The sequence below is a fragment of the Acartia tonsa genome, chromosome 8, assembly GCF_053477335.1.
Source record: "Acartia tonsa isolate MP-2025a chromosome 8, ASM5347733v1, whole genome shotgun sequence".
NCBI lineage: Eukaryota > Metazoa > Arthropoda > Copepoda > Calanoida > Acartiidae > Acartia > Acartia tonsa.
Window position 1 is genome coordinate 29432046 of NC_137267.1, and position 131485 is coordinate 29563530.

Below are 131485 nucleotides of genomic sequence, written 5' to 3' on the forward strand. Positions count from 1 at the left end.
TAAAATTATTAAATAATATTTTGAACTTAAAAAAAGTTTTAATAATATTACTTGTTAATTATTTAAGTAACAAAGATTGCCGATTTTTCATGAAGATTTTGCCGACCAATGAGAATCTATTATACAATAACCGATTAAAGATTATTCAATCTCAATATAGGAAAAATAATCAACTTAGCCTCTTTAATTGTCTTATCACTTGGGCTTCAATTTTGGCAAATTGTTTGTATTAGAACTTCGCCATTTAAGAGGGAGGGAAGTTTTGACACATTTATCTTTGGATTGAGATGATAGGTTATTAGGGATAAAATCATACTTATATGATGAATTTTCCCAAGTTTTAAGATTTTTTGGATAGGTCTCCAGCACACCCCTCCTCAACCGAACTTTATATTTAAAAAATGTCCCAAACATTCGGACAATTGGGCGTTCAAATAGGACCTAGTGGTAGTTAGAATCCCAGGTACAAGTCCAACAAGGAGCTGAACCTGCTGATCACCAATAACAGCCAGGATTAGCAGAGGGTATCCAGAGGGGCATCCATTGCCCAAGCCTTATAGACAAATTAATGTCGTCATGTTGTAATATACAGCTATTCCACATTGGATAGTTTTGGGAATGGGTTCAAATCCCCACTTGTGATAATACATTAGGGCACTTCCTGTTAGGAACTCCAGGCAGTCAGTTTGGTCAGAGGAGCAAAGCTTCTCTATTTTGGGGCTGTCCCTGTCGCACTACAATTACACTAAAATATTAAAAGAAGAGTGAAGTTTGTATCAGGTTATTTAGTGTTATTTGACTAAAACCTTAAAATGGCCATATCTGGCAAGAAGGAACAGCTAGGATTTTGTTCTCAACAGATTCTAACTACCACTAGGCCCTATTTGAACGCCCAATTGTGCGAATGTTTGGGACATTTTTTTAATATAAAGTTTGGTTGAGGAGGGGTGTGCCAGGTTTAGGAGCTGCAGGCCTCTAATTGGTCTCTGGACAGGTAAGATTTAGAGGTCAACTTATAAAACATAATATGCATCTTTTTATTGTTATTTACATATTTGAAGAAAAAATATGCATGTTCTTTTTTATAAGTTGACCTCTACCTCTTAAAAAAATATTTTAATTCATATTTTTACCTGTCTAGAGACCACCTGGAGGCCTGCAGCTCCTGAACCTGGAGGCCTATCCAAAAAATCTTAAAACTTGGGAAAATTCATCATATAAGAATGATTTTATCTTTAATAGCCTATCCTCTCAGTCCAAAGATAAAGCCTATATTCACCGTTTACGCAAATGTGTCAAAACTTCCCCCCCTCTTGATGTAGTCTTCCTTGATATTTGGATAAGAGCTTTTCGGTCTTTTTTTTACATGGTTTAATTTAAGTCATTTAGACTTTGGAATAGCATTTGATGTAAATACGTCAGATTAGAAAGCAGATTTTCAGTATTTCAGATACAATCCCAAGTGAAACCGTCTATATTTTGTATATGGTCATGGTCAACCAATAGAGATAATCTAAAGACACACTCTAATTTAGCCAATTGGAATACAGCGAAGGAACAACTCGGTCATACTATTAAAAGTGTAAAAGTTTTAGTAAGAAATGGCGGAAATTTTATTATTTAAGGGGGGGGGGGGGAAGTTCTGACACATTTCCGTAAACCTGGTGTATAGGCTTTATTTTTGGACTGAGAGGATAGGTTATTAGGGATAAAATCATTCTTATATGATGAATTTCCCCCAGATTTAAGATTTTTTGGATAGGCCTCCAGGTTCCGGAGCTCCAGGCCTCCAGGTGGTCTCACTACAGGTAAAAATGAAAAAAAAATTTTTTTAAGAGTTAGATGTCAGCTTATGAGACAAAATATGTATGTTTTTTCTTCAAATATGTGAATAACAATCAAAAAGAAGCATATTTTGTTTTATAAGTTAACCTCTAACTCTTCAAAAAAAAAAATCTTATTTTTAATTTTTACCTGTACAGAGACCACCTGGAGGCCTGGAGCTCCGGAACCTGGAGGCCTATCCAAAAAAGCTTAAATCTGGGGGAAATTTATCATATAAGAATGATTTTATCCCTAATAACCTATCCTCTCAGTCCAAAGATAAAGCCTATACACCAGGTTTACGCAAATGTGTCAGAACTTCCCCCCCCCCCCCCTTGTTAATGTTATCTTTTTACAATGGAAATTCCATATTTGCCAGAACAAATTTAAAGAAAATAAAGTCTTAATCTACATAAACCAAAGCAACAAATCTTATCTACTAAGCTGAATGTCTTTTATAGAAAAAGAAGCATATCTAGAACTGATATATTGAGACGCACAATACTTATTTTTCATTTTAAAACTCTGTATTTGATGTCGATGATTTTATAAACATTCAGCATATCTATTTTTAACTAGGATTTTATACATTTCATATTTTGGCATAAGCATTGATGCAAGTGAAGAAAGCATTTTTCTATTGAGATAGCCTCTGTGTATGTATGATTGTATCCACCTAATAGATTACGATGTTTGACTACTAGAATTTCCTTTTTAAGTTTGACGAATTTTGGGTTCAGATGGATAATCTAGACATAATATGTCTATTATAATTTTGGACCAAAAATCAAAGTTCCTAGGCAAAACCTATTTTAGTCCCGTCTTTGTATCTCTGGTGTTAATTGGAATGCCTACGCTTTCTTAATTGTACCCCAATTGTTCAGGAATAATCGTACCCTGTTAGAAATCGACAGGTCAAATGAAACAATGACTGCTGTGCTATTGTGGACATACTTATCATGTTATCTGATACGCAAAGTTATTGAGAAGCTTAGCTACTAGTAAACAATAAGAATTCAATAATGAAAAGATTTATTTTGGCACTTAACAATTAATATACAAATTAACATTATCATTTTATGTAAAGTTATACTTAACAATTTATTCTTTTTAAAAAAGTATTGTCATTTCTAAGCATTTTTTTCACGAGTATCAAAATATTTCAACCTCTTAACGGCAAGTAGATATATTATTAAGATATAAAAGTGGAATTTTTGCAATTTCAATATTGGAATTTTTATCAGGATGTAATTTCTTTTTAAGTTCGGAACCCCGTGGGGTTAGCACGACTCATGATCAGAAAGTTTATAATAGAAATAAATAAAAGAAATAATAAAATTAATTTCCTTAAAGTAAATTTTTATAATTTTTGGCAAATATTTTTTGAAGACCATTTGATATTATTTTGATATAAATAAAAATTATGATACATTTTTTCTTTCATTGTATAGTTCATACTAAAAAAATAATATTCATTATTAAATTCCAGATACTAGACCGAATAATATTTCTTAATTATTGCATTAATTTGGCTTTTAATAAATTCAAAGTAAAGGTTTCCTTTTAAATATTTTATATAAGCGCAATTTTTAGAATGTGCACTAAGATATATAAGTTGGAAAGAATTTTAATGTTAGAGGGAGATTTGAAATCTGCATCAAATTATAAGGATTTTTTTTATGAAATTCGTTTTTTGTATAATTCTTTATCTAAAAGCGGAAATACAATTTAAGTTAATTAATTTTGACATCTGTGATTGGTGGATTGAAAATTATCTGCGCTCTGACTGTCGCACATCATTCAACCAATTAGAGCGCAGGTAGTTTCCAATCCACCTTATCCTATTGGTCAAAATTTATGAACTTAAATAAATTGTATATCCGCTTTTAGATAAAAAATTATACAAAAAAAAGAATTTTCTAAAAAATCCTTGAAATTTTATGCAGATTTCAAATCTCCCTCTGACATTAAAATTCCTTTCAACTTATATATCCTAATGTGTAATACTAGTAGGAATTGGAATATATATCAAGTGAATAAAAACGTAATAAAAAAGGAAGAATTTTAGTCTGATTTTAAAAAAAATATTATCCCTATCAAACGGAGTAAATATAATTTTCTATACAACAGAAAACAAGACAGAACTAAAGTAAACGAGAAAAATTGTTCAAATGAGCTTATTTGTAATAGAGATCCTTCTAACAGTTGTCCAGGAGCACATGCCACACTCCATCATGATAATACTGCCCGGGATATCGATCTCAATACTCTCTGGCGTATAGCAGCCGGCTTCGAAACAGTGGCCGCAGCTGGCCTCCATCAAGCCCTGCTTGAAGACTTTAACAAGAGATGCGGCGCACTTATGAACCGCGGGATCATTGGTAGAAATATCATTGTTGTCATTATTAATATCTGTATGAATATCATTGTCAGTTGAAATAATATCCTCTTCTCCTTCACTTTCTGATGAGGTTAGGGAATGTTTTCGCTTGGAGGCAGGGCCGCGATTTATTGCAATCTTTGAGGGAGACTCCTCATTTTTGAGTTTTTTAGTCGGCGGCGGTTTGGGGCAGTTTTGTTCATCATTTGAGGCGGGACGCTTGTTGCTGGCCAAGTTTTTATTGGTTTGTGCATCATTATTAGTAATATCTTTAGGATTGGCAGTGGTTTCTTCTTGTGCTTCTTCAGGTTTAGTTTCATTTACATTTTCATCTCCTTGTGTTTGTTTGCATACAGTATTAGATTCTGCTGATTTTTCACCGGAATTTTTATGGCCATTGTCTTTTTTAGTTTTATTGACAGAATGTTCAATTAAATCAAAATTTAGTTTTTCTACAGCAGGGCGTATAAGCTTCTTATTCTTGTATTTCAGTAACTTCTTCTTTGGACTCTTGGTGAGTTTTCCACTACGAAGCTTCTTTTTAGATAGAATATCATTGGAGCGAAGCTTTTTCTTGATTGGGGAGTGGGGACTTGGTTCAGTCTTTGAAACATCATCAACTAATTTTTCATTTTTCTGTTTGATGTCGTCAACAGGTTTAGTTTCAGTTGTTGAGTCGTCTAATCTTTCATTATTTTTTGTTATCTTTTCGTTATTGTCAAAGTTATTTACAATTATATTCTCCCTATCATCAACCTCATTATTTTTAGAATCAGCATTTTCGTCATCTTCTTTGTGCACAGTTTCTTCTGAATGTACAGGCATTGGTAAATCCTTTTTGGATGAAGCACTACGACGTGACCTTAACATTCTAATGTTTTCCTCATTAGGAATCTTGAAGCAGTTATCCTCAGTCATTTTCTGTTCAGACATATCTTTAGAAGCTTCCTCTATAGCCTTAGTGATGTCTTTTTCTTCAGCAATTTCTTCAGGAGAATGTTCCTCAGTGCCATTTGTAAGAACTGGCTTTTTCTTTGATTTCTTTTTGTTTATCAATTTGTAGAAATTGGGCTCAAATTTATTTGTCATATCTTGATCTTCTTGACATAAATCCTGTTTAAATGGCATGTCTTCATAATTAATAGGGAACTTTTTCTTTGATGGTTGGGGTGGAATAGCTCCTTTAATAAATTTAGTTATTTGCAATATTGATCTTAGCATAGTTCTGCAAGGTGTATAGTAATAATGGTCTTTTAGTCTTTGTCCCCCTGATCTTTTAGTGACTCTTATAAACCAGTTGTCAGGAAATTCAGGATCTCTATAGTAAAACGTATTTTCATCAACATGACCGGGTTTAAGGTCTGCTTTGGTTTTCTTTTTCTTTGGTGGACTCTTTTTAGCTGTCTTTTCAGATGAAACAGATACATCTTCAACTGCAGTCTTGTCAGATTCTGTTTCAGTTGATTTCACAGATTTTTCAATTGGCTCTGATGTTTTTTCAACCATTTTGAAGGATTTTTCAGCTAATTTTTTAGTTGGTTTCACAGATTCTTCAACTTGCTTAGTTAATTTCAATGCTGGGTTAAAAGCACTATTGCTTTCAGTTTTGGTGATATTTTCTGACACAATCTGTATTTCACCATCTTCAGAAGACATCTCGGTTTCTGCCTTCTTCTTTTTCATCTCCTTGATTCGCTTGACCATTGCTTTCCTTGCAAGTACAGCTTTGTCCTTGTTGACAAGTAACTCATCCACAATTTCTATTTCTTCCTCATTGCTACCTTTGGATGTTTCAATGACTTCTTTAATCACCTTGGTTTTAGAATCATTTAGAGGTTCATTGTTGTTTTTAGTTGCTTGTTTCATTTCTGTTATCATAGGCTTGGCAATAGGCTTCTCCGAACCTTCTGTTAACTTTATAATTGATTCTTTGACAGATTCTTCAACTTTCTCTGTAACAGTAACACAACTTTCTACTTTGGTATCGACCTTGTCAATCTTAACAGGGGTTTTCTTCATTGTTTCTTTCAACTCATTTTTCTTTTGCAATGCTTCCAATTTTTTCTTTTTAATCTTTAATTCAGTGAATGATGTTGTCCTCTTTTTGATGACAGGTTTTGTTTTGTCAATATTATTTGGCTTCTTTTTTGGCACCACTTTGACAAGTTCAATTGTGCTTAGCTTAGTTGGTTCTGTAGTTTCAGATGGAATCGCATCATTAGCAGATTTTTCTAAAGATTTTGAATCAACTAAATTATCAATACTATCTACAGAATCTCCATTTACTAAAACATCAGGCTTGGTATCATTACCACCTTCAACTGATTCAGGTTTTTCATCATCTATTGTTGACTTTTCTGAAATAACATTTTCAGTTTCAGATTTTGTATCCTCAGAAGAAGCATTTTTATCGACAGATTTATCCATTTCTTTCTTGGTGTTGGTTGGCTCCTTAATCTCTGGTTCAACAGAAGGTTTAGGTAATTCAATTTTCTTCTTTTTAATTAATATTTCAGATGGTAAAATATCTTGATCCTCGTCAAACTCATACACATCTTTTTTAGAAGGTTCTTCAGCAGGTGGAATTGAAATTTTCGCATCTATTTCAGTAGACTCTATAGCAGAAAGAGTTGAAATAGTCTCATCTTTTTCTATAGATTCATTAGAAGATGAAATAAGCTCATCATCCTTTGTGGCAGTCAAAGTTGTTTCTGTTTCAGATTCTTTAGCGTCTTCACTAGATTTTTCCTTGCTCTCATCAATTTTAATGATGCCAGCTTCAACATCTGACGATTTTTCAGCATGACTTTCAATTTTAGAAACTTCTGGAATATTATTTAGAGGTGTTTTGTCTTCTATAATTTCACACGGTGATTCTTGATTGCTATTAACAACTGTTTTTTCTTCAGGCATTCCTTCAGTAGTCTTTTCCAATTCAGTATCAGGTTCACTGACATTTTCAGTGGAATCAGGCTGTTCCTTTTGTTCATCTATTTTTTCAACCTCTTTAATTTCAGTAGTCTTTTCAGCTGTTGTTTTATTCTGAATAGGATCAACAGTTACTTCAAGCTCATTATTTGACTCAGAATTTTCTTCAGTTGGTGCAGATGAAACTTCTTTTAATGGTTCGCTGACTGTTTCAGATTTCTTTTCTTCAATATTTTTGTTTCTGGTGATATTTTCTTCAGATTTTGCTGGTTCTTCAGTTGTATCAGAAACATCAGTAAGATCTTTGTTCTGTGTATTTTCTACATCCTTAATTGGCTCTTTTTCATCCTCTTTAATTGGTTCATTTTCTTTCTCTTTAGCTGACTCTTTTTCATTCTCCTTAACTTGCTCCGGGGTTTCAATTTTTTCTTGAACAGACACATTTTCCGCCTGAGGATTAGCAAGTGCCATCATTGTTTCCCTAACAATATCATCCAAACTTCTTTCTTGTTTTGGTTTTTCAGGCTTTAAATTTGTCTCTAGAGGAATATTTTGTGTTGATGACTCATTGGATACTTCTGACTTAGAGGTTGGCGATGTGCTAGAAGCTGGGGGTTGTAATGATGGAGGGGGAGGAACAGGTGGTCTACTTTGTTGCCAAGCAAGCCTTTCAGCATCACTAACTTTATTGGGAGTGTTAATATTAGATTCTTTACAGATAGAAAGCAGCTCCTGAGTGACATCATCGCTTCCACTACTCTCTACAGAACTAGTTCTTTCACCATCTTTAAGTTTCTTTTTCTTTTTTACCACATTTTTGGGCGATTTTGCTCTTGCCGCTTCTTTCTTGGGTGACCATTTTTTCAAAGCTCCAATGATCAGGCTTTGGCGCATTTTTTCTTCAGCTGTTACTTCAGAAACTAAGGAGTTGACTGTTTCCTTAACAGCTCTTTTCATTTCCTCATAAGACTCTCTGCTTTTGCTTCGTGAAAGTTTTGGGGCCTTAGTTTTAGGCTTCTTTTCTGTCTGATTAACTGGTTTTGTTTCTGAAAGAGCTTTAATTCCTGTCGTCGATGATACAGGGATTGATAATGGTGGCACCAAAGAGGATGGCGGAAGTAACGGTGGCGCCATAGAAGATGGCGGGAGTAATGGTGGCGCCAAAGAAGATGGCGGGAGTAAAGGTGGAGCAAGAGATGATGGCGGGAGTAAAGGTGGCGCCAAAGATGATGGCACGAGTAATGGTGGCGCCAATGAAGATGGCGGGAGTAAAAGTGGAGCCATTGGAGGATTTAAAACCGGAACCAGTGGTTTTTGAAGGCCTAAACTTGCTGTATGTTGAATGACTGACTGTGAAATAGGTAGAGAAGGCTGTGGCTGAGTTTTTATTTCAGAATTGGGCACAGGAACTTTAATTGGCAATGTTACCGGAGCCGGTGGCAACATTTGAGGCATCTTTTCAGGTACTTGAGGCTTCACATGCTCTATTTTCTTTTCTGGTCGTTTTGAAGATTTCCTGGACAACGCTGCTTCCCAAGAGTTTTGTAAATCAGGCTTGTCCGTGTCAACATAATCATAACCAAGCAAAATATTTGGCTTCTTCTTGTTGATTAAAGAATTATTGGCTGCCATATTTTTGAAAGCTTCTAAGTCAATTTTACTGTCGTAGGTTGGTTTCTTGATAAAGCTGTTGGGTATAATCTTGACATGATCACAGTTAATATCCTTGATAGGTCCAGTGTCTAATGTAACCTGGATAAGGTAAGCATTGATAACCTTTCTAACAGTTCCAGGCAGCAAGTAACCACAATTTTGCACTGGGAACACAGCAACTCTGGATCCGGTTTTTAGTTTGTCTGTTGATAGGGAAGGTATGTCCAGGACTGCTTTGTCAATAAGGTCATCTTTGTCCAGTGTTTTGACAACTTTGTCCTGGGTGTCCGCAGCTCGGAATGTGATACAGTAATCGTCCTCTTCTATGCTGCTGATTATGGCTGGGTGCAACTTCTTGTCCTAAAAATAATACATTTTGTTAAAATAACGACAACTACGTACCTATGTAAATAGCCTTTTAATAATACGAAATCATTTTGTAGTATATAAAGAAAAAATATGATATTAAATAACAAATTTTGATTTCAAAAGTATCTAGGCAAGTATCTCAAAAAGAGCCAATATACAATAAAGCTGTATAAAAAAGTAATGATTGACACACGATAATTGAAAAGTATCTGCGCTTCTTTAAGAAATGTTTTCAATTAGAGTCATAAATACAGTATTATTAACTAGCGGTTGTGCCTCCAGCTTCTAAATTTTAATTTTTGAAACAATCGGCTTAAAAACATGTAAAAACCCTTACTACTTTAAACTAAATGAAATTATTATTTGAATTAAAACAGGAAGGACAACATCCAAAATAAGCGAGGAAATAATGGGTGGACAAAGTAAATTAACAAGAAAATATTCAGTGGTCATAAAAAAGGAAAGGAAGAAAAGAAAGATAACTAACAAATGGCATAGAAATATAAGACAACAAGAATCATATGATATAAATCACTAACCCTTATAAAGTCACTTGTCCTTTTCTTTTAACACCTAAAATAGGTATGTAAATTCTGTTTTAAAAAAGTGGCTTTAAAGAAGTCGGACTGCTATGGATGTCATTTTACTCAAATATGCACAACTATGACGAGAATGTTGAAAAATTAGAGGTATGACTTAAATTGAATATATAATAGAAAATATTACCACATAGCGTTACAAACGCACTTTCGGACACACAACGTATATTATAGAGTAGCTTTGCTACTAACAAAAATTAATGCATACCTTGTAGAATAGAATTTTAGTTCCCACCAACATCCTGTTAACATTCAGAAATCCTTCCTCAAAGTCTTCCATCATGACAACAGGGGCTGCAACTTGCTTTGCCATGGCGTGGTGGTGGTGGGCGAATCCCCCCTTTCCATCAAACGCGGACTTCCATTTGTCGAGAGTAGGGTGACCCGTATGATTGGTCAGGGAAGCTTCATTTGGTTTGTTTAGGTTGTCTTGAGATTTTGTGGTCATTGGGGATGATAAAGTGGTCGCTGGTTTGCTGATTTTTCCAGACACCTAAAAGATTTTATAAGTTATTTTTCTGTTTATGATAACTGTAAAATTAGCATTATATCTTACTAATTTTGTGCGTAGGTATGTCTTAGACGAAATGAAAATAAGATTTATTTAAAGTAAATTAAGCCAATAAATATCAATCTTATTAAGTAGAATTAATGAATTTGTAATTATCTCATCTTTATAGGTAGGTATATATCTTTTTCCATTTTTTTATTAAATTTTTTAGTACTTATGAAAATACAGCTGGTAAAATAAAAGAAAAATTATTATCACTGTTAAAAATCCTGATATAGAATAAAAATCTTACCGCGGCAATAAGATTTGACAATCTACTGGCCACCTTCCTATTTGTCTCCGGCTCTGGAAGCACCAGATCTCCATCATTCTCTCCATCCGTACTGCTGCTCTGTGAGGGACAGGGCGAGGCCAAGGCACGACTCTGCGCCTCTTGATTCGCCACTGAGTACGGTATTTGAGGCACCAATGTTGAGTTAGGGCGAATTGTCGGCTGGGGCGGCATGTACGGCGGGTAGACCATTGGTGGGGGCGGGGTAACTGCTGCAGTTGAATGAGGCGAAGGAGAGGCGCCCGGGTGGGGTGGAGAAAATTGCTGATGGGCGGGAGATGGGGGTGGGATATTACCACCTAAATTATAAGAATTTGGCGATTGACTTGGGTGAAAGGGGGATGGGGAAGGTTGAGCATAGTGTTGGGGGAAATGTTGTGGTGAAGGGGGAGGCGGGGCAAACATAACCCCGCCCCCACCACTGCTTGGATGCATGGGTGTCCCAGGGGGCGTGGGATAGCGGCCGAAACTAGGATGGGGAAATTGTGGAGTGCCGGCGAATTGAGGCCTGTGTATGGGCGAGTGTTGTGGGTGGGTAGGGGACATGTGGGAGGTGGACCAATCTGGACGGGTACCAACCACCTTCTTTTCCACAAGTCTGTCTATCCCCTTAGAAATGAGTCCCACCAAATCCACTGGACCTAAACAGGTTTAAAATGATTCTTTCATCAAATAAAATTTCAGGTCAGACCAAAATTATAATAAGTAACTTCAAAACTTTTATAGAACAATTATGTTCATAACAAAATAACTTTTTATGTAAAACTTTTTAACGATCTTTAGAAGGATTATATTTATTCATAAAAGTTTTGGTTTTGTATCATACATGTGAAGAAATAGGTCGGATATTTTCTTACTCGAATAGACAGACGAACGGGAAAGAAAAGTTATAAAGAAGCAACTCTACTAGTAAAATGTTATTTTCCTTACCTGAACTAGAAGCTGCAGGTTCAATAGGCTTCTTATATCCAGCCATAGACACAGGCGTCGGTGGAACTCTAGATACCTCTTGTTGTCCGCCAGTCATGACCTTCCCAGTTCTGGCGGCGGCTCCAGGTACATTATTTACCTCCCTTGGATCAGGTATATTGCCAATTTTGCCCGCGAACAAATCATTGCTTAATGCTGGTTTCTGCGAGGGTTTGCTTTGAACAGATTCTTTTTGTGTTGGCTTCTCAACTTCGCTTGGTTTACTATTATCATTCTTGTCTTTGGATAAAGTTTGTTTTGGTTTGTTGGCCGATAGAGGAGAATCTTCTTTAGTTCTGTTAGTATGGGGGGAGTGAGATTTTCTTTTAATTTTGCCTGGGGAGTGTAACATGCTACTTTCACCGTCTTCAACCCTAAAATTATTAAATCCATTAGGAATTTTTTCTAATACCTATCCTGTAAAAAACGACTTTTGTCTGAAGCTTAAGAGCACGGACATTATTGATCTCTTAATAAATATCTTGGGGTTGTTTTAGACTATTTTCCTGACCTCTCTCGCCTTCCCCGACCACTCAAGGCAAAGCAATTAGTATCAAAGTATAAAAAATAAAGAACTCTTAAAGAAAGACAGTAGGAATATCATATGTGAAACAAAGCACTAAGAGAAAGCGAAAATAAATAAAAAATAGTTTCAGCCTTATATTTAAATTGCGGTCAAAGCATTACCAACAGACCAATAATTTAAAGACTGGCAGCTCAGAGACATCATAAAAAATATCAGTCATCTAAGTTTAATAGAGAATCCAAGTTTTTGGCCCAAAAATAAGAAATCTTATTTTTAAAACTTTGGTTACCAGTGTACCTTGTTGAAAAAAATAAACTAGCTTACTTTGGATAGTTGATAGGTAGATATCTGAGTGAATCTATAGAAATTTCCCTGGAATCCCCATCATCCAATTCAACGTTCTGGAACCTGATAAATAAAATAATAGTTTATGGGAATAGGATATACGTAGATATAATGACAGGGAAAAATTTGAACCTCATTTATTGGTCCAGTAGGATGGGAGGGTTATGTTAAAGGGAGTGGAACTAAATTTTTTAAATCGATATAGCAATATTAAACATAACCCTGGTATATTCACCAAAAAAACATTTAGAATCACTACTGGAAGGTGCTTAGAATCACTTGCTCTTGTTTGTGGATAGTCCACTTTTAGCCATTTTTAACCAAAAATCAATTTACTCTGACTACATAAACTCTTTAAAAAAAACTTTTACCGCCGAGAAAAAGATTACATATAATAAAATAAGGATAAAAAAGGTTAGATAAAAATCAATGCAAACAATGTAAAACATACCTTGGCAATTTTTCAGAATCTTCTTCCATTTGAACAACAGTCCCTGGATGTAGATACACATACTTGCTACTCCAGTACGCACACACACGGGTTCCTAATAATAATAATTATAGAGTAATTGCACAAATATTTTTTTTGACTGTAAATTACAATGGTACCTAAAGTTTTACAATAAAGTTATCTTATTTATTGGCTTAAAAAAATTTAGTGTTATTATTGGTTTCTCGTTGATTGGTTCCAAACTAAAAGTGTCCAAACTTCAGGGGTGTATATTCTGCACAAGATTTATTTTTTTTCCCCTGCTACAAAATTTTTTATTTTTCTTCCCCCCCTAGTTTTTTCTCACCAAGTAGGGGGAAAATGGAAAAATATTTAAAGAACTCCATATTTTATTTATTTTATCCCTCCTACCACACATTTTTAAAAGTTTTTTTCACCAAGGAGGGGGGAAAATAGAAAAAATGTTTTCAGTTTTCTTAATTTTTACATTTTTTTTCCCTCCGACAACTTATTTTTTATTTTTTTCCCCCCCCCCCTGAGCAGGGGATCCCATGTAGAATATACACCCCTGCCAAACTTTTCAACAAACAATTTAATCGATAGAAGATATATCTTCCATTGTGATACCCTTTAAGATTATTTTAATATACAACCCTTTCTTTGTTGTTCCTGCTTATAATAAAGATAAACCAAAATAGCAAAATAGTAGTTTTGAATAACATGCAAGATTTATAGAGAAGCTTCGCTAAAAATAGGAGCATATTAAATTGCTTACCTAAAGGAACAGTATCTCCCGACACCCTTACATCTCTAATAACATTCTGCAACAATTCTTCTCTCGCATAAATATGCGGCTTAAATCCACGTTCATTGTCTAACAGCACACCGTAAATATCGGGCGGATTGATGGCGTTCAGCCGTCCAGGATAAAAATGACCCTCAATTCGAACCAAAACCCGGAGACCATCAACTAAATTGTCCTCATTTAAAGTAACATCTTCTGTTAGAGTTGATAGTTTATTAGCAGCTGGTGCTTGCTTCTTTTTTCTTGTGTTGGCTCCCCTTCCTTGGCGAGTATGAGATCTTGTTGTGCTAGGCCCCTGCGCGTCTTGTCCGTTATTATTTCCAGCTTGATTATGATTATTACCCTCATCACCGTTTCCACTTTGTCCTTTGGTTTCAATGGTTTCTCTATCCTCTATTTTTGCGGATTTCTCATTTTCTTTCCCAGATTTTTCATGAATTTCTTTTTCTTGGGATTTTGATGATTTTGTTTTGATATCTTCTCTGCTGTTGGATCTTACTAAATCTTTTATTTTAGCCAGTGGATCACTTGGGGATTGGACTCGAACCCTTTTCTTTACAAATAAAGTTCCACTGTAGGAATCTAATAAACTATCATTGGATTTTCTGGCATTGCTTTCAAGATCATTATTTTCTGTCTTAATTTCGCTACGATTATATATTGATTTTTCTTCAGATATAGTTTCTAAACTATTTTGATCATTTGTTGCAGGTATAATAGTTTTCATTAGTAGTTGTTGACTGAATAAAAGCTGTTCTTTAACCTTTTCTAACCCTTGTCCGCTTGATATCAACTCTTCTTTGACATCAGTGCTTTTGCTGCGATTTACAGATCTTCTACCAGTAACAGTTACATCCTTGTTGGAACTCTTAAGGCTGGAAAAGTCTACACTAGTGCGACGTTTCATGTTCTTGTTTTCCAGTTTGAGGTAGTTTACCCGTTCACGTGTGATTGGGCTGATGTGATCTTCAGAAAGGCGCTGGGCTAGTTCACTATAAAACAAATAAAATCCATTAGGATTGTTTAGGTGTTTGTGTGTTACAATCAGAGGGAACAATTAAAGGGAGAAATCATCTGAAAGAGACCATTGACTTAAATAGTTTTAAGACCAACAAAAAAAAATTACAATGTTGTGGTTACCAACTAAAGAAGACTAGACTAGCAACAGAAAAGTATAACCCAATGGATATTATTATACAAATTATTAGAAAGCACAAATTTTTTTTGTATAATTGGTGGAAGTGAAAACTAATAGCCTATTTTAAGATTATATAAACTATGAAACTTACTTTTATCACAATTTTTCACAATAAGGAAACCTTGGCGTATCCATGTATGTATATTGTATAATCTTGTTTTAAAGTAAAATAGAATACCTTATGTTTAAAGCTTCTTTTTCTTCAGACACCTCCTTGACTTTTCTTTTCTTGTCCAATCCAACGATCCCTGAATCGATGCTTTTCCGTGGCCGCCCTTTTCCCTTTTTGGCGGCCACACCGCTCAGCTCTCCATTTATAGGTATAGGATCAACTTTAGGCCTGTCTTTCGACTTAACGGGAACCGGCGAGTCTTGGTCTGTTGAGCTATCGTCCGAAATCACAAACGGGGGTGAAAACTCGTAGTGAATAAATTTGCGGCATCCGCGCATTTTTCGGCCTGTCGCGGTTTCTGGAGTTTTCGGCGGGCTTTTTACTGTGAAGTTGAAGTCAGTGTTTTCTTGTCCTGAAGTATCACTGGATGATATGTCCTTGGGAAGTGGTGGAGAATTTTGTTTCATGTTGGCATTAATCATTTCCCTAAAATAGTAAATTACAATAAAACTTTGAATATATATAAAAGTTATTTTTAGACATAATAAAATAGAACATACTATGTTTCAAGAAAGATTTTTAGATGTAATCAAAATAAGTCAAAAATGTAACATACCTTTCTAAATGTTCATTTTGACTAACATTCTCTTTCTCCAAACTAGATGGATTATTCCCAGATCTTGGCTTTGCCGAGACGCTCTTCCTTTGTCCTCTTGGCGTTGGAATCATTACAGACAGCGGCTGCGACAAATCTGGATCTGGCCGCATTAGTTTCCCCTCTCCGCTTTCTCGTCGCGATTCGCCCACCGGTTTCACAGCAGTCATTATTGATGGTGGAGATTCAGATACAACATGATTTTGTGTTATGATTGGGGCAGTTTCTGATTTCAAATTTTGTGGATTTGTTGGCAATTTTATTGCGGGCGAAAGAGTTGGCAATGACGGGGTGGACATTGCGCTGTGCGGATCCTCCGCCTTGGAAAAAGGCGGATTGGAGATGTTGACTTGCGGCGAAAGAATAGGAAGGGAAGGCGTGGTTGGCGTGTGCATGTTTTCGGGAGTTATCGCAGGGGTCACCATGCCTAAACATAAAAAAAATTTATCAAACCAATAATTTTCTAACCCTTTTTTGTCAAATGTTTTCGTTAAAATTAAATCATAAATTCATGGAAATAAGTCGTAAGCAAGTCGCACAAATAAGACAAACAAGATTGAAATTGTTTAGAGTATTGCAGAAAAAATGGCCTAAACCATGCCAAGGTATAAATTTATAATTTGGTTTTAGATTCAAGTCTTGATAGTTTTAGCCTATTTTCAGTCCTTTCCTACCCCTTCGAGTACAGAGCCTCTACGCTAGTTATTATCAGGGACAAGGGAAAGTGTTTCTGACAGACAATTCTACGTGAAAATTTCCCCACAACCCTCTTCCATTATTTCTCATCTTACCCACTTCCCTTCAGTCACATAATAAACAAGTTTTACGCCAACAAAATATCTGATTGTCGGCAATTGCAAATGGATTAATTGGCTGAATCACATTCCCTGGTTATTATATAAGTTATACCTGTCGAACACTTTATGCTACTAGACGTGAACTGTTGAGTATTTGGTGTAGTCACCGGACTTGCCGACACAGGGCTGCCCTCTGCAGACTGACCGCTGCTAGCCTCTGAACTCCCAGAGGTCGGCGGCGGAGTTGGATTGTGCGAGTTCAGTTGAGGTGAGTTTAACTTTGGTGTTGAGGTTGTCTAAATTAAAATATTGTTTACATAAAGATTTAAAAAGAACAATGCAAGATATTTTTAGTGTAGGTATGTTAATAGCAAAGCTACTCTAAAGCCAGAAATGTAAGTCCGTTTGACTGTAAAAAAAACTAGTTTGTGGAGAAACGTAAAATTGTAGACTGCTATTTATGATATACGGCTGTAAATTTATCGAGAAGATTCCCTATACCAATAATAAAACAATACCTATTTTTTTTGTTATTAAAGAATCATAAGAACTGAAAGATACCTGAATGTTAATGATAGCATCCATTGCTTTGATCGCATCTTCTGATGAGATTACCCTGCTTCTTGTTCTAGACCCAGCCCTGGGCTTCACAGTGCTATTGGTACTAAGGCTAATACTTGAACTTTTGCTCATTTCCTCAAACTTTTTGGCCATCTCAAGCACTTTACGCTCATTATGACTTGTCTCCAACCGAATCTCATCCTTGCAGACAGGACTATGAAGGCCGAAAACAAGCCGACGACTTGGCGACGGACTCGATGTGTTTTCTTTAGGCCGGTGAGTGGCGTCATTAGAGGTAGTTGGGGGAGTACCGTCCCTAACTGGCAATTTTGAGGGGCTCGCCAGGATTCTAACCTTGCTGGGACTTTGCAGGGGACCCTGTTCTGCAGAAAATTCATCTTCTATTAAATCTAAATCTTCAGTGATATCATTTTTGGCAGTGGGTGTTGTAGTGTTTGACACGTCTGCGCTGCTTGTTTGACTAGCTAGAGATGAATCTAATGCTGAATCATCTAAGGATGAATCATTTGAAGTCGTTGTGGATTCATTCATTGAGGATGAATTAAGAGATTCGTTTAAGGGATGAGAATCTAGGGATTGACTGAGCTTGACAGGTGCTGATGGCGCACAATCCATGGATCTTGAGCGCAGAGAACTAATATCCTTAATCTCAGAGCGCGCATCTGTGCTGCTGACGCGCGTCACACGTCTACCGCCAATCATTGTAAGGCCGGTGGTCTTTTCTTTGGCCTCAATAGTGTTAATTTCTGCAGTAATATCAGATTTGCGCAATTCTTTCAGGGTTGAGTTGATTGCGGTTAGGTCGGAGGGCTCATTTTCAAAATCTATGGAATCATAGGAGGTTGACAGATTCATCGATTTTGACCGGGAACGAACTTGCACTGTAGGAGGTGATATACTTGTAGACTCTAATTTCTTGGCCTAAATATTAATAGTTTTCATTTATGATCAATTTTTTACTAAGAACTTTAATCACAAGAAATAATAAATAATACGACAATTGCAGGCTTACACACCTTTTTTTATGACTGTTCGAGGATAGAAGCCCCTCCCCCTTCAAAAATAAATTGAAAATAAGAAGTGCGGGATTAGAATTTTGTCTGCAATTTTTACTATAAGTTGGCTTAAGCGTTATATTTGTAACAGGGTAGCTTAACAGGGTGAGCGTTAAGTTAGTGTTCTATGCTCGCTAGGGACCTTAGGGGAAAGCATTAGTTAATATCACATATAATATTTATTATTCAAAAAGAAACCTAGGTACCTCTTTTTTAGCTTCATTCTCCGAATTTTTTGACTTAAAAAAGCTGTACTTTTTCGGTGGAGAGGATTCAACTATTGACTTGTCTTTTGTGGGGGAAATAAATTTCTTTGCCTTCAAACCTTCCTTTTTCTGAGTGTATTTTAACATTTTTCTGGATTTCGGCGTGAGTATTTTAACCTTAATTCCACCGCCTTCTTTTTTAGACTTTTTCTCGGAGGACCGCTTTTTTGACTTGCTATTTTTGAGTTTGCTCTTTTTTGCAAGTTTCTCCGGGGTAATTTTGATCTTTTGAATAGGCGGCACCGAAACTGGATCCGGACTCCCCAACCGGATTTTCAGCTTTTCAATGCTTCTCGACGGCGAATGAGATGCTTTTAGGTCAGTCTTGTTTTTCTCTGAGTGTGAGTGTAGCTCGCTAGATTCATTTTTTAGCTCGGAGGAGGATTTGGCGGAGGCTTTGAGGAACTTTTGTGGAAGTTGTTGGCGCAGCCAGGCTGGCGTGTGAGTATAGCTCAGGCTGTTCAGACACAGCTGGACCAAACTTTGACAGGTCAGGTAGGATTCAGTACTGAAGGATCTGAAGAGAAAAAAATATAATATAATACCACATTCAACATTAACAAGCACAATCACCTTCAATACTAAAAAAGTAAATTGCTTTTAACTTTTTGAACAAGGTTGTAAAATTTACAACTTTTTTGTGCTTCTTTTCCGGGGTAGTTTCATTTACATGGCATATATTTGAAAGAATTTCAATTTTCTACCACGTAGTTTTGAAAATATCAAGACTTGAAAATCGTCTTTTTGTGATATATGCAATTTAAAAAGAAGATTTTCAAATCTTGATATTTAAAAACTACGTGGTAGAAAATTGAAATTCTTTCAAATATATGCCATATTATATAAATGTAGTTTAACCAATTTATTAACTAGGAAAAAATATGCGGTTCACTAAATTAAGTTCAAATGCATTTCGTGAAACTACCCCTTTAGCAAATACGGGATAGTTCCAAATTTTGATTTCAATATTAAACAATTTTTAGTATCAAGTTAAAATTCCTAATAAAACCTTTGATTGCACGACATTTATAAGGAAACCTTAATGAGATTAATGGCCCATATCTTATTTTTTTTTATGTAAAATATCATATAGTTTATAGGTATGGTATATAGTATATAGGATTTTTTAACAACTATCTCTCAGGAAGTAAGGAGACATTGGACTGTAAATTACACCGGTAAACAAAGTTTGGACACTCAACTTTAAAAATCAAATAATCAAAATTCAAATAAAGTACTCATGGTTGTTAAACGTAAACCACTGAATAAAAATGTTATTGGAAAACTTTGGGGACTTATACAATATTAATTAACAGCGCAATGTCCCCTCCCTCCCTGCATAATTAGGGTTGGTCCGTCCGCCCATACATTCGTACGTCTTTAACGGATAGCTTCCGTAAATCCTACCTATCATTCTCTGCCTCTTCCGCCAGGATGTCCTGTTCTTCCTTCTCCAAATTGGCCAGATATTCGCTGATACTATTAAATTGGGGCCGGGAGGCAGCTTCTTGTCGTTGCTGTGCCAATTTTGCCTAAAATATAACATTTGAGTAAAAAAACAAGGATGATAACTTCCATCCATAAATAGACAAGCACAAAATCTATTATGAAATAAAAAAAAACAGACAAAGTGAGTTACAGAGCAGATTATCTGTTATCCTAACAAAGAAAAGCAGCTAAAAACCTTCTTAAAAGCAGTCAGGCTACCATAGATTTTTGATACCAAACATTTTAGCCTTCTTATATAATATCAGCTGAAAAAATCGCATTAACCCCATGCGGACAGATTAAAGGACGGACAATAGTAGCTTCAATATTAAACACTAGGTAATAAGAAAATAAAAATAAAGTTTTTTATTAAGACAAAATCAGTCGTTTGTACTCTTTATTTCGACCCTACTACGCTTTATTTAATAAGTGATGGTTTCTAGAGAATTGATACTGAAAACCTTAAAATCTTCAAATAACATGATGAAAAAAATTGACTTACCCTTCTTTTTTCAAGCTCCATTTTCTTTGAAAGTCTAAGATCTCTAATTTTCTCCACTGGGGTTCCGATTGTCAGGACAGCTTTCTTACGGGGATACCTAGAAGGAATAATTCCATTGACTAGAAATTATTTGTAAACAATCTTTATAATAGCAAAGATTTTCTATAAGGCGATCGTTCTCTCTTCGTTAATTAAATTTACGCATGTTGGAGTTCTGAGTTGTCCTATCGATTTCAAACTTGGTATGATGATTTCTGTAACAGATATGTACGATTTAGAAAGCGTAGCAACTCTATAATCGTTATCAGAAAGTCTGTAGTTCCATTTAAGACATGTTGATTTTTCACCTTTTGACAACAATTTTTATAAAGTACAATTATTCTATCATCTGATAGTTGGATAATGATTCCTAGGACAACAAAGTACAATGTTGTAAGCAGAGCATAAAATTATAATTGATCCTTGATTTAAAGTTGATTTCATTGAGATTGCACAGAATGTACCTTGGCTCCTGGGTTAACTAGCCCCCCCCCCCCCCTCCATAAGAGGGGAAAATAATTTCATACCTGGCATCGTCAGCTGTACAGGAAGTTATTTCTTTGAATCTTAATTCTGCCAAGTCCAGCTTACGAATCTTCAAAAACTGGTCAAGCTCGCGTCTTCAAATATATTTTCATATTAAAATCACAAAATCTTTCAAATTATTTATAGATGAAAATTTAAATATTTTATTAACAAACCTACCTAATATATTATATTTGAGTTTTGGTTTCTCATTTACTTGACAGTAACAAAAAAATTATTCAATGGAAAGACCAAGTTTTGAAGAAATCCGGGGAAAGACGAGTAAAAAGACCACAACTCCTTTTCTTCAATTAATTTATGAAGGGGAGAGGTTTCTGTGCTCGCTATACACCTTGGGGAAAGCACCGATGCTTCTTTAATATCGTGCCTAAATATATTGGGGATCTTCTTGATTTTCTATATTTATAAGGGAAGATGAATTATCTGACATGGCAGTGACTATTTTCTCGTCTGGTAATTTTAATTCAAATAAGGGGTGTTTATTTTCAACAATAAGGGTTGTTTATTTTCCACAATAAGTTGGAAAATACACACCCCTGATACAAAGAAAAGCAGATACCTATTTAATCTGTAGCCATTTGGAGCAATGAAATTAAATCCCCAGCCACCATCAGAATCTGAGTTTCTGGCAAGAATTCTACGCCAGCCTGTCAACGGACAATCTCGCATATCCTTAAATAAAAAAACTGTTAACTTAAAAGTGATTATCCTAGAATGATAAGATCGTCATTATTTATACATAAACGTGTCCTTAAGTCGTTAAAAAAAAGCTTTTAAAAGCTAAGCTTTTCTACAATTAGGGTCTGTCAGCACTAACATCCCAACTCAACTATTGCAAACAATTAATCCTTTGGAGTGTTGCAATACTTGATAAGTAGACTTTTCCAAGAAAATCTTACACAAAATTATTCGTCTATGTTTTTATATGAACAAATATGTATAATTTGTATATGGTTTTAAATGTCGCGTATTGAGCTTAGTACAAATGTACAGCGCCAAATTTTATACAACTCATCAATTAAGTTAAAAACTTTGAAGTGATCACAACAAATATTTTATTTTATATTTAAGTGAATTTGATTTATTTTTACTATCATTAATTTAATTTAATAATCCTGGTTTATTTTATTTTTCTGTTGCTTTAATTATCATTTATTTAGATACAAAGATGCAATATTAAAGCACAATGTTATCGTATACTCTATAAACCCTAGTTTTAAGTGCTATTCTATTTATTCAATAAATATTTGAAAAGAAGCCTAGCTAGTGATATTTTATCGATAGAACTGTCGCTTTAGATTCACAATAGTATCATAAAGAAGTGTTTAAATTAAACTAAAGTACAGTTTAAGTACTTTACAAGGAGTTAGAACTGTGCATGTTAAAAAGCGCCTGATTTTTTCACCAATACATTCATGTTACTTTTACCACCTGTAAATGTTATTGTACAACTTTTAAAGTCTTATATCGCAGTTGTGGCCGAGACTTGAACCCATTACCCCCTTAACGACGAACGGATACAGTCGTGGTTTTACACATTCCTAATTATGTTACCTTTGTATTAAAATGAGCGGCGCTACTCTTGTTCTGTTTGTTCTTGCTATTATTGTGTTTATCCCTCCGCGTAGCCTGATGATCATTCTTTGTGCTCAGAGTACCTTGTCCATCTTGGCTACTACGGGATAGAAGATGCACCTCATCTAAACAAAGAACAATGATTCATAAGTTGCAATAGACTAAAATATCATGAGAGAAAAAAGTAAATTGAAGAGTACATGTTCAGTGGTCATAAATAAGTGAAAAAATAAAGAAGATAAAAAACATTATAAGATTGTAAATGAAAATTAAGAAACCTTTCCATCAATTTATTATATCTTTTGTTGCTGGAACGACAGACTGACATTGTATACTGGATGTATTTTGTTAAAGCGTATCTTCAAACAAAAAATCAGTCGTCTTTTTTATACAGAATAGTCACAATATCATTATCCACATTGTCATAAAAAAAGTAAATATTTTTAGATTTGATGACTTTCTTGACATTCATTCTTTTGTCCTTTTTTCGTTTACTTCCTCTATTTATTATGATCACTTAACATGTGATTGATTTTTCATTATATCTGTTTGTTAATCAAAGAATTTTTGTGCTTCCCTACTTTAGTAAGTTATCATCTTTGTTTTCACATTTGTTTATGGGAAAAATAGCAGTGAATTTTTAAAGAATTACTGTATGTATATGTATTGCTGATAGATTCTTAATAATAATCAGTAATTAAAGACACATGATAGAGTAACTACTAAAAACTAATAAAATGTTTACCTACTAAAGAGTTGATAATATCTATGACCAACTGTCTATAAAGAAATGTTTACCTAATAAAGAGTTGATAATATCTGTGACTAACTGTCTATAAAGAAATGTTTACCTAATAAAGAGTTGATAATATCTATGACTAACTGTCGGGCAGGAACTGGAATTTCTTCAGTCATATCTAAACAATAATCAAATTAGATCCTGTATTATAGTTTACAATCCAGAGGGAAAGCTTTATATTGCAATCCATATAATGTAAAGTAGTTAGATGTAGTAATGGAACGTAAGATCTCTAAAATTACATCAAAAAGTATGTGGTGTTCAGGGAAGCTTAGTAAGGAGTTGACCAAAGATATATAATGAAAGAAATTAAAAACGAAGGTTGCACAACAGAGAAATATTACAAAAAAAAGTATAAAACAGTGGTTACTTATTCCATTATTCCCTCATCCTTTCCGGGAGGAGGGTAGGAATTCAAAATAAGGAACTATAATTTAGTAATTTAAAGTTTACATTGAAAAAAATAATAGAGGAGTGATACTGATGGGGAAGAGAAATTCTATGAGGTTGGAAAACATCAATGATCTAAAGGGTTAAGACAATGGCCGATAAATTCATGTAAAACACCAATGATGATACACAAATTACAATTAGTGAATGACACGTTTAGTTATAAAGCCAACGAATAAGAAAACGTTATTATAAAACTTTGGCAACTAGTGTAATAAACAGCCAAATGTCACCTTCCTCCCTTAGAAAATGTAAACCACTATAATAAAATAAGTAAAGTTACCTATTGCAGAATCTGGAGAGCTGATGACAGAGTCTAATTTGTTCCTGTCCAACAGAGGAATAAAACTGTCAGGATCCTAAAAATAAAATTCAGAGTCATGTGACATCAAGTTCCAAAAATAGATGTTTTTTTGCAAGGGCTTTCCACTATAGTGTCTATCGAGCAAGAAATCCATTCCTTAATTTTTAAAAAGTAGAACATAAGGGGAGGTTTTTTTTCCTATCTCTATCTCTGCAAGGTCTGTAACTGAGGTGCTCTAACCCATTGCCCAATTTTACCTTATCTAGATAGTAGATAACCTGACCAAAAGTAAAAAAGAAAAAACCCGCAACTGCTTTCATCATTTTCAAAATATGGCAGGACAGTGTGTTCTGTGATCAACTATGCAATTGGAAGGAATCACCTTTTAAGTTTTGGAAATATTATTTGTCTGTCACTTTCTTTGAAGGTAAACAAACCAATAAAACGGCCGGATCAACTATATTTTGAAAATCAAAAAATCTAGGAATGAAACTTTATAATATTTTAAATCATTTAAATTTACCTCCATCGCAAATGTGTTCTTAATTTTGTTTGTGTTGTAAGTTTGACATTATGCTACATTTTATTCTGAAAGTAGAAAAAATATTAACATACCAATATCATTCCAGATTTTCTATTTTCAACCAATAAAAGTATTTATAAGGATGTCTTAACAATAGTAAAGATATCCTTATTTTATTTGTCATAGTCATTTGGGAGAATTTTCATCATGTTTTGGTAAAAAACAATATTCTAACTGTAAAAAAAAGAGATCATTTGCATACCATAAAAAATTAAAAATTGCTTTTAAATTAAATCACTAACTAAAAATTAAAGAAGGAACGGACATTGATGATTAAATTAATCTACATCAATATGCCCCAAACCCCTGACATAAAAAAACCTAAAATTATTTTTTGGAAGTTTAATTTATAATCCATTCCTCTTGAAAATAAAATTACATTTTTCCACCAGTAAACAATTGTGGCGAGAAGATTGGGCTGTAGATTATTTTATCTCAATCTACCATTGTCCTATCCCTATTACCACCCAAATAAAGATTATCGTCCCTTACAATGTAATATTTTATCAATAAAAAATATTCATATTTTAAATTCTTAATTTTTTTACTGCCCTGTGGGCAGCTTCTTCAGTTTGAATTCCTGGATTTTTCTGGAAGAATTTCTTGGCAATAGAGGAAATTTGGTCACGTGACATTAGGACGCCAGTGTCTAATACCTGAAATAAAATTATGGAGAAGCTACGCTTAAGCTATCATGGCAAAAAAAGCTTAGCCTAAAATTCACAATTTAATTGAAATATTTATTCTATTATACCTTGCCTAATCCTATACACTTAAATTAATAATAAAACTGAAAGTAAGAAACTTTGTTGTTTAATTTACCTTATGAGTTAGCTGTCTAGCGAGTATTTTAAAAACTGGTTTGCTTGTAATAGCACCTGATTCTTTAAACGGTATCAACACCTAATTTTTTAAAATAATAATCTAAACTTTTAAGAACCATTTTATGATAAAAAGGATAAACATATTTTACTTTGTTAAATGCTTTGTTACAATCAAAGGTACACAAAAGGTTAGTTTTATTAAGCAACTTTATCAAGCTTACTATTTAACATGCAATTTAACATACTAGCGGTTTTACCCCTCTGTTAACCAGAAAGGAGGTGAGTGGAGATTAGACTACTTTTTCCAATGGCGGTTTCTCTTGAGAGGGTGGAGGTACCCTACCAAGGCAAAGGAGAACCATATCATCTGACCAGCATAAAACGAAAATTTAAGCTACACAAAAACAGACAGACATCTTATTACTTTTATAAAAGGATGTTTAATATAAAAACAACTAATAGAATGACCAATGCTTATCAACTACGGGTTTAATGAAGATTAACTGCAATAACCAAACTATTCAATTTAAATGTCCCCAAAAAAGAAAAGTTTAGATTCCTGAATAAAATCTTCAGCAAGTTGTAGCTTATATTTTTTAAATTCAGCAGGATTTAATTTCTTTGTAGGCTTTTGTCCCTCAACCGGTTCCGGAGATTTTGGCACATCTATTTTTATTTTGTCTTTTTTCTTGGCTCTTTCTAACTCTCGTTTTGCATCCCGTTCTCTCTTTTCCTCCTCCCTGGTGCTCTGAACGTATTTGATTTGATCCATACCTTCCTTCATGTTCTAAAATAAGAATATAAATAGGTAATGGTAAGTAAACTCAGGAAATTTTTTGCTAGAAGCGATTCAATAATAATTTTGAAGTGGCAGATTGTTCACGTATCATTACAGAAACCAATGAGTGAAATTTTCTTTAACCTCTAAACCTAAACTAGAGTGAAATTGCCTTCTTACCCTATTCTTTATATTTTTCAAATCCGCCTATTTTTGAGAATATATGAGACATATTTTAATATCTAAAAGGTATATCAATTGATTAAAAGTTTAACTTAATACCAAACTTTAAAAAATATGCTCATAATTCTTGCCTTGACTTAAAGGGAGGAGTTTCCAAGAAACAAATTAAGGATAGTCTTTTAAAGTGGTAGAATTCGGATGTACAGACGAACAACCTAACTATAGAAGAGCTGCGACACTAGAAATGCACTATACCTGCGTAAGCTGAGATATCTTGGCTTCTAACTTGTTGAAAAGATCGTTTTTCCCAGCGTCATAGCTGTTATTATTGTTACTCAATTCCTCTACTTTACTTTTAGTTACTACTAGAGGTAAATCTTCATTTTCATCACTATCGCCAAATAAATCAACTTTGGTATTGGGTGGACTTGAGGATTTTTTACCGTTTTCGTTGGAAGATTTTTTGATCGATTCATCAGAAGATCTTTTATTTTCATTGGAGGATTCTTCTTCATTCTCGAAGGAGAATTTTTCATCATTTTCATCAGGATATTTTTCACAGTAATCATTTTCAATTTCCATTTCTTCATGTATAGTAAGACTAGGTTCATCATCGTTATCGCTATAAATAAACATATCTCCATTACTATTTTCATGACCATTTTCTTCTTTTGGTTTTTGTTTAAAGTAATCCGTCATGCTTTTTTGGTCCTTTGTTTCACGTTTGAAATTAAATCCTTTTCCTCTAGGTTTTGTTGGTGTGTTTTGGTTACTGCTTGAAGTTTTAGCATCAATTTCAGATGACTTTTTAATTTCAATTGATTTAGCGAGTTGTGCAAGCGTTTTACCCTGTTCTTCTCTTTTATAATCAGCTAGCGCTTGTGTTAGTTTCCAAGCTTTGGTATCCGCCTTTATAGTTTGTATGAGCTTGACCATATTCTTTCTGTACATTGTTACAACTTTGTTGTTGGTAAAAACTTGGTATTCAGCTTCTATGGCCGCCTGCAAGATGTCAAAGGTTTGGAACTCCCTAAATTGAATAAAACATTTATATATTATAAAAAGAATATATAGAGGGGTATTTCTTGTACTCCTTTGTAAAATTTATAAGGGGGGGGGGAAGTTTTGCCACTTTCGCTTACTCCGTGATTATTGGGCTAGGTATTAAAGTTATACTATAGGTTATTTGGGATAAAAGTTTACTTTTGGGTAGTAGCTCACGTATTTTTAATCATTTTTTGGATAACCCCAACCCCTAGCCCCACGGGGCTCAAAAACCCCCTAAAAATGAACCTAACCTTAATTTTCTCAGGAACAATTTGACCAATTGAGATGATTTTTTAAACTTAAGCTTTTATGCTTATAAACTAACTTCTAGTTTAGAAGTCACCCCCCTGCCGCCAACCCCCAGCCCTCCGGGGCTCCAAAAAACCCTAAAAATGAACCTAACCTTAATTTTCTTAGGAACCATTTGACCAATAGAGATGATTTTTTAAACTTAAGCTTTTATGCTTATAAACTAACTTCTAGTTTAGAAGTCACCCCCCTGCCGCCAACCCCCAGCCCTCCGGGGCTCCAAAAAACCCTAAAAATGAACCTAACCTTAATTTTCTTAGGAACCATTTGACCAATAGAGATGGTTTTTTAAACTTAAGCTTTTATGCTTATAAACTAACTTCTAGTTTAGAAGTCACCCCCCTGCCGCCAACACCTAGCCCTCCGGGGCTCCAAAAAACCCTAAAAATGAACCTAACCTTAATTTCTCAGAAACCATTTGACCAATAGACATGATTTTTTAAACTTAAGCTTTTATGCTTATAAACTAACTTCTAGTTTAGAAGTCACCCCCCTGCCGCCAACTCCTAGGACTCCGGGGCTCCAAAAAACCATAAATATGAACCTAACCTTAATTTTCTCAGGAACCATTTGACTAATAGAGATGAATTTTAAAACTTAAGCCTTTATGCTTATAAACTAACTTCTAGTTTAGAAGTCATCCCCCTGCCGCCAACCCCTAGCCCTCCGGGGCTCCAAAAAACCCTAAAAATGAACCTAACCTTAATTTTCTCAGGAACCACTTGACTAATAGAGATGATTTCTTAAACTTAAGCTTTTATGGTTATATATTAACTTTAAGTTAGAAGTCGCCGCCAACCTCTAGCCCCTCGGGGCTCAAAAAACCCTAAAAATGAACCTAACCTTAATTAAAATTTCTTATTTGAAGAGTTAGAGGTACATTTATTAAACCAAATATGCTTATTTTTGGATGTTATTGACATATTTGCTGAAAAAATTAGAATCGGCCTCCAGGTTCAGGTGCTGCAGGCCTCCAGGTCCACTCTGGAGACAGGTAAAATTTAAATTTATTATTTGAAGAGTTAGAGGTACACTTATTAAAACAAATATGCATCTTTTTGGATGTTATTGACATATCTGATGAAAAAATTAGAATCGGCCTTCAGGTTCAGGTGCTGCAGGCCTCCAGGTCCACTCTCGACAGGTGAAAATTAAAATTTCTTATTTGAAGAGTTAGAGGTACACTTATTTAACCAAACATGCTTCTTTTTGGATGTTATTGACATATCTGCTGAAAAAGTTTTAAATCGGCCTCCTAACATACTTGAAGATAAAATTTAAATCGGCCTCTAAGTTCATGTGCTGCAGGTCTCCAGGTCCACTCCTGAGACAAGTAAAAATTAAAATTTCTTATTTGAAGAGTTAGAGGGCAACTTATAAAACAGAATATGGATCTTTTGGCTGTTATTACTATTTCTGGAGAAAAATATTAATTTGGCTCCAAGTTCAGATATTCACCTGGCCAGCTGCAACCAGCGGTCACCAAGACGCAGGTAAAAGTGTCCATATCAAAAAGTATCAATAAATATGATACCTAACATGTTTTTAAAAACTGAGAAAAAAAACAGCGAAAATATCTGAAAATACCCCCAAAAAGCCATCTAGAAGCCTGCAGTACCTGGAGGCCGATTTTATTTTTTCTTGAAATATGGTAATATTATCCAACAAGATGCTTATTTTCTTGGGAATTGACCTCTAACTCTTAAATTAAGAATCTAAATTTTTTCATGTCTAGAGTTGAACTGGAGGCCTGCAGCACCTGAACTTGGAGGCCGATTTAAATTTTATCTTCAAGTATGTTATTAACATCAAAAACAATGCATAGTTTGGTTAAATAAGTGTACCTCTGACTCTTTAAATCAGAAATTTTATTTTTCACCTGTCGAGAGTGGACCTGGAGGCCTGCAGCACCTGAACCTGGAGGCCGATTCTAATTTTTTCATCACATATGTCAATAAAATCCAAAAAGTAGCATATTTGTTTAAATAAGTGTACCTCTAACTCTTCAAATAAGAAATTTTAATTTTTACCTGTCTCCAGAGGGGACCTGGAGGCCTGCAGCACCTAAACCTAGAGGCCGATTCTAATTTTTTCAGCAGATATGTCAATAACATTCAAAAAGATGCATATTTGGTTTAATAAGTGTACCTCTAACTCTTCAAATAAGAAATTTTAATTTTACCTGTCTCCAGAGTGGACCTGGAGGCCTGCAGCACCTGAACCTGGAGGCCGATTCTAATTTTTTTCAGCAAATATGTCAATAACATCCAAAAATAAGCATATTTGGTTTTATAAATGTACATCTAACTCTACAAATAAGAAATTTTAGGTTTTTTTGAGCCCCGGGGGGCTAGAGGTTGGTAACAGGGGGCTTCTTCTAAACTTAAAGTTAGTTTATAACCATAAAAGCTTAAGTTTAAGAAATCATCTCTATTAGTCAAGTGGTTCCTGAGAAAATTAAGGTTAGATTCATTTTTAGGGTTTTTTTGGAGCCCCAGAGGGCTAGGGGTTGGCGGCAGGGGGATGACTTCTAAACTAGAAGTTAGTTTATAAGCATAAAAGCTTAAGTTTTAAAAATCATCTCTATTGGTTAAATGGTTCCTAAGAAAATTAAGGTTAGGTTCATATTTAGGTTTTTTGGAGCCCCGGAGGACTAAGGGTTGGTGGCAGGGGGGTGACTTCTTAACTAGTTTATAAGCATAAAAGCTTAAGTTAAAAAAATCATCTCTATTGGTCAAATGGTTCCTGAGAAAATTAAGGTTAGGTTCATTTTTAGGGTTTTTTGGAGCCCCGGAGGGCTGGGGGTTGGCGGCAGGGGGGTGACTTCTAAACTAGAAGTTAGATTATAAGCATAAAAGCTTAAGTTTAAAAAATCATCTCTATTGGTCAAATGGTTCCAGAGAAAATTAAGGTTAGGTTCATTTTTAGGGTTTTTTGGAGCCCCGGAGGGCTAGGGGTTGGCGGCAGGGGGGTGACTTCTAATTTAGAAGGTAGTTTATAAGCATAAAAGCTTAAGTTTAAAAAATCATCTCAATTGGTCAAATTGTTCCTGAGAAAATTAAGGTTAGGTTCATTTTAAGGGGGTTTTTGGAGCCCCGGAGGGCTGGGGGTTGGCGGCAGGGGGGCTAGGGGTTGGGGTTATCCAAAAAATGATTAAAAATACGTGAGCTACTACCCAAAAGTAAACTTTTATCCCAAATAACCTATAGTCTAACTTTAATACCTAGCCCAATAATCACGGAGTAAGCGAAAGTGGCAAAACTTCCCCCCCCCCCCTTATTCGTATTATCAATTGGTATAGATATCATATAAATCGTTCAGTATGTAAGTAAAAAATTATTTAATTTTGTATTTTGTTTACCGACAAAAAGGTTGTCAACCATACAACATCATGTGTTATAAATTTCCATATATGTATTCTTACCTCTCAGTCTCGCCGTATTTCTTGACATCCCTGAAATTGTCCGCTAGCGAAGATTCCACAAGTCCCATATAGTCTTCCCTAGTTCGTACCTCGAGTCCTGCTATCTTATTCACTGTAAACTCGGCGGCTTTTACCTAAAACAAGAGTTTTAATTTTTGTAGGAAGCGCAACAATGAGCAGCAATAACAAGGAATGATATGCTGTAATCTTAACGAATAGGTATTTAGTCATAATAAACAAAACATTTTTTGTACAAAAATTTGATAATTTATTCCAAATTCAAATTTGATTACGAAAAAACTTTTCTTTAAAAGACAGTTTTATTTTTACCAATACCAATTGATTTATTATTACACCAGATTATCATGTAATCTAATAAAGTGAAACTTATAACTGGCTAATGTAACGACCCCCCTCCCTCTCCTTCCATCCACCCTTTATAAGCCATCCCATCCTACTGGATGAATGAACTGATTAATAAATGATGTTCATGTTAGCAAACAATTTTTCTCCTTTTATAATATCCACGTAAATACTACAATTACAATACCTTAGCAAATGCAATAGCATCTTCTTTCTCTTTCTTTTTGTCTTCGCTGCTGCGAGCATCTTCGTCAGTGTTTCCCTTTCTTAGCTTAAACTGTTTCCTGATAACACCACGTAACTCTGCCTTTGCTTTAGCCTAAAAATTAGAGGTATTTAAAAAGGTCGAGACCGAAATCCTTGTACAAAAGTAACAAGATGTTTAATGTGTATCTTTCTGCGTTTTGATAATCACTGAACCGATACAATTCTCCTTTACAGTGAAGCTTTTTATAGGTCCAAGGAAGGTTTATGACTGTTTTAAGGGAGGATACCACCAACCTCCCAAGAGAAATCGCCCATAAAACAATCCCCCTCAATTTTTGACTGTTTTTTAAAGCTAAAAGTGGACTATTTGTCTGTATCTGCATATAACTGTACAACAACCCGATCTAATAATCTGATTTGAATACCTATCCCTTATTAATATATCCACTATCAATTCCAGCTAGCTTATATTTATAATTATACAACCACCTAACACCGACCTTTACCCCATTCCCTCTCCTCTTAATGGAAAACGAATATACTAGTAAATGAGGACTATTGTGGCAACCTATATTGACGACAAAATCGCCCCTGTCATTATATCCCCGTATTCTATATTTAATATCTTCTATCCATCTATCTAACTACCTCTCTATCTTCTGTTGCATCATAGCTGTCAGCATACCCCTCTGCCTCCCTTTTCTGTCCACTTCTACCTTCTCCATACATTTCGCGTATGTCAAATTTTTCCAATGGTCCTAAAAATATACATTTATCAAAATCGGGGGAAAAAATTAAAATCAAGAAGGAATGATAGAAATTAATGATTTATATAATACTAGCTGCTACTCCGCTAGAAGACTCTAGTAGCACTTAAGGTGAGGGGGGAGAAGAAAATTTGGTGCGTAGGGGGGGGGGGGGCATTTTAATAGAAGAGTGGAGTTACCCTCCCCCAAATTTGTTTGAAACCTTCCTTGGACTTGTATTAAACCTCACGGTAAAGAAGAACCATATCGGTTCAGCGGTTAGTGAGTTCCTTCGCTACAGACAAAAATAAGCTTATTACTTTATATAATACTGTTGGCTTCGCCCCTGCTTTGCCCCAAGAGGAGACTAAGGAAATCTTCTGCAAAAAAAAAAGGACCAAGGAAATCTTCTGCAATAAAAAAAGGGGGGGGGAGGATTTTTTTGTTTTTGGGGGGTCCCAACCCCCAAGAAAATAGCTTAAAACCATCACAGTACCAGTAGGTATAATCTCTGAAAAGTAGAGCTTAATCGGTTCAGCGGACAGACATCGTTCTACTTTGTATTATAGATAATATAAGCAATAATATTTATGTATATACGTAAGTCTAGTAAGATCTTGTAAAACTAATTTATTCACTTTTAATAGCTGTATGACCATCAACATTTAAGGGTAAAGGGTTGTTTACCCCCCCCCCCCCCTTCAAGTCAAAAACCTCTTATTTCACCCCCCTTAAAATTTTTAAATTATACAGTAGACAAATATGTAGATTTTCTGGTAAAAAATTTAGAGTAGCAGATTCTAAAAATATCGTAACTACCTAACTATTACAATTTACAAGAGTAATCTTACAAAGTCAGAAATCGATAGGACGTACAGACCGACCCAAACGCTAGTATGTAAAGAAATGAACCTGCGATAAACATCTTTCCCTTGAGACGGCTTTGTTGAAACGCATCTATATCCTTCTCTATCTGTTTTCTGTTCTTACATACATCGCACCTCAATAAAAAATACAAATAATTTAAATTGCTATATGTTCAAGAAGTCTATTGATTTTTTTTTGTCTAATGCCTAAGACATCAATAACTTATTTTTTGGGATGGCTTTCTATAACGGAATGGTTTTGGGCTATTCTTCTGCTTTCCTCACCTTTCGACTAGGGATGTTTGTGCCGTACTCGTTAGCAATTATATAAAGCAGATTCTAATATCTTGCAAAATGTAAATTTAAAATCTTAACTCCTGTAATTTCTAAATATATTGTGTACAATTTTGAAAGCATTTTAACTCTAAAGTCATTACTTTATAAGTCAGTACTCAGTATGTTTACTTTAAATATTTTGATAATGGTATTTCTTTAATATCAAAAACTACTTTCATTCTATATTTGATAATTTTCGATTGTACTTCTGTCAGATTTATTAATCACATTTTATGGATATTTTTATATTTTATTAGGCTGTAAAGATTAAATAAAACAGTGGTGTATATTTTGCAAGGGATGTAGGATGGGGGGAAAAAGAAGAAATAATCATTCCTGAAAATATTTTTTTTTTCATTTTTCCCCACCTTGATGGGAAAAAAACAGAAAAATGTGTGAGAGAAGGTAAATGGAATAAAATTAATTTTCCATTTTTCCCCTCCTTGGAGGCAAATAACTAGGGAGAGGGGTGGGGATAAAGTATTTTGCAGTAGAAAATCATGTGCAGAATATACACCCCAGGATTAAAATATCTTACAATCTCGCTGACTTAAACTTAAGCTTACCTATCAACACATTTTGGAATAGAGTCCCCAAAATATCTGCTGAACACTGCATGTCTACAGTTGGCCGTTTCACAATATTTCACCATCAACTCAAAACTTTTCTTTCCGTTTTCCAACTTTTTCTTCTTGGATTCAGATTTTGCTTTGCTTATTTCCTTATAACATTAGAAATTTTATGATCAATTTGGGTTAGATCAATAATATGGATTGTACAATTGTCCCAAATGCAAATTAATAAGTTGCGCCTTGATTTGGCTAAATAAATACCATTTACTGAAACGCGCCTTACGAAGCAGCAGTCTAGCGGGATCTCCTTACCTTCTGTATAAGAAAGGCAGCTGTATCTCTATCTCAAGCTGAGTACTAGACTATATCCTTACCTTCTGTATAAGAAAGCCAGCTTATCTCTAGCTGAATAATAGACTATATCATTACCTTCTGTATAATAAAGGCAGCTGAATCTCTATCTCTAGCTGAATAATAGACTATATCCTTACCTTCTGTATAAGAAAGCCAGCTTATCTCTAGCTGAATAATAGACTATATCATTACCTTCTGTATAAGAAAGGCAGCTGTATCTCTATCTCTAGCTGAATTATAGACTATATCCTTACCTTCCTAATGTATAAGAAAGGCAGCTGTATCTCTATCTCTAGCTGAATATTAGACTATATTATTACCTTGTGCATAAGAAAGGCAGCTGTATCTCTATTTCTAGCTGAATTATAGACTATATCATTACCTTCTGTATAAGAAAGGCAACTATATCTCTATCTCTAGCTGAATAATAGACTATATTCTTACCTTCTGTATAAGAAAGGCAGCTGTATCTCTATCTCTAGCTGAATTATAGACTATATCCTTACCTTCTGTATAAGAAAGGCCGCTGTATCTCTATCTCTAGCTGAGTAATAGACTCTGGCGAAAGCTTGTTTTCCATCTCGACCCGCACGACCACTCTCCTTAAAAAACATATCAAATTGGAATTCAAAGACGTTGAAACTAAAAATCTTTATATTAACATCTTACAGACATTTACATTACACGTGAAGTAGTTACGCTTAAAAAAACATTTAAATTCTCAATTGTAAACCTACCTGGTAATAGCTGGCCACATTTTGGGGCGTATTCCAATGCACCACAAATCTTAAAATATTGTCAAAATCATATTGACGTATAATTTTAATTACCAAAGATAGACTACAAATAGTAATAAATGTTAGGTCTCTCTGAACTATTTCAAAATTTTGACATCGCGAAAACTAATTCAGCATTGATATTAAATTCGACATACTCGTCATTTGATAGCCTTTGATATTAAAATGTAAATATTTTAATTGTTACCTGACCGAAGCTTTGTCAACACCCATTCCAAAAGAAATTGTAGCTGTAATTACAGGAACCTTAAAAGCATTAAAATTATAATATTTACAATTTATTTTAAAAACGTTTAGGTTATTAGTGCTCAAAAACGGTGAGTGATTAAAAAATGTGTTTTGTTTACCTTTCCATCCATCCAATCCTCTTGAACTTGACTTCTTTCTCCTGACTATAAAATAATTATAAAACATATTAGTTTTAATGCATTTTAATTTAATTTAAAGAATTAATAATTGTTCAAGCGCAAATCATAAGATACAATAGCAATGCCCTCCCTTACTGTGTCAAACGTGCACAGAAACCCCACATTTTCAATTTATTTTTAAATTGGGGGATGGGGGGGTTCTATCCTAAACTAGGTACTTTAAGAAAACCACCAAATAAGCTTCTATACTAACGGAAGTATTCGTTAATGTACATTAATAGTGACTAACCTTGAGACCAGCATGATAGGCTAGACAAGGAACTCCTCGGTTTGTTAGTTGCTCCGCTAACTGTTCTGTTCCATCTCTGTAGAAAAAATTAATCTTTGATGGTTGTTTTAATTGCTGATTTTAAACTTGGCTTTGAAGTTTAATCTATATAATTATATTTGATGCAGTTCAATAAAATTAGATGTGGGACAGCTGACGTTATCTGCGAATGCCAATTAAATTAAGAGTGTGCTTGTTACCGATTTCAAGAAGTTCTGTTTTATTGGCCAGGAGCCATCCTTATCATATGCTACTACAAGTAACAATACCTTGAGCGGCAGTAAATAATTCCGACGCCGGATTGAGGTGACCGGTTCGTTTGCCAGTCAGGACCTAGGCTTGTGTTGATGAATTCTTTCAAGTCAGCAAACTCGTTCTCTAAAATATTTGGAGTTTTTATAACATAACAAGGACGATAACATCCATAAGTAACGAAGCACAAATAAATCATGGTTGGGAATATTAACATGGTGATTTAAATAGCAGTTGTAAAAATAACAATTTATTTTACAGTATTTCATAATATTTATATTTTGTGGCATGACTGAAAGCCCCAGTAAACTACACACTAGATGCTCTGGTAAAGGGAATCTTCAAAAATAAATAATTAGGCATCTATTTTGATGAATAGCAGCTGAAAATAACACATTTACTCCATAGCGTTACAGACTAACAGACAGTCAAAGTAAATAGATTAGGAAATAATCTATAAGATTGATAAAAGGATAAATTCTGTAATGGTTATTAATCGCATCGTATTTTAGTCAGATAGTGAACAAAATTATTAGATTAATTCTAGTTTTGTTAAAGCTGAAGGACCGATATTGCCCGAGTTAACAAAACTGGTATCAAAATTACTATTTTTATTTCATTATTCGTAGAAAATTATCTAGATTACGATAAAATACATGGTTTTTCAGTATAATAAACCGGTTCTAATCCTGTGGATAATACCTAATCGGTTTCGAAGCCATACTGGGGGAAAATTTACTATAACATTTAAAATGGTTAATAAACCTGTTAAGACTTGCCTATGACATCCGTGAACTTGATATCATAGAAAATATTCTTTCTAAAACTTGGAATCTTGAATTGTTTTACAGACTTCAGGCTCAAAATTTTTATTATATCCTCCACGACCTAAATAAAGGTATAAATTAGTGTTTTAAAAATCCTCACAAAAAATATTATGTATATCTGGGTGTATTTGTAACGAATGTTCTAGGTCAACCGCTGAACAGATATGGTTAACATTTTTCTTGATAATTCTTATAGGTCCTTATTTCTTGGGGAAGGTTTCCACTCCCTCCCGAGAAAATCGCCTCCAGAACCCCACCTTAAAAAAAAGTTTTTAACTGTTGCGTTTAAAAATACCCCCCCCCCCCTCCCCTTTCCTAATGCACTATTTTACAGTTCTGATAAAAGATAGTTCGCTGCTCCGCAAAGCATCCTATTAGATGTGTTAGTTTGAATTTCGTATGTGCCTTGCAGGTAATATTCATTAGTGATGTTTAAAGTTAAACATCTAGCATATTAATACCATGTTAAGACATAAGGCTACACATAAGAATGTCTGCCTCATACCTAAATTGAATGTTTCATCAGACACTCAACACAACATTAAATGTGTGATAGATGTTTCAAATAAAAGTATATAGACTTACTTTATCAGATGCAGTGGCTGTTAAAGCGACCCAGCTTGCATTTCCCGTCAATTTCTTTAGCTGTCCAAGTTTTAAATAATCTGGCCTAAAATATAACTTAGAAAATATTTTTAAGTTGGTTTTTGAGGAGGGTAAAAATATTTCTTGGTTTCATTTCATTCAAATATACTAGGGATAACGACTAGTTATTAAAAGCATCGTATTATCGACAACTTTCCACGGAAAGTAAAGAGAAACATAAATACATAAATCTTTAGAATGACTAAGAATCCGTTCTTATTCAGCAGATGTTAATCGGTTTCGTAGTAATACTTGAAAAGAATTAGCACATACCTAAAGTCATGTCCCCATTGAGAGACGCAGTGTGCTTCGTCAATGACAAAATGCGCAAGTTTTTCATATTTCACCAGCCGACCCAACAAAGATTTAAACGTTTGGGTAGCGCACTAAAATTTGTTCATAGATTATGAAACAGGTTTATGACTGAAAAAAAACGTTGCCTTTTAAATTTTCAAAAATGAAAAAAAATGAAAAAAATAATTTCTAATAGGATATTACCAAACTTTTTTTTCAAAAGGGTAAAATAAAAAAGAACATTTTAAATCAGTATTATCATCAAAAGAAAAAGTCATTGAAAACGTCATTTTATTTTAATTTCCATCAAGTTTAAATGTTCAACAATCTAGATTCCTGCTCAGGGGTAACGTACAACATTCTTGTATTTGGCTTTTTGCAGTTTAAATCATCCAACACTCGTTTCCGCTCCTACGGTTTGTTTTGCACTTGTTAAATATTTGAAAAACCGAAATGTGTACACATAGTTTCTAGTGTCTGGACCCAAGTAGTCGTTGACAAGACACTAATGTATATCCTATCGGGTAATTTCGAATCAAAATATTTTAATGAGTGCAAAACATTCCTTTTCGCCCATCTTTGAATTAATAGATTCGGCAACGATTTTAAATTTCTGAAGATGTTCCATTTGATCTTTGATTAGGGCAATCAATGGCGATACAACGATGGTAACCTAAATTAAAAACGATTAGGTATAGATATTTTATATAGATTTATAGATTCAAAAAAAAAGGATAAACGTTTTTATAGATCTAATAATAATTTAACCGATTATACCGTGTCAATGACAAGACATGAAAAAGCGTTTTATGTCAATTAATCAAATATACGATTTATACTGTAGGTAGTTTATGCCCATTTAAATATTTATACCCCTTAGTACCTTACAAAAATAAGATACCGTTTTGTAACGAAGCTTCTATATTAAAATTTTTATCTGTACGTCAGAAAGACCTTATCTCTATGGGAAGATGTGATTTTTCGTAGCTGCTACTGAAAAGGGAGAGATTTATGTGACATAGGTACATGCATTTAATTTTTATATTGTTTTGTCCGTCTGTCTGCCATGCTTTAAAAGACATGAACTAGGTATTATTTTTAGAAGGTGTAAAGATATTCTTTGTGTTGACAACTGATGAACATCTGCTATGTAAATAAATCACTATGTCCATTTGTACATTCCATAAAATTTTTGTGCTTTGCTAAATATGGATGTTGTCCTATTAATTCTGTAATACCTACCTTTGAAGGCCCAGCCACAACCGCGGGCAGCTGATACACCAACGACTTTCCGCTGCCGGTTGGCATTGAAACGTAAACATCGTTTTTCCCGTCCACGACACATTTCACCGCATCTCTCTGCTCTTTACTCCGAAATTGACTGTGCTTAAAAACGGTTTTCAACTTGTCCAAAATATATTCTTCTGATATGATTGACATTTTAGATGTTGTTAGAATTGTTATTTTTATCACATATTTTAAGGTCTTATCACTTAATATATCACAGTTTAAGAGTAAAAATAAGTTCACAAAATATTTTTAATATTTCTCTACATTTTGACTATGAAAAAATTATATTTAGATTATTTCAATGATCTTCAAAGACCAGTCAATGAACAATAAATTGATATTCATGCCTCAAGATGATAACAAAATTACCCCTCTGTAGATTAATATTATTGGTTGAACAGTTTGAACATTGATAGTTTGAAACCAACCAATGAAAGTTCAATTTAAGTAATCAAAGATTTATAGCCAAAGAGTAAAATAATGTTGTTTTATAACTTCGGGAACCAGAAAAGATTTACAGTTCCATTTGCCCTTCATGAGGGATCTTAAAGGATCGACAAGACAAAATAGACGATATTACCTACTCTCCTTGGAATATATAAAATATCATACTTATATTAAAAAATGATCAATATATATAAATAACGGTTGAAAAGTTGAAACACTGCTGGTGCGTAAATCGACTACAATTATAATTATCAAGATTTATTGACAGTTTAATGTCTCCTCCCTCCCTGGAAAATGTATATAATATTATCTATAACAATCCTTTCAAATGAATATTATAAAAATGATACTGTGAAAAAAATCAATAATATCTAACGAACTACAAATTTGAAAAATTGAAAGTACAATTTTCATTGCTGTTTCACTTAAACCTAACCTAACAATCCCTAAAAACGCCACAAATCTCATGAATTATAGTCCTAAAAAGGGTATTTTTAAATCACTTTTTATGTGTAAAAGTTTTATTTTTCAAACAAAAGGTTAACTTTGTTGTTTTTTTCGTTAAAAAAAGTTGAAGAATTTCTTTTGTTGTCTCTTTTGGTTGTTAGATGCTTGCTCAGCTTAATTTTTTGTTCCCTTCCCTTTTTTCTTTCCACCCTCTCTTTTTTTCCCTTCACTTCTCCCACTTTTTTTTTAATCCCGAATTTTCCCTTTATCCATTCTCACCTCTCTTTACAATCCAATTTCTTTTCCCTTTCATACTCCTTCACCCCCAAGCCCCCCTTGTCTAGTCCCTTGCGGTGTTGACATCCAAGGTTGTCAACATTTTTTCCATCCAAATCCGTAAATTTATAGTTAAGACTTAATAAACAAAAAACGCTTTGAATAAGGTTTTATTCCAGTAAACATGTTTTTCTTTTCAAAAAATGAAGATTTTTCGTTCCGATGCTATGTGAAATTTGGAAATAAAAGAAATTTAGCGAAACCGTTAAAAATAAATTTGACAACCTTAATCCCGAACGACGGGGATGATAGAGGGAGGGGAGAATGGAAAATAGGTAAGAGGGAATTTTCCCTCAATTCCTCTCTTTTGTCAAGAAAAATATTCCCCTCGCCCTTCAAGAAAAAAGGAGAAGATAAAGGGGTGAAGGGGGATGATTTTTTTCGACGAGCACCTTTTTCACAAAATAACCTTTACCCACTTCCCAAAATATCTCCCCCTTGTTTAATTTTGAGTCTAGACTATTCAATGTGTACACTAGATGTAATCCTTATCCAAAAAGGCATTTTATTGAACAATTGTAAAACAATGCTTTTGGTAAAATCAGTGCCAAAAAATGGTTGGATAGCAAAAAAAATACTTAGATTTTGGCCTTGATATCCTTAGAAATAGAAGATTTTTAAAAAATTCCGATTTTAATGATGAACATGTCTCGGTTTTTTAAAAATTGCTTTACTTTCCAAAAAATTAATTTTTATCAATTTTAGAGCACTGTAGAATAATTTTCTTAATTCAAGCAATTTGAATATTCTTTGATTAAAATTTTTGATTATGTTGAAACAATAAATCAATACCTTTTTCTGTAATTAAAAGACTATCACGCGAAAAACGCGTGACTGCACATGCGAAAAAACGTGCATTTTTTGTTATAAAACCGTACATCAACTAAAATCCTTTGAATTTGTCCAATTTTGAGAATTTTTAAAAGAAGCATTGAGAATGGATTATTTCTAAAGATCTACATTTGCTATTTTTTTATATTTTTGGAACATAAATTTATAGAAAATTGAAAATTTTTGCCTTCGAGTCTAGACATAAAAATTTTTAGTTTTTCAAAAAATCTAAAATTGGCGTCAAACAAGCAAAAACATATCTATTTTTTCCCATCAAATAGTTTTTTGTGCCCAAATAATTGTTAGACAGTCACCAAAATCTTGTTTTTACGAGGCTTAGAGCTAAAACGCAAATTATGTATCTCTCACATGTATTATAACGTGTAGTACGTATTGATCGTATTTTTAGGATTTCCTTTATATGACCTATTTTGATGAAAAAATATATTATTTGGGTAGAGTTTAAAAAACGCTTTTTATCCTAAAGCATGAAAAAAGCCTAAAAAGCGCTCATTTTGGTGTAAAAGACATTTTTAGGTTTAGTCTTCGAGTCTAGGTCGGACTTTTGAAAGTTTCAGATTAGTGTTGAGTGTTGTAATCCTCTAGACCACTGAGTTGGGTGGTGGTATTTTTCTTTTTAGACAAAGCCTCCCCAACAAAAATTGTACGATTAGTGGAAAAATGAACAAGACACATGAATAAAACTTTTTGAAAGTGCCTTAAATATAACAAACGTTGACTTTTAAAGGCAAAATAGATTCATATTTAACAATTTATATATTCAAATTGGTATTTTTTAAGGTGTAAACAAAATAAAGAGAAAAAATGTGACAATTTCGTGATTATTTATTATTATTGTAAGTACAGATTAGTCAGAACAGAGAGCAAGAGTGTCTAGTGTCCACCAACATTACCAAAAGTGAATGGTTGAAAAAAGTGCCTAAGAAAAGTGATTTTTAGCCACAAGTGAAAGCTTTTTGAATGAATAAAAGTGAATAAATCAAAAAAAATATTGAAAAAGGTGAAATATTGTTCAGAATATGTCATTTTTAGAAAGATATTAAAAAGTTGTGTTTTTTTAGACGTCCATTTTTATGTGACATTTAAAGACAATTTAATATTTTGGAAGAGGATATTTCCATGAAATGCATTTAAACTGAAATTTCATCCACTTGTAGTAAGATCTATAGGATATTAGGTTAAGACAGACAAACAATTAACACACTTTGATTACACGACCTTTCTTTAAAGAGTCTGTTATATATACTATGCCTGGTAATTTATGAGTTGCGCCTGATTACGAGCTAAGGCATACCTGATATAGGAGCAGAGTAGTATCAAGTAATTGAAACTAAAAAAATTTCTTGTTGAACTGTCATGTATACATATATCAATATTCAAAATTATTTCAATTATCTACAACATATTTAATTCTTAGGGAGTCATTTTTTAAGGAGAGTAGAGGTACTTCTCCCCCCCCCCCTCCCCCACAAATAGAAACCTTTTTAGGACTAATACATACATCCTGTTACTTTTATATAAGGATTTAATTTGTAATATTCTATAAATAAAATTATAGGTATCTTTAAATCTGAGTACCCTAACTCGTTAAATGCACTTTAAGGAGCTATCCTTTTAAAAGGCATATTCTGAAATGTTTATTATTAAAGGTTAAAAAAGAATATTTTTGTGATTTTGTGAATTCTCCGTGATCATTATGACCCACGTATGTGAATCCAGCTCCTTCCCAACTTAAAATATTATCAGGGTACTAAAATTTATTAAAGAAGTTTTATAGCTTCAGATGTTAAATCCCTCCTTGTGCTTTTCATTTCAATTAAAAGCCAACTTTGTTTTAACTTATAAATTCAAAAAGTTCACTTTAATCTACAATTCTATAAAATTTTGAAGGAAAAAAAATCCTTTTTTAGGGCAACAATTTATTTTTGTAAAATAATTTTTAGTAAACCTAAAATCTTAGGTTATGATAAAAGTCAATGCTGAAAAAAATGTGAGTTCAACCAAGATTAACGCTTTTGTAGCGTAAAAGTGATTAAAAAAATAATACTAACATAATAAAAAGTTACTGTGAATTTAATATAAAGTTGAGAAAAATAAATACTAAGAAAAAATCTATTAAAATGTTGGAACCATCAGAAGAATTGTTATTGGGTACCCAGGTTGGAAATAAATACATTCTCAACAGGGATAGTGCCATGGTCTTGGAATATATGATTAAACGGCTCAACGAAGAAGATCCAACGTTGAGAAATTACAGAAGACAGTTGGCGTTTAATCAGGGATGATGTGTTGTCTAAAATAAAAAATATAAATTTAAAGGATTAAATAATTTCTTAAAGAATATTAAAAATATGATTTTGAAATATGGAGCATGATCTAAATAGAGGTCCTTTAAAAGAAAGTATTAAACTTTACAATTGGAAACATCGTAAAAATCATAAATACTTCCCTTGAAAAATTAAATAATGATTTATATTATCAGAAGTTTTGTTTGACAAAAGTTACATATTTACAGAAAACTATTTACATACATCACAAGAGCAATATTTCTATTTACTATTTTTTTTCTCGAAAATTGCACGGTAAAGGGAGTTTTGGCATATAGTTTAAATTCTGAAAGTTTTTAAGCTAGAAAAAAATATGTTATTTCAAGTTATTTCTTTTACCTTTTTTAAACCTTTATTTTAAATATAAATTTTTGTTAGGTAATATTTTATCATGATGCTTTTTTCTTGATAATTCGAGAATTTTCTTGCAAAAAACATAATTTTTGACATTTTTTTTGTGATTGGTAATGTAATTGTACTGATAATGATAGTATATACTAACGTGTAATTTCATGTGTTAGCTAATGCAAAACTAAAATTCACTCATTAAACTTTTATAAAATTTTCAAATGTAATTTCGGTGTACTACTATTTTAGTAGAAGTAATTTGTTTTATATCTTTTTGCCTTATTAATAGATAGAAGTTATTGGTATGTTTTTTTTTATTAAAAACAAGGATGATATCATCCTTTACAGCGAAGCTTCACAAATCAGAATATAAAAAGTACCCAATAAAGTATTGAAGTAAAATATATTTAAAGATGACATTTTTAGCTTGAACGTGCGAACTCTTTGTTTGTAATTGTGGAGTTACTACATTTCGATTTTTATTGTTTAAGGAATCATCATGATAGGTTTTAAATCAATGGTACAAATCTGATATGTTAAACAGAAGCTTTTTCCCGGACGTACGTTAAAACATGCCAGTTAAAAATATATTCTATCTAATTTTTATTTTCAACACATCAAAAATGCACAGGTTATTAAAACTGATCTCATCCCAATACTGATCAATTGCGGTGACCGAGAAGATGTTTTTGCCACCGTTATCCGCCTGCTGGTGAACCTATCTGTGCCCATGGAGTGTCTGCTCCCCAAGGAGATGACCCAGACCCGTACAGGCAAACAGACCATATATGAGCTTACCAGAAATTTGACTATGACTAAGGAGGCGTTTTTGGACACCAATGTTTCTCAGGCAAAGACAACTATAGAATAATAAAACTTGCTTAGTTATCCTTTTATAAAAGTAACTGATGTTTATGTATCTGTCGGTCTGTGAGCCACCCCCCCCCCCCCTCAATGAAGATTTAAATGATTAATGATTTTTTGTACTTGTTATCATAAAGGAAGCAATTTTACTGTTATCTGTTATCTTTAATTAGTGGAAAAGGCAATTTGTTTTGTCCATACTTGGAGAAAATATTTTTAAGTAGATTTAGACATTCGATCATTTATCTATAGTTATCTTTGCTCTCTCAGGTTATGATGGAACACTTGGCTGGTTATGTCATAGATAAAAACAAAGGTTTAGAAACTAGCACCATTGCAATTATAAACAATTGCCTACTGCTGATCCGTAACGTGCTCCATATGTCAGATGTAGTGCTACGATTCCGCCAGGAGGAAAGTAACAGATCAGCTCACAACTACATCCTGTGGAATTTATTCAGAAACAATATGGACGATGTTTTGCTGGACCTGATGGGACATGTTAACGTTGGATCCTGGTGTAATACAATTGTGCAAATTATTGCGCTAATCTACAAGGACCAGCATGTTGTAAATCTACAAAAATTGTTGCAAACCTTTCTTGACAGCACACTGTCAGAATCGAGCGACAATGAATCGAACACAAGCCCCCAGGTTGAACAGGAGGAGGGCGGGTCCAACCCCCCGGACAGCTCGGAATCCTCGCATGTTATCGAGAACAACAATTCAAGTTCATCGCGGGGCACAAACTCGACCCCATCTCCACCTCCGTCCCATGATCAGAATCAGCCAGCCGAAGCGTTTAGCATCCCTGGCGGTCAGCCCAGGTCACCCACCCTACAAAGTTCCAACACTAATGTGGACACAGGCAACGGGTCCAACAGTACCAACCCGCCCAGCCGCCAGAAGACATCAAAAGGCTCGGCCAACTCCAACCTTCAAGACGGCGAACCACCCCATAAAAAGTACAAAGAATACTGGGATAACAGCAGTTATTATAATGAGAGCGGCGTGGCCGAGGATAAAACAAGCATGGAATACACAAACAGCTATTCAGAAGCAGATAATATTAGCATTAAGCCGAAATCTGGCAACCAATCGGGTCACTCAAGCGAATCTAGTGACATTAGTGGGCTGCCCAAAACGGGCAAACGACAGGTTAACACTACCTGCAGCTCAGACATTGGGTATGTGTCCCAGCCCTGTATCCAGGAAAGCACATCGTCATCAAGCAATGACGGGGACAAGCGTGTCCGCATGGTCAGAACCAACCCGGTTGTCAAACACAAGACAAAGCCCGAAACAAACTCCAACGAGGAGAAGCAGGAGATCCGTCGGCGTAAGATGATGTCGTTGGCGCGCCAGACGAGGATGCGCGTCAAGGGGATGGTCAACTATGCCCCGACAAACGAGGACATTTCGGAGATATTAAAGGAATTCACTATTGACCTGCTGCTGACTGAATACTCCGGACTTGTCAGAAAACTGCTGGAAGTTCAGCGGGAATGTAAAACGGAAACGCTGGACAAATCCCACATTTTATGGCTGATTACTTACTTCCTAAAATTCGCGACCCAGCTGGAAATCGGCCTCGGCCATATTGACAGCGTCCTGTCCGTCGATACATTGTCCTACGTGACCTATGAGGGCGTGGAGGAGTTGGAGTTCTTTGAGCTTGCCCAGCGCGACCGCGAAACCGAGCTGGACCCGTACCTGCGACGACTGCACCTGGTTGTGGCGGCGCTGCGCGAATTCATGCAGACGCTGGCCGCTTACAAGCAGTCAACCCTGCTGTCACAGGCAGACAAAAATCATCTGTTCAACCTGCAGCTGCACAGCACGTATGTGAAAGGGCTGCGACAGCTGTTATTGCTGTTGATACGTTCTTTCAATTCAGTTAACAACTCTTTGCAGTATTTGACAGATTTAATTGTCACGAATCATTATGTCCTCAAGAATATGGAAGAAGCAATGCAGGAAAAAAAGCCATGAAAATTTGTTTGGTAGCGCAGCTACTTAATTATTTACATCAAAGGGGGTAAGTAAAGGGCATAAAAATAGCCTTAATCCATCTAAAGGCTTAAAATACGTAATAAAATAGCTTAAACAATCCCGGGACATAATTGAAGCTTCCCCAGAAAGGAAGAGATAAGTTATTTTAGTAGTTATTGCAATCATATGCTTTATACAGTAAAAACGCTCTAATGGAAAACAAAAAGGTTTTGAAATTTTTATTATAAATATATCCTGTGTATTTCACTTAACAACACTATGGGAAAAAATGATTTATTTTTTATTTTTAAAGATCATGATTAATGTGTACTTAACTTCCTTAGAATATTATAAAATCAAACATTTTGATAACAATTTCTAAAAATTATATTTTTCAGATTCAAGTTGGACTTTAATCTTTGTTGTATCTCAAGTCTTTCCTCTTTATTGAACAGCAGGGATCTTAAGGGATAAGACAAAGAATGATAAATTAATGTACATCCCCAATTATGATGAACAAATGCTATGTCTGTAGAAAATACAGTACAGTTAGTTTAAAATTTTGGACAATACAAGTTTAAATGAACTCATCAAGATTTAATTGAAATAGTACCTACCTATAGAAATTGTATATCAGCCAATGATTAAGAGAACTTGTTCATAAAACTTTGGATACTACTAGTGTTTATTTTCGGTCAGTGTCCCCTTTCATTAGCTTACTAATCAGTAGTTGAAATGAAAACCAATTATATTTAAAATGATAAAAATATTTTATAACCTACGCAGAAAGATACAGGGTGCGCCAAATAAAAAGGAAAGACTATGTTACTAAGTATAAATGTATCATAGTTTTCTTTTTTTCTGTTTATTACCTAGTGTATTGTTTTAGCATCTTTGATAAATGATTGTTGCTGCCCTACGTATGGACTAACTTGTCCTTGTTTATGTTACTTTACTGATGAACGATTTATGTTTTTTTCATACTTTGTAAATCATGTAACATCATGTCTATAAAATGTTACTTAATTCCTAACATAAACAAACTTAATGAAACATTATGAAAGTACAAAAAAATTTGAAACTGTTATATTTAAATAATTATTATGCTAAGGGGATAAGCGGATGAAACACTTTTTGTAATCAAACTAAAAATGAGAGGGATTTTTTGAAATTCAATTAGTTCAGTCGCATTTATTATGCAATTTTTCGTTATGGAAAACTTGTGTAAAAATTTGAACCACTTTGGACAAGTATTAAGCCCGGCAATTTCACTCTGAAATTTAAGGCCCCCGTTTATGGGGGTAAAAGTTTATTGCATCAGAACTATGGCTTCATGGTGCTTCCAGAAAAGGTCTTGATTACCTAGTTGAATCATAAACCAAGTTCCGTTTCAAAAGAAAAAGTGACTCAAAAAACGACTATTTTTTGTTTTTTGGAATTGACCAATTTTTAGTAATTTTGTTTTGAGATTTTCCATTGTCTTATCCCTTAAGATTCCTGAATAAAGTTTGAGACATATTTTCATGGCTTTTATTTAACCTACCAGGTTGAGCACTACCACGCCCCCAAACTGGACATCCAAGATCATATTCGCCAGTTTGCCAACATGGAGCTTATGACCAAGTACGGTCAGCTACTAGTCAACTTTCAAGAGAACACACCACAGGTATAGTGGTATAGTAGTAGTACTACCAATATTTAAGAGCAGTTTTGCTGATAATAAATATTTATTTGATTGTAAAAAAGGGGCATGGTCAGGGTGGGGAAAAACCCAGGGTTTTTTAAAAAAGCCCAACCCAACCCGTAAAAACCCTTAAAACCCTGGGTTTTTATGGGTTTTTTAGGGTTTTATTGGGTTTTTTCATTTAGGAGTCAAATACATTTGATATATTGATGAAATATTAATGTTTATGTTGTTGTAGGTAAAAGGTAAGCAAGATTTCACAATAAACAAGATAGATAATGAAGAAAGCTGGCATTCCGATCAAGGGGGGGGGAAGTTTTGACACATTTGCGTAAACAGGGAGTATAGGCTTTATCTTTGGACTGAGAGGATAGGTTATTAGGGATAAAATCATTCTTATATGATGAATTTTCCCAAGTTTTAAGATTTTTTGGATAGGCCTCCAGGTTCCGGAGCTCCAGGCCTCCAGGACCTCTCTGTACAGGTAAAAATTTAAAAAATAATTTTTTTTTGAAGAGTTAGAAGTCAACCTATGAAACAAAATATGCATATTTTTGAATGTTATTCACATATTTGAAGAAAAAAAGGCATATTTTGTTTCATAAGTTGACTTCTAACTCTTCAAAAAAAAAAAAAAAAATTTTCATTTTTACCTGTACAGAGAGGACCTGGAGGCCTACAGCTCCGGAACCTAGAGGCCTAACCAAAAAATCTTAAAACTTGGGAAAATTCATCATATAAGAATGATTTTATCCCTAATAACCTATACTCTCAGTCCAAAGATAAAGCCTATACTCCCTGTTTACGCAAATGTGTCAAAACTTCCCCCCCCCTTATAAACCCTTATTAGTAATGGTGCACAAAATATTCATTTAAGGGGGAGGGGAGGTTAAAAGCTTCAAAACATGGAACCTACTCTTCTATTCTTAAGCTGTCATCACCCCCCCCCCCCCCTCCCAGAAATGATTAAGGTCTTTTCCTTTTTATATCCCCTTAATAAAACCCTCTGCACGCCACTGTAACTATTTCCTTTCATAAATTGTTATGTTTAGTTTAAAAAATCAATCATGATTATGTAATTTACACAATTTATATATCATCAATTTGGTAGCAAAGCGTTTTCTGAAATTAGGTTTTGAGAGAAAGTAATTTCATAAACATTTGAACAATAAGTAGAGCATCATTTATTACTTCAATTACTTCATATTTTTTTTATGTTTTTTAGGTAAAATTTGCTTTAAAATGTTATTAGATCCTAGTCTTTGAGTAAATAGAGGTTTAATTTGTAAATTTTAACGTGAAATTTCAATGTTTTTTCAAAAACCCAAAAAACCTTGGGTTTTTTTTTCAATGGGTTTTATAAAAAACCCTGGGTGGGTTTTTTTGGGTGGGTTTTTTGTATGCCCACCCTGGGCATGGTGTATGTCTGTACACAAAAATAACAAGACACCAACTTTGGAAGCTTTTTATATGTTTTTAGGGAGGCCAAATATGGATTTTTCGCGGTTAAAAACACCTAAATAATATTTTTTTGCTTAAGATCTCGAAAATTGCTGGCACGTATTTGTTGTACTTTTCAGGGAAGCTTTATGTTTTAATGCTTCTCCAAAGGGATAGAGCGTTAGAGGCAAACAACTAGTTTAAATTGAATCTTGAGGCTGAGCCTCTAGTATTTAAAGGGGCAGAAGAAAGGGGCTAAAAAATAGCTTAAGACCATTCAAAGACTTAATTCTGAAAATGAGATAGCCCAAAACCATTATGAGACTTAAAGTAGAGCAATCAAGTTTACCTGTCTTTTTTCTAAAGTGAAACTAAATATTTTCAGGTTAACGATAGCATATTTACGATCATGCACCATGTGGCGGGCGACCTCGAGTCCCCCCACACCCTCTTCATACCCGCGGTCCTGCAGACATTTTCCAAGATCCTGGAGGAGGGCATCAACATCGTGCCCGACTGGGTCGACCTCATCGAGTATGTGATCCAGAAGTTTCTGCACACGATGCAGAACTCCCCGCACAAGTGTGCGGCCACCATTACCGAGAACATGGACAATGTGGAAATAGTGGACGAGTGCGGCCTGACACCGGCAGAGGCCAGCAGCCTGTTCTACCATTTCAATCAGGTACGCTTTGCCAATGGATTTATTATTACTTGGATCTTGCACCAGATTATCATGTGCTCTAATAAAGTGAAAATCCACCCCATTTACTCAATCCACTCTCCTCCTACTGGATGAACAAACTGATCAATAAATGATTTCCCAGTTATCAAACTAAATTGACGACAATTGTTTCCGTCATATTATCCATGTATTTTTTATATCCATTGTTTCTACATAGTTCTTGTTGTCCTTAAGTAGCGCAGCAACAACAAGCGATCTAGTACAAAAATAAATAATTTTAATTCAAGCAAATTGCTACAGTTGTTTTTAATATTATAAATTAATTAATCTATATCGATGCAAAATATATAATTTTTATGTTGTTTAGTGTATAATAAAGTAAAAAATTAATGATAATGGAGTCAAAATAGTTTTCTTTTAATGAAATAATTATAGTTAGATTGTTAACAAGGAGTACTGGGAAGATTTTGCTATTTCAATGAATAAAAAAGATTACCACTATGTCAATATAGTGAAACCTTACTAAATTTAACTAAATCTTTTACTTTTGTAATTGTTATCAGAAAACGCATTTTAATGCATTGAATTAGTGATAAATATTTTTAGATACGTGATAAATTAAAAGACTATCATAAAATATAATGATTTATTGTATGATTTTTGTCTACAAGTAGGTATATATTTAATGTTAATAATTCGTGGCTGTGGCATTTACTATACTCTTAGTTTGCTGTCACGCGCCTTTATTGCAACAGAAAGTACCATGACATATTTATTAAACTGAGTTGCTTTTTTCCTAATTAACATAAACATTTTTTTATTTTGGAGAAAAATCTTTTGTTTGTTAAATCAGTTTTAGTAAGATATTTACAGGATATCTTATTTCTTCACAGAATACACGTATTCATCTATAGAGGACTTAATCATGCTGGTAGGGAGGGGACAATTACACTAGTACCCAAAATTTTTTAAAAACTTTATCTTATTAGTTTGCTTCAAAACTTTGGGTACTTTTATTGAATTTTGATGTGTTAGTTCCGAACTGATAGTATCCTAAGTTCAAACTTTTTAGTCAATAATCTTAAAATACAAAATATATAATAATATGGGATGTATATCTATCTATCGTCCATTGTCCTATCCCTTAAAATCCTTAAGAAAATGACAAACATAAGAATTGGCATTAATATTTACTAGGTGTTCTAAATGAATACTTAAAAGCTAGACAAATGTATAGCAAGAGAAAAAAGGGAGAGAAAGAAGGTTGCGTGGCTAAACACGTAATGTGTGGTGTGTGTGTGTGTGTGTCTATGTGTATTTTAGAGTCTGTGTGTGCGTAAGATGTGTGTGTGTGTGTGTGTGTGTGTGTGTATTGTGTGTAAAACTAAAGCGGAGCCTCCAAAAATATTTCTGTCACGCTTAACCCAACGCGAGCTTACAAGAGAAATACTCGTTTATATAATTTCAATTTTTTACACCGCCTGGCTTGTCATACGTTTTCGTTGCAATTAATCAATTTTTTATGAAGATATCCTATATTATAAAGTAATTAGGCATTTTTGTTTGAAGGTAAAAATCTCGGAAACTGCTTATCCTAAATGATTGGTTTTATTTAGGAAAGTTTATATATTTCTTTGGGTGGTTTTAGACTATTTTTTTTACCTTACTCGCTCTTTTTCTGACCTCATTCGCTATCCCCTAAAGGCTAGGAGAGAAGCATAAGTCCTCTTTAATAAAGTAATAACTTGTCTGTCTATCTAGTAGTAAGATATCGAAAAAGGCTAGGTAGATAGATTAAACACTAATTTTCAGAAAAGTTTAGTATTGATCAGGGCAGGTTTTAGGCTATATTTCAAAGCTAGGTGCTATTACGAATAATGTGTATCCCATTTTCGTTAACTCCTTGATTTTTGTTATTTTTAAACTGGCTTTTATATATTTCTGCGGACATTAAAATAAGCGGAATTAATGGAACACCGTTTATTTTTTTAAATTCCCTCCTTCCAATTTTTTGTAAGTCGTCATAGACTAATTTCTATAATATTATAATTTTATAACTTTAGTTTATCCACTCTCTCTCTCTCTCTCTCTTTGGTAATAAAACATTTAAAACGTTTTGAATTAGGAATTTTAATTTATTTATGAAATATTTAAATGTAGGAAGGCTATGTTAATATTGTTTCCAGCTAAGTCCCTCTTGAAACAAACAAGAACAATTTTGTTTATATGTAGCGCAACAACAATAATCTGGATTAAAAAGTAGAATAAACTGTAATACAATAATTATATCGTGCATATAGACTATAATCCTTAATTTTGATGTAAAAATAGACTAGCAGCGGCTGTATCCCTAGAAGTAACACTAAAATAGTGGCGCGGGAAATCCAACACATTCGGTCCTTCTCAAAATTATAGCTTTGAAATAGAAATAAAAAAAGAATTTTAAGATTATTTCTCTTTGGAGACATGGTATACCCGCCCTCCAAAATTCAGCGATTTTGAGAATCTTCAATATAATTAAGAACTATAGTTGCTACAAAAGTTGGCGATGATTTTTACTTCAGACAGGTATTTTGTCCCTTTTTATATATGAATTCAGATTTTGTTTTAAATTATAACTTATTTTAGGTTGAAAACCACAGCGACCCCGTCGGGGCCATCATAGACATCTACCGGCAGGCCGGCAACATCTCGTTGACCCGGTTGTCACTAATCCAGTCCCTGCTGGCGCATGGCATCATCACGCACGCGCAGTATATGTCCTTCATGTACATGAAGTCTGTGCTGGCACAGTGCAACGGTGAAGGCAAAGGCAGTGTCAAAGCTGAGGTGAGATTTTTTCTCAGGATGACTTCGAAACCGATTAATATCCGTTGGATTAGAAACGATTCATCGTATTACAGACAATTTCCCACGAATATTAGAATATAGATAATGTAATTAATTTTAATTTTATTAGACTGTGCCTTTGGGGCCAACAACACTGGTTTTAATCTTGTGACATTTTATTTGAATATCCACGGAAAGCTGTTTATAATACGATGCGATAGATAACTATTATGGTTGCGTAGCATCTCTATAATTCACGTTGTCTGTCTGTTGTTCGACTGTTTTAACAGGGAAAATTATGAATTACTTGGCTGTTACTGGACAGTGGACATGTATAGACGGATGATTTTTTTTGGTGAAAAATCTCCTACTAAATGAGTCATTCTCTTGGGGACATCAAATTTAGGCAGTGAAGTTGGGTTTTTCTCAGCTGCTATACTATTGAATTGAAGATAGATGTTGAAAGCATTTCCATGATTAATATGCATTCACTTTGTCCTTTCATGTGTTTGGCTGTTCTTATTGTTGTTAATTTCATTTTAATCTAACCATCTATTTATCTATCTTAGGTTGGAAGCGAGCATTGTACCTCTGACGGTCACATAACCGACAGCGAAGAGGCGCAGGAGGGAATCCAGCGAGAAAACCGCGAAATCAAGGTCCTCAAAGACTGCCTGGTCAAACAAGGCCGCGGCGGATTAATTACCTGGATCCAGGAGCTGCTGCTGGACGCCTGCCGGGTCAAGCTGTACCCCAACACCGTTCTGCCGGCGGCAAGCTGCGTGCCGCACGAACCTGTCGCGTTCCACTGCAACCTGACGAAACAGAGCATACCTCTGGTGCCCTTCAGCCGGGAACAGAACCTGGGACTGCAGACAGAAGCATTTATCCTGCTGCTTCACAAGCTGGGCTTCCTGCTGCCCGCGGATGTCGGCAAGGTGTACCCGCGGATACCATATTTCTGGTCCGCCGATCATTTGTATGCGGTAGCCGCCAAGCTGGGGCCGCTACCAGAAGATACCTACAGGTAAAGTATATAAAATATATGATAAAATTAGCTTCTTAGTTACTTGTAGAGTAGCTTCGCAACTAAAAATCTTATATCTTTTTATTATGTAAACAAAACTATGTGATAAGGGCTTAATATTAGTTGTCGTCATTTGAAGATTCTTTCTCTCCGAAATTTAGAGGATAAAGCTTAAAATCTTTTTCTTAAAAAAAGATTTTAAAATAGCTTATCTAACAATTCTTAAATATTTAAAGTAACAGTAGTCTACACTACAGTTATGATTTTTAAAAATCTATTTAGTGCTAATAAACTTTGCCAGACGGACGAACAGGCTGCATTACTCAAACTGAACTTGAACAAAAAAAATATTTTTTAAAAATGTTCACAGTATCATTTAAATTATTAATACTAACGATTGATTCAAAATTTTTAGAGCTAAAAAACAAAAAAGAAATTAGATTAATAAAATATACATTTTAAAAAAATCTTAAAGACATAATCTTTTATCCCTGTGTTTTTTAACAAACATTATGTTTAGACGTGTTTTCTTCTAATAATCCAGATTTTTTGGAAAATATTTTTTTATCAAACAACCTTACCTACCATGACCAATAATAAGCGTTATGAAAAAAGGACCCATGACTGTGACGTAACACTTAGCACATCCGCTCGTTGCCAGGAAGTTGATAGGTGCGAATCTCTTCCCGACACTGCATCATAACTAAAGACGTTAAAAATGTTTCCAACTTCCTACTGCTGCTATGTCAATGAATTACCTTGGCCCAAAACAGGCGCAACTTGCAGAGTCAGGACTTCCAATCTTGCAATCAAAGGGTTGTTTGTCTGAAGGACGTATGGCCATATAACCATCCAATTCATTAAGCAATGCAAGGTTTGTTTCACAGAGGATTAGCGTTATGAAAGTTTGAAGAAAAAAAACTAATATTTAGATAAAAGAAAGAAGTCAAATGTATATCTTCAATACCTAGTAAAATATTCGCTTTCTGCCTTTTGTTACAAAAATGAATTAAAGTGCATTACTTTTTTGTGTGCATTTTTTGCCACAAATTTCCTTGTTCTTATGTTTATATATTAGACTTAGTGGTTATAAACTGATTACATTCGCATACTTACAAGTTTATAATACTTTTGTAGCTTAATTTCACACTATGCATACAGTCGATATATTATTACTTGGATGTTCCACCAGATTTTCACGTACTCTGAACAAGTGATCTTCGCAGCTGGATGAAATAACGATACCCCAATCCTACACCTTTTCTCCACCCTCCCCCTCCCCTCCTACTGGATGAACGAACTGACTAATAAATGAGTTCCATATTAGCAAGCTAAATTGACAACAAATTTTCCTTTTCAATAATAATATGGTACTATATGAAAATTTTTATGTACTATAAATGTACTATATATTTGTAAATTTTGAGTGGTCACGCTGAATATGATATCCACGTATATCCATTCACAATACATTGAACTGTAAAAATTTTCAAAAGTATTTGATTTTCCTTCTAGAATAACTTAATGTTTATGTTAAATAATTGAAACGCATAATATGACTCAATTACAGATCAAAAACAAAATATTTAGTGCAATTCATAACTGTAAAACCCAGGGAAGGAACGGATAATGGACTGTAAATTAAACTGATAGGCTTTATAATCACTTTTTCCTTTTCATGGGCTTAAAAACTTTGGGTGCTTATTGAATTCTGTTTCAAACCAGATGCGTCCAAACTTTTTAACCAATATGCAATGCAACAATTTTATTCATCAGAGGGGATAATTGTGTTTTTCATCATTGGGGGATATATATTAATTTATCGTCAATAAGATATCTTTATGCTAAGCAACTCAAATTTAAAATATTTGAGAAAAAAAACTTTTCGTCCTTCAAGGGAGTTAGGAGTCGTTTTAGGGACATGGGTTATTTCAACAATATTGTAGAACTTTATCAGTCGGAACTATTGTTATATATCCGTTATCTGCCTCCGGCGAACCGTTTTGCCGTTATCTGTTGCTGAAGGCGCTATTTTTGGCAAATTTTGTTGTTTTCCGCGGTTTTACAAAATATCTATTTGTTTAGATTTACCAGTGACGACATAGAACGGATAGCGCGCAAGGCTAACGACCCAGAGAAAAAGCCGGACAGTTTTTGCGCCGACACTTGTATGGACGGCGATGCCGGATTCGAAGATGCGGCCACTGAACCCAAACAGGTCAGTGGTAATTTTGTACTGGTTAGCCAAAGCAAAATTATTTATAAAAACGTACATTTATGTAGACAATTAATAAAACACTTTACAAAAGTCCAAACGACTTTAATTCATTTAAGGTAGTGAGCAGGCAATAGCAATTAATTCAAACCCCCCCCCCCATATTTAAGACTTATTGATAGAAGAAATTTACTTACATTTTTTGGTGTTTAATACATCAAAATAGAACTTAATTTGTTAAATGTTGGGGTGCATTAGACAGTATTTTAAAGTACCTATTTAAAAATATACAACAAAAAATATTAAAATATTAAAAAATATAAAAATAAAATATTTATTTTCAATTTATTTATTGATTATTCCTTTATTGTGCAATTCCTTACATCTGTATTTAATTAGATTTAGAATCTGAAGGAATATATTTGTATTATTTATTTTAGTCGGTAACTGACGAGCCGATTACTGGTAGCCAGTGGAAGTCCCGGGTGAACGGAAACCACCTGGAGGACGGAGTAGAACAGACTGTGCCAATTATGACCACTACCATAGCGAGCACGGAGAGTCCTATGGATGTTGGTGTCCCTGTTTTCACTGATGTTATGTCAGGTGCGTCACTATATGAATTTATAACCAGTCTCTTCTCTTTAAAATACATACCTATAGATATAGTTTTCACTTTAAAGGTTTCGTTATTTTTATGATTTACCACATATTCTCTATCTTTTTAAAATTTTTAGAATTCATTTTTTTCGTTTGTCCATCCATGATTTTTTTGTTTCGTTACTTATAGATGCTGTCATTCTTGTTATCAAGGGATTTATTTATTTCTAACTTTTTTATTTAGGAACCAATTACGCGCACCCCAGACCAACCCGTATAACAAGAATACCACACAACCAGCAGCCACGGGCCAGCTCCCCCGCCCCAAGCGAACTATGCGCTCCAGTTTTCTCCAACTCCGCCTCTAGAGGTGGGCTAGGTGGTATGAGCGCCCCCGCAGGGATCAAGGAAACTGCGGCTATGATGGTGGAGAAAGAAAAGGCTATGTCAATGGATGAGGGATGTTGTTTCATATTTATATTTTCTCTGTTCAAACCCTTTTACCTTTTACATCCCACCCTAACTTTCATATAAATAAAGAAAGGGTAAGGTGGTGTTTCTTCTATTTCTTAGGTTAGGGTTATTGAATTTTGGGCACTATGTACCCCCTCAGTGTTTGGGCCTTCCGTAGTGGTTAGTTATAGCAAAAAAACTACTTTCTTATTTTTAATTAACTTTGCATTTAAATTTGTAACAATACTGGAACCTGCAGGACGAACCTATGGAGACCCTAACCGAGAACGAGTACCTGGATGGCCTGGACCTTATGGACACATCAGTCAAGTCCGCCAGAAAGACCAGGTTCTGAAAAACCTAGGTATAGACTAGTTCTTCAATCAAAACCAGTCTACAATAAAAAAAAGGAATGGATACATTAATTTTGTTGATTATAAACACATAATACGAGCAATGCAACTTTATAACTCATATTGTCTGTCCGTCTTAAATGATCAATGTGATTCATTTGCCCAATGAACATCTTTTTTAATCAGCTTCTTTTGAAGGTAGACAACAGATATAAATCACGAAGATTTACATTACCACTGAGCATCTTATTTTGTCTGTGTTATTTTACATTTTGTTTGCTTTGTTTCTTATGGCTGTCTTGTCCTTGTTTCAATAACATTTTGGTTTGGAAACAGTAAAGATATTAGATATTTTTATCTTTATATCATACGGATATTCAGGGAAAGGTTGTGCAAAAAGTTATATACTGTTTCTTTGGTGTTATAAATCCTGCAAGTAACGCGACGTGTGCATGTTTCCAGTGACATTATTATTTAATACATTCATTGAAATCAGGAGTTCATTTGTTTCCTTATTTACTCGTTTTCACAGGTTTTAATAATGTGCTAGAATTATAGCTGCGCTATTAACGGATTTTTATTATTGTTAAAATCAAAGCTACTTTGAAAAGGGTCTGACTGTCCGTATTTAACACTTTGTCAGTTAAAAAACAAAAGGTCATAATCTGATATTGCTCAAAATGACAAAAAATATCTAAATTTTTCTCAAATACAGATTACCTACTGTTATTTTTCGTATAATCAGTATTACATTTTGCTACTTTTTTGCTTTAAGACATCATTGTATTTTTTATATTAGCACATTATTAAATATTATTTAGAGACTCCAGAAACAAAACCCTACAATTTATAAATAATTTCACCACCGCCCGGGCTTACTGGTAGAAAAAGACAAGTCCTCTCTTTATACAACTATATCTTATATAAGCATAATAATACTAAAAAAGAATACTCTTTGATATGCGTTTTTATGAAAATTGATAATTATAAGGTTTGGAAGATTTTTGTTACAATTAAATGCTCAAAATTTATCATAAAAGAAACTTACCTATTAAAAAGATTTTTAGATAAACTTAAATCGAAGAGTTTTCTTTTTTTCTTCAAGGAAACATCTTGTATGTAACTTAATTATGCTTGTTTTATACATCTAATAATATCTACATATGAATGTAAAGTGTGTTACCTTTTTATATGTTTTATTATTATTTGGTCACAACTTGGTCAAAAATGCTCACAAACCAGACCTTTTTCGACCGAATATTCTCAAATGGTTCCTTTACAAGCCCAATCAACCAGTTTTAAGATATCTTTATATTTCAAGGAAAATTGATGAAAATACCAAAAAAGACAAATTTGGGTATTACCTTTTATATGCAGTCACAGATACCATAAAATCAACAGAAAAAATACTTATTTTTACTTTTTTCTTATTTTTAAAGTTTGATTCTGTTAAATTGGCTATTCTTGAAGGGATTTATGCATTGATTATACTAAAACATAATATTGGATAGAATTAATGTATTTCAAAGAAAGAAAATTTGGAAAATAAGAAATTCGACCTCTATCACTTTAGAGGACAGCTGCCAACCTCCAGTTAACAGGATGCAGTTAAATACTTGTAAGCAATACTAATTAGCCCAAAAAGTAAAACAAAAAGTTTTTTATTATGGTAAAAAAATGATAATCTATTTCTTAATTTTGGGGATGATGATTGCCCTTGAAATATAAAGATATCTTGAAATATAAAGATATCTTAAAACTGATTGATTGGGCTTGTAAAAGAAACATTTGAGAATCTTCGGTCGAAAAATGTCCGATTTGTGAGCATTTTTGGCCAAGTTGTGGCCAAATGATAATGAAACATATAATACATCAAATTAATTATAATAGGATGGGCCGATTTTGTCATTTTATTGAATCATTATTTATTTTATGGATATTAATATTATGTTTTATGCATGAAATTGAAAAATTGAAGATTTAGAATGAATATTTGTATGGCTTTGTGTGATATATCTTAGTTGTAACCTATTATTCATCAAATTGTGTTTTCTTAATGAATTAACTTGTTTCTTGAAAAGTTTTAAAATGCATTCGATTTTTCTACTAAAGTAATATATAAATGTATCAAAAATTTTGATTTTATTTTTTAAAAAAATACTGTATAAATAACAATATTTGGAATATATCAAAATCGGACCGTCCTAATTCCGTATTTTTCAATTGTTTTCTTAATGTCTGTCTACTTTAGTTTTTGTCAGAGTTTAATAATAGGGCCTGAAAATTCTTTTTATTTTACCTTCTCTTTAATTACAACTTTTAAATTGCCTCTGACTAGTTATCTATTGAGAAATAACATATTTTTAGTAAACGATAAAACAAAGTAAAATAGCAATACTTTAACTTTTTGTCTTTTAAATTAATATATTTAGCTAAATCTAAACGACAATCATAGTTACAATTTAATGATTGAACTTTGGTTTTGAGATTGTTTTCATTGTTTGATTGTTTTCTAAAAGTATGTTTGAAAAATAGTTGATAAATGGACAATAAAAAAAAGATTTTTTTTAATGAAATATGTTCGAATTCAATAAAAAAAATCTACCAATTTGTCCATTTTTCAACAGTATAAAATTCCCTAAACAGAAATGAAATGTGCGTACCTCTGTATAATTATTTAAATCTATTATGATGTATCCATTTTTAAAATTGCAACTTAAGCTAATATCATATCAAATAATTTAATATTTTCAGCAAATAAATGATTTATAGTACATTTTAAATAGTCGCAATTTTAAAGTTATATAATGATAATTTAGAATTACATTTTTCAAATAAAAATAAAAATATTCAGGCATTATTTGGGATTTTTTTAGACATAGCATATAATTTATATTTATTTATAAAGTCAAAGGGTTACCCCGAAACAATCTTTCATCAATGCAAAATTGAGTTGTTTATTTTATATAAAAAAAATGCAATTTACCTCATTTTTTCATGGATAAAACATTATTACAAAAAAAGTTATCCCTAAACTAAAATTAAAGTTAGCTTAAGTTGTTAACAAAAAAAAATAATAACTATGTAAATTATGTAAAACAAATTCTGTCACTAAAATGCTTTTCCCGGTGCGATAACTTACTTTTTAATCAAATTTAAAAAAATAGATTTTTGTAAAGGCTAAAATCAAAATTATATTTAAGCTCTTAGTGACAGAAAATTATCAAATTGAATAGTTATTTATAGCATCGTACTATAGACATCTTTCCGCGGTTTTTAAAGTGAAAAATTACAAGATTAAAACCACTTTTGACATTTGTTGAAAATTGTCTGTGATATGATGCTGTACATGATTTTTCAGTATGGCTGAGAACCGGTTTCAATCCAGCAGATAAAAATCGGTTTTAAAGACATACGGGAAATTGTATTTAAAGTAAAAAAGTGTGATTAAGTATCGAGGTGATTTTTGAATGCGTCGAAAAAAAAATTCTCTTGGTCAAATCTGATGTTAAAAAATGCTACTTTTATTTTGTGCTTAAAAAAAATAATTTTGACAATTTTAGATATTTGTTATTTGTACATATAAAAAAATCATACCTACAGAAGAAGAAAAAAGTAATTGTACCTTAACTAAAAAATCAGATTTAGACCAATGAAAATTGAAATAGTCATTTTAGTAATTCTAAAAAACAATGTTGAAACAAGAAATTTTTATAATTAAATTGGCTCTTAAAGCGTATGAATGTTATGATATATAAAATTATTCAACATGTAAAACTGAATCCTTGAAACAATTGGAATTTTATGTTTTTACAGATACAAAATGTCGGTGAAAATGGTATAGCTCATCAGTAGCGCGGCAAGGTTTGGTTTTGGTGGCATCCATCAAATTGTGACGCGGCTGGGGGCAGGATAATACTTGCCAAAGTTTGAATATAGGACAGCTCCCCATGCCAAATAAACAGGTAGGAAAATATGGCAATTTATCTCAATGTTAAAGAAGAACTTGAATGTTGAACATAAAAAGGGAAAAACGGCATTTAAAAAAACATAGGTAGAAAGCTAAGGTATTCATTATTATACCCTCTGTGATGTCATTTGTTTACGTGGTATTTTAATATATTTTTTTTTTAAATAATTGGTATTTTTAGCAAATATTCTCATATTTTTTCTACATATGAAAGGTTTTTATATATACCTTGATTATTATCTGTATACTGGCTGTCGACAATCTGTCTTAAACCTTGTCATACTAAAGATATCCAAGATGGTGCTTGACAATGTCATGTTAGTTGCGTCACGTTATTTTTATCAACTTTCAACCAAGTAAAGCTAATACTCACAGAGATTTTTTTTTTGCCTAAATGGGGTTGGCAATCCGTCTAATTTTTTGGACCGGATTCGGATTCTTACAAAAATCCGTCCAAAAATAAAACGGATTCCGGATTCTTATTTTTTACGGATTCCGAATTCTGGATTCTGGATTCTGGATTTTAGCAATATTTTAGAAGGCTTAAAAAAAAAATTAAGGGATTAAATTATACCGGGTACTGGGAAGAATCTAAAGCTGCGTTTTTTCATATTTTCTGATCTCTCCACTTGGTGGTGTATGTGGGGAGAGATGGGGGGTGGTGATCTTTGCCTTCAAAGAGAGGGGGTTGAAAGAAAAAAACTCAAGACGCAAATTTTAGCCTAACATTTAAGAATCCGAATCCGCTATAAAAAAAAACTTATTTCGGATTCTGGATTCCAAAATTGGCCAAAATTTTGGCGGATTCTGGATTCCGTATTTGGATTGCCAACCCTAGTACCAACTAAAAGTACTCTTAGATTTATATAAGTGATTTACGTTTAAAACCAAGTTGAATATAAAAAAGAGATTTTCAGTATTTTCATATAAAAAAATTATGACAGATTAGCTCTGTTGATAAAAATACAAGGATCCAATATTTTAATATTATCCAATATACACGTGTTATAATATGATATTATTACTTAAACTTGAAAAACCGTGTCAATATTCACGTATGATATTATTATCAGTTAATGTAAAGTTGGATTTTCTATTGAATTAGGAATCTTTATACAAAGTTTTGTGTTAACTCAGGGATCTTAATGGATAAGACAATGGAGGATAGATTGATTTACATCCCCAATTATGATAAACAAGATAATCATTTTCCATGAATTTAGTTTTAGTAAAAAACTCATTTCACCCATGAAGACTTGATATTTCTTACAGCATTGCAGAATGAACAACGGACAAAGTACAGTAGATTATCAGAAGTCAGCAGAATGTTAACCAAATTTCGGCCGTCTTTCTACAACAGCAGTCGAGTAACTTTTTTTTCCACATAAATCTAATGGCCTGTTGTTACCTTTACATTACATATTGAGTTCTCATTGGTACAAAGAATATTCTAAAAAAGAACACTCGTCTATCTTGAAAAACAGTTGAGAAAATAACTATAGAATAGCTTTGTTGCTAAAACTGAAATGTATATTCGGTACACTACTGAAACAGTAATGAAGATGAAAGTAATAATAGGAACTAGGTCAAACACTTTCCATTAATGGATATACAATAAGTGGATTGTATATATGAACCTCATTTATTAGTCAGTTCTTACATCCAGTAGGAGGGAAGGGGATAGAGTCAAGGGGGTGTAAGGTTGTATCTTCATATTAGCCAGCTGTGAGTACATGACAATCTGGTGCATCATCCAAGCAATAATATATCGATTATTCTATTGCATGGATAGCGTGGAATAAAGAAAATAGATTTAATAGCAAAGCTTCTCTATAACTCACTTTGACCGTATCTTTCTGTACAGCTTAGGGGAAACATAAATTTATTGGCTCCTAATTAAGATATAAAGCTGATTTTTTTTTTGCTGAAGATTCCTATTACCTATGCTTTATAACTCACGTTGTCCGTTTGTCCTTTCCATGATTTTTTTGTATGGATGTTGTAATCCTTGTTATCTTATTATTAAAAATTACAATATTATATTTAGCAAAAAGATCAGTATTAATATTTTTATGATTTATCATCTAAATTACTAATAAAATTATTGAATGATTATATAATATTTCAATAAATTAGCTTCTAAACAATTTATTACAGATAGGTAATCTATAAATCGTTTAATTTTTAAATAATTACACGATTATTTAGCAAAATGATTTACAGCTTTGCAAGCAAGGATGTTAACTTTCATAATTCATATGTCTAGTAATTAAAGCTATGCTTGACAAAATCTTTGAAGAAACCTTTTTTTTGTCAGATGGACTTACTTTGATAGGAAAGGACGGAATACACGAAATTTTATTTGGGGTAACTCTGAACCTAATCGTGCTTAATGATCTGCATGATTATACAGCCAAACGCGTTTCAGGCAACCAACCCTTAAATTGAACGTCTTTTATATTTTTAATATCTGTATTTTGTAGGCTGGCTGACAGATCGACAGCCGTCTATCTTAAATAGTAGCTGAGAAAATCACATTTCCTCCGAAGCATTACGGACTGACTGACAAAAGAACAGACATAGTGAATTATAGAGTACCTCAGCTACTAAAAAGTCAAAACCAAATTCTGTGTTGAAACCTTGAATACCTGCATGCGTAGTTTTGTAAAACAAGTACATATAACATTGCAAATAGAACTTTGCACAGCAGCTTATATCATACAGTGTTCATGTAAACATGCAATAATTTCCAAATAGAATAAAAACCGGTTTTATTCAATATAAATGTTTGCTGATGTGAAATTTAGCATGATTTTTTTTCTTTAAACAGGAGTAGAACTCTTAAAATTGCAATGCCTTTTCTTCGTAGTTCCATCAGAGCAACTGCAATGCCAAATTTTAACGTCCTAAACCACATAACTCCAAAAAAGAAACTTATGAATGCTCCCCCCCCCCCTTTCCCCTCAAAAACAGCCCAAGAAACTATTTTTGTCTGCTAAGAATTCCAAGGCTGGGGGTAGAGGGGTGTTTACCTCGTTCAATATTTGAAACCCCTCATTTTTACCCCCTCAAAATTTTAAAAACCTATGAAACCTTTTTTTTACCCCCTTCAAAATAAAAATATGTCTTGTGATGAAAAATTAAAATTTCATTAAAAAATCAGGCATACATGGAAAGGACATTAGCCGACAAAAAAGACTTCTACATAGACATCTGATTTCATATAGATGTAGAGTGTATTATAAGAATCGAACTTTGTAAAATAAAGACAGTTTTATTGATTTGTTGCTGCTAACCAGTGTAGAATTAAGTGCTGTACAGTTAGTCTATTAATATCTCTGTACATCACATTCATGATAAATATTGCACAAGAATAGTTTGTACATAGTTTGGGGGAGAAAAGAGTTGTGGATCATGGAGGGTAGGAATGAAGTTAGATAAGGAAAATTATGTAGGGGTTCTCATACATTTCAACAAAGATTTAGTCCTAAATACTTATTTTTAAATGTTTTTACGTGATTTCAAAAATTCTTAGGTATATAAAGTAACAGGTTGCCAATATCGAAAGATCTCGCTATATGGTTTTCCTGTACAATAAAGCTCCTATAGATCGCGCCTGCTTACATGTAAAACCATTTCCTCCTATAAATAATATTAATATATTACAAACCTAATATTTTATTGTATATATGCAACATCTTATGGATTTTAACAAGATATCTAACATGTTACCTCCTAAACTAATGTTTGAAGGTTTGAAATAATTTTTAAATCTAAAAGTTTGCTATTTTCTGAATGATTATGTCTTGTTTGTAAGCACACTACGTGTCGAGGCTGTTTCTAAGTGCACCCATAACAGCTGGGAACTGCATTTGCTACACCCACCCACAGATATGGAACATTTTTATGGAAAAAATTTACATATTAAATTAACAAGGACCTCATTTTGTACCTAAATGGTATGGAGCTTGGAGCTAGTAATATTTAATAGGGGGAGGGAGATGATATTAGGCTGTAAATTAAACCCATACCCAAAGTTTTATGAACACGATCTCTCAATCGTTGTCATAAAAACTTTGAAGACTTCAGTCAAATCTTCATTGGTTGGTTTAAGCAACCAGTGTCCCTACTTTTCTCTTTCAAGCTATAGATTTCGGAAAAAAGAATGGTCAAAGTGGATTTACTTAACAGCAAATATTTATAAATGTCTGGGGGTTGTATTAGGCTATTTTCCTGTTCTTCCTTTACATCCTCAAGAGGCTTGGAGCGAAGCAACAAGTTTCCATAGTTTTTTTACGAGAAATGTGTCTCTGTTTGTGTTGCAGCCTTCTCCTAATTTTCCCTATTCCCATTTTCCTCTTACGGGTTTTTAAAAAATAACCATTTCAATTCTTTCCTAACCAATTCCCTATTGGGAGAAATAGTATCTTTTTATATATTTAAACAGATTTATCTTGAACATATTTACTACGTACCAGAAGTAAAGCTTTTCAAATCTAGCTTATGTCCATCTGTAATTGAAATAAGTTAGTACACATTTTATTATTCGTGGCATTAAATAAAATAATTGCTGTCCTGTTTGCTAACTGGTAGGTGTCGGATTCGAGTCTAGCTTACACCGCATCACCATACAGACTTTAAAAGTAATACCTACGGCTACTATGTCTGCCACCTGACACTAATAGGGAGAGCAAGGGGGGGAGGGTGTCTTGTGCTGGCTAAGCCACAAACCTAAAAATTCAATGTTAAGGAAAGAAAACGAGTACCCCTCCTGGTCAACTATTCATCTGTACCTGTAATCCTGCCTGTACCATGAAGATGTTATAGTAAAATTATTTTATATATTTTCTTTCTTTCTGTTTAAATTACAAAAAATATTAAGCAAAATTTTAAAACTTATCAAACCATTTCAGAAAGATAATTCAATTTTTAACTCCGTGTAGCCACCTCATGTTCCATAGCTGGCTCAAGACCAAGGAGGAAAATGAAAAGTAAGCTTTCTTATAAAAAAATGTAATACAAAAATTCCTTAATTTTTAATTCAATTGATCAATTATCAAATTTTGTTATTAATTTAGAATGTGACTGCCATATGAAAGATTGTGTAGCTGCATTAAATTAATCTATCTTATTGCAAGAAGTGCTTGGTTGCATAAGAATCAAGGTAACTACCTATAGTACCTACCTAAAAGAACATTTATAAACTTTTTAATAATTTGTTACTGTGTCCTTAAAGAAATCAATATTTAGACTACAAGCTGTGTACCTGAAAAGCTGGTCAAATAATTGTTAACTGTGTACCTATTAGGTAATAATCAAACAAAAATGTATTTTTTTATCATTAATTTTATATCATTAAAATCTTAGCCTAAACATATTATTCAATTTAGATGTTTGTTGTGCTGTACCTGATATTTTATGTTGGCATAGCAGCCTTCTTACCCTTCTCTGGTAAATATTTAATAAAGAAAAATTCAAATTCTAATACCCAGAGATAGTTAAATTTTAATAAAAAAGAAAAGAAAAAATATTTAATTTTTAAAAAAAAAAAAACTCTTTTTTATAACTGCATGCTCTTTTCCTTTTTAGTCATTACGAGCGCAGTGTGTTTGAGTAAAATTACCAACCCAGGCAACTTAATATACCCCCAGAGGTAAATTTATTATTGTATATGTATTTTATGTTTTAAGCTCCAAGTTTATTCCATAGTGTAATACTTTACAAACTTATTTTATCATCTATTCTTTTAAAATTTTATATTTTAATTTTTATATTATCCTTTTACAAAACATAAATTCTTTTTTAGTTTTGTGAAAGCATAGCTGAGATGTTCTTCTTCTATTTCAAAGTTAAAATGCTGTCCACAGACTATGTCAACCATGCCTGTTCCTTGTCCATCGGAGCTGCCTGCTGAAGCAGGGCGGATGCAACCCTCCTACAAATTCCCAGGTTGCACATTCACAAAACTGAGGACTGCGGATCTACAAAACTGAAGACTGACGTCCTGAATTCAACAACGTCAAAAATTGGATCCTACGTCCCTAGATAAACAACTGGACGAGAAGCAGCAGGCCAGACGCTGCCAGAAAGGGTTTGGTAAGCCCTAGCCGCAGAAAATCCGTGAGGATCTCTGCCGCAGGATTCAGCTTCGCGGCTGTTTCCAACTCAAACATAAACTTTCACTGCTTTAAAATATATTATTATATTGCTCGTATTATTATTGACAGAGAAGGACAGACTAGCCTCGGCGGGAGGCAAGACAGACTCAGGCCATAAAAGCGCCGCCCGCGGATTCGTTAGCCCCACCCAACAGAGGTGGTGCCACTTGTTATTCGGCAGTGCTAATGTCATGCCAATAAACTTAAGAAGGCTGTCGTAAGACCAACGCAATTAATATCCCGCCACTGATGCCTGTTTACTGGCCCAGTATTGAGTAGGCCCGATTATTCAGCCAATGAAAATTACGCAGAAAGAAGTAGAGGCTTTAGGTCCGCCTGTCACACTTCCACCTCGCCGCCGACCAGCGCCGCCTTATACATTACCTCGAACCAACAGAGTTGTGCACAGCCCGCCTGGAATTACTGGCGGCAGTCGTATCCCTCGTACTCCCCCTACACAAAGGTGGTCAACGGACGTACAGCCACCTTCAGGGCCCAGGTCTGGCTTCACAGGTATAAGGGGTAGCTTCGAACACAGCACAACATCTCCCGGCAGACGTGTAAGCTTTTCCGGGGAACCGCCGCAGCCGTCACCGTCTCTAGCTGGTATAGAACCAATTCTACCAGCCCAGCAACCAATAACAAGCAGTGAGACCGGACCAAGCACGCCGTTTTCGCCGTACAGGGACGCAGTTATTGACGAGGCAGGTGCAACACCAATTACTCGCAGCTGCCACCGATTATTAGAAGAGTTGGACTTAGATTACAACCCTAACTCAACTACAGCACAAACCCACACTGTATCTGTTTTCTACCCTGCTGAAACAAACAACGTTGCAGAGATGGCGCAGCGGCTGCAGGATGCTAAGATAAGTGTTGTGGAGATGAAACTAATGGTTGAAGACTTCGAGCCAGCTGTTGGGTCTCCAGGTACACACTCTGTGGAGAGGCTAGAGGCTATTTTAAAACAGCTTGATGATGCTGCTGCCACCCTACGTTCAGCCCGAGCCGTCTTTGATGTGTATGAAGGCAATGATGGTACTGTCCAAGCCCGCAATGATGCTGCCAGGGATACACACAACCGCGTTCGTACTATGATAACTGGATTAACAGCACACCTAGCAACCCGCCGTAATGAGCAAGGTAACGGTGCACAAAACCAGCCACAGAACACAGCTGCTGCAGCTGCCCCCCGCCTGAACAATGCCCAGATAAATGCAAAGAACAGACGGGTTGAAAATGCAGTCACAACACTAATCCCAAGAGCTACTGATTTGGAGTCAGAGTTGTATGCAATCACAGACAGCAACCTGACCTCTGACAGCCAGCTGCCAGATCTGATGAACCGGCTAAAGGAGTCAACAACCCGCAGTTGTGATGTCATCAAGAAATTGGAGATTGCCATCAAGGATGCAACTGACTTGGATAAGGATGATGAAGCTACACAGCTGCACAATGCACAAACAAGTCTGGAAGCTGAACTTGAGGCTGCCAAGGCACAGGTAGAGGATCAGCAGATCATCTTTGGTTTCAAGGCCCTCTGCTCAACTAGTGAACACCGCGCCAAAAGTGTCACAAAGCCCCTGTTTGATGGAACCACTGGTTTAGACATGTTCTCATTTCAGCGTGAATTCAAAGCTTATATTGGCAGTATTCCTGGATTGACAGAGGCTGAGCGGCTGAAAATATTGATTGATCAATGTCTCCAGGGTACACCTCAGACTATATGCTGCCAAGAAACATCTATTGACAGCTGTTGGAAGAAGCTGTTGACCCGATTTGGTTCTGTACCTGACATCTACAACAAGTTCCTAGATGAGCTGGATGATGTTGGACGCCAGCCATGGAAGGAACCATCACAGCAACTGGACTGGCTGTACAAAGTACAAGCTGTGCTTCTGAAGATGAAGAAGTTTGCTGCAGAGATGGATCCTAGCTGGGGTGCAGAGGAGGAGCTCTACAGATTGAATCTGCACAGAAAAGTTAGAGACATGTGTGTGAAGGCCAAATCAGATGAATTGCTGAAAAGATACATCTGCAATGCAAACAAGGTTGGTATACAGAACAGTGGCAAATGTTTTGGTATCCTGCTGGACTTCTTGGAGGAGGAGATCAACCTGAAGGCCTTCGAAGTCAGTGAGTACAATGCCACCAACGGCAACAAGAGTAAACGTACCGCCGCAGCACCACCTGACCGCCAACGACGACGCCCGGACAAAGAGAAGGAGAAAGAGGTGATATTAGCAGCTGACAAGAACAAAGGTTATGAAAAAAATACACCTGCACGTACAGACTCAAGGCCCCTCACCAAGCCATTAGAGCAGAAGGGCCCAGGTACAAAACCTGCAACAAGAGAATGTACTCTCTGCTCAGCTAGCCATACTCATCTGTATATGTGCCCCAAATATATCAAGTCCAGGGTCAAGGAAAGGATGAAGGCTGCAACCATGTCCAAGAGCTGTATGAGGTGCCTGCGCATGGATGCAGGGTTTGACAGTGCAGACATGGATGGGTGGTGGTCCCAACATGCAAATGACTGCAGAACAGATCATTTCTGTAACATTGGTAAGTGTGCACGCAGCCGCCACCGAGCACAGCGACACATCCTATGCTGCCCGCTGCACATTGATGAAAACAAGAAGCGGCTTGACAACTTCAGGAAGGCCGTAGGAGAACCACTACCTGACGGGGACCTGCTGTTCAACATGGCAAGTCATGCAGAGAGTCTGTTCAAAGCTGATAGTGACGCACAGCTGCCGCCTGATGTTCACCCTGATGTTGAATCCCCCTCAATTTTTATGTTGCAAGAGTTGGAAGCGGACAGTGGAGCACCCCTGCTCCTGTTCTATGACTCGGGCTGCTCAAGTGCCTGTATCAGCACAAGAGGTGCAAAACATTTGGATGGTGTAGAGGTAAGGCCTGGACCAACTTACCTGAATGTTGCTGGTGGCCAGACCATCAGACTTGACCATGGTGACGTCATGGTATATCTCAAGCTTGCAGAGCCACATGAAGGTAAATACAGAAGAGCTGCCATCACAGGTATGATGATGAATGATGTCACCACCTCCTTTCCTGTATGGGACCTTGATGAACCTTACAGAGAGATTCAAAACAGCTACCATGGTAAGGCTGAGCTGCCTACTGTCCCTAGAAGTGTTGGCGGCGGCCAGGTAGATATTCTGCTAGGATCCAAGTATACATGGTTGTTCCCAAAGCTTGTGTTTACACTGCCAAGTGGTTTAAGTCTCTACAAGAGTATGTTTGCAAGTAAACATGGTCATAGAGGTGTACTTGGAGGTCCCCATGAAGCATGGCAACATGCTGGTGCTGCTATCCAACAGCTGGGTGCCTTTGCTTACCTGTGTAATGAAGTTAAAATGTATCAGGCTTTTACGGATACAAGGATGCTGGATGGATGGATGATTGAGAAAGGCCCAGTGGAAGATGACAGACAGGATGACTGTCCCTTTGATGATATGAAGGGAGACGCTTATCAAGCTAAGGTAGTTGAGCGCAGATACTTTGACCTGGAAAATGTTGGATCTGAAGCCCCTTACAGATGTGTTAAGTGCCGTGGCTGCCCTATATGTAAAAAAGGCGCTACTCTTGAGCACCAGAGTCTGAAGGAAGAGCGGGAGGACCAAATAATACAGCAGTCAGTGAGATTCCTACCAGAGCAACAGCGTGTTGAAGCAGACCTACCCTTTGTCATTGACCCTGAAGAAAATTTAGGCCAGAACCGTCACATTGCCATGGCAATCCTACAGAGCCAGATGAGAAAGCTACGTCAACAGCCAGAGCAAAAACAGGAGGTATTAAAGAGTCACAATAAACTAGCTGACAATGGGTACAGCTGCCGGATAGACGAGCTACCTGATGATATCAAGGAGGAGGTTGAGTCAAGTGAAACCTACTACTACCTGCCATGGAGGACAGTAACCAAGGAAGGGTCGTTGAGCACACCTACCAGATGCGTCTTTGATGCCAGCAGCGGCACACGCACAGGCAAGTCGCTGAACGATACACTTGCTAAAGGCAGCAATCGTCTTGAAAAGCTGCTCCACCTGCTTATAAATTTCCGTGCAGGACCACATGCCTTTGCCACAGATATCAAGATGGCATACAACAATGTAGCATTGACGCCTAAATGTTACAAATGGCACCGCTACCTATGGTATCCTGACTGCAATCCTGACCTGGAGGTTGAAGAAAGAGTCATGAAGACGTTGATCTATGGCGTAGTGAGCAGTGGTAATCAGACAACAGAAGCAATACAGCAGGTAGCCGAATATTGTGAAGCAAAGTTTCCTGAACACAAGGCTGGCACTGATGTCCTGAAGGAGCACACCTATGTTGATGATTCCTCTGAGTCATCTGATTCTGTTGAAGAAAGGGCTGTGCAGGTTGGAGGTCTTAATTTTGCACTAAGCCTGGCAAAAATGCAAGTCAAGTCATATGTCCTGTCAGGTGAGAAGCCAGATGAGTCTGTTTCAGCAGATGGCAAGTCAGTAGGTATGCTAGGCTACAGATGGTTACCTGAGGAAGATGCCTTAACCTTGGATCCAAAACCGTTGTACTTTGGCAAGACACGCCGGGGCAAGCGGCCAGAACCAGTGGAAGGTGATGTACGAGCTGCACTGGAGAGGAATTTCACCAAAAGAACACTCTTAAGCAAGATGGCTGCCAATTATGACCCGATTGGACTTGCAACACCAATCACAGCTCAATTCAAGCGTGACTATAGTGTGATTACTGGACTTGGAACTGATTGGGATGATGGATTGCCTGCAAGCTACTTAGATACCTGGGTAAGCCATCTGAACACAATGCAACAGCTGCCAGAAGTCAAATTTCCACGAGCAGCTGCAAATTCAGGCAAGGTTGATCTTCTTGTGTCCACTGATGCTAGCAAGGATCTTGCTGTTGCCTGTGCACATGCACGCTATACCGCCTCTGATGGATCCATTCAGGTCAGGTTAGTTGCAGCAAAATCCAAAATAGTGACTGGACTGACCATACCAAGGGCAGAGCTGCGAGCAGCCGTGCTTGGCGCCACGCTGAGCCGTTCAGTCATCAACAATTTTAAAAACAAGATTGAGAATGTGTATTTCTTCTCTGACAGCACCATTGTCCTGTTCTGGTTGAACAGTGACACCAGACCAATGAGCATTGGTGTAAGAAACAATGTGGTGGAAGTGTTGAGGTTCTCGGACAAAGCTCAGTGGAGACATGTGGAGTCCGCCAACAATTTAGCAGATACTGGAACCCGACCTGGCACAACTACCTCAGACATTGATGAGAACTCCAGCTGGCAAAATGGGATGCCATGGATGCGGCTCCCTAAATCAGACTGGCCGGCAAGAAGTGTGGAAGAGATCAAGTTATCTGGAGAGGAAGCAGCTGCAGCAAAAGCTGAGATCAAGACAGCTATGACAGCACTTGCTTTGGAAGACACCATTGCAACCAGGTACAAGTTCTCTAAGTACATTCTTGATCCGGTAAAGTATGGCTGGCGCAAATCAGTCAGATACCTGGCAATACTTCGTAGATTTGTTGTCTGGTTGGCCGCCAGAAATAGTAACAAGTTGATCTCAAACTATCTACCTGGTGTAACTGTGATCACAGATGGTCTGACAACAGATGAAATTTCAGCGGCTGAAAATTATTATTTCCGTCTGGGTACAGCCGAAGCAAAACAGTTTTGTAAGCCCAAGGACCTTGAGGGAGCACAAGAAATTGACAAGATCCTGCACTATACAGGCAGATTAGTTGACAGTGATGACATCCATGATCCAGGTAAAATCTTTGCTGATCTGAGCCCTGTATCCTTCTGTAAACCGATTCTGGACCGTTATTCGCCAATATCATATGCAATCATGACATATGTACATCAAGAAAAGGTACACCACCGGAATGTCAACCAGACCTTGTTGTACAGCAGAACCATGGCCTACATTGTGAAGGGGAGAGACTTGGCGAAGGAGGTGCGTGAGAAGTGCATGACCTGTAGGAGAAGAGTTGCAAAAAAGGTTCAGGTAGAAATGGGCAAAATACATGAAAGCCGGACGACTGTGGCGCCGCCATTTTACAACTGCCAAATTGACATTTGTGGCCCCTTTGACGCCCATTGCGAACACAATCACCGTGCAAAGGTCAAAGTTTGGTGCTTAGTAATTAAGGATCCAGCTACAGCTGCAGTTGCTGCACACGTCATGACAATGTACAACACAGATGCGTTCCTGACAGCTTTTATGAGATTCTGCTATCTACACTGTGTCCCAAACAAGGTCTATATTGATGCTGGCAGCCAGCTGAAGCGCGGCTGCAAGGAAATGGAGATTAGTGTTGGCGATATCACACGAACTCTTGACAGCAAATATCAGGTTGGTGTTGAACATGATGTTGCCCCCACTGGGGCACATCATTATCAAGGATGTGTTGAGCGGAGTATTGGAGAGATCAAGCGCCTGTTTCATATCACCTTCGATGGATTAAAACTGGATATCCTAAACTATGAATCTGCATTTGCTTATGTTTGCAGCGAGTTAAACAACATGCCACTGTGTCTAGCCGGACGGGCGGAGTCATTAGACAGCATTGATCTGATCACACCTGCGCGGCTGATGCACGGTCGAGCTAGCAACCGCATTCTGATGACACCCTGCACCATCTCCAAGCCGACCCGGATGTTGAAGCAGTTGGAAGCAGTCTACAATGGTTGGTGGAAGGTATGGTATAATCAGCGGCTGACCGACTACATACCAAGAGGCCGGAATCATGGGACAACTGTCAGACAGCCAATCATAGGAGACGTCATTATTTTCACCAAGGTTGAAGGAGAAAGGTTTGCAAATAACAGAGCATTCAAGCTTGGTATCATCACTGAAGTGTTCCCTTCCAAGGATGGTCATGTCAGAGCAGTTGAAGTTTCATACAGAAATTCATCAGAAGCCGTCACAAGAACAACCAGGAGAGCCGTGAAGCATATAGCTGTTATCCTCCCGGAGGACGAGTTAATGCTGACAGAGATCCTGGAGAAAGCTGCAGCCAGAGCCGATGCGATGTTCATCTACAACCAGCCGACCCTACCCATCAACATCGAGTACATAGAAGTGGTGGACACGTGCGGAAGCCAGTGACAAATGTCACAAATCACCCACACACACACACAGGTTTTATTAGTAAAAACATTATTTGCATAAATAAACATTATATATTTGTGTTCATTACTAAAACCTATCTGAAAAATATCTTTCTTATCCAAACTATCTGAAAAATATCTATCTTTCCCAACGTTTTATAATACGAAAAAAACTCTACAAAGTTCGTTAAAATGAAAAAAATAATCTTGTGAAAAATATTACCAAAGCAAATTGAAAAATATTTTATCAAGTATAATTAAAGTCCCTGTGAAAAGTTTGAACAACAATAAGGCTTTCAAAAATCGCGTTTTTTGTCTTTCATAATTCCCTATTGACATAAAAGAAATTTTTGTGAAAAGAAAAATAAACAATAGGGCGACGTTTTTTTATTATTCAAATAATTTGGAAAATACCAAGTTTGCATACAAATCCGCTAAAAACAATACAAATATCAATTTTAAAAATAAAGTGATAAATACAAATGGAAAAAAAAAATCCGCCGGATCTAAGTATGCTTTCTAAAAAAGTGAAAAAAAGTCGTTCTCGTTCTAATAACAACAAATTAAATAGCCGAACGCTATTGGTGATAAAAATAGCGAAATAAAACCATAAAATTATTATTTTTTCCATAATAATCCCGTAAAATAATTATACGTGAATGTCGTCGTTGATCGTAGACGCGCGAATGCCGCGTTCAATTATGCAGTATGTAAACAAATATTTTAGTTGCAACTATACAGTGAAACATTAAACAGTTAATTACTTGAAATATGTTTAAATGCTTTTTATCAATATAGTGATGCTTTTTATCAAATTTTATAGTATATTGCCTCGAATTAAAGTGAATATTAATCGTTTGTTTTGTTTTTATAAGCTTTTACCAAATACTTAAAGATTTTATTATAGTTTTTATCATTTTATGCCATAGTTATTTTATGAGCCGATAAATGTTTTAAAATAAACTTGTTATAAATAAAATTAAAATTGTATTATGGTCGAATTTGGATGATGGCCGTAATCTGTCACATCTAGACATTGCCCATACTAGTCTTGGAGCTTTCGATGGAGGAGTGCCGTTTTCATTTTTCTGCCCGGGAGTGTGCTGGCTAAGCCACAAACCTAAAAATTCAATGTTAAGGAAAGAAAACGAGTACCCCTCCTGGTCAACTATTCATCTGTACCTGTAATCCTGCCTGTACCATGAAGATGTTATAGTAAAATTATTTTATATATTTTCTTTCTTTCTGTTTAAATTACAAAAAATATTAAGCAAAATTTTAAAACTTATCAAACCATTTCAGAAAGATAATTCAATTTTTAACTCCGTGTAGCCACCTCATGTTCCATAGCTGGCTCAAGACCAAGGAGGAAAATGAAAAGTAAGCTTTCTTATAAAAAAATGTAATACAAAAATTCCTTAATTTTTAATTCAATTGATCAATTATCAAATTTTGTTATTAATTTAGAATGTGACTGCCATATGAAAGATTGTGTAGCTGCATTAAATTAATCTATCTTATTGCAAGAAGTGCTTGGTTGCATAAGAATCAAGGTAACTACCTATAGTACCTACCTAAAAGAACATTTATAAACTTTTTAATAATTTGTTACTGTGTCCTTAAAGAAATCAATATTTAGACTACAAGCTGTGTACCTGAAAAGCTGGTCAAATAATTGTTAACTGTGTACCTATTAGGTAATAATCAAACAAAAATGTATTTTTTTATCATTAATTTTATATCATTAAAATCTTAGCCTAAACATATTATTCAATTTAGATGTTTGTTGTGCTGTACCTGATATTTTATGTTGGCATAGCAGCCTTCTTACCCTTCTCTGGTAAATATTTAATAAAGAAAAATTCAAATTCTAATACCCAGAGATAGTTAAATTTTAATAAAAAAGAAAAGAAAAAATATTTAATTTTTAAAAAAAAAAAAACTCTTTTTTATAACTGCATGCTCTTTTCCTTTTTAGTCATTACGAGCGCAGTGTGTTTGAGTAAAATTACCAACCCAGGCAACTTAATATACCCCCAGAGGTAAATTTATTATTGTATATGTATTTTATGTTTTAAGCTCCAAGTTTATTCCATAGTGTAATACTTTACAAACTTATTTTATCATCTATTCTTTTAAAATTTTATATTTTAATTTTTATATTATCCTTTTACAAAACATAAATTCTTTTTTAGTTTTGTGAAAGCATAGCTGAGATGTTCTTCTTCTATTTCAAAGTTAAAATGCTGTCCACAGACTATGTCAACCATGCCTGTTCCTTGTCCATCGGAGCTGCCTGCTGAAGCAGGGCGGATGCAACCCTCCTACAAATTCCCAGGTTGCACATGTCTATACATAATACATGCGCAACTCATTACCATGCACAGACAAAAGTTGTGCAGCCAAAGGGTTGGTTGTCTGTTGGATGTGAACGTTCATGAACCTAACAAAAAACTAGTTGTTTATTGTTAAATTCCCTAATGTTTATATTATTACTGAACCACAGTTTAATATTGGTCAACCATAAATGGACAAGATTTATAATTTTATGAAGAAATTAAGCTTTACATGCTTTTATGTTGCGAATATTAAAGAAAGATTAGATAGATTAGTCCTCCGCTGTCAATATAAAGACTAATTGCAAATTAGCTTATCTACTTTAAAACATTTTGCTGTACGCAAATATTATTGTTTAAAAACTGCCAACTTTAGCAGCACCATGGCCTCAATAGGTAACATTGACAAAATTTGAGTTGAGGGTTAGAATCGTGGATAATTGTAGAGAAATGAGATGGTAACATATTCTGAACTGGTGAGCAGGAGCAAAAATTCGGGGATCTAAAGGCATAAGACAATGGCCGATAATTGATGTACATCTTCAATGTTGATACACAAAATATCCCATTCTTTAGATGTTAAAAAGTGGTTGAAACTTTTTAACACTCAACTTAATTAACAAACCTATCAAAACTCACCTAAGTCCCCAAAGTTGTTAAGCCAACGAATAAGAGAACGTTATTATAAGACTTTGGGGACTAGTGTAATAAACAGTCCATTATCCCCCTCACTCAGGGAAATGTTGCTTCAATTTTTTTTGCTGTTATGGTTTAAATAAATAAAGAACACAAAAATGAATGATATAGCCAACTGTTTAGTAAATTTCAATAACCCTAGACTATCTCTAGTACCTAACCTATACCTGAGGTGCCCTAGCCTTGAGGGGCTGCCCTGTACCCAATATTACCTAACTTAACCTGTTATAAAGTAAAGCAATAGCAAACAAAGAACAAATTCTGTGCTCGACTAAGCAATTTGAGGGAAACCGCCATATTGTAATTCACAATTAGACATCTAATCCTTGTATTTATATTTCAGAATGTCTGTAACGGACACAACTGCACCCCCAACTTGGGCAGAAATTAGACAGAAAGTCCGGGATGTCAGGTAAGATATTTTTTCATGCATGGTTTTGAATCCGAGTAACTTCCGTTGGATTAGAAACGGTTATGCGCAATACTTGAGAATCATGTATGGTATTGTATTACAGACAATTAATTTTTAAAATTTTGATTGTACTTTCCGAGCTGTCTATAATACGATTTGATAAACAACTATTCCAGTATGGCTTCGAATCCGACTAATTTCCACTGGATTAGAACCGGTTCTAATCTGAACAATACTTGTAAATTATATATCGTAGTGTATTAAAGATGATTTTTCAAAAATAACGAATAAAAATTATGAAATATTAGGTAAATGTTTTCAAAATCTTATATTTCATAGGTACCTACTTAAGCTTAAGTAACAATTTATTATAATTATTAAATAATAAATAGTGTATCTAATCTATGTCTAATGAAAACTTTCAAATTTGTAGCTACAGCTAGGTTCCTAGTATGTACTGTACTGTTGTACTGTACATAATATATGTAATTTCGTATCATCATATATGTAAAAATCACTTACGTAAAAAGTCATATATTTTAGCAAATTAATATACCTCAAACTGTTTCTCTAGTTTCCTCCAATATCTTTATACTATTTACTACGTCCCTAGCATCCAGGGGTTCTATTTTCGAAGGGTTAAATCTAGGATCTATAATAATAGCCTAAAACCATCCAAAAACTTATCCTGAAAATAAACTAGCCTAAAACTATCAGAGGACGTATGTAAAGCTTACTTAAAATAGAGAACCAAATCGGTTCAGTGGTTAGTAAGATCTTAATCTAAAGACAGAATGAACTTACAAATTTATATAATTACACTCTATATTGCTATTGTGTTTTTTTTTGGCAAACATGAACTTATTTTCTTTAGTGGAAGCAATAACTCATCATAATAATATTGTCTTTATTTGTAAAATCTCATGTTAGTACACACGACAAATGTTCGTTCTATCCAGTTAAAGACAAATATAAGTTAAATTAGCATAAAACAATACACCCAGGGTGGGGAAAAACCCAGGGTTTTTTAAAAAAGCCCAACCCAACCCGTAAAAACCCTTAAAACCCTGGGTTTTATTGGGTTTTTTCGGGTTTTATTGGGTTTTTTCATTTAGGAGTCAAATACATTTGATATATTGATGAAATATTAATGTTTATGTTGTTGTAGGTAAAAGGTAAGCAAGATTTTACAATAAACAAGATAGATAATGAAAAAAACTGGCATTACGATCAATTATAAACCCTTATTAGCAACGGTGCACAAAATATTCTATTAAGGGGGAGGGAAGGTTAAAAGCTTCAAAACATGGAACCTCCTCCTCTATTCCTAAGCTGTCAACATCCCCCCCCCCCTCCCAGAAATTATTAAGGTATTCCCCTTTTTACATTCCCTTAATAAAACCCTCTGCACGCCACTGTAACTATTTCCTTTCATAAATTATTATGTTTTAGTTTAAAAATCAATAATGATTATGTAATTTACACAATTTATATATCATCAATTTAGTAGCAAAGCGTTTTCTGAAGTTAAGTTTTGAGAGAAAGTAATTTCATAAACATTTGAACAATAAGTAGAGCATCATTTTTATAAGGGGGGGGGGGGGGGTTAATGCAACCATCTCGTAATCAATGATTAAATGGCACTTAGAATTCGAATTGCGATCTGAAATTTTTCATGAGTAATCCTTGGTAGGTCTATTTTCCCTAAATAGAACAAAAAGTTGGAAAAAGTAGCGGCTGGCGGCTCAACTGTTAAGCCGTTTTTTGCCTATTTTGAGGGCAAATTCATCATTAATTACGTAGGAATCAACTTTTTAAAACATATTTTGGTTTAATTCATGTTAAATGATGGCAATAACCATTTTAAAAATTTCTAGTACCTACAGCAACCGGCTAGAACCGTTTGATAAGGTTTTTGAGTGACAAAAAGTATTATGTGGAGATAGGTTTTGTGACTAATTTGCTCTTAAGATAGCCGAAAAATGGCAAAACATCTGAGCTGCCAGCCGTTAGCCATTACTTTTCCAACTTTTTGTTCGATTTAGGGAAAATAGACTTACCAAGGATTATTGAGGCAAAATTTCAGATCAAAATTCGAATTCCAAGTGCCATTTAATCATTGATTACGAGATGGTTGTATTAACCCCCCCCCCCCCCTTACTTCATATTTTTTTTACGTTTTTTAGGTAAAATTTGCTTTAAAATGTTATTAGATCCTAGTCTTTGAGTAAATAGAGGTTTAATTTGTAAATTTTAACGTGAAATTTCAATGTTTTTTCAAAAACCCAAAAAACCTCGGGTTTTTTTTCAATGGGTTTTTTAAAAAACCCTGGGTGGGTTTTTTTGGGTGGGTTTTTTGTATGCCCACCCTGATTATTATACACCAGAAAACTATATTTCTACCTATATCATTTCATTCAAAATTGTTTAGAGGATTTTTTCTATTTTTTTGTGGATTTTAAAATTTTTATGTAGGTAGGTATCAAATAAATTTTATATAAACTCCATGTAAGCCAAAATACAACAAGGATGACAACATCCATAAAAGCGAAGCACTGAAACGGTAGGACAAACGGACATGAACATTCATATAGTGTCATAACTGAATAATCAGAATATAAATGTATAAGAGTCGAAGCAAAATTGTAAGTAAATTTGTTGAAAAACGCTTTATACAGGATAATGTTTATGGACATACTTACATATTTAGGACTTGGTTATAGAGTTGCTTCGCTCATAACATTATACTTTGTTGTCCCAGGAATCAATATACCAAAAATCAGATCAATCGGATGATTAGATCAAATAAAAATTTGTTGTTAAAAAAGTTAAAAATCAACATGTTTAAAATGGACGTACGGACATTTTAGTAATGATTATAGAGCTGCTACGCTTTCTGAATCGTACCTAACTACTAAAGGAATCACCATGCAAAATTTGAAATCGATAGGACAACTCTAACATGCCTAAATTAACGAAAAAAGCTATCCGTTACGGACGGACGGACGGACGGACCGACCCTAATTATAGAAAAGCTTCGCTTTTAATAAACAATAAGAGTAGAGAGAGATCATGGCTGATATGATATTTTCAAATGATAATAGGTCAACTCTGGCCAGTTTTAGTATATTTTACCTTACAAAATAATTTTTGGATTATGTACTACTTAGAGTTTTAAAAAGAACAGTTTATTTCCTTTTTTAAATTTCTGAAATATACCAAAGATGAATTTTTATATGTGAAGCTTTTCTATATACATATATATAGGGTAGATCCGTCCGTTTGTAACGGATAGCTCATATCTATAATTTAGGCATGTTAGAATTGTGTTATCGATTTCAAACTTGGCTTGGTGATTCCTTTAATATTTAGGCACGATTTGAAAGTAGTAACTCTATAAAATCTAAGTTTAGGAAATCAGATATTCAGACAAACATACATTTACAAGTATTGAATTACAACGCATTAATATTCAATATTTTTCAGGATACCCAATATAATCATTTTACATTTTAAGACTTAATTATAGAAATGGTTTCCTTATAACGCATTAATGTTGTCGATTGGTAATGCAGACAAAGATTGTAAGAAAAGAACGGTTATTTCTCTTGCTAAGCAGTTTTGGGGACGACAATTAATATGTTTAAAGAATAGCCTTGTATGTAAAAACAAGTAATTCTGAAACAACATGTATCAGATTATTGGGAAATTTTATCCTTACTTACCAGGGAGGGAGAAGACAATGCATTGTAAATTTAGTTGTTATACAACCTTATAGTATTTGTTGGCGCCAAAACTTTGGGTACATTTAAACAATTTCAATTGATTGTTTTAATTCTGGGAGTGTTCAAACTTTTCAATAAAAATTTTAATCTTCAAAAGGGGTAATTTTGTTTCTTATTTCTTTGGGTGTATATCAATTTTTCTTTCATTGTTCTATCCCTTAAAATCCCTGCTTATTGCTGTGTATTATTGTTTTTACTTTTACCATAGAAAGGTTTCTTAAACATTTTTAAACGGGAAATCATATTTGTTTTGTTTCAAGAAATTTTATTTAGGCAATAGGTAATTTTTACCGTGTAGTTTTAAAAATGATTGATTTGTGTTTTTTCAGGGCCCATTTTTCCAAGGGGTTAAGAATCACACCAAGCTACATCACTTTTAGGTAAATATTTTAAAATTATCAGATGAATAGTTGACTGTGGATTTGTAAATGAAATAGTAAAGCATTGATGCCATTTCGTGATTTTTTTGTGTAATTTTAAATAGTTTTATAAATGTCGTCCTTTTTATTCTAGTAATAGATATAGAGGGAGGTGGATATTGGAATGTCAATTACACTGATTTATATATTATATATTATATAACCATTAACCACGACATAACATCTTATTCATTGACTCAAAAACATTGGGCACAATTTTGATTGGTTGGTTCCAAACTATTCAAGCAATAATTTTAATCTAAAGAAAGTGCAATTTTGTTAATTATTATTGGGAAATGTATCAATTTATCGCCCATTGTCTTATCCCTTAAGACCCCTGAGTGATAAATGAATTATTGTATATTACAGGGAAATAAATGAGACAACACGGGTATATTTTGTGTCAGAACTGCACAAACGTGACACAAGTTTATTATATGTTGACCTGCCCTCCCCATACCCAGCCCCGCCTTGGAACCCTCTCCTTGAGGCAGGCTTCCAGTCATTGCCTTCCAATGTCAGGTAAATATTTTCTTCCATCTTTTAGTATGGCTTCGAAACCGATCAATATCCGCTGGTTTATAACCGGTTCTCAGTCACACTGGAAAACCATGTAACGTATCGTATTATTCTGGTTTCTACAAAAATTGAAATAAAAATCATAAAATTTTAATCTTACAATTTTTCATTTTAATATCCGCGGAAAGTTGTCTATAATACGATGCGATAAATAATTTTTTTATGTCATTGGTTTGGTCCAAGGATCTATAAAACAATGGTCTCCATAATAATAGTATGTTTTTCAGTGTCGTGTCTGATAAGTAGAGTGCTTGTTTATGTGAATTTTTTATTTTCTTCCTATCCGTTTTTACATCGTTTTCAATTTTTTCTCAATTTTTATTTTAATTTGCAATTGATTCTGTACTGCCAAAAAAATTAAGTTCAAAATAAATAGGTATACAATTTACAATTAGTTAATAAATAAAACTTTTGTTTTTTTTCAGTAAAGAAGAAAGATTAATGTGGGAGCGAAAGAAAGTTTCAAGTTGGGGGATAACTTGTTATAACATTCATCTACCTACGGGAAGAATTATATTTCCGGCAGGTATTGTATTTAAATTCATTTTATTTTCACCAATGCTTTCCTATTTTAAGTAGAAAATCTGTTCTCTAATTCAAATATTATTGACTGCTATTTAGTATAGATGGCTTAATTTTTTTGTGAAGATATCCCCCTTACCAAAGAGCAGAGAATCTTTAATATAACTTTATTTGTCCGTTATTCTATCGGTAATACTGTGGGAGACATGGAACACAGTTTCTATTAGAGATATTAGAATTTCTAGGCAGTTTTCACGGACAAAGAAGATTAAGCATCCACTCTGTAACTTAATTTGTTAGTCTGTCTAATTAAGGAAATCCTTTTTCTACTTTGTTTGTTGTTTCTCCACTTCTGAATACTGTTATTCTTGTTCAATGAAATTAAGGGAGAGTGGGGACATTTGACTGCAAATTACATTGGTACCAAAACTTTTATAAGTTATAAGCATGTTATCTTATTTCTTGGCTAAGCGACTTTAGGTACTTTTACTGTATTTTGATTAGTTAGTCCAAATGTTTCAACCAATAATTTAAATCTACAGAATGGGTGATTTTATTTATCACAATTGGGGATGTAAATCGTCCATTGTCTATTCCTTAAATGTACTGATTGAATGAAATATGTCTTCTCTTGTTTCAGGTGGTTCCTTATATTACTGTGTAGATAATGCAACTTCCCAATCTGTTTTTCCATATGAGATTCAAGTAAGTTTAGTTTAGTTAACATCTTATTATTTTAATCCGTATGCACAGGATTTTACCAACATTGTTTTAAATTATCAAATTTGGGTCGTTTTCTCAAATGCGTTGAATGAACACCTTTTGGTCAACCAATTCTTTGTTTGTATGACACTATTTGAAAGTTCTAAAATAATAAGCTATTTATTAACGTCACGGGTACAATATTACAGCAGCAAATTAACCCTTCAACAAGAGAATACCGTTGGCTTTCACATGATATTATTTTAGACCAAAAGTGTGGGAGCAAGATTGAACGCCACAATGTGCCCTCACAACCCTGACCTGGTGGCCTTTGTTAATTCTGGTGATATTTGGCTGGTCAACCTAGAAACTAGACAGGTATTGTTAATTCTGGTGATATCTGTCTGGTCAACCTAGAAACTAGACAGGTATTGTTAATTCTTGTAATTTGTTGCTGGTCAACCTGGAAACTAGACAGGTATTGTTAATTCTGGTCATATCTGGCTGGTAAACCAGGGGCGATGTGTGTTGGGAGGTTGGAGGTACCCTCCCACAAAATGGTTATAACCCTTTCCCGGACTAATAAAAGCTTCACTGTAAAGCATTAAAAGAATTCCTTCGTTACACACAGACATTCATTCTTATACTTTTAAGCTTGTATTTTAGGAGGAAAGGTTGACCTACTGTCACAATTCTGGTGCTGAACGTGTATCTGAGGATCCTTTGTCTGCTGGCCTGCCAAGCTATGTCATGCAGGAGGAATTCAACAGGTAAATTTAGTACCTAGCGCAGTTACTCAACAATATGTATATGGGGGGGGGGGGGCATTGGATTATAAGATAAGATTATTATATTATTATTCATCTTATTTTTAGTGCAAAAGGTACAATAATATAAGAGTAGCTTTTCTATAATCAAATCTTAAAAATTACACTCACGCATACAAGACACAGGGGTTCGCTTTTATGGATGTTAAACACGTGTCAAATCAGACACTTTCGCTAATAAGTAATTTCAACATCAAAATCTACTTTTATATAGGTAGAAATTCCTTTTATCATGGTTATTTATCACTATTAAATAACAAGGTTATAAATTCAGGTATACAGGTTTCTGGTGGCGTCCAGAGACTTCAACTTCCAAGCAGAATCGTAGCTATTCCTTACTTTATGAAGAATTAGATGAGAAAAATGTTGAAATTGTCAGAATATTGGGCTTCCCTTCAAACTCCGCAGAAGCTAAGTAAGTAAAATAACAAATAGATAAACAATACAGAAAGGTTGATAACCGCGGGGGATGGGGGTTCATTGGATTGTAAATTTATGTTACCCAAATTTTTATAAGCACTTTATTTTATTCGTTGGCTAAAAATCTTTTTGTACTTTTATTAAAATTTGATTGGTTGGTTCCACTAATTTTAATCACAGTAGGGTAATTTTATTTAGCATCATTGGGGATATATATCAATAAATCATCCATTATCTTAACTCTTCAGATCACTGACAAACATACTTTAAAAAGAATGACATACATAAACTAACAGACTGACTAATTGATAGACAAGATAGATGGAAGAAAAAAATAAAAGAAAAACTGACAGGTTGACACAGTACATAACGATTAAATTTTTGTAACTTTGTACAGTGTTTTTTGGATTTAGTTTTTTTTAGGATAATGTTATGGAATCATTACTTCATTGAAACATAATCGTTTATCCTGTCATATCGTTATTAACGATTATATTTTCAGGCCCGACGTAGAGGAATTTCGTTACCCACGTGCAGAATCTCCCAACCCTATCTCAACGCTCAAACTTGTTAATTTTACTCTTGGTCCTAGCAAAGAGGTGAGTTCAGGATTATTAAGGGATAAGTCAATGGACGATAAATTGATGTACGACGTACGTACACACTCAATTACGATAAACCAAATTACCTTTTCTGTAGATTAAGGTTATTCGTAGAAAAAATTGGACAATTAAACTTTTAATCTAACAAGATTTATCAAGTCCATAAAGTTTTTAATGCGATATCATATTCTTTACAATTAGAGGACCAGTCTAATTTACAGTCCAATGTCCTCCCCCTCCCTTTGGTTTAGGTAGACAGCTATGTTTATCTAAATTAATTAATTTTGCCATATGACTTGTTTGATAAGCTTTTTATGAATTGGTTTTTTTTCACCATTAAACAATGTAAAAAACTTTATGTGAATATCTCTGGAACAGCATCTAATAGCTTTCTAATGGCTCTACGTTATTTTATTTGAAATTAATAAAGTTAAAATTATCATTATTATCCATGTTTTTTTTATCAGATCCTTGACTGTTGCCATTTTGAGTTATCAACCTGTTTAAAAGTTTTATTTCCCTGGTACGAGTACCTGGTGCGGGCAGGATGGACACCCGACGGACAACACGTCTGGGTCCAGCTTCTAGACAGGTAATTACAGTCAATCTATCCATTAAAATGTTTGTCTTTTGTATGTGCCCTTTTTTGAAGTCGAAAACAGCCCTTAAACTTCAATCTAAATGTAACATGTTTTAAAAACCAACCATGTGAACTATACGTGATGCTTCCTTGTAATGAAGAACTCGATCGGTAGTTAAGTAGTTTATGAAATCTTATGCTTCATACAAAAAAGAATACCTTACTAAGTTACTACTTTACGTAATTGCGAATATTTTTTCTAAAAATGTTTTATTTAAGGTCCCAACAGAGGCTGGAGCTAGTTTTAATACCAAAAAACCAGTTTGTACGAGTCACCTTTCCTAAAGTCGGTAAGTTGATTTATTTGAAATTAGATGAATATCTCCTTTGAAATTTACAAACTCTTCATGTTTTGTCCTTTGAACTATCATCCAAAGAATTCTTGCATAAAAGAAAATCGCTAATCATCATTCAAATTATACACTGGATGCAACTTTGCTTAAAATAAAATTCAGTGATTTATTAACATACTTAATAAATAAACTTATATCTGTCTTAAACATCAATTTATTTCTCCCAATTGATACTTAACAAATTACCTACACTGTTTTTTTTTGTTGATTGCTGCTTTGCTTCTTGTTAACATAATTGTTGTTGTTTTTAGTTAGTTGCAATGGTTCTGATTACTCCAGAGACCAAGCTCCTTTCCAGGTGCAGTGGTACCCAATGTTTTATAATTACATTTTCTTATATGTTAACTAAAAAACTTTAGTACTTTTTAAAATTTTAATTCTAGTGCAGAATGCCGTTATTCATTACTTGTAACTGACTAACAAAATTCAAAACAAGAATATTTTGTCGGTTCCTGAAATGTCTGTTTTTTAATATTTATTTTTAATAACATTTAAAGCCAGAAAGTCTACTGTTATATTCTGTAATTATCATTAATAGGACAAATTTTATATTTTAGGTTGTGACTGTTGAACAATCAGAAACATGGATTAATGTTGATGATATTCTTAAATTCATTCCACATTCAGATTCAAATCAGGTAAACTACCAGGAATCCCCTGGGATAAGACAATTATCATAATTATCCCAAATAATAACACACGAAATTACCCCTTCTCTAGATTTAGGGGTTGGAACGTTTGAACACTAAATTTATTATACCATCCAATCAAAATTCACTAAAAGTCACCAAAGTTGTTAACCCAACCAATAAGAAAACGTTATTGTAAAACTTTGGGGAGTAGTGTAATAAAATTAAACAGCATATTGTCCCCCTTTCTCTCTCTCTCTGTACACTACACAGATAGAAATCTGGAATGCTTATACGAATCCTTTTAGAGTATTAAACAATTTTTCAACCAGTTCACGGAAGCCCAAATGAATTTGAATATTCGTTGGATTCATCCTGAATCCTTTCTTGGATAAATCCGAACAGGATCCAAATCCATGGATACGGGAATATGACAATGGGCAATTAATTCAATTTGAGAGTTAGAACTGAATAATCTTTAAAACCAGATTTATCTAGATAAAATAAACAATTTAGCTAATACAAACCTCATTAGATTTGGATTATCATAAATAGGGTTCTAAGAAAATATTTAACATTAGATTACGCTGTTTTACAATTATGCGAATAGCGAATGAATGACTTCAGAACTTAGATTATCTTTCATTAACCTATAGCTTACTCTTTTCTTCACACCAGTAATCAAACTTAATTTTACTTAAAATTTTGAAAATGAGTTAAACGGAGGTTATAACAAAGTAAAATTAGTGAAAAGAGAGAAAATAAAATTATCAAACATGCGTTTAGTTTTGCTCTTAAATGTTCTTAACTCCATTTGATTCCCCTTTTGGCCTCTTCCTAATATTTAAACATTTAATGGAATATTCATATATGGATGTATTATAGGAAAGGTTATTGTACTGAATATTTCACTGGTACCCAAAGTCTTATAACCACGTTATCTAATTCGTTGATACTCTTTATATCATTTCGTAGAATTTTGCGGAATTCCACCCTTCTCAACAATAAATTTTTTTTTTTTTTTTTAATGCATAAAAAGCTGAGAATAGTACTCCCCCACCCCTCACAAAACCCTTTAGGGGTACTTGAGGGAAGGGGGGGGGTCAGGGATGATTTCTCTTGAGAGGATGTAGATAACCTCCCCAAATATAGTTATAATCCTGCCCTTTACCCATAAGCACCTTCTCTGTAGAGGAGAACCATATCGGTTCAGAGGTTAGCGAGATCTAAACTAAATACAGACAGACAAACACCCTGTTACTTTTATATAAGGATGATAGCGTATCCATCATTCCTCCATCTATTTATCTTTTTCTACTTCAGTATTTTTATAAAACTTATTAATTCAACATAACGACTTCACCAGAATGCTAATATATAAAAACCAAAAATAGTTTGATTTTTTAACTTTTTATGTCAGAAAAAAACGTGTACTCAAAAATACATATAATTAAGAAGTGTGTATTTGTAGGTATATTGTATTGTAAATTAAACTGGTCCTCAAAGATTTAGAAACACATGCTCGAAAACTTTTTGTTATTGGAAAAATTTTGATTGACAAAAACATATTTATATTCTTTCTACCTAGGTAAAATTTCTGTGGGCAAGCGAAGAAACCGGTTATCGGCATTTGTACCTCGTTGTGGCCACTATCTCAAACAATAGCCGAGATAATAGCTCACCTGATACTTATCATACACCCAGGTAATGTATTTGTAGTGGCATAGCTACTCTTTAATTTACTATAGCGAAGGATCTCTCTTGCCACTGAACCGATATGGTTATCCTTTACAGTGAGTCTTCTTGTAGGTTCAGGGAAGGTTTATTGAGATACACCTCAAAAATATCAAAATAATAACACAGATAAAAGTTCTTGAAATTTATCATGGGCATTGAATGTCATCTTATTTAAAACTTTTAAATTTAGACTAGAACAAAGCTTTTGACAAATGTTTATCAGTATTTTTGATGAATGACTTACTAATTATTTTAGAATTGTATCCCGCATCCAACTGACGTACGGGAAGTGGGAGGTGATCAACAGACAAGTCTGGTATGATCACACACATCAATTAGGTTCAGTAATATTATGTATTGAAATAATAAAAATAGATATAGGATATGTCGTGGATATATTAACATTTAACAGGGGAAAATTTGTCGTCAATTTAGCTTTATAATATGGACCTCAGCTCAGGTATTTGGTTAGTTCGTTCATTCGGTAGGAGGGGATGGAATAAGGTAAAGGGGGTAGATGAGGGGTATTATTTTAGCCAGCTGCGAGCATCAATTTATTAGAGAACATGAAAATCTGGTGCACTATGAGACCTAAAGATCCTATTAGGTCTTATGTCTTTTAATTCTTGACTTCAGCCTTCCTCCCTACTTCAAGTGTCACTAGGGGCGTTATCGCTAATGCATTGACATAGCAAAGCCAGAAAAAAATAACAGTTTTTGGAAAGGAGAAACGGATGCCTAATCTTGAGATGTTTATACCTTTTGAAATATTTAAAAAGATGTATAAATTAAAATAACAAATTGTCCGTGTACAATCTAAATTATGATAAACAAAATTGTCCATGGTATAGAAAATATTACTGAAACTCGTGACCTAGTATACTTCCACGGGTTGATGGACTGTGTGTTGGAGCCACATCTGTATGTTGTGTCCCTACGGAGGCCGGGAGAGGTCAGGCGGCTAACCAACCTGGGTCTCTCTCATTCTGTTGAAATGAGTAAGTTAATTTCATAACAAGGATGACAACATCCATATTATCGAAGCTCTAAAATTAAACAGTTGGACAAAGAAATAATAACACTTGTAAAATGACAGATAGGCAGAAAATTAATTTGTAAGTCTAGACAAAATTGTATCAAAATTTGTTGCTTTAATACAGGGTACTTTTTAAAGGATATACTTACATTTTAAGACTCTATTATAGAGATGCTTTGCTTATAATATTGTACCTTGTTTTTCCGGGGAACCATTAGTCCAAAAATCACATAAATAGAATAATTATATCATACAAAAATTATTTTCAAAAATACAGCATGTTTAAATGTATTTCTTGTAACGCTTATATAGTTGCTACGTTTCCCAAATCGTACCCAACTATTACATGAATCACCATGCCAAGTTTGAAATCGATATGACAATTCTAAAATGTCTAAATTAACTATAAGCGCTATCCGTTATGGACGGACCTACTCTATTTATAATAAAGCTTCGCTTTTATAAAGAGAAGCCTTACTACTTTGATTTTCTTTGCTATTATACAGGGATCTTGAGGGGTAGGACAATGGACAATAAATTGATGTCAATCCCTATATGAAGATGAACCAAATTAACCCTTCTGTAGATCAAAGTTTTTAGTTAAAAAGTTTGGACCATGAAATCAAGCTCTTATGAAAGGTTTAAGCCAGCAAAAGAGAGAGGCTGATAATAAAACTGAGGGTAAAATAATTATTATAGTTCAATTTCATCTCTCTCCCTATGTAGTAAAACTTATTTCAAATGTGAACTTAAAACTCCTCAAAAATTGATTACTTTACTGTTGAACACTGTGGTGAGCTATAATCATACTTTACTTAACTCTTACAAGTAAAATCTCAATTAAAATAAAGAGGATTGGTTTATTAAGAGATTAGTAGCTTTCGCAGTATTCCGTAAAATTGTGGGCCAGCTTCCAGTCAAATGCGGTTATTAAGTCTAACTGTTCTTAATGTTGACCAAACGCATAGTATAATTAAACGCATATTTAAAAACAGTTTGGCCTTATGGAATCTAATGGAATCTTACTCACAACTTCACGGAATTTCGCGATAGCTACTATTCCCTTTGCATGTTACACTGGGGTGGGGATTAACCTTTCTTTTTATACATTTTGGTAAAAAATAATAGAAAAAATTCAAAATTGGTCTGAGCCTTTATATCAATAAATGAAATATATTCTGAGCTTCGCTGGTTGTTATTATCCTTGTTTTATTTTAAATTTCTTTGGCTTCTTAGTCCTTCTATCTTATTACCAAATGGAGAGAAAAATATTGATTTTTTTAGATTCTTAAAATTCTGAAAATCTTTAGGTATTTTTATTAATTCTTGATTGGATGATCCAATGATTTTGCATCCATAGAAACGGTAAATGTGTTCATCATATTTTTCGTCTATAATCATCTTATCCCTTAAGATCCTAGATTCCATTTGTTCGCCGTAATTCATATATTAGTTGTTCTTAACCAAATTTTATAAAAACTATGAATTAAGTAATAATAAACATTTATATTTTAAATTGAGAAAAATATAAACAATAAACAAAAAAATTTCTTTATTCCCTGAACTAATGAAGATATATTATTTTGATATGTTTCTCTATTTCAGATTCTTGCTGTAACAAATTTGTATCTGTATTCTCAAGTGTAAATAGTCTTCCAGGAAAAATATGCATTACAATTAAAATTTTATGTTGGACTAGAATGCAGTGCAGACAGACAGGTCAAAGAGTCATACAGAAAAGATTCCTAATGAAACATATCATATTAAACAAAAAAGTAAGATAATAGTGGTTCTGGGGGAAGGTTTAGGTGGAATCGATCCTTTGCTTTCATTCTTAGGTTTAAAAGAAAAAGTAAAAAAAGAATATGGGGGATTATTTTTTCCAGGGGAGATTTTTCTTGGGACTGCGGGAGGTTACCTTTCCCCCAAATAGTTACAAACCTCACCTGGACCTATAAGTAGCTTCACGGTTAAACGGTTTGCCAGATCCTATGCTTCAGATAGATAGACAGACAGACATGACATCATCCTGTGACTTTTTAAAGTTGGTTAAGAGTTTGGTTGTGGTTATTACTTCCAAATTTTAGATAAAAAGATTTAATGCTATATTTTAATCAGGCTGTCAGGCCTTTTCTATACAAATATCAGACAATACTGTACATGGTATCAATCTTCAACCTTTAGGTAACATTTGATATCTGGATATCTAGGCATCTAGATAATATTTAATATCTGGATATTATTTATATCTAGATAATATTTTATATCTTGATATTTAGGTATCTAGAGAGTATTATATCCAAAGACAAAAAGATATTTATGAAGTTTTTCTGAAAGCCATTTCCGATGTATTTGAAATAAGGCATATAGTTTTCACTTCTTCCTCAAATTAAATTTTTTAATCTCTAGTCGTTTGTATGTCCTTTAGGACCTCCTAACAGTGGTCTCCAAGCAGTCTCCGTCACAAATTGGGGTCTTACAAGGTTATGCTCTTGGACCCGTGATAATTGTTTTATTTTAATTGTAGTACAGTATACAAGGACAATAAAATGACAGTAAGGTCATGAAAAGTAATCTTGTTTTACATTTAAAAATTATATTTTACGAGGTTTTTGTAATTTTTCAGGGTGGTTATTGCGACCTTCCCCCCCAGACGAGGAGTATCCACCTCCAGAATTATTTTCTCATACAATAACCTCAGGAGAAGAGGTAAGACATACTGGCACAATCCTTTTTCAAAAAAAGTAGAAGGTTGTGTGTCTGTATTTTATTTAGTATGAACTCTGAAACAGTCGGACAAATTGCTCGACAATTTTCATGGAAGATTAGTGTTAGTTCTGGGCAGGTTTTATCCTATTTGGTGAAGGGTTGTTTAATCTTTCGATATTATTACCAGGATGTCCGTACGTTTGTCTGTGTGTAGCGAATAATCTCGCTAACAGTTTAACTGATATAGTTATCAATGAAGCTTCTCAAAAGAGAAGGTTTATAATGTAAAAACCGGTTAACATACCTATTCTACATAATTAGCACTATACAGACAGACACACATTCTATTAATCTGTAATTAGACAAAGATTATTTAAACCCCAGTGTATCTGGAATAACATGATTTATTGACATATAAATTGATCATAGATAAAATGGCAACAATTGGATATATTTTACTACACATAAATTAATAGATGACAAATACTAGGCTTCTCTGGCAGGCATACCTAAAACATACATAAGATATATATAAATAATATGTTTCTCATATAATTGGCTTGTTCTTAAAAGGTATCCTTTATTTAATTAATTTTGCAACAAAATATCCAGTTTTGTTTTGACATTTAAATCTATATTTAACTTTTATGGATGGTGTCATCCTTTCCTTGTCTTTTATTACTGAAGTTAGAACTATAGTTTACTATATGATTTTAAAATTTTCTATATGATTTATATAAATAAAATTATTCTTTTTAAATATTTTCAATTGTAGATCTACGGGTTGCTGTACAAACCTTCAGTGCTGCGGCCAGGTGTCAAATATCCTGTCATGCTAAATATTTATGGCGGACCAGAACTCCAGATGGTCGGCAATAGTTTTAAGGTAAATTACCATGTTGGGGAAGGTCCTCCTTCGATTTCAGGACATTATCAAGGGAACCCAAGGACACCATCCACTTGTAATGGGATGCGATACTTTATAGCCCATTGTAGGATATTAGGCTAATTAACATCCAACAGTTTATTGATTAGCCATAGTTTCCTATTATTCGGATAAGTGGTAATAAAGTAGGTTAAGACACTTTATTATAGCCATTGGGCCACGTTCAGTTCAATCATATTATGATTGGATCAGGACCTGCTACAGTGCTATCTCATGATAGCTTTACTTACTATCGTCCTAATTTTCTTTGTATTTAAATTGAACATTTTTATCTTTTAGGGATTACGAGAGTTGCGGAGTCATTTGTTGGCTAGTCATGGTTACGTGGTCGTGTGTATCGACAATAGAGGTTCACTGCACAGAGGGGTCAATTGGGAAGCACACATCCGGGGAAAACTAGGGCAGGTAATGTCTTTGGTTTTAATCTAATGGTTGATTAAACGATACTATAGACATAAATAGATTATATTGATATTATTTAGGGAATGATTCATTTGTTTATAGATTTATCGATTGCTTAGTTGAAAAATTAATTAACTGGATAAAGTTTTTCAAGGCTGAGAATACTTTAATAGATTATTTGAAAGAACAAATTTATGGATAAATGACCATAAATTGATTGTTTTAAACATAAATTGGAAGATTTAAGGAAATTATCTGCAACCTTCCTTTTTCATAAGATTAGTGCAAAAAGGAAAGACAAGTTTGAACTCTGTCAAACCCTTTATTTTTATCTATAAATGGAGATAATTTTACTTTTCTAGGTTGAGTTGGCAGATCAAGTTGAAGTTCTTCACTGGTTAGCAGACATTACAGGTTTGTTTCCCTTCTTTGTTTATTTCTGTTCTTGTTTACTCTTGTAGGTAAAATACCTACTAGGTACTTGGTGTATTAATGGAGTAAATAAAAAAATTTAAAGGAGAAGAAGTAAATCAATTTATGAAGGCCCGAGTTTTAAATACAAATTAAAATTACAATTTTTTGTGGTAACAAGGAAGGCTAAATTTCCAATTTAAAACCAGTCCTTCACAAAGAGGAAAAAGGGAGAGGTAGGTTTCGGGTAAAATCCGTAAAGGTGTATGTTTTAAGGCTTAAAAATATTAGTTGAGCGATAATATTCACTAAATATGTTTATTTCTTATTGAAAAGAACTATAGACAAAATTTTTTAAAAAGTTAACATAAATTTTTATCGTTTTACTACTGTTTTTAACTTGATAACACATAATCTTTACGGATTTTACCCGAAACCTACCTCTCCCTTACTAAAAAATTAGCTTAGTTGATTACCTACAGTATTATTGAGTATTTAATGTTATTAATTATTCATGTTTCATTTGAAGTGTCAGTTTATGGCGGTTGCAACTGCTTTGTCGCCGTTACTTTACAGCTTTACTGTATACTAGATTTAATGGAATGCTTTGTAGAATACTTTTATTATACTAGGTATTCATTTGTGTTTTATTTAGGTTTTCAAAAATTGCACTTTTGGCCTCCCATTTAAATTCAAGATTTTTTATCCACCTACTATTTTTATTTCAATGATCAAATAACTTTTTTCCGTGGATGCAGGTTACCTGGATCTGTCCAGAGTTGGTATCCATGGCTGGAGTTATGGAGGCTACCTCTCATTAATGGCCTTGGTTCAATATCCTTCAGAGTTTAAGGTGAATGTTCATTCAATTTTAATGTTATTGTGTTTACTATAGTTTTCTCATGTTGTACACTTAGTTCAACTCCAATGGATAATTCATGTCAAAATTAATACCTGGCCTGGTTTAAATGTGGCATGTGTCCTAAATCAATTCTCTAACAATAAAGCTTATCACCTGCATGGTAGAAGTGAAGCAACCCAACTGCACTTATTATCTTTTTTGTGATTTCAATAGTTCTATAAAATATGTTTAAACAAAGAACGAATCAATATTAAAAAATCTTCCTGGTAATTGATAGATGAATATAGATAAAGAAACAGGAAGCTAATTTTTACAATCTGTTTAGGTAGCCATTGCTGGAGCCCCTGTCACCTCATGGGAGTGCTATGATACAGGAATGGATATATTTACAAAGAATCAGTCGCCAACACTGAATTTATTTCAAAGTAAAGAGTATGTTTTTACTAGGTTTTTACCATAGTTCAGAATTTCATTGCTAACAAAACTAAAATTTATGTTATATTTTTTCATTTTACTATCCGTGGAAAGCTGTCTGTAGTACGATGCAAGGAAAACTATTATTTTAAATAAATCCACGCTAAACACAGGTTATACAGAAAGATATATGGAAACTCCATCTTCCAACCCAGCTGCTTATAAGTTTGGCTCTCTACTCAATTTTGTTGACCAGGTAGTTATTGATTCATTGATTAATAAATTAAACTTCAGATAAATTAAGTTTTACAAAATATGTTTTTACACGGAAGGACAATAGTCTTTTTTTCAGTACAAAAAGGCATTATCTAGTTTGTTTAAAATTCTTTCTCGTCATTTGTATTATCCTGAGGACCCCCAAAACAGCTGTCTGTAAAATGTATTTTTTTTAGTTTCCCGAGGAGGAAGGACGACTTTTAATAATGCACGGAACAATGGACGAGAATGTTCACTTTATGCAGCACACAGCTCAATTTATCAACCTTCTTATCAAGCATGGCAAACCTTATCAATTACAGGTAAGTGGCAGAGATATTCAGGGAATAATACATTAGACAATAAATGCTATACATCCCATTCCCCAATGATGATAACTAAAAATTCATTATAATTATTAATTGGAAAGTTTAGACAATACTATTTTGTAAACTACCAATCAAAATTCAATAAATGCACCCAAATATGAGATAACGTATTTATAAAACTTTGGCTACCAGTGTAATTTACAATACTCCCCTCTCTCCCCCCTTGGTACAACATGGATCATGAAATAGTAGGATGTTTATATGTCTGTTTGCAGGGCCTATACCTGTTTAGCCATAACCCTTCAAGATTACCTTGTACCCAACTTAACCTAACCTAATTTTTTTCCAAAAAGGGGAAGGAAAGCTTGCACAGGAAGTTGTTTCCACCCCCTGGCAAAATTGGAGGTTGTAAAAAAATTTTAATTAGAGAGAAAATTGCTGCTGTAGTAATAATTACGTGGTTCTGACAGCAGCCTATATTTCAGGTGTACCCCGGAGAACGGCACAGTCTGCGGCTGCCGGACTCGAACGAGCACTACCTCACCACTCTTCTATCATTTCTCAATAGAAACTTGTGATCCAATATATGCTTCTTAGGTTAGGTCGGGTTTTAGTTCTCGGTTCCCTGTGTGGTAAATTCGTTAGGAAAAAATTCATTTTAATGACCTATGAGAGAATATCAGGTTTGTATATCCTATTTCTATATGTAGGAACTAGCGGCTGTGCCCCTAGTTTCTAGGGAAAAGTGTAGTATTAGCCTAAAACCGTAAATCTTACCACGATGGAGCTGAACTAAACCTAGACCAACTTATATAACTTCTACTCTGTATTTATAGGATATTATATGGGAATAGAAATACGATAAAAAAGATTTTGACTGGTTAAAGAGGAATAAGGCCTCTAGATGCGTAGCTGCTAATTCAATATAAAGGATAGAAGTCTGTAAAATGACCTCTCTATATTTGTATCATATTCCCTTATATTATCCTATATTTGCTATATGCTTTATCAATACTTACATATGATTTTTTATTAATATTTATGTATGTTGTACAATTTTAAAACTTAAATCTAAGTTCCATTTTCTGGGTATTAATTTTTATAGAAACATTACGATTGTAAAATAGGGAACACATACAAAAAGTCTTCTTAATAAAACCTAAAAACATATTTGATTGGTTAATAGGACTAGTTTCCTGTTTTAAGGAAATCATTTTTATTACATTAATTTTTGAAAGTTCACTTTTTATTTCAATACTCAAATATTTAAAATAACCGAAAATGTCCCATGAAAAAAATAATAAAATCTTTAAAAATCAAATACTACTTAACACTGCCGATTTTCATTCCATAGTTTTTACTACAAAAAAAAATAAGTTTTTATATAAAAGTAATAGCTTAATAAGTTTGACACTGTTATATTGCCTAATAGGACTTATGTATTGTAAAGCTTAAAAATAATACGTTGTGATTTTTTATGATAATTATTGTAATAAATAATTGCGTACCTACTTTAATTGTAAACGAAAAAATTTTAATTTTAATGATTTGTTTTGCTGTTCTAAATACCTATGTGACAAATTGAATAATATTTATTGTAAAAAATAATTTAACTTTTATTTTATTTAAGACAATTTCAGTTCTTAATTCTGAGCTGGATCTTTAAATCATTTTAGTGGTGAGTCAGATCGGGGTGCGCCTAATTTCCTCCAATCACAGCGCGGCATTTCATAAAATACTGTGCTCTCATTGGTGGAAAGTTGGATCACCCCGATCTGGCTCACCACTAAAATGATTTAAAGATCCAGCTCTGGACATTTTACTTTTGAAAGCTTTGGATATGGCCTCCAAAAATAGCTAATATCGGCTGCGGCTTTGGATTTTGACTTTTTGATGCGGTTTAGGTTACGCTTGGTAGCTTTCTAAAAGTATAACTACTGCATGCGGCTTGCAGCTGTATAATAGTTTTGGCAAGTGCTTCGTATTATAGACAGCTTTCTGCGGATAGTAAAATGAAAATTTTAAGATTTGTTGGCCCCGAGGTGCTGAAGGCCCAAGCTAACTAAACTGATATTCATCTTATGATTTTCCTTTATTTTTGGGTGAAAATCGTCTATAATACGATAAATGGTTTATCAGCATGTCTTAGAACCGGTTCTTATTCAGCGGATATAATTGGTTTCAAAGCCATACCAGAAATAGTATGATTATTACTACGTACTAACTGTGCTAAGCCATATTTGTGCCTCTTGCTTTAAAAAAAAAACTATCAGAGCTCGGCACATGCGTGGCGATAACAGCCCCGAGGCTGCCGAGCCCTTTAAAACTATTATACTGGTTCCTTAGCTTTATTTTATACTGAAATATCACAGTGAAGCTAAGTAATTTAACTGTTAATGTAAATATTAATGCTTATCTACAAGTCTTTTGGAGTTGGTTGCTTTGCAATAAAATAGTCTAAATCCATCCCAGGACCTATTTCAAGCGTCCTTAAGATGGAGAACTTAATTGGTTTAGTAGTTATTGAAATATTAGGAGCTTTTAAGACTTTATATAATAAAAGGATATACATACAACAATAATGTTAGTTTCTAAAGCTTGGCTACTAATGGACGTGAGTAACTTTGTTTAACATATGGAACCACTAATATCAATATTATTATTTATATTTACATTTGCTATAATTTCAACTATTATTCTTATTAATTGTAATTGCTTAGATTAATTATAAACATAGAAATACATTCTGTTACAAATATTAAGTTTTGTTGTATCGTCGCTGCTCCATAATTATGGTTTGTTCGCTAGTTTTTTTTTTAAACTTCTTATCCTTTCATATAAAATAATAAGCTTTATTTGCCTGTAGCGAAGGATCTCGCTGAACCTATATGGTTCTCAATTTAGCAAGGCTTCTGATAGGTCCAGGGAAGGTTTATAACTACCTTGGGGCAGGGTTGTCATATTGGGCATTTTTTATCGATAACAGGCCTATAAAAAGGATAAAAATAGCCTAAAACCATACCGAGACTTATTATTAGAAATAAAATAGCCTAAAACCATCTCAGGACCTATAAAAGCTCCACTGGAAAGAAGAACCATATCGGTTCAGCGGTTAGCGAAATCCTTCTCTAGATAATAGAATTAGGAGAGAAGAAGTATAGTTTGAACCCCTTTTTCGTAAATCTGACAAAGAAACTCTTCCAGCTGACAAAAAAACTTTAACATTTTTCGAGTATATAATTTCTAGAAAGCTAACTTTATATTAAGGAATTCAACAATTCATAGCTAACTTATTAAAGGATTTGTTACATGCTTTACACTATACTAGAAAATAAATTTTAACACGATATAATTTACGTGAGAAAAGCTTTATCTTAAGAAATGTGACTATTTACAGCTGACTCTTTATATGACACGCTTCGTTTTTTATTAAATGAATAAGTTGGGGTACAATGTTTGGCACTTTCGATATAAGTAAATGATAATAAAAAACCCATAGAATGCGATAATAACTTCAGAGATGGGTTTTTGAAAGATGCCGCGTTTTTTCGACAATTTTTTAGACATTGATTGATTGAACGAAGACGATGGGATTTCAACACAGAGTATACAACATAAGAATTCAAATATTAAAATGTCTAATACAACTTAAATCCATTTTCGCTGCATATTTATTAATGCATCTTTTTAGAGCTGTGTTAGACATTATACAAATGGCTAAAATAATAATTTAAAATTTTGAATTCTCAAGTTGAATACTCTGTTAAAATCGTACGGGTCATTGATCTTCAAGATGGAATAAGGTTTTTAACAGGGTATACAACTTGAGAATTCAAAATTTTAAATTATTATTTTAGCCATTTGTATAATGTCTAACACAGCCCTAAAAAGATGCATTAATAAATATGCAACGAAAATGGATTTAAGTTGTATTAGACATTTTAATATTTGAATTCTTACAAATGGCTAAAATAATAATTTTAAAATTTTGAATTCTTATGTTGTATACTCTGTGTTGAAATTTCATCGTCTTCGTTCAATCAATCAATGTCTAAAAAATTGTCGAAAAAACGCGGCATCTTTCAAAAACCCATCTCAGAAAAATAGAAGAAAATAGTTTTCATACCTAATTAAAGGGCGAATATAGGTTGGATATGATATGAGCTTATATCAAAGGTGCAAGTATATACATTATGAATAACTCAAGCAAATAAAGATATTCCATTTGATAAGGCCGTTATAGCTAAAAACCTAGCCAATTGGGCTAATTTGTGACGTCAGAGGAGTGGTTCCCTAACATATTCAAATACCAATATTCACAACAGGATGCGTGTAGAGTTTGCCTAAATACTGTTGTTATTTTGCAGTACAAATAAATGAGAAAAAGGTTTCGGGAATTAATCAGGGGTAAATATACCCTCCTTCTACCTTCATACAAAATATATAAAGTAAAATATTTAAAAGTTAAAAAAACATCAAATAATGTAAAAAATAAAAAAAAAATAATCAATAAAATTTTCTTGGAGGAAGAATGATTTCAAATCCCTGTTTTTTTGTGGCCGTGTGTGTGTGTGTTGAAGATGCGTAATTAAGGGTTGTTTATATCATCATGAATTAATCAAAGATCTCTGTACAGAAAATAAACTTTAAGACGTATTATTTACCCTAGTCAATAGTCCTGACGCCCTTCTACGCAAATTATTTTTATGCTTTTTAAAAATGAAATAAAATAGTATTTAATCTAAAATAATAAACATTTAAATTATCTTTTAAGGTGCGTGCCAATGTAATAGTCAATCAAACTTAAGCAAAATAGTCAAAAAAAAGTCTTGTAAAGGGCTAAAATAAACGATTTTGTCGGCAATCTCATTTATTATATGTTCAATTGAATCAGAAAATTGCAAAATCTACTTAAGGATTTTTTTGAATTTTTAAATTTGGCATAGATATTCTAAAAGTTTGTAATGGCACCTTTGATATAAGCTCATATCATATCAAACCTATATTCGCCCTTTAACGTTTTTAAGCTTTTCTTCAAAATAATTAGATAAGGTGCCTTTAAAAGTCGTCTATGATTTTGTCAGGGATAAAAATGTAACTTTAAAATAAGAATTACAACATATTTTTTTAATTAGTACTAAGTAAAATTTTTAACATTTTATTGATCAGTATATTTTTTAAAATGTGAAGTAGAAACCTGTATATTTTATCATGAAAATTGTGTTATGATTTGATCGTCTGCTAGATGACAAGAAAATAGATACTGACAGTACTTGTTGGTTCTTTTAAAAAAATTAGGTAGATTACTTTCAGAACTCCTCTTTTTGCAACATTATTTCAATATAACAGAGCCGTAGTCTTAGTGTACTCAATATCTAGACAGCCAACCATTGTTTTAGAATTGTTCAATTTTTTAACTTCTGATAAAAACAGAATCAATGGTATTTTTGTAAATATTATATCTCCAAGAAATGGCTATAACTCCCAATCATATGTTGTGTGATATTAAAAAGGAATTATTTTGATATAATGTCATTAAAATATTCGTTGAAAAAAGTGCTATTCTAGCTTATACTTCACATTTTAATGTGTATGATAATTCAAATAAAAGATAATGAAGATTTATATTATATTTAATTGTTAAAATTATAAAGAAAAACCTGGAAACAGTAAAAAATTGGGATCATATGAAGGAAATGAAGTCATTCCTAAAAAGGACAGAAATTCCCTTCCAAAAAGGACAGAAATCATCTTCCTTTTTCTCAGATATCTCAAATGTGGACAAAAATCACTCTCCTTTTTCTCACATATCTGAAAAAGAGGATAAAAATCACCTTCCTAAATCTCACTTAATCTTCCTAATTCTAAGAAAATTAACCCAATACCTCTAAGTTCTTCCTTATTCTCAGATAGCCTACCTTATTCTAAGAAATTCTTCCTTATTCTAATAAGATCTACCTTATTCTAAGAAATACTTCCTAATTCTATGACAATCTACCTTATTCTAAGACATTCTTCCTTATTCTAAGAAATTCTTCCTAATTCTATGAAAATCTACCTTATTATAAGACATTCTTCCTTATTCTAAGAAAATCTACCTTATTCTAAGACATTCTTCCTTATTATAAGAAATTCCTAGTTATTCTAATAAGATCTACCTTATTCTAAGAAATACTTCCTAATTCTATGAAAATCTACCATATTATAAGACATTCTTCCTTATTCTAAAAAAATCTACATTATTCTAAGACATTCTTCCTAATTCTATGAAAATCTATATATTCTAAGACATTCTTCCTTATTCTAAGAAAATCTACCTTATTCTAAGACATTCTTCCTTATTCTAAGAAAATCTACCTTATTCTAAGACATTCTTCCTTATTCTAAGAAAATCTCTTCCTAAATCTCACTTAATCTTCCTAATTCTAAGAAAATTAACCCAATAACTCCTAGTTCTTCCTTATTCTCAGATAGCCTACCTTATTCTAAGAAATTCTTCCTTATTCTAATAAGATCTACCTTATTCTAAGAAATACTTCCTAATTCTATGAAAATCTACCTTATTATAAGACATTCTTCCTTATTCTAAGAAAATCTACCTTATTCCCTCAAAGTCTTCCTTCTCATCACATATCCTTCCTTTGTCTCAGATAATTTAGCTAATTCTTGCTAATTAGACCAACCATTCCTGGGATCTTAAGCTTCAGACAGAAAAACCTTACTATTTTCTTCATATTCTACCAGGAGATGAGAACAGTGCTGTGTTGCAATAATTTTATGTAGATCAGATTTTTTTCATCCAAATAAAAAGCTAGCTTTTTTTAAGAGTGAAAAATAAGAATGTTTTTAATTTAATGACAAACTAGCCCCTAGAGACCTCTTTAATTTTAGTGGGTTTCTAATTTTTTTTTTGGGGGGGGGAGATTTTTCCTAGGGGAGATATCTCTTTAGAATGTGTTAGTACTCTCCCCTAAAATAGCTATAAACCTTCCATTGTCTTATAAGAAGCTAAACAGTAATGAAGAACCATACTGCTTCTATATATAATATTAAAAAAATATTCTTATAAAAAAGATAGCTTTTAGAAATTAGAAAAAAAAACGTCCGTCAGCTTGGCTAGCCTGGACAAGAATTTGACGCAGCACGGCCGCCTACATGGTAAGGGAGGGTGTGTATTTTTCATGAACGAACACAAACCCACAGACAGACATACATTTAAAATAAGACCATAGACTATGTATATTTAGAATTTTAATGGATAATTAATTATATTGTTAGTGTTTTATTTCAAACTAGCGGCTACGCTCCTAGAGACACTTTTAGGGGCACTTTAGGTGGTGGGAATTGAATTTAATATCTCCATTTTCTATAGTAGTTTAAAATGAAAAAATGAAAAAAATGAAGGGAAGGGGGTTAATTTTTTTTGTTTTGGTGGGGGGATCATACTCATCCCCACATTTTTCATTTCTGTTTTTTTTTTATTTTAAATTAAAAATTTTTGTAAAGGAGTAATATTTTTCAAGGTGGGTGGTGGTACCCTTCTCAAAATAGCTATAAACCTTCTCAGGATCTATGAGAAGCTACAGTGTAAAAGTGAACCATATCGGTTCAGCGGTATCTAATTATTTTAAAAAAACTTTTATATTACATATTCTATATTTATAAATTGTCTTTGATATGTTGTCCTTGTCCCATGCCGAAACAGAGAAATCAACCTATAATCAGGAATTAAGAGGGATAGGACAATGGATGATAAATCAATTTTCTTAATTGATTAAATAAAAAGTATCTAAAGTTGTTGAGCCCATAAATAAGAAATTGTTAAAATAAAACTTAGTGTACTGTGTAATAATCCAGGGAGGGGGTGAATATTGAGCTGTTTATTACACTGCACTGGTCTCCAAAGTTTTATAATACCGTTTTCTTATTCAGTGACTTAAAACTTTTATTGAATTTTATTGGTTTGTACATTAAAATGAGTGTCCTGTCAATTAACGATTCAATTCAACCACTAATTATAACTTACAAAAGGGATAATTTTATGTTTAATTAGTGAGGATTTACATCAACTTATCGGCAATTGTCTTATCCCTTAAATCCCTGTTAATAGTAAACGATTCAACCACCAATTATAACTTACATTAGGGATAATTTTATGTTTAATCATTGAGGATTTACATCAATTTATCGGCAATTGTCTTATCCCTTTAGATCCCTGTTAATAGTACATTTGCAGAATGAATAACATATTTGATAAGGAGGGGATGATCAACATCAGAGCTAAAGAATTGTTGATTTTCGGATAATTTTACAATTAAAAATATATGTTCAATAGATATAAAGGATTATGAATTTTCTTAATATTCATATTACTTACTACCAAATAATAAAAAATTTCTTAACAGCATCCAAACTTTTTGTATTTAGATTTTAGTATTGGTCTTTACAAGCAACAATTTTGGGTCGGGTTGGGTCATTTTTTATAAGGATGGTTCAATTTTTAAAGTTATAAGAACCCTATCTTAATGACATAAATTTACATAGAAAAGTTGTCGCCAAATTAAGTTGCTAACCTGTTTATTGGTCAGTTTATTCACCAAAAAGAAGGAAAATAGATAGGGTAAAGGGGAGAGGGGATAGATAACCATCTACAACAATGGTATTTTAAGAGGATACGAAATTATGGTTCAACATCCAATAAATTCTATATTGATTCACGTGGATAGTATCACAGGAGAAAATTTTTAGTCAGTTTAGGTTGCAATTTCCCTTCGATTTTATTTGGTGGGCCATTTTTCCAGTAGGAGGGGAGGGAATAGGGTAAAGGAATTGGGTGGGGAAGATCGCTATTTTAGCCCGCAAGAGAGTTCACTCTATTATAGAACATGAAATGTTTCGTGTAAGATCTAAGTAATAATAAATCCATTGTGGTGAATTCAAAATTGAAAAAAAAACATTGAAAATTGACCCACTCTAATCTTCATAAGACATATTGCCCAATAGCAAGGGGCGTTATGTGTCAAATTTTTTTCTTATTTTGAAAAGCTAGCTTTTTTACAAGAACATATGTTTTACTATCCTTATAATAAAAGTAGCAGGATCTGTGTCTGTCTATCCGTGTGTATATCTTGTTAACTTCTAAACCAAATATTTTTTAAAAATTTAAAAATTAGGAAACCCACTAAAATTAAAGAGGTCTCTAGGGGCATAGCAGCTAGTTTGTCATTAAATTATGAAGCATTTTTATTTTTCACTCTTATAAAAAAGCTACCTTTTTTTATTTTTTTCCTTTTACCTATTTATCAAAATTTTACCCCCATTTTGTTTAAATAGTAACACTGCGAAGTTTGCCCTTGAATTGATTTCATAATTATCAGCTGTTTGAGTTTACCGACGAAAAGAATAAGTTGCCAACTTTCTGTAGAGTTTGTACCACATAAATAGGAATGTGAAAAAAACATTACATTGGTTGAGACTAGCAGCTACGCCACTAGAGGCTTCTATGGACACTTTGGGTAATTAATCAAATAAAAATGTCTGACTCTAAGCCTGTGATTTTATTTTTGAAAAGGAAATGAATTTTTTCTGATGGTTAGGGGGGGAATTTTTTCTTTGGGCAATTTCTCTTGGGAGCCCAGACAAACATCCTGTTACTTTTATAAAAGGATTGATAATTACATATAGTTATTGAAGAAAATTATCAGTAAAATATACAAAATATTTTAATTTGTTTTGAAATTATTACTTTTTTGGTCTTGGTCTAATATTTGTATATGTTGGCTAGAGAAAGATTGTAAAGACTACTTGTTTTACAGACTGGGGTTTCTCCTATTAAAATGTACTTTATGAACATTCCACCTCTAAAGTACAAACAAACATTTCAGGTCAAAAGATACAACCCAAACTTATCCTACACATGTTGTTCTGATATCCCAATAAACATAAGGAAATATATGTGAGAAAAACCAAGATTTTGAGAGAATAAGGAAGGGGAAAAGGCAGAATTTTATATATTCTCTATACCTCTATTTCAGTTATGATATCCCAATATAAATTAGGAAAATTATCTGAGAAAAAGGAAGAATTAGGGGAATTAAGGAAGAACTTCTTAGAAAAAGCTAGGTTATCTGAAAATAAGAGAGAATTAGTAAGGAAAAGGAAGACTTTCTTAGAATAAGCTAGATTTTCTTAGAATAAGGAAGAATGTCTTAGAATAAGGTAGATTTTCTTAGAATAAGGAAGAATGTTTTATAATAAGGTAGATTTTCATAGAATTAGGAAGTATTTCTTAGAATAAGGTAGATCTTATTAGAATAAGAAAGAATTTCTTGAAATAAGGAAGAATGTCTTAGAATAAGGTAGATTTTCTTAGAATAAGGAAGAATGTCTTAGAATAAGGTAGATTTTCTTAGAATAAGGAAAAATGTCTTATAATAAGGTAGATTTTCATAGAATTAGGAAGTATTTCTTAGAATAAGGTAGATCTTATTAGAATAAGGAAGAATTTCTTAGAATAAGGAAGAATGTCTTAGAATAAGGTAGATTTTCTTAGAATAAGGAAGAATGTCTTAGAATAAGGTAGATTTTCATAGAATTAGGAAGTATTTCTTAGAATAAGGAAGAATTTGAGGGAATAAGGTAGATTTTCTTAGAATAAGGAAGAATTTCCTAGAATAAGGTAGGTCTTCTTAGAATAAGGGAGAATTTGTGTAATTAAGTTAGAATTTCTGAGAATAAGTAAGAATTTGGGTAAATAAGGTAGATTTATTAAGCATAGTTGTAATAGTGAGGAAAAGAAAGAATTTCTAAGAATTAGGAAGAATTTGTAAGATGGTGGACAGAGGTCACCTTTCTTTAGTGAGAATTTGTAAGATAGTGGACAGAAATCACCTTCCTTACTGAGAATTTGTAAGAAAAAGGAAAGTAAATAGCCTTCCTATACCCAAGGAAGGGAATTTCTGTCCTTTTTAGGAATGACTTCATTTTCTTCATATGATCCAAAAATTGTCTTAATTTTATTGATGCAGGGAAAATTTTGTCAAATATTTGAATAAAAAAACAATATAAAACAAAATAAAATATTTTTAATATAGTCACAAAAAGGCTTAATCAGTTTAGGAAATTTTTCATTTACTAATCATGTCAGTTAAACTCTATTACACAGAATACAGTGTAAAAAGATGTTCTCGTTTTAATTTTAAGTAATTTTAAATGCATTTTAATACCTTTTAATGATTTATTTTTTAAAACATTATTTTATAAAATGTTATTGATTTTTAAAGTTATATATTAGAATGTTTTTAAATTTTGTTAACATTTTGTTTTAAATGTAGAAAATTGGTAATTCTAAACATTCAAAAAATGATTTCATTAAATTTTCATCACTTAAATTGCATGTTTGATGAAATTTTCAACTGAGAATTTAAAAAAATCGTTTAAGTTTTATTATATTTTACTTTGAATTGTTAAAAAAATATATTATTGTCAAAAAAGGAGAAGTTATACTTTCCTCAAAAAAAGACCTAAACCATAAAAATTAACACGTGTAATGAGATTTTTTTGCTTTCATGCTTAATTTTAAGTGATTATTGATATTTTTTGTAAAAATGATTTTATATAAAACGTTTTAAAACTCGATTTAAGTAGTGGTGCGAAAAAGGCTGCAAACTTTTGCAATTTTCTTGCCAAAAAAATTTTCTCGGATTTTAAAAATAGCAAAGGGTGTTATTAGACGTACTTACAGATACAATTGCTAAGTCAATTTGGCCAAACACTAAAATAAAGGGATCATGGAAAGAAAACAAAGTCATTCCTAATTAGGACAGAAGTCACTGGAAATTGATCTAAATTGTCCTTCATCTTGCAAAACTGAGCTTTTCTGTCCTTCACATTGCAAAACCTCACAAAACATAGCTTTTCTGTCCTTCACATAGCAAATTCTTGCAAATCATAGCAAATTCTTGCAAAACATAGCAAATTATAGCAAATTCTTGCAAAACATAGCAAATTCTTGCAAAACATAGCAAATTCTTGGAAAACTTAGCTTTTCTGTCCTTCACATAGCAAATTCTTGCAAAATATAGCAAATTCTTACAAAACATAGCGAATTCTTGCAAAACATAGCAAATTCTTGCAAAACATAGCAAATTCTTGCAAAACTTAGCTTTTCTGTCCTTCACATAGCAAATTCTTGCAAAACATAGCAAATTCTGGCAAAACATAGCAAATTCTTGCAAAACATAGCAAATTCTTGCAAAACATAGCAAATTCTTGGAAAACTTAGCTTTTCTGTCCTTCAAATAGCTAATTCTTGCAAAACAAAGCAAATTCTTACAAAACATAGCAAATTCTTGCAAAACATTGCAAATTCTTACAAAACATAGCAAATCCTTGCAAAACATAGCAAATTCTTGCAAAACATAGCAAATTCTTGCAAAACATAGCAAATTCTTGCAAAACATAGCAAATTCTTGGAAAACTTAGCTTTTCTTTCCTTCACATAGCTAATTCTTGCAAAACATAGCAAATTCTTGGAAAACTTAGCTTTTCTGTCCTTCACATAGCAAATTCTTGCAAAACATAGCATATTCATACAAAACATAGCAAATTCTTGCAAAACATAGCAAATTCTTGCAAAACATAGCAAATTCTTGGAAAACTTAGCTTTTCTGTCCTTCACATAGCAAATTCTTGCAAAACATAGCAAATTCTTGCAAAACATAGCAAATTCTTGCAAAACATAGCAAATTCTAGCAAAACATAGCAAATTCTTGCAAAACATAGCAAATTCTTGGAAAACTTAGCTTTTCTGTCCTTCACATAGCTAATTCTTGCAAAACATAGCAAATTCTTACAAAACATAGCAAATTCTTGCAAAACATAGCAAATTCTTGCAAAACATAGCAAATTCTTGCAAAACATAGCAAATTCTTGGAAAACTTAGCTTTTCTGTCCTTCACATAGCTAATTCTTGCAAAACATAGCAAATTCTTACAAAACATAGCAAATTCATGCAAAAACTTAGCTTTTCTGTCCTTCACATAGCTAATTCTTGGAAAACTTAGCTTTTCTGTCCTTCACATAGCTAATTCTTGCAAAACATAGCAAATTCTTGGAAAACTTAGCTTTTCTGTCCTTCACATAGCAAATTCTTGCAAAACATAGCATATTCTTACAAAACATAGCAAATTCTGGCAAAAAATAGCAAATTCTTGGAAAACTTAGCTTTTCTGTCCTTCACATAGCTAATTCTTGCAAAACATAGTAAATTCTTGGAAAACTTAGCTTTTCTGTCCTTCATATAGCTAATTCTTGCAAAACATAGCAAATTCTTACAAAACATAGCAAATTCTTGCAAAACATAGCAAATTCTTGCAAAACATAGCAAATTCTTGCAAAACATAGCAAATTCTTAAAACTTAGCTTTTCTGTCCTTCACATAGCTAATTCTTGCAAAACATAGCAAATTCTTGGAAAACTTAGCTTTTCTGTCCTTCACATAGCAAATTCTTGCAAAACATAGCAAATTCTTGCAAAACATAGCAAATTCTTGCAAAACATAGCAAATTCTTGCAAAACATAGCAAATTCTTGGAAAACTTAGCTTTTCTGTCCTTCACATAGCTAATTCTTGCAAAACATAGCAAATTCTTGCAAAACATAGCAAATTCTTGCAAAACATAGCAAATTCTTGGAAAACTTAGCTTTTCTGTCCTTCACATAGCTAATTCTTGCAAAACATAGCAAATTCTTACAAAACATAGCAAATTCTTGCAAAACATAGCAAATTCTTACAAAGCATAGCAAATTCTTGCAAAACATAGCAAATTCTTGGAAAACTTAGCTTTTCTGTCCTTCACATAGCAAATTCTTGCAAAACATAGCAAATTCTTACAAAACATAGCAAATTCTGGCAAAACATAGCAAATTCTTACAAAACCTAGCAAATTTTTACAAAACATAGCAAATTCTGGCAAAACATAGCAAATTCTTGCAAAACATAGCAAATTCTTGCAAAACATAGCAAATTCTTACAAAGCATAGCAAATTTTTACAAAACATAGCAAATTCTTGCAAAACATTGCAAATTCTTACAAAACATAGCAAATTCTTGCAAAACATAGCAAATTCTTGGAAAACTTAGCTTTTCTGTCCTTCACATAGCTAATTCTTGCAAAACATAGCAAATTCTTACAAAACATAGCAAATTCATGCAAAAACTTAGCTTTTCTGTCCTTCACATAGCTAATTCTTGCAAAACATAGCAAATTCTTACAAAACATAGCAAATTCTTGCAAAACATTGCAAATTCTTACAAAACATAGCAAATCCTTGCAAAACATAGCAAATTCTTGCAAAACATAGCAAATTCTTGCAAAACATAGCAAATTCTTGCAAAACATAGCAAATTCTTGGAAAACTTAGCTTTTCTTTCCTTCACATAGCTAATTCTTGCAAAACATAGCAAATTCTTGGAAAACTTAGCTTTTCTGTCCTTCACATAGCAAATTCTTGCAAAACATAGCATATTCATACAAAACATAGCAAATTCTTGCAAAACATAGCAAATTCTTGCAAAACATAGCAAATTCTTGGAAAACTTAGCTTTTCTGTCCTTCACATAGCAAATTCTTGCAAAACATAGCAAATTCTTGCAAAACATAGCAAATTCTTGAAAAACATAGCAAATTCTTGCAAAACATAGCAAATTCTTGGAAAACTTAGCTTTTCTGTCCTTCACATAGCTAATTCTTGCAAAACATAGCAAATTCTTACAAAACATAGCAAATTCTTGCAAAACATAGCAAATTCTTGCAAAACATAGCAAATTCTTGCAAAACATAGCAAATTCTTGGAAAACTTAGCTTTTCTGTCCTTCACATAGCTAATTCTTGCAAAACATAGCAAATTCTTACAAAACATAGCAAATTCTTGCAAAACATAGCAAATTCTTACAAAGCATAGCAAATTCTTGGAAAACTTAGCTTTTCTGTCCTTCACATAGCTATTTCTTGCAAAACATAGCAAATTCTTACAAAACATAGCAAATTCATGCAAAAACTTAGCTTTTCTGTCCTTCACATAGCTAATTCTTGCAAAACATAGCAAATTCTTGGAAAACTTAGCTTTTCTGTCCTTCACATAGCTAATTCTTGCAAAACATAGCAAATTCTTGGAAAACTTAGCTTTTCTGTCCTTCACATAGCAAATTCTTGCAAAACATAGCATATTCTTACAAAACATAGCAAATTCTGGCAAAAAATAGCAAATTCTTGGAAAACTTAGCTTTTCTGTCCTTCACATAGCTAATTCTTGCAAAACATAGTAAATTCTTGGAAAACTTAGCTTTTCTGTCCTTCATATAGCTAATTCTTGCAAAACATAGCAAATTCTTACAAAACATAGCAAATTCTTGCAAAACATAGCAAATTCTTGCAAAACATAGCAAATTCTTGCAAAACATAGCAAATTCTTAAAACTTAGCTTTTCTGTCCTTCACATAGCTAATTCTTGCAAAACATAGCAAATTCTTGGAAAACTTAGCTTTTCTGTCCTTCACATAGCAAATTCTTGCAAAACATAGCAAATTCTTGCAAAACATAGCAAATTCTTGCAAAACATAGCAAATTCTTGCAAAACATAGCAAATTCTTGGAAAACTTAGCTTTTCTGTCCTTCACATAGCTAATTCTTGCAAAACATAGCAAATTCTTGCAAAACATAGCAAATTCTTGCAAAACATAGCAAATTCTTGGAAAACTTAGCTTTTCTGTCCTTCACATAGCTAATTCTTGCAAAACATAGCAAATTCTTACAAAACATAGCAAATTCTTGCAAAACATAGCAAATTCTTACAAAGCATAGCAAATTCTTGCAAAACATAGCAAATTCTTGGAAAACTTAGCTTTTCTGTCCTTCACATAGCAAATTCTTGCAAAACATAGCAAATTCTTACAAAACATAGCAAATTCTGGCAAAACATAGCAAATTCTTACAAAACCTAGCAAATTTTTACAAAACATAGCAAATTCTGGCAAAACATAGCAAATTCTTGCAAAACATAGCAAATTCTTACAAAGCATAGCAAATTTTTACAAAACATAGCAAATTCTGGCAAAACATAGCAAATTCTTACAAAACCTAGCAAATTCTTGCAAAACATTGCAAATTCTTACAAAACATAGCAAATTCTTGCAAAACATAGCAAATTCTTGGAAAACTTAGCTTTTCTGTCCTTCACATAGCTAATTCTTGCAAAACATAGCAAATTCTTACAAAACATAGCAAATTCATGCAAAAACTTAGCTTTTCTGTCCTTCACATAGCTAATTCTCGCAAAACATAGCAAATTCTTGGAAAACTTAGCTTTTCTGTCCTTCACATAGCTAATTCTTGCAAAACATAGCAAATTCTTACAAAACATAGCAAATTCTTGCAAAACATAGCAAATTCTTACAAAGCATAGCAAATTTTTACAAAACATAGCAAATTCTGGCAAAACAGAGCAAATTCTTACAAAACCTAGCAAATTCTTGCAAAACATTGCAAATTCTTACAAAACATAGCAAATTCTTGCAAAACATAGCAAATTCTTGCAAAACATAGCAAATTCTTGCAAAACATAGCAAATTCTTGCAAAACATAGCAAATTCTTGGAAAACTTAGCTTTTCTGTCCTTCACATAGCTAATTCTTGCAAAACATAGCAAATTCTTGGAAAACTTAGCTTTTCTGTCCTTCACATAGCAAATTCTTGCAAAACATAGCATATTCTTACAAAATATAGCAAATTCTGGCAAAAAATAGCAAATTCTTGGAAAACTTAGCTTTCTGTCCTTCACATAGCTAATTCTTGCAAAACATAGTAAATTCTTGGAAAACTTAGCTTTTCTGTCCTTCACATAGCTAATTCTTGCAAAACATAGCAAATTCATACAAAACATAGCAAATTCTTGCAATAAGGTTCCCAAACTCAAAAACGAATTTTCAGCGCAATCCGACCACCGGTTCTTGAGATACGGTGACCTGGTGTCCTTGGTACCGATGGTAAGATTTGGGAAATGGTTCGAATCCTTAGTAAATTTGGCTAATTCCAAAAATATTTTGACACTTAGTCAAATTTTTGAAGAAAAAATACCAAGGTGACACCAAGCATACCTACTGAGAGGACACTAGGTCGAAAATATTCTAAGTGTCAAAAAATTTTTGGACTTAGCCCAATTTACTAAGGATTCAAACCATTTCCCAAATCTTACCGTCAGTAACAAGGACACCAGGTCACCGTATCTCAAGAACTGGTGGTCGGATTGCGCTGAAAATTTGTTTTTGAGTTTGGGACCCCTATTGCAAGAATTTGCTATGTTTTGTAAGAATTTGCTATGTTTTGTAAGAATTTGCTATGTTTTGCAAGAATTTGCTATGTTTTGTAAGAATTTGCTATGTTTTGCAAGAATTTGCTATGTTTTGTAAGAATTTGCTATGTTTTGCAAGAATTTGCTATGTTTTGTAAGAATATGCTATGTTTTCCAAGAATTAGCTATGTGAAGGACAGAAAAGCTAGGTTTTCCAAGAATTTGCTATGTTTTGCAAGAATTTGCTATGTTTTGTAAGAATTTGCTATGTTTTGCAAGAATTTGCTATATTTTGTAAGAATTTGCTATGTTTTGCAAGAATTTGCTATGTTTTGTAAGAATTTGCTATGTTTTGCAAGAATTAGCTATGTGAAGGACAGAAAAGCTAAGTTTTCCAAGAATTTGCTATGTTTTGCAAGAATTTGCTATGTTTTGCAAGAATTTGCTATGTTTTGTAAGAATTTGCTATGTTTTGCAAGAATTAGCTATGTGAAGGACAGTAAAGCTAAGTTTTCCAAGAATTTGCTATTTTTTGCAAGAATTTGCTATGTTTTGTAAGAATATGCTATTTGCAAGAATTTGCTATGTGAAGGACAGAAAAGCTATGTTTTGTAAGAATATGCTATGTTTTGCAAGAATTAGCTATGTGAAGGACAGAAAAGCTAAGTTTTCCAAGAATTTGCTATGTTTTGCAAGAATTTGCTATGTTTTGCAAGAATTTGCTATGTTTTGCAAGAATTTGCTATGTTTTGTAAGAATTTGCAATGTTTTGCAAGAATTTGCTATGTTTTGTAAGAATTTGCTATGTTTTGCCAGAATTTGCTATGTTTTGTAAGAATTTGCTATGTTTTGCAAGAATTTGCTATGTTTTGTAAGAATTTGCTATGTTTTGCAAGAATTAGCTATGTGAAGGACAGAAAAGCTAAGTTTTCCAAGAATTTGCTATGTTTTGCAAGAATTTGCTATGTTTTGTAAGAATTTGCTATGTTTTGCAAGAATTAGCTATGTGAAGGACAGAAAAGCTAAGTTTTTCAATATTTTGCTATGTGATGGACCAAAAACCAATTTTATGCAAGATTTTGCTATGTGAAGAATCAAAAAGCTAGGTTTTGTGAGGTGAAGGGAGGCTACTTATGTCCTCAATCTTGCAAAATCTTTGTTAAGGGAGGCATGTTATGCCCTTCATCTAACAAATTCTCACTTAAGGAAGGCTACTTATGTCCTTCCTAGGAAGGTGACTTCTGTCCTAATTTAGGAATGACTTTGTTTTCTTTCCATGATCCAAATAAAGTTTTTACATCTGAGGGTCTATCCGTGTATGAACAAAATGAAAAAAAAGCCCTTTCATCTTACCAATATGTGTACAGTGTATACACAGTACAACGCTAGGTCCTGTTGAAAACGTAACGAACGTACTGTTGTATTGCTTTTTGTTTTTTTATTTTTATATAATTTATTTCGAGGTAAACATGAAACAAACTATGAATTTATGTATTTTAAATGTTTATAATAGATACGAATTACGAATTAAAGATTATAAATCATGAACATTTGAAGTCCGAGATATTTTTTTTTGTTTGAATAGAAACTCAAGAAAAAAATATGATTTTATTAACTTAAATTCATAAAGGGATTTTTATTATTTTACAACGATTGCAATAGATGAAGCATATTTATTATTAATGCACAGATAAAACATAGATGTGAAACAACAATATGAAGGCAGTACTTCATGCGATGGACTTGATTCGAGTAAAAGTTGAAAGAACAGCTCTAATTAACTCTAATGAAAAAACTAGAAAACTTCAGTTTAATTCAACCAATGAGATTTCATGTATGCTCCGATGCGATTCATTTATTGGCTCAATCAGACATTACCTCTCTTTCTTAGTACCTTTATTCTCTAGATACAAAAAAAAGCTTACTAATTTATATAATAGTTAATATCACCAAAAAAAATAGGCCCGCCCCCCCCCTCTCTTTTTTACGCCCTCCTCTTTTTTCCACCCCCCCCCCCCCCAAAACGGGAGGTCCACAAAACGGTGACAGAAGTTCAGGATCTCAGATATTATGGATCTTTTCAAACCTGTTTACCCCTCCATGTTTATTTACCCACCCATCCCACCTAATTTTTAATATTTGGAATAACAGTATTTATTACACTTATAACCAGTCAAAGTAAACAAATGAGGTAGAATAATTAAAGTGGCGCATTTTACATGTCATTTCTTTATTTTTATACCAGCGGCTACACCCAAAGACGTCCAAGGGGGGGGCTGATGGGGCAATTACCCCCCCAAACGAATTTGGGGGTGCCTATGGCACCCCCAAAATTTTTGTCATTTTACCCCCCCTTTAAAATTTACCCCTACCCTGCCAACAGATTTTAGGGGGGGTAATTACCCCCCCCAAGCAAATTTTACCCCCGGGGTAAAAATTTTAGGGGGGGGAGAAAAAATTTGCGGTGTGCTTCGCGCGCCATTTTACCCCCCCCCCAAAATAAAAAGCTTGGACGCCCCTGGGTACACCCCTACCATCTAGAGGCTCTGTATTCGAAGTTGCAGAAAATGGATAGATAAATAGCTGAAAACCATCCCAGGAATTTAATCTAAAAATAGAATAGCCTGAATAGCTGTAACTGGCTATTTTTTTTAGATCTTTGGTGTAAGAAAAAACGCGCAACAATTAATCTGGAAAAAAAAATTAAAAATTGTCTGTTTGTCACTAAGTAACATATCATCAACCTTTTATTAGTTCTATCTATTCTTGTAAAGCACCAGGGGGTGTGCAGCGCACAAAAATACGCAGAAAGTTGCGTAGTATAAACCTGTTTGGGTATTCACTAGCCTGATCGGAAAAAAATATTCAAATTGTCAAAGAAATACCACTTTCGTTGATTTCAATCTATTAAAAAAAAGGGAGTGGGGGTCTATGTGCTCAACATGGCATTTAAAGGGAACAAGCTGAAACACCTAGTAATTAATGTAAATTTTAAAAAAAGAAGGATAAATTTAAACTTTTTAAAATATGGATGATAAATAAATAAGATAGTTTTAGCTACTTATATTTTAAAAATTGGACAATAAATAAGAAAGACTAAGTTGACTACTTGTATATATGTATTTATCTTGAGATATGGCTACTGAGTGTTTACTATAAAGATTATGTATGTATATAAACTTAAAAAATAGACAATAAAAAAGAAAGATTGTCAATGCTACCTGAATTTTCAAAAGAAGGCGTCTTAACTTTTATTTTTATAGCTAGTCAGTGTTTTTATTAAGTAGTAGATGTAAAATTTTCCATATAATTTAGATATGCAATCGGTTTTTTTTATATACCTCTTATTTTTTAAGTAATTTAAGTTTTTTTTTAAAATTAAGTTGGTTTTAAGGTACTAAAATGCAACAAAAAAAAGAAGAAAATTGTCATTATGAACAAAAATAGTAAGATCTTTAATTTGACACCTTACTTTTTAAATTCTGTTGAGTAGTTATTGAAAAAATATATTTTTTTTAACCCACAAGAAGAAAAACTTTGAACTTGAATATATAATTACACAGGCATAAGAAATAGGTGTTTTTTATACTTTTAGAATGAGAAAAATATTACAAATCCATTCTAAGCAAAATTGAAATAAAAAGTTTACAAAATAGTAAATAAACTACAATAATAGAAATTATATGAGAATATTATTTTATATTATACAGGCAACCATCTTAAATCGTTGTTTTGGGGTAAAAATGGGAACGGGGTAAAGAGGAGACAAAATAAGTGTTGCCTGTACAACATAATATGTTAGGCCAATTTTGTTATTTTTATTTTTTTGCTTTTTTTCAATTTTGCTTACAATGGATTCGTAATATTTTTCGGATTCTAAAGGTATATATGAACCCATATTTTTTATGCCTGTGATAGGAAATAATTATGTTCAAAGTTTTGATTAAACTGAGGTTTAAAAAATCGATTTTTTCAATAATTACCTGACAGAATTAAAAAAGTAAGGTGTCAAATTAAAGATCTTACTTTTTTTGTTTATAATGTCAATTTTCTTTTTTTTTTGTTGCGTTTTAGTACCTTAAAACTGACTTCATTTAAAAAAAAACTTACTTTAAAAATAAGAGGTCTACAAAAAATGATTGCATATCTAAATCCTATGAAAAATTTTACATCTACTACTTACTAAAGACACCGACTAGCTATAAAAATAAAAGTTAAGACAACTTCTTTGGCAAGTAGTAAGAATGACAAAGTTAACTACTTGTATACACTTATCTTGAGTTATGGCTACTGAGTGTTAATTATAAAAATGATGCATGTAAACGGTAAACACAGTTAAATTAACATTAACATGATATTTGTGCATTCACGTCCGCAGGGTATCATATGACAGTTTTCTTTTGTAGCAAATCTACTTCATAATTCAATTTGTCCGCCGTCAGTAAGTCCGTAACGCTATGGAGGAAATAATATTTTCTCGGCTGTTTAGGCTGAATTGTTAGTGAAGATTCGCACATTGACCGACATGCCAACGGACAAAGTAAATTATATACTGTATGCGTATTGCTATCGGCAATCTTTACAAAATAAACAGCCTTCTATCTTAAATATATTACATATAACATTTCCAATTTTAGATACACAAAGCTACTGAAAAGATAGAATTTTAAAACAAGAGTGGAAGTGTCGTTTTGTGCTGTAATATAAAATGTAGCTAATTTGCTATTCTGATGAAAGTTCGGTCAGTTTAGGTTATATTCCCAAGAACATAGCTCCCCAGGGCTGGGGCACCGCAGGTATTTAATTTTTTTCAAGACATAGAGCAAATGTGCTTGTACATTTTAAATCATGGAAATTATATGAAGTATCGGGTTTCGTCGTATTTTAACAGTAGCTTTTCTCCTATTTAAAGCCCCTGCGGGGGCTCTAACCCTGCGTGGCCACTTTCTTATCCCTTTCTCGCAATCATTAACATTTACGTTACCTAACCTAAAATAACCTATCAAAAGCTACTGTGAAAATACGACGAAACCCGCTACTTCGTTTTCTTTCCATGATACTACTTTTTTACTAAGCCGTTTCTAATAGTTCTTCATGTTCTTTTTAATAAACTCATTAATATAATTTTTAGGCATTTTTCAAGTTCATAAATTTAGTAACAATTTGAGTCAGTCTACTTAAACAAAAGCAATAATGAGCCAGCCTATTTAAGAATTCCGGACTTAGAAGTGCAATTTGGATTATAGTAGCAATCCTATAATTGATGTTTATACGGTATATTTAAATTTAAAATATGAATTTTTTATGTTGAAGCAAGGAATCTAAGGGGATAAGACAGTGGATGATAAATGCATGTACAACCCAAATGATGGTACATAAAATTACCCATTTTAAGATTAAGATTATAGGTGGAAAAGTTTTGACATTACTAGTTAGTACAACTAAATCGAGATTTTTCAAAAGTTCCCGAAGTTTTAATACCAACGAATGTGAGAACGTGTAGTTTAATCATTTAATGTCCTCTCTCTTACAATATTCTTTTTATGGTTGTTTTCAAGGAGGGAGGGAACATTGGGCTGTTTATTACACTAATCCCCAAAGTTTTCTTATTTTTAGGCTCAACAACTTTTGGGACTTTTACTTAATTTTGATTGGTTGGTTCATTAAGTTGACCGTCCAAACGTTTCAACCAGCAATTGTAATCTACAGTAGGGTTAATTTCGAGTATCATCATTGGGAATGTGCTCATTTTATCGCTTTAGATTCCTGGGTTGTTTTATGGGAACACTATTTGAGGAGTTTGAGCAATGGTCAAATCAAAACCAATTAATGCTCCTACAAACTAACGTGGAAGATTATTTGCAGATTAGCAAATGAAATCCTTTTTCAAAAATGGTGTAAGTTGTTGAAGTGTCAGTATATGTCGATGTGTCGATATTATGACAGCCAGGACCTTTTATGATTAAAGCCATTATTCGACGTAAATTTTATCAAACATTATCAAAATAATATATACGTAGGCTATACCACTTTAATTCCTGGCTGACATAAAATCGTCATGTCCATAGTAGTTTTACACTATAACTATATCCCAATTTATAATTACTGAATAAGAATAGTTATTGTCGACTAATTGGAGTTAAATGGTCTTTAATGATATTCTTTCGGCATACTGTTATCCTTATGATATTATTGATATCGACAATGTGTAACAATATTATTAATTTTCCTAATGATTTTGTTAATATCCGCTTTAAAAAATTGTATTAAGGTTGTCATTGCTGACATATTAGCGATATAACGTCATTCATTTGACATCACAAAGTTTTATAGGGTAATCTCTAATATTTTGACCATTTTAGTAATTCTATTGGACGCACATCCAATAAATTTATTTCACAGAAATGTGTGAACACCCCTAGCAATCCATCTGCATCCAAATTGTAACTGTCAAAGGCCAACGCATTCCTCAATTAATGTAATTTAACTTTGTGGATATGTGTAAGAGGGTGTATTGTATACCACAGATGCGGGGATGGGAAAATGGACGATAAATTAATGTTCCCCCAATTAATGCATGTATTTAGTAGATATTTAGGGAGGGAAGTTTTGTAGATTAAATTAAATGCAATTGTCCTCTCCCTCCCTGGTAATATAGAAGCAAAGCATATTAAAGTATGTTTAATATGAAATCTTTTAACTATTTCAACCACTAAAAATTTTTATAAGCTAAGCCTCTCTATAATTCGAAACGTTTGACTGTCCGCCAAGAATATTTTAGAGAAACGTGAATTCTTCAGCTTCTATTTAAGTTAGACGGCCATTCTGATAATGTTTGTAGAGTTGCTGTGCTTTCTAAATCGTAACTTACTGTCACTGGAATAATCATGCAAAGTTTGAAATCAATAGGACAATTCTAACAAACAGACGTACGAACGAACCGACCCTAATTAAATATGTAAGTTTAGAAAAAATAAGAAAATTAATTTTATGTAATTGGTCTATAACAACTTACATTTAAATTCTAATTTATAATAATCTTAAAACTAGTAGTTATAAACAGGGAGGACAGGGACATTGAATTGTAAATGATTCTGGTACCCAAAATTTTGCAACAAGTTCTTTCATTTGTTAGCTTTAAAACTTTGAGTTCCTTTATTATGTTTTGATAGGTTTTACCACATTATTTTAATCTACAGAAGGTATAACTTTATTTATTATCATTGTGGATGTACATCAAATTATTGTCTATTGTCTTATCCCCTAGGATCCCTGAGTAGTACATATATTTGTTCATACTAGGAAACAATAATATAATTACTTGGATGTTGCACCATATTTTCACCTACTCTAATAAAATGGTCATTCCAGCTAGCTAATTTAGCGGTACCCCCCCCCCCCCCCCATCCAACCCTTTCGCCCCATTCATTCCTCCTCTTACTTGCAGAAAGTACTGATCAATAAATGAGGCCTAAAGTAGTAACCTAAATTGACGACAAAATTTCCTCTGTCATAATATCCAATTATATTATATCCATTATACTATGCCTCTAGTTTCCATATATGTAATATCTTTGTACAGTGCTATGTAATATTACTATTAACCACCTGAGGCGTAACAATTGGAAATCTAATCTGGCCCATAGTTATAGGTTTGTAGTGTAAGAATCCCCCACCCAAATGTCCAAACTAATTAACCACCCCCCCCCCAGTACTCATAAAGAAAGACCATATATTTATGAAAATAAATTTGTTTAACGAACTTTAAAATGAAGAGAAAAATAAACGATGCTGTGAGTATTGGTGCAAAAAATATGACGTAACAAAAAAAATTAGCCAATGAAAGGCCACTATAAATTTTACCATTGGTCAATAATGGCCTCTCATTGGCTATTTTTTTTGTTACGTCATATTTTTTGCACCAATACTCACAGCATCAAAATAAACAAAACAAAATAATATATAATGCTCTAGCATTTGAATATATTTAACTTTTAATCCAAAAATAAGTCACACATTATTTAAAAAAAAAGATTTCTTTTCATTAAATTGATCCTTTATTATTATGGAAAAGTGAATGCACCTCTAGCATCTAGGGGCCCTGTATTCGAAGATTTGAAATAACCTAAAACCACCCAAAGAATAAAATAGCCTAAAATCATCCCAGGGCCTATGTGAAACTTTCCTAAATTGGAGAACTCAAACGGATCAGTACTTATCAAAATCTTAAGCTACAGGCAAAAAAATAATAGGATATTTTATATTTCGCAAACAGCTTGATGGATTGTTATTTAATTTTCAGAGAAGTTTAGTATTGGTCTAGGACTCTTCATGATAAGTAACAGCGAGAAATGTAGGAAGATGACTAAAGTCCCTCCACAGATTATGACGTTATACGATAGAAGAACCAATGAGAGGCTAGCATAAATTTTACCATTGGTCAATAACAGTGTATACTGCCATCTCATTGGCTATTCTATCGTATGACATCATAATCTGTGGAGGGACTTTCATCATCTCCGAAATTTAGTTCCCAACAGTTGTATACTCAAGTGTACGATTTCTAAATTATGCCTATTCTTTCTAGGAATCACCAAAGCTTATCAAAAGTTAAATCAAACTACGTTTTATGTCAAAATAAAAAGAAATGCAATATTTCTCTTGGAAGGGTAGGTGGTAGACTCCCCTCAAATAGTTATAAAACTTCCCTGAACCTAAGCTTCAAAGTTAAGGAGAACTAAATCGGTTCAGAGGTTAGTGAGGTCCTTCGCTATAAAGATAAAAAAATTTAATAATCATCAAAATATTTCTTCAATTAAGTAAAAAATTTCTATAAAAATTGTATAAAATTACGAATTCAGCCACCCAATGATTCTGACAAATTGTTCGCTGCATGATGTTTTTATAAATAAGACTTTTTTCACCTAGTTTATTTCATTGACAAATGAAAGTTATTTCGGATTTGATAGCACCCTTTTTTTGGTGGTGACTGAATGAATTTTACTATTTTGTTCTTTTTCTAAGATTTTACACTTAAATCTTTTCTAAATTTAAAGGACACTTTGAATTTATCCTGGAGGGAGAAGACAACAACAGTTCAATAATTAAATTTTTCTTTTCTTATATATACATATGTATATTCTACAATATTTTTTTTTAGACAATTGCAGGATATCAGAATGTTTATATATTAAGAGATATAAGTTTTCCGGAATTGTAATGTAGGGAGTAGATTTGAAATCTGCATCAAATTTTAAGGATTTTTTATAAAATTCGTTTTTTCTATAATTCTTTATCTAAAAGCGGAAATACAAATTAAGTTAATTAATTTTGGCATCTGTGATTGGTGTATTTAAAAAATCTGCGCTCTGATTGGATGTCGTACATCATTCAACCAATTAGAGCGCAGGTAGTTTAAAATCCACCTATCCTATTGGTCAAAATTAATTAACTTAAAATGTATTTTCGCTTTTAGATAAAGAATTTTACAAAAAACGAATTTTATAAAAAATCCTTAAAATTTGATGCAGATTTCAAATCTACTCCCTACATTAAAATTCCGGAAAACTTATATCTCTTATTATATATCGCATCGTCTTATAGAGAGCTTATCCGCGGTTATTGGAATTAAAAATTATAAGATTAAACCAGTTTTGTTAGCCCGGGCTAACAAAACTAGTTTTAATTTTATGGTTTATTAATTTTTTATTCGCAGAAAATTGTCTGTAATACGATTCTATAGATGATATTTAAGTATTGCTGAAAACCGGTTCTACTCCAACAGATATTAACCGTTATCGGAGCAGTATCAAGAGGTTATATAAATATCCTAAATTAGTTTCATTTACCACACTAACCAACACCAATAGGTCAGTTGGAATTATGTTAAACTTAAATCACTGTAATGTGGATTCTAAAGTTATTCAATATCTGGTTATACAGTCAAAACATTGAACTGTAAAAACTACCCAAACACGTTCTGATTTGTTGGCTCAAACTTTAATCAAATCTTTATCGATTGAAAGTAGCAGTGTCCAAACTTTTTGACCAATAATTTTAAATACAAAAGGGTTATTTTCTATATTATCATTACAGAGATGTACATATGTCCTGGTCTAATGTTCCTTGTCAGGCAAAGTAACATCTAACCAAACCAAGCTAGCTAAGTTAACAAAGCAAGATTAAAACGTTACCAAAATTATTTACTAGAAGCCAAGTCATTTTTGACTTTAATATATTTTTTCCTTCAATTTATTATATCCTTGAATCTAACTTTATTGTGACACTTAAATAATCAAAAGTCTTGAAAACCCACTTTCTTGTTAAAACTACTGTGAACAATCTTTTAAATTCACAGGGATTTAAAAGGATAAGACAATAGACGATGAATTGATATATATCTCCAATGGTGATAAACAAAATTAACCCTTCTGTAGTTTAAATTAAGCGTTGAATGTTTGGACATTACAAGTTTGCAACTAACCAATCATAATTCGATAAAAGTACGTGAGGCTTTGATCTAACGAATAAGACAACGGGATTTTAAAACTATTAATGTAATTTACAGTCCAATGTCCAATGTCCAACGATACACCTTAAATATCTTAAATTTTAGTGGCTAAGGGCTCAGTTAACAAAACTAGAAATAATGTCTTGAATTTTATTTTGACAATCGTGGAAAATTGTCTTTTATATGATGCTATAGCATGATTTCGAGAACCGGTTCTAATCCAGCGGATATTAATCGGTTTCGAAGCCATTAAAAAAATTGAAGAGACCTGTGTTGTGTATAAAATTGTATGTGGTCAAAACTGTAAGCTTAACCCCCCATGCTGATTTTAATATCAACCACTGAATATTATTTTAACATTATTTTCTCATCCATTTTCTCTTTCCATGCTTTACCTTTTCGTATAAAACTAGCGGCAACGCCCCTAGAGGCATCTAGGTACACTTTAGAGTGAAAGTCTCCTCCTCCCTCCCACTTTTTGAGTTGAGTTATATTATCCATGGGCGATTTCTCTTGGGAGGATGGAGGAGGTAACAAAAATAATTATAACCCATACCTGGACCTATGAGAAGCTACATTGTAAAGGAGAACTATGTCTGTTCAGCGGTTAGCAAGATCATTTGTCTTTAAGTTTTTTTAAAAAGTAAAAGCTATTGAAATGAAAATCACGAAACCTTTCTTACAAAAATTGGTAATATTGCCCAAATGCTTTAATTATCGTATTCTCCAATTTTGGATAATTTACATATGTTTTCTTAGCAATTTTCAAGCCATTTTTTCAGTATTTCTTTCTAAAATTTTCTTAGAAATTTACATCAAAACAAATTAAATTGATACAGGTCAGAATGAATCGATCTAATTCATAAAGTATTAAATTTTTGCTTGAAGTTTAAGATTTCGGAAATTGCTGTTTCGAATGAGTTTTACTATTCAAGGAAGCTTTATAAATATCTTGATGTGGTTTTAAGCTATTTTTCTTGGCTAGGGGCAGAGCAACTACTTTTATATAGTAGGATATGATATATTCTACATAAAACAAAACATTCACAATAATCCATAATATTTTTACATCCTTTTATAAAAATGACAATAGAAACCATATAATCTAGAATTTATCTAGGCAGAAAGTGATAGGTTTATGAAAGATTAATTATTTCTACCTCAATGTTTCCACTATATTTGTGCCCAAAATTAGCCAAAATCTTAGAAAATCTCCGGGGACGTAATTGTGCTTATAATTTCCTTGTATAAAAACTCGTAAATCCTTGATATCTTTTTTATTATTTCTTTTAATTTGCATTTTATCACATGGCTCTCAGGATGAATTTAGGGTATATTATTTTTAATTTTTGGATGGTTTTACGCTATTTTTGCTTCTCCACCCTCCCTTAAAATACCAAGCCCCTATGTGCTAGGGATGTGGCAGCTAGTATAGTAATATATTTTACTGACCCAACTACCTAACTATTGTAGGTTTAATTACATGTTTTTCCAATCATGTATTAGGAGAGCAAAATTTATTTCCTATTGCTTTATCCCTGATGAAGTGAGCCTATAGCAGGAAGTATGTATTGATTTTTTAAGACGGACAGACGGACGGATTTTTCCAATTATACGGAGAATTTTGTATTTACATTTTATCCATTTATCTACCATAGCAGGGGGGCAGCTACACAAAATCTAATCAGGAGTGTTCAAACATTCAAACACATTAAAATTTAGGGTTTATTAGCACAGCAATAATTAGAAGAAAGAATGCTAAATTGTAATACAGCAATAACTTATATATAAAAAAAATACATGCTATATATGGTTACTTGGGAGAATAGTCATTTATCGCATTGACTTATAGACAGCTTATATTAAAATTAAAAATTATAAGGTTAAAGTCAGTTTTGTAATTTCATATGGGCCGAAGTCCCGGGGTAACATAATCTTATGATTTTTATTTTAGTATTCGTGGAGAATTGTCTGTAATACGATGCTATAAATAATTTTTCAGTATGACAGAGAACCGGTTCTAATCTATACTGGAATTTTTTTTCATTTTTGTAAAAACAGTAGAAATAGTAAAAAGGAAAGAATTTAAGGGCATGATGGTTTCTGGTTTTAGTTTTTATTTCTTTCTTTCTTTCAGTCAATGATTCTAATCCTATTAAGTTTTGTAAACAATTTATGTATTTAAGATTATCTAACAAGAATGACTACATCCATGACAAGATTTACAAATCAGAAAGGCAGACAAATGAACATATGGAGTGTTATCACTTTGAGAAATATATTTTCAGGATAACTTCGAAACCGATTGATATCCACTTGATTATAACCTGTCCGGGGCTATCAAAACTGGTTTAAATCTTTTAATTTTTCATTTTGATATCCGCGGAAAGCTTTCTATAATACGATACGATAAATAACTTTAAAAGTGTTTTGTGTAACTTTACTCTAAATTGCTTGAATACAGGATGCTTAAAAATGATATACTTTCATTTTTATAAACTTGAATAGAAATGATTTGTTTTTAATATTGTGCCTAATAGTCCTATGAATCACCATTCCAAAATTACCATAATCTAGAATGCGTAGCAACTCTATAGTCAGAGGGTTAATTTAATACGTTTATTTTAAAAATGCTTGACACCTAATATTGACATTATTCAATCATGATATTGATTTTTAAATTGGAGAATTCCTTGGCAATTAGGAGGCATGATGTCAATAGTAAATAATTTTTATTCTCATGTACACAAATTTGTATAAGAACCTTTTATTTGTAACAATTCTTCGACCAATTAATACTATTATTTGTTCTAATTTCTCAACATTATATGGGTGATGAATTTCATAAATCATAAATATTCAATTTGCTGTTAATATGCATGGACATTATACTGATTTCTTTGGCGTCGCTTTTATAAATATTTTCATCCTTCTGATGTACAATAGCAAAACTTACCTTAAAAGCATTTTGGCCAATTTAAGATCTTAAATAAAACGGGACTAGTAAAGATATTTTTTTCTTCACTTTTTTCCAGATTTTATTTTTTAACAATAAATGTTCGGGTATAGTCCTTTCCACGACATCCCTCCATAATGGGCGATTCTTCGTATTTTTCACAGTATCTTTTCTCCTATTTCTAGACCCTGCGGGGGGCTCTAACCCTGCGGGGCCAATTACCTAACCCTGTGGGGCAATCACCTAACACAATATAACCTAACCTAACCTAAAATAACCTATAAAAAGCCATTTTAAAACTACGACTAATCGCCCCTTATGGAGGGATGTCGTGGAAAGGACTATACCCAAATGTTCTTAATTTTCATAACCCCTTAATATTACACCTATAAATAATAATGCTATTCGTCTGAGTAATAATTAGTTAATAATTATATGATGATAAATTTTGATTTATTGATGTAATAAGATTTTATGATTTCTCAATAAATGAGGTATAATTAATCAATAATATATTTTTTGAGGGGTGGATTTTAAACACTATCCTTTGGGAGAGGGCGGAGGTAAGTCAGGAAAATAGCCTGAAAATACCATAAGACATTCATAAAGCTTCCCTGAAAAGTATAACCAATCCAGACAAGTAATTCAAAGATTTAGCTTCAAACAGAAAAACCATTCCACTAGCTTCAGAACAATTTTTCCGGGAACGGAAGGATTAAAAAACTTTGATTTACCTACATGAGCTAAATCGGATACATACCCTACTCCCCCTCCCCTACAGAAATTTTCCACCCTGCAAATCGGATTAGCCAAACCCCCCCGCTCCTGATTTAAATATGATTTCTCTAATTCTAAATATATAATCCATACTTCCCCAGCTGTATCTGATGGTTTTTGACAAATCAATGCGAGATTTTACAAATAACCTGAAAATCTATAAAAGCGAAGCAACTATAAATATCTTTGCCTGTCAGTCATTTTTGTTCTTCATTTAATTACCTATTTAGGCTTAAATATTTGATTCTTTGAATTTTAGATATTTACTTTTGAAAGCCGTTTTGTAGATATCAATTGACAAACGGAAACCTTTCTCCCTTTTGAATTAATTTTTTTTTATGATGAACTTGAAAAAAGAGATGTTAATGCCTTATTAAAAAGTATCGTTTATTCCAATTCTTTAATTTTGTCTTTTGAATTTGTAAAAGATATGATGCTACATAATTATCTCTATGGTTTTTACTTTTATTACCTATGGATGTTGTCATCCTTGTTATAACATATGAATATGAATATCCTAAAGATTAATAATTTTTGGGTTATTTGGTCGTCTGACCGGATGCGCTTTAACGGAATTCACACACTTGACGCACCCCCCCCCCCCCACCACACACACATATACGCGGAAATGCGAGATAGAGGACATCCGATTTAGAGAGAGGTTCCCAAGAAACATTTAAAAGCTTTCTTCACATTTTTTCTTTGGAGCACAGCTACTCTTCAATTAAATTAGTTGTCTATATGCCCGTCCGTCCATTTTTCCCTTAGATTCACATATACTACGAAAAAAGATTAAAGATTTTTTTTTGATTTTGTAGATTTATTAGTATTTTTCTTTTTAGTGGCGATGCTACTCTATAAGTTTTTGTGTCTGTCTGTATGTCCTTCTGTTTGTCAGATTTTAATTACGAACCCTTTGACAAAAAAAATTGTAAAAAATACAATTAACACGCTTTAATAGCACAGTCTTTGTATAAAAGTCCTAATGATTTGCGCCTGTTTTATTTCCGGGACACAATAAAAACTGTCCCGAATTTGTATTAATTTTGAGGAACACGACTCCAGTTACGTCATATTTTTCTTTCCCGAAAAAGGGAAGGCGGAAAGAAAAAAAAGGGAAGGGGGGAAGAAAAAAGAGATGGGAGAAAAGGGGGTTTTCCCCATCTCTTTTGAAGAGATTTTCTTCCCCCCTTCCCTTTTTCGGGAAAGAAAAATATGACGTCACTGGAGTCGTGTTCAGTGGCGTGCGAACCGAAGGGGGCATTTGGGGCAATCGCCCCCCCCTAGCGACCAAAACGCCCCCCCCTGCCCCCCCCTAGCAACCGCCCCCCCCTGCCCCCCCCTAAATGTTAAAAAATGCCCCATTACGCCCCCCCCTGGTCAACAAAAATGCCCCTTTTTGCCCCCTACCCTACAAAAAGCAAAACTATCCCAGTTTCCAAAAAAAAGATCAAGAAATACTCAAAAAAAAATTTTTTGGCGCTTCGCGCCAAACAGACAGTTACTATTCATTTAACCTTACCAAATTTTTAAATTAGTGTAGAAATTAGGTTATAATCTTTTTTCACTGAACATAACAAACCAGGTTATAGGAAGTATTTTATTTTGTATAATATAAACTTTTTACCAAAGAAATTTTGTACATCCCCAATGATGATACACAAAATTACCCCTTATATAGATTACAATTAGTGGATGAAATGTATGGAAACTCGACTTAATTAACCAACCAATCAAAATTCCATTAAAGTCCCCAAAGTTGTTGAGCCAATGAATAAGAAAATATTGGGGACTAGTGTAATAAATAGCCCAAAAACCCCTCCCTCCCTGCATATTTGAAGAAAAAAATTTGCGCTTCGCGCCCTTCCAAATGGTTTCTGCTTTTTATCACAATAAAAGGACAAGTAATTTTTTAATTATTTTTAACATAGTCCATTATATCTTTGGTTTTTATGGTACGATAAATTTTTTTGTGGATTATAATATTAAAAAAAATAAAATTTCTCGCTGTTTCGAACATCCAGTATGTAATTTACTTTGACTGTCATCACACAACATACAGGAAAAAGGATTTGTGACTTTTTCTACCTAAAATATATATTTATTTCAACAGATGCCCTTTAAATCTACTTGTCTGTATTCTTATTAATGATTTTTTGTGCTTTGCTACTTAAAGATGTTGTCATCCTTGTTGTCATACAATAAAGAAATATTTAATATCATTTTTTCATATTAGGTTAATTTTTGG

General features: G+C 33.3%; 4 protein-coding genes and 3 long non-coding RNA genes across 21 annotated transcripts; 5 read left to right on the forward strand and 2 right to left on the reverse strand.

Annotated features, from left to right (window-relative positions):
- Nucleotides 1–2839: 2839 nt before the first annotated feature.
- LOC145325329 (uncharacterized) lies at nucleotides 2840–24713 on the reverse strand. Its single transcript, XM_080168316.1, has 20 exons — nucleotides 24583–24713; nucleotides 24039–24114; nucleotides 23358–23423; nucleotides 22486–22631; nucleotides 21491–21603; nucleotides 20913–21005; nucleotides 20347–20443; nucleotides 19764–19888; nucleotides 18297–18873; nucleotides 17015–17956; nucleotides 16566–16749; nucleotides 15618–16083; nucleotides 15068–15487; nucleotides 13662–14683; nucleotides 12887–12980; nucleotides 12415–12498; nucleotides 11526–11938; nucleotides 10557–11236; nucleotides 9962–10246; nucleotides 2840–9145 (listed from the first exon to the last, which is right to left on the reverse strand). The coding sequence occupies exons 1-20, from the start codon at nucleotides 24586–24588 to the stop codon at nucleotides 3992–3994; spliced, it is 11043 nt and encodes a 3680-aa protein (XP_080024442.1). The 5' UTR covers nucleotides 24589–24713; the 3' UTR covers nucleotides 2840–3991.
- LOC145325330 (ATP-dependent DNA helicase Q5-like) lies at nucleotides 24641–39730 on the reverse strand. 3 transcript variants are annotated; one of them, XM_080168319.1, is made up of 22 exons: nucleotides 39405–39730; nucleotides 38726–38835; nucleotides 38499–38571; nucleotides 38142–38254; nucleotides 37809–37893; nucleotides 37176–37284; nucleotides 36414–36522; nucleotides 36106–36181; nucleotides 35796–35840; nucleotides 35636–35694; nucleotides 35389–35437; nucleotides 35158–35253; nucleotides 34292–34446; nucleotides 33436–33524; nucleotides 32426–32535; nucleotides 31758–31889; nucleotides 31208–31341; nucleotides 26683–27457; nucleotides 26025–26253; nucleotides 25465–25544; nucleotides 25135–25298; nucleotides 24641–24816 (listed from the first exon to the last, which is right to left on the reverse strand). In XM_080168319.1, the coding sequence occupies exons 1-21, from the start codon at nucleotides 39600–39602 to the stop codon at nucleotides 25170–25172; spliced, it is 2955 nt and encodes a 984-aa protein (XP_080024445.1). In that variant the 5' UTR covers nucleotides 39603–39730; the 3' UTR covers nucleotides 24641–24816; nucleotides 25135–25169. The 3 variants fall into 3 exon arrangements, with proteins under 3 accessions (XP_080024445.1, XP_080024444.1, XP_080024443.1); XM_080168318.1 differs by having other exon boundaries at nucleotides 24641–24883; XM_080168317.1 differs by lacking the exon at nucleotides 24641–24816 and having other exon boundaries at nucleotides 25130–25298.
- A 2637-nt stretch (nucleotides 39731–42367) lies between these two features.
- On the forward strand, nucleotides 42368–43741 carry LOC145325334 (uncharacterized). Its single transcript, XR_013881449.1, has 3 exons — nucleotides 42368–42534; nucleotides 43184–43281; nucleotides 43495–43741. It is a non-coding gene; the product is annotated as an uncharacterized LOC145325334 (long non-coding RNA).
- Nucleotides 43742–44820: 1079 nt separating this feature from the next.
- Nucleotides 44821–62175, forward strand: tim (timeless). Of its 10 annotated transcripts, none has more exons than XM_080168330.1 (14): nucleotides 44821–45059; nucleotides 45344–47047; nucleotides 48609–48731; nucleotides 50575–50874; nucleotides 53503–53703; nucleotides 54273–54730; nucleotides 56816–56948; nucleotides 57386–57551; nucleotides 57790–58002; nucleotides 58256–58405; nucleotides 58846–58883; nucleotides 59173–60462; nucleotides 60979–61071; nucleotides 61403–62175. In XM_080168330.1, exons 1-10 carry the CDS (start codon nucleotides 44940–44942, stop codon nucleotides 58351–58353), a joined length of 3516 nt encoding a protein of 1171 aa, XP_080024456.1. In that variant the 5' UTR covers nucleotides 44821–44939; the 3' UTR covers nucleotides 58354–58405; nucleotides 58846–58883; nucleotides 59173–60462; nucleotides 60979–61071; nucleotides 61403–62175. The 10 variants fall into 10 exon arrangements, with proteins under 10 accessions (XP_080024456.1, XP_080024452.1, XP_080024453.1 ...); XM_080168326.1 differs by having other exon boundaries at nucleotides 59173–59342; nucleotides 59457–59525; nucleotides 60242–62175; XM_080168327.1 differs by having other exon boundaries at nucleotides 59173–59342; nucleotides 59457–59520; nucleotides 60242–62175.
- Nucleotide 62176: 1 nt separating this feature from the next.
- On the forward strand, nucleotides 62177–100404 carry LOC145325333 (dipeptidyl peptidase 8-like). 4 transcript variants are annotated; one of them, XM_080168334.1, is made up of 29 exons: nucleotides 62177–62316; nucleotides 78999–79067; nucleotides 83182–83232; nucleotides 83641–83793; nucleotides 84276–84376; nucleotides 85013–85077; nucleotides 85342–85452; nucleotides 85741–85844; nucleotides 86176–86316; nucleotides 86824–86920; nucleotides 87391–87515; nucleotides 87783–87853; nucleotides 88168–88214; nucleotides 88474–88554; nucleotides 90134–90249; nucleotides 90539–90621; nucleotides 91161–91280; nucleotides 92924–92974; nucleotides 93434–93502; nucleotides 93945–94027; nucleotides 94803–94913; nucleotides 95253–95378; nucleotides 95738–95789; nucleotides 96545–96639; nucleotides 96974–97018; nucleotides 97232–97318; nucleotides 97515–97640; nucleotides 98132–98248; nucleotides 98723–100404. In XM_080168334.1, the coding sequence occupies exons 2-28, from the start codon at nucleotides 79000–79002 to the stop codon at nucleotides 98222–98224; spliced, it is 2472 nt and encodes an 823-aa protein (XP_080024460.1). In that variant the 5' UTR covers nucleotides 62177–62316; nucleotide 78999; the 3' UTR covers nucleotides 98225–98248; nucleotides 98723–100404. The 4 variants fall into 4 exon arrangements, with proteins under 4 accessions (XP_080024460.1, XP_080024459.1, XP_080024458.1 ...); XM_080168333.1 differs by having other exon boundaries at nucleotides 98752–100404; XM_080168332.1 differs by lacking the exon at nucleotides 98723–100404 and adding an exon at nucleotides 98449–98693.
- Nucleotides 67204–68279, forward strand: LOC145326447 (uncharacterized). The gene is made up of 6 exons (XR_013881919.1): nucleotides 67204–67312; nucleotides 67400–67485; nucleotides 67572–67629; nucleotides 67712–67772; nucleotides 67911–67974; nucleotides 68128–68279. It is a non-coding gene; the product is annotated as an uncharacterized LOC145326447 (long non-coding RNA).
- Nucleotides 76895–77970, forward strand: LOC145326448 (uncharacterized). Its single transcript, XR_013881920.1, has 6 exons — nucleotides 76895–77003; nucleotides 77091–77176; nucleotides 77263–77320; nucleotides 77403–77463; nucleotides 77602–77665; nucleotides 77819–77970. It is a non-coding gene; the product is annotated as an uncharacterized LOC145326448 (long non-coding RNA).
- Nucleotides 100405–131485: the final 31081 nt, after the last annotated feature.

Coding starts and splice junctions, on each gene's coding strand:
- LOC145325329 (XM_080168316.1), bottom strand. Junction 22,632..23,357: donor TATTATCAACTCTTTATTAG/GTAAACATTTCT, acceptor TTCTTTGTTTAG/ATGAGGTGCATCTTCTATCC. Junction 21,006..21,490: donor AATGGCTACAGATTAAATAG/GTATCTGCTTTT, acceptor ATATATTTGAAG/ACGCGAGCTTGACCAGTTTT.
- LOC145325330 (XM_080168319.1), bottom strand. CDS start 39,602: ATGTCAATCATATCAGAAGAATATATTTTGGACAAGTTGAAAACCGTT. Junction 35,695..35,795: donor AGGATTGGATGGATGGAAAG/GTAAACAAAACA, acceptor AATGCTTTTAAG/GTTCCTGTAATTACAGCTAC. Junction 27,458..31,207: donor AAATACGGCGAGACTGAGAG/GTAAGAATACAT, acceptor TATTCAATTTAG/GGAGTTCCAAACCTTTGACA.
- tim (XM_080168321.1), top strand. CDS start 44,940: ATGGAGTGTCTGCTCCCCAAGGAGATGACCCAGACCCGTACAGGCAAA. Junction 54,731..56,815: donor CTACCAGAAGATACCTACAG/GTAAAGTATATA, acceptor CTATTTGTTTAG/ATTTACCAGTGACGACATAG. Junction 57,552..57,789: donor TTTCACTGATGTTATGTCAG/GTGCGTCACTAT, acceptor TTTTTTATTTAG/GAACCAATTACGCGCACCCC.
- LOC145325333 (XM_080168334.1), top strand. CDS start 79,000: ATGTCTGTAACGGACACAACTGCACCCCCAACTTGGGCAGAAATTAGA. Junction 92,975..93,433: donor CTCAAGTGTAAATAGTCTTC/CAGGAAAAATAT, acceptor CTATATTTTAAT/CAGGCTGTCAGGCCTTTTCT. Junction 97,019..97,231: donor CCTCATGGGAGTGCTATGAT/ACAGGAATGGAT, acceptor TCCACGCTAAAC/ACAGGTTATACAGAAAGATA.